Consider the following 144,179-nt stretch of genomic DNA (forward strand, 5'->3'; position numbering starts at 1 on the left):
AACCATAGATCTCAGACTATCACAAGTCATTAATAGTTTCGTAATAACATATCAAGTTATAGTCATTTCACAAATCACATAGAAATCACAATCATTTACTAATATTATTTACCGTTACACTTCATATCCATAACATTACACAATTCATATACTTTTACTTTAGTATCACTCGTCTACTTATGAGAACGAGGAAAAGTCACAACCAAGGAGTACATTCATCCCTTGTGAGTATCAACTCATACAAACCACGTAAGCATTTATCATAAGAAATCATATACATCATATGCAATAACTCCATCACACGTAAAATCAATATTTTACTTTGCTTATTAATTATCTCGTTGACTCATTTATTCAAAGACACAGCCCAACCTTTTAGTTCCTACTCCACGATTTGCACTACACACATTTGCCAAATCCACACATATCCGTGTGCCTCACTCACACCGAAAGTACCACTACAAGACATATGTCCCAAGCGGGATATCGCCTCCGGAAACATATTTTTATCTTGTAAACTCAGAACTTGTGAGTCACAGCCATCTCTGGGCTTTCCATACACATAATCACAAAGCCTCCTTTGGGCATAACAAAATATCAGGTCATTCATGGGAATACCTTGGGTCATTCCCGCCACATTCAAGGAATACCCATCATAACACTAACGGGCCATTCATGGCACATTCAATGAATGCCCTGAGTCATTCCCGCCACATTCAAGGAATACCCAAACCTACATTCCCGTACATTCAAGGAATACGACCAACCTGCAAGGCGAATACCTTAGTTCCTCTCTAGGGCAGTCCAAACTATTGGGTCATTCATGACACATTCAATGAATACCCATCTATTACATGACATCACAAGTCATAATATCTCATTACCAAATCCTGAGGCATGGAGAGTTCTAAAGATGTGGGCTTACACTTTAAAACATTATTATCACTTATAATTATACTAGCATTACTCATGTCAAAAACGGACCACACATGTAGAGAGTCATTTTTGTCAAGGCAAATCAAGCACTTAAGCATCATTTAATGTAAACAGACTTATAATCAAACAAATACAATTTACATAATCACACTCATATATACAATATTGTAAACAAATAGTTCATTAACCCAAATTCAAGTCTACACACACTAATGTCCAAAACAGATTTACATATACTAAAGTCTATATTCATATACAACTTCTATCTCACACATATATATTTATGTAGTATCAAAACAACAGTACTTTCTAACACAATCACATAGTTATCACACAAACTAATATATATATTATAGATATAGTGATGCAAGACTGTACATAAAAAGGCTCCTTAATGATCCAATCTTTTAAGATTAGAATCAAGCCTTACGTAGCTCTTAACCAATTCTCCAAATATTTTAATAATCACGATAAAATAAAACATATAGATATATTTTCATTCCATACCAATATTTTCACGATAGTAAGAATATATCGAAAGTATAATAACCACTAACCATCTAATGCCATCATGTAACCACCCAACTATATCTATTTTAAACTTGAGCTAATTCTAACAACCTTGTTAATCCGTGCCTTGACAGACAACCCACCATTGGATCTGCCTAAAATTTGTATATGTCATTTAACTGGATATCAAGAATCTATGGATTAAATTTGAGGTCAATCCGATAATAGGTTGACCTCCATCTAAACAGAAACAAAGGACTGCACCCATCAGTTTTCTGGTGTAGTTTCTACTACGACTAGTCCCACTAATGGAAGCCTCGACAGATATCAAGCCATTGGATAAATCTAAAAATCTAATATGGAAGACTAAAATGTGTCAGGAAACTATAGATTAAATTTCATACAAATCCGAGTACGGAAAGGTCACCATCTAAGAAGAAACAAAAGACTGCACACTGCAGTTTTTCTGGTGTAGAAACACTAGGACCTGTCATGCTTATGCGCACCTCGACAGAAATCCAACCGTTGGATCTGTCTAAAATTTTAATATGTCAGACTACAATGTGTCAGGAAACTATGGAGTAAATTTCATACAAATCTGAATATGGAAACGACACCATCTAAGCAGAAACAAAAGACTGCACACTGCAGTTTTTCTGGTGTAGAAACACTACGACGTGTCACGCTTATGCGCCCCTCGACAGAAATCCAACCGTTGGATCTGTCTAAAATTTTATTATGTCAGACTACAATGTGTCAGGAAACTATGGATTAAATTTGAGAGACATCCGTGTGCGGAAAGATCTCCATCTGAACAGAATTAAAAGACTGCGCAGACAACTTTTCTAGAATGGTGTTTACTGTTAACTGTTCATCTTCTTCACAAAACTCTATACAATTTATTAATGGCTTTATCCTCCCAATATACAATCCATATGATCACACATAACAAACAACATATCCTATTTCTATGGAAACAATAAAAGAAATAAATATAACTCACCTTATTAAGTCTACAAGATGTAAACAACTATGAATACCAATAGTGCGGTGAGCCCAATACTTTGCGTCCCCTTTTTCTCTTTTCTTCCTCTTTCCCTTCTTTTTATTGGAGGATAGGGTTTTGATTTTGAATAATCATATTTTTACAGAGAAAATTCGCAGCTCTTATTTATTCCATGTTTTAAGTCTGTTTAAGGTAACCTATGGGCCTCCAATAGGTCTAAAAACACCCAAGGTCCATACCTATATGAATGGGTACATTTTAACAATGTTTTCAAGCCCAAAATGATTATAAAATACCCACATAAGTTCTAACAAACAATTCAAGTAAAAACATTAACTTTTTTTTTGAAAATCAACAATAGCTAAACAAATTCTAGAATAAGCTAGACTTCATAATATAATAGTTATTTTCAATCAAATAATTTAATTTATGTTGTTTAAAAATTGGGGTTGTTATAGTAGTTCTGACATGCTAAAATCAATCTATCAATCAATAATAATACTCTCCAAAACATGTAGATATATGGGAGTAGTCGTGTTTTCCACTCTTGCTTGCACGTACTTGTAACGAATTTAGACTAATTAAACTAATCACTAATGAGAGAGCAATTTATAATAAGAAAATAGTAAATTTAAGATGCTAAACAGTGATTTATAAGATGATAAAAGAGATTAGAGATGGATAATCCACCACACGATTCGATTGGCTATTAGTTTAGTCATCGAATCGCTTGTTGATCCCTAGTGAATACTAAGTCATCTCTAATCATGGTTTCACTAGCATGAGAGTTTAGCTCCACCACAAATCTTTTTGATGGTGGCTCTAAACTCTAGTTCATCATTATGAGGTTTATCTCGAAACACTAAAATATCGAAATATAATCTTACAAACAGTTTTCTCTTACTCTTTTTCTTTCAATACAAGACCGTGACTCTCTCTCCCTTGAGTATTTTTTTCTCCCTTCTCCAAATTGAGTACTCAAACCGAAAATTGAGTATCCTCCCTTCTCCTTTCTCCAAATTTAAACCAAAATTTTTAATTTGCTATCCCTTCTCCAAATTCAACACAACGCATTTGATCATCAAGGTATTGCTCCTTCATTTATAATAATGTGTTCTTTTATGAAATGTTAGGCTAATTAAGGTTGTTTGGTTGTAACGTGTGAAATGAAATTGGGTTTTCTTATTTTTGAATTTTCTTAGTTTCTTTCATGATTTGTTCATTTTATAGAGAATTTTTGTAATGTAGAAATGCGACTTAATTTTGTTGTAATTTGCATTAATTTGCAAAAGCTAGATTCTTTGTTTAATTTGCCTTGTAACATGTTTAATTTCATTTTTTTTTTAAATGTAGAAATGGAATCAACGGCAGAAAATGTAGCAATCAGTATCGAAGAAGACTTAGTTGTTGGGTTTTCTTCCAATAAATCCTCGGATAGAGAAACGCATAAACTAGTTGCTCCATTTGTAGGTATGGTTTTTAGTAGTGTTGAATACACAAAGACTTACTACAAACAAGATGGTCTACATTAAGCCGGATAGGAAACAAAACGGTGTGAGTTTGGCTACATGTTGTTTAATGGTTTGCTCACGTGAAGGGGTCCATAACAAGAGAGAAATGGGAGAATTGAAGTGGGTGTTTCTAGAAATACTAACACTCTCAGTTGTAGTTGCCCTGTGACAAGAGAATTAAATTAGATGTGAAAACAGTAGTTCTGACATGCTAAAATCATTCTATCAATCAATAATAATACTCTCCAAAACATGTAGATATATGGGAGTAGTCGTGTTTTCCACTCTTGCTTGCACATACTTGTAACGAATTTAGACTAATTAAACTAATCATTAATGAGAGAGCAATTTATAATATGAAAACAGTCAATTTAAGATGCTAAACAGTGATTTATAAGATGATAAAAGAGATTAGAGATGGATAATCCACCACAAGATTCGATTGGCTATTAGTTTAGTCATCGAATTGCTTGTTGATCCCTAGTGAATACCAAATCATCTCTAATCATGGTTCCACTAGCATGAGAGTTTAGCTCCACCACAAATCTTTTTAATGGTGGCTCTAAACTCTAGTTCATCATTATGAGGTTTATCTTGAAACACTCACAACAATGAACTTGAAACTCTATTATAAATAACAACTATTCTAACAAGCAATCATCCTCACGTGACTTCATTGACCCCTTCTAATGGAGGTTTTAGCCTTATGTCATTGGATTATCTATATTAAAATAGTAAAGTAATGATATTAAAGTAAAGAGAATAATTGAATTGAAGAACTAAAGGCTTTTATTGAAAGGTTTTAATGGTGGCTACAAACTAAACTAAGTCTAACCCTAAACTAAACTACAACTACACTAAACTAATTAGAGACTAAGGGGAGGAAGGAGAGAATAAGTTTAGCCTTAACCCTCTTTATATAGGAGAGGGTTAGGGTTACATTTTCATGCATAGACCAAAAAGGGAGACTTTGGGCCTCTAAAGTGAGCTTAAAGTCTATTAGGTTAAGTCTAAAAGGGCCAATTCTGTTGGAAATTACTTCAGTGCCTTTGTTGTCCACATTTACAGCTCTGATTAAGGCAAGGCCAAGTTCATTGGAAAGCTTATTCCAAGCCGGTTGTTTTGATATAAAGTAGTCTCAATTCTGAGGCCCGAGTCCAAAGATACTCCCATTTGAAGTTTTATTAACTTTTCTATTTGTTTTTTACACGGATTGATTTTGACTTTCCAGCTTTGATTGGGCTTGAAAATGCTTTTTCTTCTTGATTCTTGGGCTTTAAACATAGAATTCTTCTAGCAATCATCTTGACTCGTTTTTCATGCAAAATGACATCTTTAAGCACATAAACAGCTTCAAGACCTGAAATACACAAAAACTCGTAAACTATACTAACTCTTATTTATTATAAATATAATTGGCCTAAATGTAATACTATAAAGGGGTTTAAACTACACTTGTAGGGTGCTTATTACACCACCCACAAACAGTATTTTGCTTGTCCTCAAGCAAAGATGAGAATTAAAAACAGATAAGTGGCAAAAAATATGTATCTAACTAATCTCGTTTCGCAGAGTGCGATTGCATTAACCATATGCAATAAGGCCTTAAACCACTAGGAATTCCCTAGTGGACGAGTTATAACCTCGTGAGAGTTTTCCAGAGAAGATACTCACAAACTTCATTTATACTACAACGACTAAGAAATAAAAGTAATTGTCCCCTAATTTATCTCAGATATCTATACATCTCACTAGCATTTAAACAAGGATCATCAATCTAACTCCTAAATTAATACATGCATAATAATCAAATCATCTTAAGATAGACAACTATACAATGAACTATGCTACGAAATGCAATGGCACGTCCGTTTCTCAAACTTTTAGGTAGCGTGCCTAAGTAGGTTCTCACAAAAAATGTATCAAGACACATAACACTTTGATTTTTCCACTCAAATTTGTTAACTCCAGTGTGCAGTGGGCACACATTTCCTCACAATCTCAATGACAATCCAAGGAAGCCGAGGTCGATCAAACACATCTACCACTTACTATCACACCAACATATTCCTAATTGAGCTAGATGTCTTTATTAGGTGATATGGGATTGAGGTGATGGTTTAAGAAGAAACGGAATGGATACTCAAATAAACAAGTTTGAGATAATAGAGTCTTCAAAATATGTAATTAGAGAAAACTTTGTTCTTACTTTGCTTCTACACTTAGTTTCCATCCTTAGCCTTTTTATTTTGGCTTTCGACTCATTTGATTCTATTTTTGGAGTTTTTATTTTAATTCTATTTTTATTTTTCTTTTCTTTAGATGGAAACTTTCTTTTCTTTTTCTATTTCTTTTTCCTTTGAAGCAACTAACTAATTTTTGTTTACACAGGTTTTTCTCTTCTATTGTTTTCACTCATCCTATTTCTCAGACTTATCGAGATAGGTAAGCTGATTTTATTTTTTTATTTTATTTTATTAGGTAAAGAATTTGTGGTTTGTGAAAAAGCTAATGAAAAGGCTCAGTGGGGCGACTAACGGATAATTACTTATAGGTATGAATTTTTAGCTATATCGATCCAAAGATGGCCTAAATTCTCGCTTAGGATATAATATGGTGATCAAACAAGTGGATGTGTGATTTCTCTACTCGGATTTTACTTCTCCCTTGTGTCATCACTCATATATTTCACTATTATTAGGCTTTTAGGCTAGATCCTCACAGGATATGTATTAAGTACTTTAACCTAGGTCTCAGAAAAATACTGCCAAGTACAATCAAAGATGCTCATGCAAGATGTTTAAGAAAAGATGCAATGACTATTACCTACATATTAATCTAAGTTTCAAAAATTAAATCCTAATTCAAGTACAACGTGAGATTTGTAGACTAATATCATCATGGAGAATGGAACAATACCATAATCACTAAGTGCATAATATAAACTATTTTTATGATTTTATATATTTTATGCGACAAATAATACTACGTAATATACAACCTAGTATGTGCTTACATATTTATAACGTGTTTCTATACCACCCCTAAACAAAATCATGCTTTGTCCCCAAAGTATGGAATGAAAATAAAGGATAGAGATTACCATAGAAACGTGCTTATAAATGAGAGTACCTGAAAAAGAAGATTAATCTATACTAATATAAGGAAATAAAAACATACACAACTTCTATATGAGTTCCTCCCATTATGGGGATAACATGAAATAATAAATAGCGTTGGGGACATAAGCGGACTCTAACATAAATAAAATAATATCATACGTTCACAAATCAAGCATGCACATATCATGGATCCTATAGGATTAGCTTCCGAAATTTTGCAAAATAGTGACATTTCACGAAATTAAGGTACTTAATTACATTATGCATGGCCCAATTAAATCAACAAGGCCCATAGGTTCTATATTTTGATATTTATACAAACAATTTTAATACATGTACGTACAATGTGCTAAAATTAAATATACCACCCCCAAACAATTTGGGAGAAGGGGGTTCATGAAATAAATCAATAGCACAATTAAATTATGTAACTAACTAACGTAGACTCTACTAGGTTAAACATGACAGGCAAAAGGTGGCAAAAAGTTTTGAAATGAAATACCAAAATACACCACCCCTAAACAAAATTTTAAAACTTTTTTTAAATTTGAAAATTTTGTTTGGCATATACGCCAGAAAAATGATATTGTACAAAAACTTGGGTCTTTTAAAGTCAAATTCCCTAGACTTAATAATATATATATATATATACTGCTAAAGAAAAGTCTTAAGATAGCATGTGAAAAACGCTATGGATGTTGTTTAATAGCGTTTTCTAAAACGCTAGTAATGACGGTGCTATGCTTTTATTGATAGCGTTTTATGAAAAAACGCTATTGAATTTATAGCGTTTCTTAAAAAACGTTATTATATTTATAGCGTTTTTGCCTTAGCGCTATTATAGACCGATAGCGTTTAATTTGGAAGTGCTATGCTATTTGATTGCGTTTGTTTCTATCGCTATATATTTATTAATAGCATTTTCTCTTTAGCGTTATCCGTTCTATAGCATTTTAAATTGCTGCGCTATCCATTTTAAAGCATTTCCTAATCACATGCATTTGTAATGAATTTCGTTTTTTTTTAATCTCGAAAACACGATTAATTTTTATTTGGATCCAAATGGATTTGAACCATCAACCTCTCACTCTCATTGAGTGAGCACTCTTTCCCATTTTGAGCTTATAGATCCATGAAAAAATAAACACACACACAACGTACATTTCATTTAAAAAGGAGTAATCACTTGTAGTTATGTGGTTATACTCAAAATAATATAAGACAAATCTATACAGATACACAATATAAGTTACATAAGGAACTAGTACATAGGAATGAAAGATATTTACCACACGGAATGTAAAAAGGAAGTCAATACACTATATATTCTTATATACATGACAAGACAACTAAAAAAAATACAAGGATCATGGCATGAATACATGATGACCTTATAAGATACTCATTTTGAGAAAAAATCTTTGGAATATAAAGGCACTTACCAAAAAATATATATAAAGTCAAGGCAGTAAGAAGGATTTGGAGTATGCATGATACCTTACGCTCTAGCAAGTAGCAATGCAAATCTTCAAAAATAGTATAAAGAATTATCAATTGCTGAATTTAACTGCGCCAATCGCAGCATATAGAAATAGCATTGAAGAACTTAAAACAGAATTTAACTATGTACTGATTAACTACCAAACAAAAGTCACATGATCACTTCATTTGTTCAATATTTACCTGTCCCCCACTTCACAGAATAAGCCAATCCTTTCAACCCCTAACTAGGATGCTCCACGAACTCTTAGCTAGTAAGGAATGATGCTTAAAGCAAGTGTGAAAGTCGTTGCTTGTGGGTCGGCATGTCCGTCCCTACTTCCTTGCTCCGCTTGCTTTCAATCCGTAAACCTCCGTTAGAGATGCTTCCTTATTCCTAACATAGCCTACCTGCACCATCACCCAGCAGTTCGAAGAGTTGGCCATCCATCTGGAATACTTATTTACGAGACTGAAGAACCACTAAAGAACAATAAGTGAACAAACAAATAAAAAAAGGTGTAGTAAATTTCATCTACAGTACTTGAAACCTTTTAGATGCACATTGATCCTCTAAAGTCTCCAAGTGTAAAGAATTCATTAGCAACAAAGAAAAATGGACAGACACAGAGAGACAAAATTAACAATATTAAAACATTAACTACGTATGTAAGGTGATAAGCAACACGAAATGATAAGCAGAGGAAATTATATAAAACAGAAATAGATATCTTTGCAAAAAGTGATAGGCAACCCGAAATGGCATCTGCTTACAGGAAGTATTCAAAGTACTGATCCTATACCCACGACATTCAACCTGACAATATATCAAGCCACACCAGGCATTTCAGAAACCAAATGTAGAATGTAGGCTTCAAACCACTGACAATATATTGGACATGTAATAGGTTTATACGCAGAAAACAAACAATGAGATCCATCGCAGTTACAAATTGCAATGCCTAGTAACGAAATTGGGATGAAAACTCACTGGAAAACAGACTTGTATTCATTGTACTTTAGCTAAGGTAAGTAGTACAAACACATTGTTTCGATTGGTAATATAATTAACTATAAAGCTTACTTCGAAAACCGAAACACCACTTACTTGGATACATTATTTACCGTGACTTGCATGTATGTCGATGTGAAAGCCAACTTTCTGCTTCTCTGCAAAGGCAAAACAAAACACAAATAAATACAAAGTTTCATTCAGTTGGCCTGGGTCAGCTTATTGCCCTTTAAGGACACATAATTAACATGTATAACTTCAGTCTAGTTACTCAAGGAGGCTTTGTGCATGCCCTGATATGAACTTGTTTAATTATTAAAAAGGTAACCAAGCTTGAAGAATTAGACTAGTTGAATCAACATCCAAGGAATTAAAAGTCAGGAAAAAAATGAGATATACTTACCAGTTTGGAACTTTTAACACAAAAGGGAAGTGAATGGGGCAATGCTACACAATTCAACATTAGATTATTGGGTCAGCATAAGTTTCATTGTTTTGGAATTCAACATGTGCATTCCACGTCACACACTTATTCCTTGGATGGTTGTTCAAGCTGCACTAGGGTAGGCGGAGGTGTGCTACTCTGCAGGTCAGAAAAAGAAAGATTCACGACTTTAAAAGAAATGAGAAGTAAGAGAAGTGTGTGTATGTCGGCGTTTACATGTGCAAGTGTGTCGGTGTAGGTCAGCAAACAAACTAACACAAAGTAGTCTTAATAAGGATGAGATATGATAACAAATAAAATTAGGCGAAGGATTGGACCTTGTATAGCCGAGAGAGTCGCTGCTCTGAACCACTTCATTTAATTGGCATGATGCCTTGAAGAATAGAAGAGGCCTCCAAACAAATCCCCAAGATTTATATCAACCAACATAGCAAAGAGATGCTTCTCCTTCCCGGAGAAAGTTTATAAACCTAACTGAAAATTTTGAGTTTATGCATCCAGAGTTACATAAGTCTAACACAACCACATTACCAAGTGAATGGTTCTTGAGTGCATAAATCAATATGTAAAATGGAGTACTTTAAACTTACCTTTCGCATATTACACCAGTAAGGAACAAAACAAGAATTGACTGCATCAAAAAAGACATGACAACTCTTGTGAGGTAAAATAATAAGGAAAAGATGACAGAAAGGTCCACCTGATTAGTATTACATTTTAAGATAGTCAAGAAATAGAATTTAAAAGCAAACCCTTGTCAAATCTTTTACTTCATAGGATATATAGTCTTCTGTCATTACTCGTGGTTTCTTCTCTTTGTGCCAATTACCAATAACACAACCGCCACACCACCAACCAAAAGAAACAAAAAAAAAATGCAATTAAGATATGAAATATGTCAGGAAAATACTCATTGTATCAATTGCAGTTAGAGTAAGATACCATTAAATTTGAGACAACGATAATACACAAATAATATCAACAGTTCATTGCTTCCCAACATTCTTTCTTCACTCTAAAACCTAAGAAATAAACCGATAGTAAAAGGGTATGCTTTCATTGTTGAAATTTTTCCAAACGAAGGATGCCCAGATTCACAAATTCACAAATCCAGGGAGCATAAAGTAAAGGCAAGCAGTCAGAAACAACTGTATCAACGATCACCCAATTGTTTTTTATAGTTCCTGAGTAGGTGAATGATATCTACCAAAAAAAAGCTGGAAGGTAACTACAAGTCCAACTTTAAAAATGGATGTGCTAAACTACAGTGCATTATGTACCAAAGAGCACTTACCTGGCTGCGCTAAATGATCTTTCTCATTTGGGTTCTTTAAAGTCGAGAAATAGAGAAGCGAACAAGCGAAGAAGCAGACCTTCAAGTTCACACTGCATCTCATTGGTAAAACCATTAAAACTAATCTTAGTAGCAAAAGATAAAATTCAATACAAACAAAAATAAAAGATGTACCTTTGAGTTTTTTCGAAAGCTCAAATCAGAAATCAAAATTGGGATTTTGAGTTCAATCCGAGATGAGATGTAGACAGAGAAAAATACCCAATTGCTTTGTGACTTGTGAGATAACCTGAAAGATCAGTTAATGGGGTCGGGAGAGACTGATGAGTTGCCTCGAAAAATTCTATCTCCAAAAAATTCAAAGTTCCATTATCAGATTTTGGACGTTTTGCCTTAGAGAGAGAGATGGTGGTGGCTGTTTGGGGAAAGAGAGAAAATAGAGAAAAAGAAGTGGACCTATTTTAGTTTTTGGGAATTTCAGTTGTAGTGGGCTGAAATTTTGGGCTAAAGTCCGATAAAGGCCTGCCATTTATAGCAAGAACTTAAACGAATTGATTTTATTGCATTTTTTTCGTGATAAAACATAATTGTTAGTGTTTCAGTTACAAACATACCATAGCACTAGATGGATAAACGCTATCCTCTAAAATACATAGCGTTTTTTTATAAGTGCTATTAAATGAACACTATCTTATTGCATTTTTGTAGTAGTTATATATTTATGTTTTAATTTTTTAATTTTTATATGTTTGATTTTTGGAAAAACAAAATTACGAGAAAGAAATAAAATGAAAATGAAACTCACTCCATAGAGAAACACTACTCGAACAATGAGAAAAAGTGTAAGAGTTGCATGTGTTACATGAAAGGTGCATTCCCATAAAATATGAAATGAAATGGAGTGCACCACAGAATACAATGAGTCTTTTATAGTAAGATATTCTAGACTTTATTTAAAATATGTGTATTAACATGCAGTTTACCATATATCAACAATCTAAAAAGTTGTGGGTATTTCCATACATAATTAACACAGAAAGTACGCTCAAACAGAATTAGGCACCAAGACTTCCTACGACGTGACTTAGTGGAATGGGAGTAAAGTCTAACGGACCTAGAATGTAACCTAGCATGCAATTTCTTCTTTTTCCTCCAACGAAATGGTGTCTTAGTGAATGATTGTGAGAAATTGGATGTTTGTGGAAAATATGTGGGATATGGATAAGTTTAGAATGAAGGGATGGAAAAAATGAGAAAGTGTCAGGTGGCTTCTCCTTGGGTAATACTTCTTCACCATATGAGTTTAGAAAGTCATGAAGCACAGGAGAAACAAGAAAGTTTATTGCAAACTCAGGGTTCCATTGAAAAAGTGGAGGGAGGGGAATCGAGGTGGTGGTAAATGATTGGATTTTATTAAGGATTAGAGGTGGATGATGGTCGAGTGGTGCTTTAGGTAGTTCTTGAGAGGGTGGATCATCATAGGCTCTTAGAAACTCGTCAAATTCCTCATCTAGGTTGTTTGCATTCACATAATTGTGGTATTCATCTGCATCTTTGAGGAATTCATCTATCTCTTTCATTGTGAAATTGACTACATCTCCCATAGGGTCGAAAGGCAGGGTGAAAAATTCTTCCTCTATTTCAGTTATGTGCAGGGAGTAGAAATTGTGATCTTTGTCTTCTTCCATAATAGGGGTATCTACTAGGGTAGGGACGAAAGTATCGGCTGTACTAATGTTAGATACAAAACTCCCAATAAACTTCACTTCTCCTTCTACAGACAAACCTAGTTGTCCATGCTTGAGTCTAAACATGTTAACTTCCACAGACAGATTTCAAAGGGAAAGAGTCATTGATCCATCTCGACAATTGATTTGGGTATTAGCGGTTGCCAAGAAAGGGCACTACACCAAAAAGGTGATTTTGTAACGAATTCATTTTTCACTTAGTAACGTTTTTTAACCGTTAAACAATTATTAACGTTTACAAAGCGTAAGTATGTCACTTTATCCGTTACCTAATCAAAGACCATTAATACTGAACAGTCGAGAATGCTCCCAGTGAAACATGTCAACCCCCTTTTTACTCTAAATTGGACACGTCGGATTTCACAAAAGTTCGGCTGGAAAAAAAGTAAATCTACGCCCTTTTCTCCTCTATTCAATTGTTCGGTTGTTACCAGAGAAAAAATAAAAATAAAAAAAAATAAAAAACTCTCGACGATAGGAGCAGAAAACCAAAAACTCCCCCCATATCTTATCTTAGAGATGTTACTTCGATTTATTTGCCAAAGATCCTTTCAAAATTGTTTGCGGAAATAATAACCCAAAAATAGAAACAAAACCCCTCATTTTCAGGCTCTTTTCCTTGAATCTCCCTCTTCAGATTCCTCTCACTCAATCCAGTGAGGCAAAATAATTCCAAATAAAAAAAGGGTTTTGAAGAAAGAAGGTGAAACAGTGAATGGGTAATTTCGTTTTCTCATAATCTCAACAAACAGACCTTGAAGAATGGACATAGAAGCTCAACAGCTCATTTCTCTGCAGCTTAACCGTAGAGGAGATCGTAATATTCAGCAAACGAAAGGTAAAAACACATGCTTTATGGTCGATATGTATTGCGCGGTTTCAAATGTTTAAGTGAGTTGTATGGTGAATGGCAGATGTTTTAAATGCTTTCTTATCTCCTTCTGGACAAATGTCACCAAATTATCCAATGAAGATTATTTGGAAGAAGGGTTTTATTCGTTTGTTTTTTGCCATGGGCATTGTATGGATGCTACTCATTCTCACCGTGTTATTGTTTCACGTCTGGTCTTGCCAATCTTCTATTAGTTTCTTTTCAGGTATGTTTAAAACTGTATCGTTATACCCTTTCGTTGTTTTGTTGATTGTTTGATTGTGGTTTGAGAGTATGATCAGAAGAGTAATGCGTGCTTCAGCATTTTTAGCATTTCCCTAAGTAATAATTCTTTATCTAAAACCTCCTCCCCAAACCTTTTTGGTGTGTGCAGCAATATTTAATAAAGATAGCAAGGTAATTGTGATGTTGGATACAATGAGGCTGTTACCAAAACCACAACATCGTAAGTGTTTGGAGGTACATGCCTTTTATACCCTTTAAATTGCAATTCTAAGTTAATATTCTGATATTTTTGCAACTAGGTTGTGCAATTCCTGTACTGGATGACCCAGATGCTGTAACTATTCCAAAAGTAGAACTCCGGATAAAATTGTTGAAAATCTCAGTTCCATTTTCTGGAGGTTTTGTAAAGAATAACTTAGCTCCACTTTTTAGAGGGTACCAGACTTGGACCTAGCGAGATAATAGTTTTAAATTAAACTCGATAATGAAGGTAAACGAAACTTTATTGGAGCTATTTATTTTAAATCTTCGTGTTGTTAATGGACAAACACTTGGTAGTGATGAGTGTTATAATACATTTGGCTTGGATAACAAACATGTTGGAGCAAGAATTCTCCTCTCTAAGGTCCAAATGTCAATTTTTTTTATATATTAATTAAATATTTTATTAAATAATTTAGTTTTAACTTTGAATTATTTGTTACTAACTTACTAAAGCATTGCACTTTTCAGGTATTTTTGGTTCAAAAGGTGCAACCTCTTCATGAGTACAAAGGGCATGCAAACACTTTCATTTGTTCTCTCTTTAGTGGGGCCTCATTTTTCCAAGTCCAATACACTCCAGGTCCTCTTTCTTTCTATAAGAGTTAGTACCTTTACAATGAGACTTATTCATTTCTAAATTTTGTTTGCCTTTTTATCATTTGAGTCCTTTGTTGATTTTTTGAGTCATTTTTTTTATATGTCATATATCCAATTTCAATTCAGGGCTTGGATTATTTTTGAGTGTATTTGTACCAATGTCGTATTGTCGTATAAGCTATCAATGTACCAAATCATTAGCTAATCAATGCGTTGATCACCAAATCGAAGATTGTCGATGTTGTATTGATTTCCATGCCACCGTTACCATTGCCTTAATTGGGAGAGAAAGGATTTAGGTACACAATTGATTAAATCCCTACTTTTTTCACCTTCACTACAAGAAAATGGGCTTTTGGCCACAGATGCCCGGATTTTTTCCCCACGGTCAATTACCCTTGCTTGATACGCAACAGTTTTGGACGAATGCTCCTAGGAAGCCACCTCAGCCCCCTTTTTTGTCTAAGGTGGACACCTCAGCTTTTACAATGATTCGCAAAAAAAAAAAAAAAAAAACAAACTCACGCCCAGTTTTGGGAACTATTCGCATAACAACGACCGATGAAAAAAGAAAAAGATAAAAAAAACCTTTCATCAAAACTCAAAACCCCACCCCGACCTTTAAAAAAAAAAGAAAAACCTAGCTTGATAAACAATAAAGCCTTCCTGCCTTCCCCTTCAATCTCGATTCTTGCAACGATCTCATTCTCCTCCTCCTCCTCCTCGTCTTCTTATAGGGTTAGGGTTTGACATTTTGAGATTTTTCAGTATCACATTTTTAATTGATAAACCATTTAATTTTATTCTGTTGTCAAGGATGATATTATAGCGAGGATTGAGGACCATATTTCTGGGTGAACTTTTCTTCCTAAAGGTATTGTACTTCTGTTAGTCTCTTCAGATTCTAGGCCTCAATTTCATTTTGTTATATCGTTGTTGCCTTTGATCGTGTACATGTACATATGAAAATATGTTCGTATTTACAGAGAATAGTGAGCCTGTGCAAATTATGCATTATGTTCATGAAGATACTAGAGAGCGTCTTGATTACTATGGCAATAAAGCTAGATTGGGATTTGATGAGTCATTGATGGCAACAGTAGTGTTGTATCTATCAAATGTATCTCATGGTGGCGAGACTCTCTTCCGTAAATCAGAGGTATATGATTGGAAGGATATTCCTCAACACTACTTCTATTTACTTATTGGCTATTATTCCAATTCTAATTTATGAATGGCAATAACTACATTATCTCTGCCGGGCCTAAAAAATAGCCAACCGAAGGAAGATACATGGTCTGAGTGTGCAAGGACAAGTTATGCCATCAAACCACTTAAAGGGAATGCTCTTCTCTTCTTTAATGTGCAACCCAACACAGCACCGGATGAAAACAGCTCAAATGCTAGATGCCCTATTCTTCAGGGTGAGAAGTGGTGTGCCACTAAATGCTTCTACTTAAGGGATTTTGACAGAATGAAGATCTCATTGAAATCAGACAGCGACGAATGCACTGATGAAGAAGATAGTTGTCCAGAGTGGGCTGCCCAAAGAGAATGCAATAGGAATCCCATGGGTTCTCAAGCCGATAGCGGTCACCAGCAGCAGCACAACTCTCAATTCCTTCCTTTGTCTTGCCAAACTTCCTTTTACAGTCTCACCCTCGATGAGGTTCAAAACCAATTATTGGGGAAACCCCTCGGGAGTATGAACCTTGACGAGCTTCTCAAGAATGTGTGCACTACCGAAGACAAGGACAATGCCACCTCCGCTCTCCAACATTATAGGTAGGAAGTCATCATACTTGGCCTAGCTGTAATTCTAGATATCAAAGACCATTAATACTGAGCAGTTGAGAATGCTCCCAGGAAGCCACGCCAGCCCCCTTTTTTTCTCTGAGGTAGACACCTCAGCTTTTCCAATAATTCGACAGAAAAAAAAAAAAAAAACGCCCTATTTTCCCAATTTCAATTGTTCGCCGTTCTCACCCTATTAAAACCAATGAAAAAATAAAAAAAAGGTCCCAACTTCCTCTCATGTTTGTTCAGTGTTGCTTCTTTATCAAAATCTCTCTGAAGAAGAAGAATATAAGAAGAATATAATGATCTAAAAAATGCCAGAAAAAGAAGAAAGGTATGATTTTGTTTCTATTGACAGAGATTTGGGTACTATTGTTGTTGCTCAATTTATGTGATGATTGATTAATTTGAGTATCATTATGACATTATCATTATCTGCATGTCCAATAGATCAAGTGCACATTGAGTAAATTATTTCGTCGGAACCATATATAATTTGTTCTGTCACTCTTATTTCGAAACAAACTTTTATTGACATTGGGTCCCTTCTTTTGTTGCAGTTCCAAGTGGAGTGTTACTAAAAGTAAGATATCGTATGAACTTATTACCCTGAGTTTTGAAAAGCTAGAGGAAATTCATCTTAACCAAAATGTGGACTCTTAACCAGGATTTTGCTAGGCTGAAAGGTGATGGAGGGATTATATCAGCATGGGGACTACAACGACTGTTGGAGTATGTTAAATTGAAATACAAAAATTTTGCAGCTGTAATTTATGAGAATGGTACCACTACTCACCCCCACCTCACAATCCAACAATTTTTGGGCCTGGTAAAGTCTATATATATGTGAATTGCAATTTCGTTCTCATTGATTGCACCCACCTATATGATAATAGGATTTCCAATGAATCAACTTAGTAATTAAAACTGGAAAGGGTGCGGTACTTTCTCCAACTCCTCTAATCATAGTTAACAAGAAGTCGATGATACAAAAATCATACCTCTTTTGCTATAATATCCAGAGGATGTGTAGACAGTTAAGATTGATGTCACTAAACTTCTTTTTCCCAATGACAATCTTACCAACCCACTGAGCTACAACCAGCTGGTTGGTTCTTAGAGACGACTGTCGGATGCAATGCGATTTCGTATTGTACTGTCCTTACAACACAGTATCTCTCATCAATGCCTCTACCCCAATACTAGGATTCCTGCGCTGTGGCTACAAGGTGGCGCTTTGGCTGAATTCTCAGAACATGAGTCAACATCGAAGCACACACTTCTTTCTTCGCACCATTCACCTTCACAAAAATCTTCCTACACTCGATTTCCCATTTCTTGTAAAAATTCAAAACCAAATCCTCATGGTAAAAATCATTCTCCGTATACCACAACTTTTGCCAACTCCTATGCTTCATCTTGTCATCATAAAATGGCGCAAAATGGTCCTATTTGAAAATTGTTTTTGGAGGATTTTGCGTTTTTGGGCCATTGATACTTAAAATCGAACATGGGTTTAGGGTATAGGAGAGGTGTTGAAACAAGAAATCAAACTTTGGTTTGAGTGGTCGTTCGATTTGGGCGATTTTTTTTTTTTTGGATTTTTGGACGAACTGTTGGAGAGAGAAGTGAACTGGAGGGGGAGAAATTTGGTGTGCATGGGTTGATTTGAGTGGAGAAAATCGGTGGTGGTTGAATTCAGTGGTGGTTTTTCTTTTTTTTTTTCTTTAGGGTTTGGTTTGTTAATGGAAACCTGGAGGCATGACGAAGAAGAACGCGATGTGCTCTTGGGTTTTATTGTGGACTTGGGCCCAAGCCCAAACAATTTTAGAAATACCCATTTTGTCCCTATGCGCGCAAAATTAAAATTGAAAATCTCGACTCGTTATCGGTCCTATTTTTGTGAATGAGATATGAAAACGATCACGAGAGAATTTCCAATCCAATGATCCATAAAACACTCAATTCTAACTATGGTTGACATATAAAAAAGTGGAAAATGCCTCGAAGTGTGTGAATGACGTAAGTTTTGCAAACAAATGAAATCTAAATTCATAGATAATGTCAACCCGAATAAAAAAACGATTAAACGGCATAAGCAACAAAAATGGAAAGTTGATAAATCAAGGATGGAAAGACCAACACCCCACCCCCAAACAAATTTTATAGAACAGAGTTTAGAAAATTTGTTTTAAACGTGGGTCTTTTAAAGTCAGATTCCTAAGACTTCCTAGATTACTATTTTTATGGTTTTAATATTTTTTTTACTTTTTATGAATAAGATTTAATATAAGAAAAAACGATAAAGCAATAGAGACATAATTCACACCATAGATAAACATGACTCAAAAACCGAGAAAACATGCGAGAGTGGAAAGCGTGAATTACGTTACACATGGACTTAGGATCTGGTGCTTACAGCCACACACTCTAATAGGAGGGCCCGGTTACCTAAATGGTACACTTACCAATGTATGGAAATGAAAGGAAGTACACCAAACAACAAAGGTCAGTCCTCATAGACACAGGGTCCGTAAAAGGACTTCCTCCACATCAAAGGACATTAACTCCTGAAAATGTTTTAACCGTTGGCCATTGACTTGAAAGGTACTATTGTCCTTGGGATTTACCAAGGTGATTGCCTTGTAAGGGGTGACTTCAAGAACTTAAAAGGACCGCACTAACGGGTTTTTTAATTTTCCTGGGAAAATATGCAGACATGAGTTGTAAAGCAAGACCTTTTGACCAACCACAAACTCTTTGCGCAAGATTTGCTTATCATGAACACGTTTCATGTTAGCTTTATAATCCTTTGTGAGATCATAAGAATCGCTACGGATTTCTTCAAGCTCATTCAATTACAACTTGCGCTTGACACCTGCCTCATCAAAATTGAAGTTAAGGCTTTTTATGGCCCACATAGCACGGTGCTCCAATTCAATGGGCAAATGACAAGGTTTCCCAAATACAAGTTTGAAGGGAGACATACTTATAGGAGTTTTAAAAGTAGTCATATACGCCCATAAGGCATCAGTTAGACGCTTAGACCAGTCTTTCCTATCAGGATTTACAGTTGTTTCTAAGATCTTTTTGATTTCCCTATTAGAAATTTCTACTTGTCCGCTAGTTTGTGGATGATACGAAGTTGCTACCTTATGTGTAACTCCATACTTTTTCACGAGAGATGCAACAACTCTGTTGCAAAAATGTGTTCCACCATCACTAATGATGGCTTTGGGAATGCCAAACCTACAGAAAATGTATTCCTTAACAAAAAACACAACTGTCTTATGGTCATTGATATGGCAAGCCATGGCCTCTATCCATTTAGACACGTAGTCCACGTCAACTAGAATATAAATGAAACCGTGGGAAATAGGAAAAGGACCCATGAAATCAATGCCCATTCATCAAAAATTTCTACTACCATGACAGGATTTAATGGCATCATATTACGTTTGGTGATTTGTCCCAGTTGTTAGCAACGAACACACGTCTTGCAATGCACTTAGGCATCTTTAAAAAGGGTAGGCCAATAAAGTCCACATTGAAGAATTTTAGCAGCTATTTTCATACCACTAAAATGGCCACCACACTCTTTGTCATGGCAGAACGATAGAACCTCATTATATTCCCACTGGGGAATACAACGACGAATAATCTGATCCACACAATACTTAAAAAGGTAGGGCTCATCCCAGTAGTATAGCTTAACTATGGCCAAGAACTTTTTATGTTCATTTCTTGATTAAACATCTGGAATAATATCAGAAGCTAAATAATTCACAATGTCAGCATACTATGGTGCATAAAAAATAGCATACAGATGCTCATTAGGAAAAGAGTCAGGTATGGACTCAGAATCACTATCATCGTCATTTGTTAGTCTAGATAAGTGGTCAACAACTACATTTTTTACCCCTTTTTTGTCATTAATTTCTAAGGTGAACTCTTGCAGGAGTAGAATCCACCGGATTAATCTTTGCTTAGCATCCTCCTTTGCAAGAAGGTACCTAAGGGATGCATGGTCCGTGTAAACTAAAGTCTTAGTACCAACCAAATAAGGACGAAACTTATCTAAAGCATAAACGACAACTAAGAATTCTTTTCCCGTAGTTGTATAATTCCTTTGAGCATCATTTAAAGTTTTACTAGCATAATAAATGACAGTGGACTTATTATCTAGTTTCTAACCTAACACAACACCAACGACATAATCACTAGCATCACACATGAGTTTGAAAAGTTTAGACCAATCAGGAGACTGTATAATGGGTGCAGAAGTTAAAGCGGCCTTTAAAGTTTCAAAAGCCTGTTTACAGTTATAATTAAAATCAAAGATGGCATCCTTTGAAAGCAGATTAGTTAAAGGCCTAGCTATTTTTGAAAAATCCTTGATAAAATGCCTATAAAAACCTGCATAGCCTAAGAAGGCTCTAATATCATGGACAGTTCGTAGTATAGGTAGAGATGCTATCTTATCTAGATTGGCCTTATCTACTTCGATGCCATCACTAGATACAATATGACCTATCACTATTCCCTTTTTCACCATGAAATGACATTTTTCCTAATTTGAAACCAGACTCTTCTCTTCACACCGTGTCAAAACCTTAGACAGGTTAGATAGGTAGTCAGTGAAAGAGTCTCCATAGATAGAAAAATCATCCATGAAAACTTCCATGAAGCGCTCTACCATGTCACTAAATATATTAAGCATACACCGCTGGAAGGTACTAGGAGCACTACAAAAGCCAAAAGGCATTCATTTATAGGCATACGTTCCAAAAGGACATGTGAAGGTAGTCTTTTCTTGGTCATCAATATCAATAATAATTTGAAAATAGCCAAAGTAGCCATCTAAAAAACAATAATAAGCGTGACCAGCTAGACATTCGAGCATCTGATCTATAAATGGTAAAGGAAAATGATCCTTTTCTGTCATGGCATTTAAACGTCTGTAATCAATACAGATCCTCCATTTTATAGGGACTCATGTGGAAGCATATTCCCCATTAGCATTACGTACCATGGTAACCCCCGATTTCTTAGGAATTACATGAATGGGACTTACCCAGTCGCTATCGGAGATTGGGTATATGATACCCGCATCGAGTAACCATAATACTTTTTCCCTGACCACCTCTTTCATGGCAGGGTTCAAGCGATGCTGAGGTTCGTGAGAAGTCTTTGTGTTATCCTCTAAATGAATACGATGAGTGCAAACATTAGGGTCAATCCCCTTAATGTCGTCTAGGGACCAACCAATCGTTGAATGATGTTCCCTAATTACCCTAATCAACCGTGCCTCTTCATCCGTAGACAACATAGAAGATATAATTACCGGATGACTACCATACTTCAACTCAGAAGGAAGAGGTTTAAGGACAGGGGTGGGAAGTATGTCGATAAAGGCTTCTGGTGGTTCCTCATCTTGAGTAGTGAAGACTTGTTTAGGTAGCAGGTCTTCATACTCGGTAGCTGGAGTAACAGAAGGGTCTACGATTGGAGTAGACTCGAAAATGGCATTGACTTCCTATAAGTAGGAGTCATCGGCGAAATCTGAACTTCTAAAGGAAAGGAATTTATGTATCTGGTTTTCTGGAAACGTGTTATTAAAATAGTCTTGAGTTAAGCTCTCGGTCATGCTAACCTCCCCATCTATAGACGAGTCTGGTAACTGTTTCATCATTTTAAAAACATTTAACTCAACATAAAGGTGGCCAAAAGACATGGACATCGAACCATCGCGATAATTTATAAGCGCGTTGGCAGTTGCCAAAAAATGATGCCTTAAAATGATCGGAACAGAGTCGTTAGCGACTTCTATATCGAGGATAACAAAATCAGCAGGATAGTAGAAATCCTGAACCTTAACAAACACATTTTCAACCACACCCTTAGGATACTTAATAGACTGATTAGCTAATTGCAATGTCATTTTAGTAGGTTGCATCTCCTGTAGACCAATTTGTTTATATAAATAATAAGGGAGTAAGTTAACACTCGCCCCCAGGTTTAATAGCGCAGTCGTCATGTGGGAATCTCCTAAAGTGCATTATGCAGTAGGACGACCAGGGTCCTTGTACTTAACAATTCCATAATATTCAGATAAAGTTGGAAATTGTTCAGTTAGAAAGGTGTCTTTTAGAATATTTGTTTTATGCCTAGTAGTGCACAACTCTTTAAGAAACTTAGCATGGTGAGGTAACTTTTTAATCGCTTCAAGAAAGGGTAGGTTTATCGTTAGATTTTTGAAAACTTTCCTAATCTCATCGAAATTCATATCCTTGGTTAACATGGCTAATCTCGTGGGAAACGGTGGCTTCTCTCTATATTTAGCATATGGATCAACAGGATGTTTAACCTTGGCTTTTTGTTTCTTAGGTTGTGGTTTAACTGGTACCTCTACTGGGGTAGGATCTTCAGTTATTACTTCAGTATCTAGTAAAATCTCCGGTGTAGGGACTACTGGTGGGGTAACTACAGGCATAGTTACGGTGTTATCAACCACTCTACCAGAACGGAGGGTGGTGATGGTATTTAGGTCACCTACGTTTCCATTTTCATTACTAGTAGTACCATTTACCTCAAAGGCTGTGTTTGGTGTTTTAGGGTTAGGTATCGCTTGACCTGGAAACACACCTTTTGGTTGTACTTTCTCTTGGGTTAACTGCTGTAAGGAAAGTTGGATGGACTGTAAAATTTGTTATTGGGTTTGTATAAAGGCGTCAAAACGATCCGATTGTGGAGGAGTGTTCGTTACAAGTTGTGTGACAAGAACTATGTCACGTTGATTATTAATGGGTGGGTTGTGATAGTTATTATTTACCAAAACGATATCTCTATTAGCATTATAATTATTATTATTATAATTATTATAATTCCCTTATCCTTGTCCTTGTCCTTGTCGTGGTGGAGCTTGGTTGTAATTGTTTGCTGGGGCCTGGAGGTGTAACTTGTTGATTATTTCTCCAACTAAAGTTGGGATTTTGTCTCCAAGGGACGTTAGGAATAGGATAGCTATTAATGGAGCAAATATTATCTGGTTGTGATTGTTGTTGTTCAAAGGCGAGAGGACAATAGGAGTCGAGATGCTCTGGACTCAAATTGAAATTACATGGAATAGAGTTGACATTCATGACGGGGATAGGGTTTTGTTGAACAGAAATAGCTTCTACCTTTTTAGTGAGAGATTCGATTAAAGTTTTAAGCTTAGGATCGGGTTTAATCTCAAACATATCGGCAACCTTAACTGTTGATAGACGTAAAAATGACAATTCTACTCACGAATAAATGATAAAATTCAAATGGAAGTAGAACTAAAACTTATACGAATACTATTTATCAAATATTTATTTACTCTCGAATCTATCGAAATAGAGTGGAGTAAAATATTTGTTCCATTCCTAGTTCTTTAGCATTCAAAGTTTTCTACGACTATCAGTCTATCCAAAGTCAGTGAGAGTAATGGTGGGAATTATACTACGATGCAAATTCAAATACTAAACAAGATACAATAACGAAATAACGGAAATGCTAAATTGATACTAGATAAAGAATTGGGGGGATTGATTCCACCTTGAATCTAACTTAATAAACTAGCATAGATTGTTGTAATCAAATTCTTACGTTCTTACGATAAGAATTGGTTGTTCTAATCCCTAATCATTCATGGCAATCTCTACCAAATAATGACTAGCATGTGAGGAAGTTCTACCCATTCTCATGGCAAATCAACTACCTTCTAGAATGGAATAGACTCTTACAACGATTCTACACTACACAATCAAGTTTTCATCAATGCTTCATCAAACCCCTCTAATGGAGGTTTAGCCTTGATTCATAAAACTATCATTTCTCATGGAATTCAAACAAGACATAATGTAAAGATTATAACTTTACTATATCGATCTACTCAAGAATTCAATTCTAAATTAAACAACTAAGAAATGAATAACAACTAATAATTGAATTTAAAGCTAAGTACTTTAATAAATCAAATAAGAAATTATAAAGAATTAACTTTTTTATTGATCTAGCGAATAATAAAACAATTGATTCAATATACTAAACTAAAACAAGGTATGCAAACTAATTAATTTAATTGAATCCCAAAAATCTAGATCTAAAACTATCTCTAATGGCTACCTTCTATTCTAACCTAAGTATCTCTTAAGAGCTAAGTCTTGTGTATGGAAATAGAGGAGACCAGATCCAAATTTTCGTGCATGGGTTGAAGAGCCATGTTTTGGGCCGAAAAATCGAGCCCAAAACTCAATCTCTTCAGTCCACAGGGCTCTTTTCAGCTGGATCTGACTTTAGAAGACTTTTCATCTACTTCTGCTCCTCTGATTGGGTCAAGGTTTGGACCATTGGAAAGCTCTTTCTGAGACGGTCATTTTGGCATAAGTTAGGCCCAATTCTGAGGTCTGAGTCCAAAGATACAGTCTTCAGAAGTTCTGCTGACTTTTATATGCTGTTTCTGCCTGCGTTGACTCTGACTTTTCAGCTTCTGACCGGGCTTTACAAAGGCTTTTTCTCCTTGAATCTTGGCCTTTAATCACAGAACTTTTAAGCAACCAACCCTTGCTTCTTTATCTCACCAAAGTGGCACATTTCTGCACATAATTGACCTCAATGCCTGAAATACATAAAAGCACATAATCAGCATTAACTCTTATTTATTACTCGCATAATTGGTCTAAAAGTATTATTGTTAAGGGGTTAAAACTACAGTTTTGGGCTCTTTTCAAACCACCCCCAAACAGCATTTTACTTGTCCTCAAGCAAATATGAGAAATTAGCATAAGTGACCAAAAATGGAGTTCTAACTAATCTCGTTTCACCGAGTGCGATTGCATTAACCATATCTAACTAGAAAACAAGAGCATATTATACATATCTATATCCTAACAGATGTCTTAATTACACGTGTTTCTATCCCCCCCACCCCCCAAAAAAAAAACAAGAAGCATGTTTTGTCCTCAAAGTATTTAAATAAATAGGGTAGAGAAATACCATGGAAACGCATGAAATTCTAGAACATCTGCAAAACAAGGTTAAAACATACTAATATAGAAAATAAAAACTGACACAACTCGATATGAGTTCCACCCGTTATGGGGTTAACAAGAATCAAATTGCTTGGGACATAAGCAGACACTAACTGAAATAAAAACTAACCTTAACTCCCGTTTAAGCGTCATCCTCCTCTCCAAAGAGATGAGGTTCCTTCGCATCCTGCCATGCCATGATAACTTGCCAAGGTCGTCACCGTGTGTCATCAACTTGTGCTAACCTGTCGAGTGTTACTATATCGGATGGGGTGTAAGTGATAGGGTTTTATACTAAAAGCATTACTTTTGTATTAACTCTAATTCTTTATATTTTGAATGAGAATCATATGGGCAAATGTTATGCATATTATATATGTTATTAGTTATATGCATGTGTCTAATACTTTATGTTGTAGATGATATGGTGTGAACACACAGAAGATCATATCATCAATACCTTATAAAGTATAAGTAATCGTTCACAACCTAGATGGATTTGGACAAACCATTGGTACGGTTGTAGTATAATCTGGTATTAGTCTATCTTGACTATATGATTACACTAGTACACTTTGTGTGTATTGAACAGGACCAAGTGAGGTTGTTTCTCCTTATACTGACTATATAAGAGAACAAACACCTCTGTTATTATGGATGCTTGTCCTCTTAATCCGGATATAATAACGGGCACTTATGTGCATTGTATATTACTTTAAATCATCAATGAGTGAGATTCATTTGTGAATCAACAAACTCGATGAATTGGGTAATGACATTGTATGTAAGGTGTGTTGTTGATTATAGAAGAAATCCGTGGCCCGCAGAAAGTCGGGTTGATGATGTCCCCTTGAGGAGCTCAAAAAGATTGTCATGTAAACCCTCTAGGTGGATTTATTCTGACATGACAATGAGGTTGAGTGGTACTACTCAAGGACAAAAGAAGTTGATTAATGTAATTGTCAGTAACTTGACTTAATCAACGGACATTCGATATCTTAAACACGGGGAGATCTACAAGCATATAATATGGAGCCCATAAACGCTGACACGTAATTTGGGATTCAGGCGGTAATGCAACAATGGCCTTTAGTGGAATAAGCCATTTGTTGACGGACTTGGGTCGTGTGTTCTAGGCGAACATGGGAAGCCCAAGCCCATCAGGAGGCCCAACCCTAATTTCTCTTCATGGTCCCTATTGTAGCTTATAAATAAAATACTTTCTCTCTAGCTTAAATTCACTATTCATTGTTCTGAAAAAGAGGCAAGAAAAGTATATCTGAATTCGTTTCTGATCTTGAGAGAAAGAAGGGGGTTACTACATCGTTGTCCACACAACGTCCAATCTATTCTAAAGGAATACAACAGAAGATCAAGAGGTTGATTTCAGATTTCATAAAGCTTGGATTCTCAGAGTTATCTAAACCGATTCTCAAAGGTATGTTTTCCAATCACAAATTGTGGACACCCATTAATTCCGCTGCGCGTGGTGTTTGCGGTTTGTAGAAATAGTCATTCTGAAATAACGGTTTCTACAATTGGTATCGGAGCATGTAGATTTGTTGGTAGATGTAGAACTGTTCTAACATGATTTTGTAGGCATCTAGACCAACTGTTATGGTCAGAATGATTTCTGGAAAGAAATGGATCGTTTTTTATTTTATGAAAAATTGAACGTTTTTACAAGTTTTGATTATCAATGGATGTAATTTAAATCACGATATGTATCGTGTAATTGTTTTTATCATTGATGTAATCTATTGTAAAGATCAAAAGATCAAAAAGATCAAGATTTGGATTGGTCGAAATCTAGATCTGGATTTTTACGCTGGAGCGCGGGTGGAGCGCGGGTCACGCCCAAACGCCTGGAAGTGAGCGTGGGTCACGCCCTATATAGGCAAAAGTGGAGCGCGGGTTGCGCTGATCCGCCTAGAAGTTGCTGAAGGTATGAGCGCGGGTCGTGCCCTATACAAGCACAAACGGAGCACGGGTCGCACCCTTCATGGCAGAAAAAGAATTTTTTTTTTCTTCTCAGATGAGATGATATTTGTTTGCTGTTCGGGGGTCTATGAAGTGATTTCGTGAGGTTTCCAGTGAAGGAAACAGGTCACGATTTCTAAAAAAAAAAAATCGGGGCGGGAATTTGCGAAGGCAACTAAAAGAGTTCGGCGAACAGGATGGAGTAATGAATATGGGTCATAACAGTTGGGAATTTGTTTTCCATTTTATTGTTCATTTTTGCTTATTCTATATGCATGTTTTTATTTGTGGATGTTTGTTAAAAACTAAGCCCACATGAATAATAGATAACATGTACATAGGCCTGACCAGTAAATAGAAAGATCCTCAATTCTAAATAACTAAGTGGGAGTGGGAATTTAGTTTCGTATAAATCCCACGGTCTCCATTACTGGTTTGTTGGTAATGTAATTATACTTGCGCGTTGGTTTTAGTTCCTTCCTTTATATCGGATGAGTCTAATTATGGATTACCAGAACAAACTTCTAAAGGACAACTATATGAAGTTATTAATGTATGGATTCATTTCTCCATCTGAAGGGATTCATTACAAATAATAGACTAAGAAGTTGAGTAATGGTATACACTTAGATGCAAGTAATGGTATCCTCCCCATCGGAGTCACTGCTATTATTTGTAGGACCAAAGAAGGTCAGCATTTAAGTTTTACTTGTCTAGATGGCATGTGTCCACTCTAACGAGTGGTGTGCTGTTAAGTTGACGAGAAGTAGAACTAATAGGAAAAACCTCTCTACACGAATGTAGATAGGGTAAACGTCCACACTATCGTGGCTTACTACATCTCGGTGTGTAGGGAGTTGACGGGTTAATTAATTGATAACTCCATAAGTATTTCCACGAATGTAGAATGGTAAATGTCCACACTATCGTGGCTTACTACTTCTCGGTGTGGAAGGTGCAAGTGACGGGTTGATTAATTAATTAATTTTTGTTATTAACTAAAGAAGTTTTTGCCCTACATAATAGTTATTTTATGTGATTCTCAGGTTTTCAAAATGGTTACTTTCAACCCACTAGCAACTATTCTTAAGGAAAACAAACTTCTTGTCCCTAATAACATAGACTGGAAGGGAAATGGTCCTCTTCTCAAACTAGAGAATAATGGAGGTATGTCTCATGCACTAGTTGTTGAAACATGTTTAGCGGTGTTATCTACCAATACCTGGTGTGTAGATACAGGAGCTACTGACCATGTATGCATTTCGATGCAAGGGTTTCAGGAAACCAAAAAATTAAGTGCTGGAGAGATTACCATATCTTTGGGGGATGCTCAAAGTAGTGGTCATTCAAAGATAGAAGATGTTTGTTTATCTTTTGGTAGAAATAAGACTATGGTGTTAAAGAATTGCCTTTATGTGCCTAATTTTAGAAAGAATTTAATTTCAGTTTCTATGGCAATTAAGGATGGATATTCTGTTTCTTTAGGTAGTCATTAAGAAAAGTAAACATTTTATCTGTTCTGGTACATTAGAAGGCAATTTATACATCATTAATCCTATTCTACCCACAGTGCATCAAATGGAAATTAATAACACATCTTCTAATTCAAATAAGAGAAAGGAACCTTCTCAAATTAACCAAACACATCTCTGGCATCTATGGCTAGGTCATATCAACTTGAGGAGGATTCAGAGATTGGTAGCCAATGGACCTTTGGGTTCATTGAAAGTGGAAACTTTTCCTATCTGTGAATCCTGCTTGGAAGGTAAGATGACGAAAAGGCCTTTCACGGCCAAGGGGTATAGAGCCAAAGATGTGTTGGAACTGGTTCATTCTGATTTATGTGGACCCATGACTGTCCAGGCTAGAGGTGGTTTTGAATACTTTGTCACTTTCATTGACGATTATTTAAGATATGGGTACATTTATTTGATGCGTCGTAAGTCTAAGTGTTTTGAAAAATTCAAAATGTACAAGGCTGAGACGGAGAAACGTCATGGAAAATGTATCAAGTCACTACGATCAGATCGTGGTGGTGAGTACCTCTTAGGAGAGTTTAGGGATTATTTATCAGAGGTTGGGATTACATCCCAAATGTCTGCACCTAGGACTCCCCAATAGAATGGTGTAGTAGAGAGGAGAAATAGGACTCTTATGGAAATGGTTAGATCGATGATGAGTTATTCGGATTTACCAATTTCGTTTTGGGGATATGCCTTGGAAATGGCAGCTTACATTCTGAACCTGGTACATTCTAAATCAGTACCTAAGACCCCAACAGAATTGTGGACTGGGCGTGAGCCTAGTATGAAACACATTCGGATTTGGGGTACCTGAGCACATGTGTTGGGATATGCTGATAAGTTAGGATCTCGTACAGAAATACGCTTGTTTGTATGCTATCCTAAAGGAACGAAGGGTGGTTTATTTTATAATCCTAAGGATCAGAAGATCATTGTTAGCACCAATGCTCGATTCTTAGAAGAAGACTATGTAATGAACCACAAAACCCCAAGTAGTATTATTCTAGAAGAATTAAGAGGAGAGACACCAACTACTTCAGTACCAATTGTACAAGAAATGGAACCACAACGTGTCACTAATGACGTACAAGAACAAGAGGTGTTTCGTCGTAGTGGGAGGGTTGTTAGACAACCTGAAAGATGGATTGGTTTTGGAATGTCTTCTAACATAACCACTAATAACCAAGATCTTGATCCCTGGACCTACAATGAAGCACTCCAAGATAAAGATGTAGAATCTTGGCAAAAGTCAATGATTTCTGAGATAGAATCTATGGATTCTAATAAGGTCTGGGAGCTTGTAGAGCCACCCAATGGTGTTAAAACCATTGGATGCAAGTGGGTCTATAAAAGAAAAAGAGGGGCAGACGGTAAGGTTGAAACCTTTAAAGCAAGGCTGGTGGGAAAGGGCTTTACTCAGAGAGAAGGTATCGATTATGAGGAGACCTTTTCACCAGTAGCCATGCTTAAGTCTATCCGGATTCTTTTATCTATCGCAGCTCATTTCGATTATGAAATTTGGCAAATGGATGTCAAGACAACTTTCCTTAATGGAAGTCTTGAGGAAACCATCTATATGAAGAAACCAGAAGGATTCATTGAAAAAGGTCAAGAGCATCTTGCTTGTAAGCTTAAAAGATCCATTTATGGACTTAAACAAGCTTCTAGATCTTGGAACATTCGTTTTGATGAGGTAATCCAATCTTATGGATTCGATCAAAGCCCAGACGAATCTTGTGTGTACAAGAAATTTGATGGAAACGTAGTGGTATTTCTTGTGCTTTATGTAGATGGCATCTTACTCATTGGAAATAATGTGAAAGTGTTATCAGACATAAGGGTATGGTTATCAAAGCAATTTGATATGAAGGACTTGGGAGAAGCGGGTCACATCCTTGAGATCAAAATTATAAGAGATCGGAAGAAAAGGATGTTGTGCTTATCCCAGGCTACCTATATTGATACTGTGTTGACTCGTTTTAGCATGCAAAACTCCAAGAAAGGTTTCTTGCCTTTCAGGCATGGAGTTCCTCTATCAAAGGATATGTGTCCCAAAACACCAAAAGAGATAGAGGACATGAAAGCGGTTCCTTATGCTTCAGCTGTAGGAAGCTTAATGTACGACATGCTATGCACGAGGCCAGACATCTGCTTTGCCGTATTCATGGTTAGCAGATATCAAAAGAACCCAGGACAAGGGCACTGGACTGTGGTAAAACATATTCTGGAGTACCTGAAAAGGACTAAGGATTATATGTTAGTATACCATTGATAACCGTAAAAATAATAAAGTCAAAAATATTAATGTTAACAACACTAATACGTAATATTACCGTTCTTACGTTTAAATCAATTCTTCTTACTCTCAAAACATAATCATGCAATATAATGAGTAAAGATTCGTTCCACTCTTAACTGTCTAGACTTAAATTGAATTCAACTAATCAAACCAAAAGGAACAATGGTGAGAGTAATGATTTGATGTGAAATTTCTATACTACCATTCCTAACACAAGAACAATAATAAGAACATGTCACTATGGAATAAGTAATTAACTTTATAAATCTAATAGAACAATAAGAACAAGATATGATTGAATGAATAACAACTATTTTATTTATCTAATGAATGATACTCACTGATTTAAATAACTAATCTAAAACAAAGAATGAAACTAATTAATGGAATGAAAACTAAGTAATTAACTAATCTAGATCTATCTTTTTCTAACCCTAAACTCCATTAACATCAGCTTCCTAACCTAACTGCCTACCAACAAAGAGTCAAGCTTTTGTTTTTATACTTTCAGATCCAAAAATCGTGCATGGGCTTGGAGCCATGTTTTGGGCCGGAAAATCGGGCCCAAAACCCAATTTCTTTAGTCTAAAATGGGCTCTTCAGCTGCAGTTGGCTTCGATAGATGTTTCGTCCACTTCTACTCCTTTGATTGGGCCAAGGCTTGAACCATTAGAAATCTCTTTCCGAGCCAGTCATTTTGACATAAGATACTCCCAATTCCAAGGTCTAAGTCCAAAGATACGGCCTTCGGAAGTTCTGCTGACTTGTGCACTGTTTCTGCCCGTGTTGACTTTTCAGTTTTTAACCGGGATTTACAAAGGCTTTGTCTCCTTGAATCTTGGCCTTTATTCACAGAACTCCTTAGCAACCGACTTTTGCTCCTTTATCTCGCAAAAGTGGTACATTTCTACACATAATAGACTTTGAAGCCTGAAATGCATAAAAACACGTAATCAGTATTAACTCTTAATTATTACTCACATAATTGGTCTAAAAGTATGATTGCTAAGGGGTTAAAACTACAGTTTTGGGCTCTTATCAAACCACCCCCAAACAGCATTTTGCTTGTCCTCAAGCAAATATGAGAAATTAGAATAAGTGACCAAAAATGGAGTTCTATCTACTCTCGTTTCGCTGAGTGCGATTGCATTGATCTCATGCAACAAGCCCTTAAACCACTAGGAATTCCCTAGTGGACAAGTTATAGCCTCGTGAAACTATTGTTTCCTTATTTATGTCTCAATTATCTATACATCTCACTAGCAATGAATATAGAATAATCATGTCGAAACCTAAGCTAATATATGGATAATAATCAATCATCTACGAATAAACATATATACAATGAGTAATGCTATGAAATGCAATAACAGGTCCGTTTTTGAAACTTTGGAATAGCGTCCTTAAGTAGGTTCTCACATAAAAGTCAAGACAAAAATCACTCTGATTTTACCACTCAAGTTTTGCTACTCCATTAATGGTGGGCATACTTTACCTTACAATCTCAATGACACACAAGGAAGCCAAAGTTGATCAAACACATCTGCCACTTACTATCCCACTAACCTATTCCTAATTGAGCTAGAGGTCTTTATTAGGTGTTCATGGGATTAGGAGATGGTTTAAGAATGAAGGAAACGGATATTCAAAAAGACAAGTCCGAGATAATAGGGTCTTCATATTACGTAACTAGAGAAAACCTTGTTCTTTTTGCTTCTACACTTTGTTTCCATCCTTAGCCTTTTTCTTTTGGCTTTTCGACTCCTTTTATTCTATTTTTGGAGTTTTTATTTTATTTCTATTTTTCTTTTTCTTTTCTTTTCTTTGGATGAAAACTTCTTTTCTTTTTCTTTTCTGAAGCAAGTAACTAATTTCTGTTTACACAGGTTTTTCTTTTCTCTTTTCTTCACTCATCTTATTCTCAGACTTATTCTAAAATGGGTAGGTTGATTTTTTTTTATATATATTTTGTTTTGTTTTTGTAAAAAGGAATTGTGGTTTATGGAAGGGCTAATGAAAGACTCAGTGGGGCGACTAGGGGAAAATATACTTAGGTCAGAATTTCTAGCTATATCGATCCAAAAAGGGCCTAAATTCTCTCTTAGGACATAGTATAGTGGTCAAGCAAGTGGATGTGTGATTTCTCTATTCGGAATATACTTATCTCTTGTGTCATTTCTAAAATGTTTCACTCATATAAGGCTTTAGGCTATATTCTCACAGGATTTGTAGAATAAGTACTCTAGCCTAGATTTCAGAAACTTACTGCCAAACAATCATAGATACTCATGTAATATATTTATAGATAGATACAAAGATTATTACCTACATATTAACCTAAGTTTCTAAAACTATTCTAATGCAAAAGCTTCATTGAGACTTCTAGATTATTAAGAGCATAGAGAAAGAAACAATACCAATATTCCTAAGTGTATAGCATAAACTTTTTATTTTTATTTTTATTTTTATTATTTTTAAGACAAATAATACATAATATACAACCTAATATGTGCTTAACATTTACATTGTGTTTCTATACCACCCCCAAACAATTTGGGAGAAGGTGGTTCATGAAACAATTCAATAGCACAATTAAATTATGTAACTAACTAATTTTTATAATTTTTAACATTTTATAAATAAAAGTGCATAATTTACATCCTAAAAGTGTCTAATTTTTTGCAAATGTTTCTATCCCACCCCCAAACAATCGAACGCTTTGTCCTCAAAGTGTAAAAAGATAAGGAAAGAATTTACCATAGAAACGTGGCAAAAATTGGCAGTACCTGTAACAGAAATATTGTAAAGTCTGATACTATGAAGCACAATTAAACTGGTACGTACTAACTAACACAAACTCTACTGGAGTAAACATGACAGGCTTAGGGTGGCAACATGATTTGAAATGAATACCAAAATATGCCACCCCCAAACAAAATTGGAAAAATCTTTTTAAGTTTGAAAATTTTGTTTGGCCTATACTTTTAAAGTTGGTATTGTCATTAAAACTTGGGTCTTTTAAAGTCGATTCCTAGACTTACTAATATATGTTTATGTTTTTATTTTATTTATTTTTATATGTTTGATTTTTAGAAAAACAAAACAAAATTACGATAAAGAAATAAAAATGAAACTCACTCCATAGAGAAGCACTACTCAATCCACGAGAAAAAGTGCAAGAAATAAATGCGTGAGTGACATGAAACGTAGACTAAGAATCCGACACTTACAACCACTCACTCCAAAAGGAGGGTCCGGTTGCCTTAATGGTGCACTCCCATAACATAAGATTGGAATGGAGTACACCAAAGAATAAAATGAGTCTTTTATAGTCAGATACTCGAGACTTTATCTAATATATATGTATTAAAATGCAGTTTACCATATATCAACAATCGAAAAAGTTGTGGGTCTTTCCACAAATAATTAACATGGAATGCACCATCAAACAGAATTAAGCACCAAGATTTCCTATGACGTAGCTTATTGGAATGAGAGCAAAGCCTTATAGATCTAAAACCTAATCGAGCATACAGGTTCTTCTTTGTCCTCCTACGAAGGGGATGCCAAGTAAATGAACGTGAGAAAATTGATGGTTGTGGAAGATACGTAGGATGTGGATAATTTTGAGAAGGAAAAAATGGAAAAAATGAAAAAGTGTCAAGTGGCTTGTCCTTGGGTGTTACTTCTTCGCCAGTTAGTTTTAGATAGTTATGAAGCATAGGAGAAACGCCAAGGTCAAGTACAAACTCAATGGTTCTTTGAAAAGGTAGAGGGCGAGGAACATTTGTGATGGAAGGTGAATGAGTGACATGAGGATGTGAGGTAGGTGAATGATGTTCAACTAGTGTTCTTAGGTCTATATCATCAGAGGCCTTGAGATATGCAAGACATTCCTCAACAGGTGGGTAAGAAGAATCACTGGGATAGAGGGCGAAAAATTCTTCTTCCGTCATGGCGTCAAGAGATGAATGGATGTCAATAGGAGAGAACTCGCGAGGTGGCAAAGAAGGATTGCAAAAGAGTCGAAGGAAATCATCCTTGATGTTATCTACGTCTAGGGAGTAGAAATTGTGATCCTTGTCTTCTTCCATAATAGGGGTATCTACTAGTGTGGGGACTAAAGTGTCAGCCGCACTAATGTGAGGTACAAAACTCTCAATGGACTTCACTTCCCCTTCTACAGGCAAACCTAGTTGTCCCTGTTTTTCTCTAAACATGTTAACTTTTACAGAAAGATTTCCAAAAGAAAAAGTCATGGAGCCATCCCGACAATTAATTTGGGCATTGGCGGTTGCCAAGAAAGGACGCCCTAAGATGATGGGAATGGAATCATGAGCAACTTCTGTGTCAAGAATAACAAAGTAAATTTGGATAGTAAAAATCCTGAACTTTAACGAGAATATTTTCAACTACACCCTTGGGATACTTAATAGAACGATCGGCTAACTGCAAAGTCATTTTAGTTGGTTGAAGTTTTGTTAGACCTAGTTGTTTATATAAATAAAAAGGGAGTAAGTTAACACTCGCCCCAAGGTCTAATAAAGCAGTTGTTATGAAGGTATACCTAAGGTGCATTGTACAGTAGGACGACCAGGGTCCTTGTACTTAACAATTCCGTTATGTTCAGATAAAGAGGGATATTGTTCAGTTAAGAATGCTTCGTGGGGTATGTTGGTTTTCCTCTTCTTGGTGCACAACTCTTTTAGAAACTTAGCGTGTCCAGGTAGACTTTTTATAGCTTCTAGAAAAGATAGGTTTATAGTCAAATTTTTAAACACTTCCCTAATCTCATCAAAATTCTCGTCCTTTTTAAACACAACTAGTCTTTGGGGATTTTGTGCTTTATCCCTATTTTTAGCAGAAGGGATAAAAGTATTATTAGTCTTTTCTTTATCTCTAGCCGTTTTCCATCTATGTGTCCATATTGGAACCTCTACAGGTGTAGGGTCCTCACTTTCTATTATTGGGTCTTGTAATGTTTTCCCTTTTGTTTGTGGTTTAACTGGTACTTCTACAGTTGTAGGGTCTTCAGTTTCTATTATAGTATTTGGTATGGTATCATTTTTAGTTTGCGGGTAATCTTTAGGCATAGTCACTTGGTTATCAACTACTGCCTCGAACGAGCGAAGGGTAGCGACCGTCAGAGGTCCCTTTGGTTTATATTACCATTACAAGAAATACTTATTTTATTTCAAAGGCGGTGTTTGTTGACTTAGGATTAGGTAATCGCTTGACTTGGAAACACGCCCGGTTTGGTTATTATTTTGGTTAGAAGACAAGTCAATAATCTTTTGGCACAAAGACTGCATCATTTGCATCGTTTGTTTCATCATATTAGAGTTTTGATCATGCTGATCTTTCATCAAGTTGGAGTTTTGTTGCATAATTTGATTTTGTTTCTCCAACAAGGTCACTACTACTTTTGTCCGTAGATGGTTGTATTGGAATTAAAGCTTGTTGAGCATTCATGTCTTGATGTTGATAGTTTTGGGTTATGGGTACTAAACCTCTATTCTGGTCACCTAAGTTCCCTTGTCCTTGATGTTGAGTTAACTGGTTGAAGTGTGATGGTTGTGGTTGTGTTTGTGCATAGACAAGAGGACAATAGATGTCGGAATGCTCAAGACTACAACAGACATTACAACGAGTAGAGTTAATGTTCATGACTGGAGTGGGTTGTTGTTGAACAGAGATGGCATCTACCTTTTTAGTGAGGGCATCGATAAGAGTTTTAAGCTCAGGATCATATTTAACCTCAAGAGGATAAGGAGAGGAGCGGGAGGAATCGTTACCTCCCCAATTGTTGTTCTTCTTAGATTGATCTTCTAAGAATTTATAAGCCTCCAAGGCTCCTTTACTAAGAAAACTACCCCATTCATGATATCTAGAACCTCCTTATGATAATGTGAAGCCCCTTGAAGAAAGCACGAACAAAGCGTGTCTTTCGCAAGATTATGATAATGGGCATTCAATGAGAAGATCGATTGAAACGATTCCGTGCCTCGAAAAGGATTCATGAGGATTACGGCTGAAGAAATGAATCTTCAAGCATTTCATCTGTCTTCAGTGGTGGGTAAAACTGTTCCATGAACAATTGAACAAGTTGAGCCCATGCGTCTAGAGAGTTTGGCGTTTGGGCAGTTAACCAAGACGCCGCCTTATCGGCTAAGGTGAAAGGGAATACCCTCAGTTTAATTTGTTCCGCACTAACCGTGGGATGGTGGAATGTTGTTAGGACTTGTTCAATCCTACGCATGTGCTGATAAGGTTTTTCATGGTCTAAACCATGAAAAACGGGTAACAAATTAAAAATATTTGGGGGGATTCGGAAATTCCCCATTGGGTCTGCTAGAACGATGCAAGATTTGGGGCTATCGCTCAAGGCTTTGTAGAAGTCAGAGAGAGGAGTCTCTCTTTCTTCAGCCATTATATCAGGTGGTGTGTGTGAAATTCTTAGATAGGCGTGTGGTATTTATGTCTACGAAAAACAAGCCTGATTATACTAGAATTAAAACTCCTCTAACAAAAGAAACGAGGAGTGGAAGAAGGGAATACCTGATTGTGTCCTTGCTTCGCTTATAAATAGCATCTTGTTCACGCGTGTTCAGTGTATATAACAAGTTAGAACACTGAAAAACTTGAAAATTGAAAATTTGAATTAAACCTGCGGAAATCCGGCAAAATCAGCTGATGGCGCAGGTGCGCTCAGTGCAAATTCGAGTTCCAGTGTTTTAAGCGCGGGTCGCGCTCGGTATAGGCGTAGGTCGTGCTCATTCCAGTGTTTTGAGCGCAGGTGCGCTCCTTTTGGGCGCAGGTGCGCCTCAGGGTTTTCGAATGTCCAGTGTTTTGAGCGCGGGTCGCGCTCGGTATGGGCGCAGGTCGTGCTTCAGGGTTTTAGAGTTTTAGGCCTTTTATCGTACTCCAAAAAATTTGAAATTTTTAAAGTAATTTGCTAAGACGTCTATCAAGTAGCTTGTTAAATTTTAGATCAATCGAAGCTATGAAAGTCCCTCTATTGCCCTGCAACGTTTGCGAAACAGTTTTCGGACATAATACAAACAACCGAATGGTTAACCCATCAAAACAAAGCCAAAAATTTCCAAATTTTTACTGGAGACTCCTGACAGATCCTACTTGTTCCTGTAAAAACTTTAGAGCAATTGAAGTTCTACAACCTCTCCTTATTGGCTGGTGTTCCGGATATTAGGTGTTTGCAACACTGCAGAAACACACTGGAAACACACTACTATTTAGGAGCTCAAAACAAATAAAAAACTCGTCAAATTTTTACCACAAACTCCTGACTTAGGATAGATACTCCTGTAAAAATTATAGAATTTTTAGAACTCCCTAAGTAACCTTACCTGTCTGTTTTTCAAGAACATACGGTGTGAAAACTGAAATGCAACACTGTAAAGATCGTATTTTTTTTCACAAGGTAAACCAACTTTGAAAAATCTGAAAATATTCCAGTAAATCAACAACACATTAGATATTATGTATGAAAATTTTCAGAATTTTCGAAAATTTAAAAATACCTTCACCGCAGTGTTTTTCTCTGTGAATCCGCAGCCCCTATGCCTAAAACAGTGAACAGTTCCGAAAATTCAAGAAATAAGAATGAAAAATTAAAAGGGTAGGTGGGTAGAGAATAGGGGATTGCTCCTTGGATTCAAGCGATTGAATTCTTGTCTTGAACGGGATTAAGATGGCAACGGCGCCATTTGATAACCGTAAAAATAATAAAGTCCAAAATATTAATGTTAACAACATTAATACGTAATATTACCGTTCTTACGTTTAAATCAATTTTTCTTACTCTCAAAACATAATCATGCAATATAATGAGTAAGGATTCGTTCCACTCTTAACTGTCTAGACTTAAATTGAATTCAACTAATCAAACCAAAAGGAACAATGGTGAGAGTAATGATTTGATGTAAAATTTCTATACTACCATTCCCAACACAAGAACAATAATAAGAGCATGTCATTATGGAATAAGTAATTAACTTTATAAATCTAATAGAACAATAAGAACAAGATATGATTGAATGAATAACAACTATTTTATTTATCTAATGAATGATATTCAATGATTTAAATAACTAATCTAAAACAAAGAATGAAACTAATTAATGGAATGAAAACTAAATAATTAACTAATCTAGATCTATCTTTTTCTAACCCTAAACTCCATTAACATTAGCTTCCTAACCTAACTGCCTACCAACAAAGAGTCAAGCTTTTGTTTTTATACTTTCAAATCCAAAAATCGTGCATGGGCTTGGAGCCATGTTTTGGGCTGGAAAATCGGGTCCAAAACCCAATTTCTTTAGTCCAAAATGGGCTCTTCAGCTGTAGTTGGCTTCGACAGATGTTTCATCCACTTCTACTCCTCTGATTGCGCCCAGGTTTAGACCATTGGAAAGCTCTTTCCGATCCGGTCGTTTTGACATAAGATACTCCCAATTCCGAGGTATGAGTCCAAAGATACGGCCTTCGGAAGTTCTACTGACTTGTGCACTGTTTCTGCCCATGTTGACTTTTCAGTTTTTGACCGGGCTTTACAAAGGCTTTGTCTCCTTGAATCTTGGCCTTTATTCACAGAACTCCTTAGCAACCGACCTTTGCTCCTTTATCTCACTAAAGTGGCATATTTCTGCACATAATATACTTTGAAGCTTGAAATGCATAAAAACACGTAATCAGTATTAACTCTTAATTATTACTCACATAATTGGTCTAAAAGTATGATTGTTAAGGGGTTAAAACTACAGTTTTGGGCTCTTATCAACCATGCAGATAGTTTGGCTCCCTTAGGGTATACAGATTCTGATTTTCAGTCAGATAGGGACAAGAGTAAGTCTACCTCAGGTTGTGTGTTTACCTTAGGAGGTGGAGCCATAGTATGGAGGAGTGTCAAGCAGAAATGCGTGTCTGACTCCACCATGGAACCTGAATATGTGGCAACCACTGAGGTAGTTTGGCTCCAGAACTTCTTATTGGACTTGACAGTGGTACCTAGTTTACCTAAGAGTATCACACTTTATTGTGATAACACTGGTGCGGTATCTAACTCGAAGGAACCACGAGCCCATAAAGCAAGTAAACACATTGAGTGCAAGTACCACTTGATATGATCAATCGTAAAGAGAGGAGATGTCACTGTTACCAAGATAGCATCAGAAGATAACCTGGCTGACCCCTTTACAAAGAGCTTACCGGCTAAGTCTTTTGACAGGCATGTTGAGGGGATGGGAATCAGATGCTTGGCAGCATAGCTTTAAGTATAAGTGGGAGATTTGTTAGTAGTATACTAAAAAGCAATGCTTTGAGTATAAGTGAGAGATTGATAGGGTTATATACTAAAAGCATTACTTTTGTATTAACTCTAATTCTTTATATTTTGAATGAGAATCATATGGGCAAATGTTCTGCATATTATATATGCTATTAGTTATATGCATGTGTCTAATACTTTATGTTGTAGATGATATGGTGTGAACACACAAAAGATCATATCATCAATACCTTATAAAGTATAAGTAATCGTTCACAACCTAGATGGATTTGGACAAACCATTGGTACGGTTGTAGTATAATCTGGTATTAGTCTATCTTGACTATAGGATTACACTAATACACTTTGTGTGTATTGAACAGGACCAAGTAAGGTTGTTTTTCCTTATACTGAATATATAAGAGAACAAACACCTCTGTTATTATGGATGCTTGTCCTCTTAATCCGGATATAATTCGGGAAGGTGGGATTAACAATAAATACAATGCACAATTTGAAAAGAACCACATTATATTAAAAATTCAAATTCAAATACAATTAACTACCAAATTCAAATTTAACTACGAAATACAAAAATCAACAATCGAACTAAATAAATAAAACAAACATCAACATATAATATCCCTAAAGAACGCGCTGCTGGTACTGGATGGCACATGTGAAGGAGATGACTCCTGAGCTCCCAATGGGCCAGAGCCATCCGTCTTTCGACGACGACGCTCGTGCCTTACCGATGCCTCCTCCTCAGAAGAACCCCTCTAGGGTGGGAAGCGTGTAAACATATCTTCTCGGAACTTGCGCTGTTTTTCCATCTTGGCCTTCATCTCCTCCCAACGCTCATCCTCATGTTGGGCATGAGTCTCAAAGTTATGATGCATGGTAGCCTGCCGAGTCTGGAGATCTTTGCAAATAGTATTGAGGGAACGCATGCCACGATGAAGCACCGACATGTGTTCTGCATCCAACCTACACCTCTCCAAGGCATCGGCATCAAGACATGCCTTGTCCTCATCAACTACCCTCTCTTCAGGCAACCTCCACGTCTTTTGGATACACTCTGTATAAATAGTAGGATTTCTGTGCTCTTTCAGCCAAATCCTATCAGACGTCGGAGTCGCTCTCAAGGTTATCATGATCTTCGTTATCAAAATAGGGAGAGGTGCAATACTCTTCCCAACTCCCCTAATCATATTACGCAAAACTCCAGAATATAGAATTCATACTTCTACTCCTGGAGTATCCATAGAACGTGAAGGCAATTCAGACTGATGTCAGTGACCTTCTCCTTCCCGATGACATTCCTACCATTCCACTGAGCTACAGCCAGCTGGTTGGTTCGCAGAGATGACTGGCAAACACAATGCGAGCTCGCATTGTAGTTCCCTTCCAAAACAGTCGCATCCATCAACGGCTCGATCCCAGTAAATTGGGATTCCTGTAATGTGGCATCGAGATGGCGTCTAGACGGAATGCCTAAAATCTCAGCCAACAACCAGTAGATACTTCTCTCCTCCTCCCGGCCACCTTAACAAAAATTATATTCCCATCCAACTCCCTCGTCCTATAAAATTGTCGGACCAAATCTCTCCTAATCATCTCGTCACCATAAAACGGCACAAAGTGGTCGGCCGTAAACAATTGTTCGAGCAAAATCCTTCGTCTTTGAGCCATTGAGATTTTGGAACGATTTGAGGGTTTAAATGGAATGTAGGGATGGAGTTTGAGACTCCCCCACTATAAAAACAATGGTGGTGGCGCGGTGGTGGTGCGGCAGTTCAAATTTCTTGGATTTTTGGTGGTTTTCGGTGGTTTAAATTGTTTGAAATTGGTGTGGGAGAGGTTTGGAGAAGATTTGAAATTGATTTGAACTTTGGGTGTGGGTGTTTTTTTTTTTTTTTTGGTTAGGGTTTAAAGCTTGTTAATGGCAGTGGCGGAAATGGAAATCGCGAACTGTTGGTTTGAAGGAAAGGGGCGCACGTGCATGGCGCGTGCGCACGAAATTAGGCCCAAGCCTAATTTGATTTTTTGATTTTTGTCGAGTTTTTGCGCAACTTCAAACTAAAATTACCGCTTTGTTACCGATCCAATTTTTGCAAATGAGCTATGGAAATGATCAGGAGAGAATTTCCAATCCAATGATCCATAAAACACTCTATTCCGACCGTGGATGACATATAAGAAGATGGAAAACACCTCAAAGTGCGTGCATGACGTAAGTTATGTGAACGAATGAACTCTAATTTCATAGATAATGTAACCCGAATCGAAATACGACCTAAACAACACAAATGGAAAGTTGAACAATCCAAGATGGAAAACGAACACCCCACCCCCAAACAAATTTTGGCAACGAAGTTTAGAAAATTTGTTTTAAAAGCGGGTCTTTTAAAGTCAGATTCCCGAGACTTCCTAAATTACTATTTTTATGATTTTAACAATTTTTATTTTTTATGAATAAGATTTAATATAAGAAAAACAAGAAGGCAATAAATGCATAATTCACACCATGGAAGAACATGACTCAAAATCCGAGAAAACATGCAAGAGTAGAAAACGTGAATTATGTTAACCGTGGACTTAGGATCCGGTACTTACAGCCACACAGTCCATAAGGAGGGCCCGGTTACCTGAATGGTGCACTTACCAATATATGGAATTGAAAGGAAGTACACCAACCAACAAAGGTCAGTCCTCATAGACAGGGTCCTATAAAAGGACTTCCTCTACATCGGGGGACAATAGCTCGTGAAAATGTTTCAACAGTTGGCCATTGACTTGAAAGGTACTGTTGTCCTTGGTATTTACCAAGGTGATTTCCCCATGAGGGGTGACTTTAGTAATCAGAAAAGGACCAGACCAACGGGTTTTTAATTTCCCTGGAAAAATATGTAGACGGGAGTTGTAAAGCAAGACTTTTTGACCTACCACAAACTTTTTGCGCAAGATTTGCTTATCATGAACATGTTTCATGTTAGCTTTATAATCCTTCGTGAGATCATAAGAATCGCTACGGATTTCTTCAAGCTCATTCAATTGCAACTTGAGCTTGACACCCGCCTCATCAAAATTGAAGTTAAGACTTTTTATAACCCACATAGCACGGTGCTCCAATTCAACGGGCAAATGACAAGGTTTCCCAAATACAAGTCTAAAGGGAGACATACCTATAGGAGTTTTGAAAGCAGTCCTATATGCCCATAAGGCATCAGATAGACGCTTTGACCAGTCTTTTCTATCATGATTTGCAGTTGTTTCTAAGATCTTTTTGATTTCCCTATTAGAAACTTCTACTTGTCCGCTAGTTTGTGGATGATACGGAGTTGCTACTTTATGTGTAACTCCATACTTTTTCACTAAAGAAGCAACAACTCTATTGCAAAAATGTGTTCCACCATCACTAATGATGGCTTTAGGAATGCCAAATCGACAGAAAATGTACTCCTTAACAAAAAACACAACTGTCTTATGGTCATTGCTACGGCAAGTCATGGCCTCTATCCATATGTCAAAAATTTCTACCACCATGATTGGATTTAATGGCATCATATTACGCTTCGTGATTCGCTCAAGTTGTTGGCAACGAACATAAGTCTTGCAATGCACTTGGGCATCTTTAAAAAGGGTAGGCCAATAAAACCCACATTAAAGAATTTTAGAAGCTGTTTTCATACCACTAAAATGGCCACTACACTCTTTGTCATGGCAGAATGATAGAACCTCATTATATTCCTACTGGGGAATACAACGACGAATAATCTGATCCGCACAATAATAGACAACAGAGTTTAGAAAATTTGTTTTAAACATGGGTCTTTTAAAGTCAGATTCCCGAGACTTACTAGATTACTATTTTTATGATTTTAAATTTTTTTTACTTTTTATGCATGATATTTACTATAAGAAAAATGAAAAGCAATAAAGACATAATTCACACCATAGAGGAACATGACTCAAAAACCAAGAAAACATGCAAGAGTGGAAAATGGGAATTATGTCAAACATGGACTTAAGATCCGGTACTTACAGCCACACACTCCATAGGGAGGGCCCGATTACCTGAATGGTGCACTTATCAATATATCGAAGTAAAAGGAAGTACACCAAGCAACAAAGGTCAGTCCTCATAGACAGGGTCCTGTAAAAGGACTTCTTCCACATCATGGAATATTAGCTCGTGAAAATGTTTTAACCATTGGCCATTGACTTAAAAGGTACTGTTGTCCTTGGGATTTACCAAGGTGATTGCCCCGTAAGGGGGTGACTTGAAGAACTTAAAAGGACCAGACCAATGGGCTTTTAATTTCCCTGGAAAAGTATGTAGACGGGAGTTGTAAAGCAAGACCTTTTGACCTACCACAAACTTTTTGCGCAAGATTTGCTTATCATGAACACGTTTCATGTTAGCTTTATAATCCTTCGTGAGATCATAAGAATCGCTAAGGATTTCTTCAAGCTCATTCAATTGCAACTTGTGCTTGACACCCGCGTCATCAAAATTAAAGTTAAGGTTTTTTATAACCCACATAGCACGGTGCTCCAATTCAACGGGCAAATGACAAGGTTTCCCAAATACAAGTCTAAAGGGAGACATACCTATAGGAGTTTTGAAAGCAGTCCTTATATGCCCATAAGGCATCAGATAGACGTTTTGACCAGTCTTTCCTATCAAGATTTGCAATTATTTCTAAGATCTTTTTGATTTCCCTATTAGAAACTTCTACTTGTCTGCTAGTTTGTGGATGATACAGAGTTGCTACCTTATATATAACTCCATACTTTTTCACAAGAGATGCAACAACTCTGTTGCAAAAATGTGTTCCACCATCACTAATGATGGCTTTGGGAATGCCAAATTGATAGAAAATATGCTCTTTAACAAAAAATACAACTGTCTTATGGTCATTGCTACGGCAAGCCATGGCCTCTATCCATTTAGACACGTAGTCCACGGCAACTAGAATATAAATGAAACCGTGGGAAACTGGAAAGGGACCCATGAAATCAATGCCCCATATGTCAAATATTTCTACCACCATGATTGGATTTAATAGCATCATATTACGCTTTGTGATTCGCCCAAGTTGTTGGCAACGAACACACATCTTGCAATGCACTTGGGCATCTTTAAAGAGAGTAGGCCAATAAAACCCACATTAAAGAATTTTAGCAGCTATTTTCATACCACTAAAATGGCCACCACACTCTTTGTCATGGCAGAATGAGAGAACCTCATTATATTCTCATTAGGGAATACAACGACGAATAATCTGATCCGCACAATACTTGAAAAGGTAGGGCTTATCCCAGTAGTATAGCTTAACTCTGGCCAAGAACTTCTTACGTTCATTTCTTGACCAATCATAAGGAATAACATCAGACGCTAAATAATTCACAATGTTAGCATACCATGGTGCGGAAAAAATAGCATACAGATGCTCATTAGGAAAAGAGTCCGGTATGGACTCAGAATCACTATCATTGTCATTTGTAAGTCTAGATAAGTGGTCGGCAACTACGTTTTCGACTCCTCTTTTGTCCTTTATTTCTAATGTGAACTCTTGCAGGAGAAGAATCCATCGGATTAATCTCTGCTTAGCATCCTTCTTTGCGAGAAGGTACCTAAAGGTTGCATGGTCAGTGTAAACTAGAGTCTTAGAACCAACCAAATAAGGACGAAACTTATCTAAAGCATAAACGACAGCTAAGAATTCTTTTTCAGTAGTTGTATAATACCTTTGAGCATCGTTTAGAGTTTTACTAGCATAATAAATAACAGTGGACTTATTATCTAGTTTACGTCCCCAAGACAAAGACCAACTGCATAATCACTAGCATCACACATGAGTTCGAAAGGTTTAGACCAATCGAGAGGCTGTATAATGGGTGCAGAAGTTAAGGCGTCTTTTAAAGTTTCAAAAGCCTGTTTACAGTTAAAATTAAAATCAAAGATGGCATCCTTTTAAAAGCAGATTAGTTAATGGCCAAGCTATTTTCGAAAAATCTTTGATAAAGCGCCTATAAAACCTGTATGGCCTAGAAAGGCTCTAATATCACGGACAGTCCGTGGTATAGGTAGAGTCGCTATCTTATCTAGTTTGGCCTTATCTACTTCAATGCCATCACTAGATACAATGTGACCTAGTACTATGCCTTTTTTCACCATGAAATGACATTTTTGCTAATTTAAAACCATACTCTTCTCTTCACACCGTGTCAAAACCTTAGATAGGTTAGACAGGCAGTCCGTGAAAGAGTCTCCATAGATAGAAAAATCATCCAAAAATACTTCCATGAAATGCTCTACCATGTCACTAAATATATGAAACATACACCGCTGGAAGGTACCAGGAGCATTACAAAGGCCAAAAGGCATTTGTTTATAGGCGTATGTTCCAAAAGGACATGTGAAGGCAGTCTTTTCTTGGTCATCAATATCAATAATAATTTGGAAATAGCCAGAGTAGCCATCCAAAAAACAATAAAAAGTATGACCAGCTAGGCGTTCAAGCATCTGATCTATAAATGGTAAAGGAAAATGATCATTTCGTGTCATGGCATTTAAATGTCTGTAATCAATACAGATCCTCCATTTCATAGGACCATGCATGGCAATATATTCACCCTTGGCATTACGTACCATGGTAATCCCTGATTTCATTGGAACTACATGAATGGGACTTACCCATTCGCTATCAGAGATTGGGTAATATGATACCCGCATCGAGTAACCGTAAGACTTCTTCCCTTACCACCTCTTTCATGGCAGGGTTCAAACGACGTTGAGGTTTGTGAGAAGTCTTTGCGTTATCTTCCAAATGGATACGATGAGTGCATACATTAGGGTCAATTCCTTTAATGTCGGCTAGGGACCAACCAATCGCAGAACGATATTCCCTAATCACCCTGATCAAACGTGTCTCTTCCTCCTTAGATAACAGAGAAGATATTATTACTAGATGACTACCATCCGGATCAAGTTGAATATACTTTAACTCAGGAGGAAGAGTTTTAAGCATCGGGGTGGAAGGAATATCGATAAATGCTTCTGGAGGGTCCTCATCTTGAGTAATGAATACTTGCTTAGGCAGCATGTCTTCAAACTCTGTAGATAGAGCAACAAAAGGGTCTACGATTTGTGTAGACTCGAAGATAGTGTTTACTTCCTCTAAGTAGGAGTCATCGACAAAATCTGAACTTCCAAAAGAAAGGAATTTATGCATATGGTTTTCTGGAAATGTGTTATTAAAGTAATCTTGAGCTAAGCTCTAGATCATGCTAACCTCCCCATCTACAGTCGAATCTGGTAACTGTTTCATCATTTATAAAACATTTACCTAAACAGAAAGATGGCCAAAAGACAAGGACATCGAACCATCGCGGCAATTTATAAGCGCGTTGGTAGTTGCCAAGAAGGGACGCCCTAAGATGATCGGGACAGAGTCGTTAATGACTTCTGTATCGAGGATAACAAAATCAGCAGGATAGTAGAAATCCTAGACCTTAACAAGCATGTTTTCAACCACACCCTTAGGGTACTTAATAGATCGATCCGCTAATTGTAATGTCATTTTAGTAGGTTGCATCTCTTGTAGACCTATTTGTTTGTATAGATAATACGGGAGTAAGTTAACACTCGCCCCTAGGTCTAGTAAAGTGGTCGTCGTGTGAGAATCTCCTAAGGTACATTATACAGTAGGATGACCAGAGTCCTTGTACTTAACGATTCCATTATGTTCTAATAAAGTTGGAAACTATTTAGTTAGAAAGGCGTCTTTAGGAATATTAGTCTTACGCCTAGTAGTGCACAACTTTTTAAGAAACTTAACGTGGTGAGGTAATTTTTTAATTGCTTCGAGAAAGGGTAGGTTTATCGTTAGATTTTTGAAAACTTTCCTAATCTCATCGAAGTTTGTATGCCTGTTTAACATAGCTAATTTCTGGGGAAGCGGTGGATCAACTGGGTGTCTAACCTTTGCTTTCTGTTTCTTTGGTTGGGGTTTAACTGGTACCTCTACAGGGGTAGGCTCTTCAGTTATCATTTCGGTATCTAGTGTAATATTTGGTGTAGGGGCTACTGGTGGGGTAACTATAGGCATAGTTACATTGTTATCAACCACTCTCCCAGAACGGAAAGTGGTGATGACATTTAACTCACCTACGTTTTCATTTTTGTTACTAGTATTACCGTTTACCTCAAAGGCTGTGTTTGTTGTTTTAGGATTAGTTATTGCTTGACCTGGAAACACACCTTTGGGTTGTACTTTCTCTTGAGCTAACTGCTGTAAGGAACGTTGGATGGCTTGTAAAATCTGTTGTTAAGATTGCATAAAGGCGTCAAAACGATCCGGTTGTGGAGTAGTATTTGCTACTGATTGTGTGACAGGAACTATATCACGTTGATTATTAATGGGTGGATTTTGGTAGTTATTATTTACCGGAGCAATACCTCTATTAGCATTATAATTATTATTGTTATAATTATTATAATTACCCTGACCTTGTGCTTGTCACGGTGGGGCTTGGTTATAATTGTTTGCTTGCCTAACATTTTGATTATTAAACCCTGGAGGTGTTACTTGTTGATTATTCCTCCAACTGAAGTTGGGGTGTTGTCTCCAACGTTAAGAATAGGATAACCATTAATTGAGCAAACGTTATCTTGTTGTGATGTTTGTTGTTCATAAGCGAGAGGACAATAGGAGTCGGGATGCTCTGGACTCAAACAGAAATTACATGGATTCGAGTTGACATTCATGATGGGAATAGGCTTTTGTTGAACAGAAATAGCCTTTACCTTTTTAGTGAGAGATTCGATTAAATTTTTAAGTTCAAGACCGGGTTTCATCTCAAACATACCGGCATCCTTAACTGTTGTAGAAGAACTAGCGGAACGGAAAAAATCATCACTACCCCCCAGTTATTATTACGCTTAGTTTAATCTCCTAAGAATTTATAAGCCTCAGAGGCTCCCTTACTTAGGAAACTACCCCCATTCATTATGCCAAGGACTTCTTTATGGTGGTGTAAAAGTCTTTTGAAAAAGGCACGAACTAACGTGTCTTTCGTGAGGTTATAGTGTGGACACTCTATAAAAAGATCGGTGAAACGATTCCAAGCCTCTGAAAATGATTCATGAGGATTCTGTCAAAAGAAATGAATCTTGGAAACCATTTCATCAGTCTTCAGTGGTAGGTAAAAGTATTCCATAAATAGTTGAACAAGTTTAGCCCACGAGTCCACAGAATTAGGCGCTTGGGCAGTTAACCAAGACGCCGCCTTATCGGCTAAGGTGAAAGGAAACACCCTCAGTTTAATTTGTTCAGCACCCATCGTAGGATGGTGGAATGTAGTAAAGACATGGTCAATCCTATGCATGTGCAGATAAGGTTTTTCATGGTCTAACCCATGAAAAACGGGTAACAAATTAAATATATTTGGGGGAATTCGAAAATTCCCCACTGGGTCTGATAGAACGATGCAAGATTTAGGGCTATCGTTCAAGGCTTTGTAAAAGTCAGAGAGAGGAGACTCTCTTTCTTCAGCCATTATTTCAGGTGGTGTGTGTGGTATATTAGCTAGAGGTGTAGTGAGTGGTATACTAGAAAGACGTGTTTGTTGACATTGCCGGTTGATTACGTTAGGCGTTTTTCTTCGGCCTGACCTTAATCTCATGCAAGGCTAAGACCAATCTTAACGAAATAGAACAACACTCCAAACAATCGTGATATGCTAGTATGAACCTCTAACAGGAGATGCGAGGTGTGGAAGAAAAGAGTACCTGAATGCCTTCTTGCTTCGTTTATGAATAGTGTCTTGTATACGCGTGCTTAGTGTATATAACAAGTTAGAACACTGAAAACCTTGAAGAAATGGAATTTTGAAACAAACCTGTGGAAATTGGGCAGTTTCAGCAGAGGGCGCGGGTCGCGCTCAAAATAGGCCTAGATAGGGCGCAGGTTGCGCTCAAGTCCAACTCGAACTCCAGGCGCTTCAGCGCGGGGGGCGCTCGAACTTAGCCTTGGTAGGGCACGGGTTGCGCTCAGGGAAAAACTCAAGGTCCAGGCGCTTCAGCGCAGGGGCCTCTCGAGTTTTGCCTTGGCAAGGCGTGGGTCGCGCTCAGCTAAAAACTGGAGTTCCAGGCGTATGGGCGCGGGTGGCGCTCCAATTTAGGCTGCCTAGGGCGCAGGTCGCACTTCGTGTAATTCTGCGAGGAAAATTTCAATGCTGAAATGGACAACCACAGTTAGAAACAAACAAGGGTGGGTGGGTTATGGGACTTTGGAAAACTAACAATTCTAAAGAATACAATGCTAAAGGGAACTAAGATGGCAGCGGCGCCATTTGATAAACGTAAAAATGATATATTCTACTCACGAATAAATGATAAAATTCAAACGGAAGTAGAACTAAAACTTATACGAATACTATTTCTCAAAGATTTATTTACTCTCGAATCTATCGAAATAGAGTGGAGTAAAAGATTCGTTCCACTCCTAGTTTTTTAGCATTCAAAGTTTTCTACAACTATCAGTCTATCCAAAGTCATTGAGAGTAATGGTGGGAATTATACTTCAATGCAAATTCAAATACTAAACAAAATACGATAACGAAATGACGGAAATGCTAAATTGATACTAGATAAAGAATTAGGGGGGGATTGATTCCACCTTGAATCCAACTTAATAAACTTGCATAGATTGTTGTAATCAAATTCTTACATTCTTACAATAAGAATTGGTTGTTCTAATCCCTAATCATTCATGACAATCTCTACCAAATAATAACTAGCATGTGAGGAAGTTCTATCCATTCTCATGGCGAATCAACTACCTTCTAGAGTGGAATAGACTCTTATAATGATTCTACACTACACAATCAAATTTTCATCAAGGCTTCATCAAACCCCTCTAATGGAGGTTTAGCCTTGATTCATAAAACTATCATTTCTCATGGAATTCAAACAAGACATAATGTAAAGATTATAACTTTACTATATCGATCTACTCAAGAATTCAATTCTAAATTAAACAACTAAGAAATGAATAACAACTAATAATTGAATTTAAAGCTAAGTACTTTAATAAATCAAATAAGAAATTATGAAGAATTAACTATTTTATTGATCTAATGAATAATAAAACAATTGATTCAATATACTAAACTAAAACAAAGTATACAAACTAATTAATTTAATTAAATCCCAAAAATCTAGATCTAAAACTATCTCTAATGGCTACCTTCTATTCTAACCTAAGTATCTCTTAAGAGATAAGTCTTGTGTGTGGAAATAGAGGAGACCAAATCCACATTTTCGTGCATGGGCTAAGGATCCATGTTTTGGGCTGGAAAATCGAGCCCAAACTCAATCTCTTCAGTCCACAGGGCCCTTTTCAGCTGGATCTGACTTCAGCAAGTTTTTTGTCCACTTATTTTCCTTTGATTGAGTCAAGATTTAGACCATTGGAAAGCTCTTTCCGAGCCGGTCATTTTGACATAAGGTAGGCATAATTCTGAGGCTCGAGTCCAAAGATACGGTCTTCGGAAGTTCTACTGACTTTTATGTGCTGTTTTTGCCCGCGTTGACTCTGACTTTTCAGCTTCTGACCGGGCTTTACAAATGTTTTTTCTCCTTGAATCTTGGCCTTTAATTACAGAACTTCTAAGCAACTAACCCTTGCTCCTTTATCTCGCCAAAGTGGCACATTTCTGCACATAATTGACTTCAATTCCTAAAATATATAAAAACACGTAATCAGCATTAACTCTTATTTATTACTCGCATAATTGGTCTAAAAGTATTATTATTAAGGGGTTAAAACTACAGTTTTGGGCTCTTATCAACTGTTCAAGAAGAACTAGAGGAGCGGGGGATATCGTTACTACCCCCCCAGTTATTATTACGCTTTGTTTGATCTTCTAAAAACCTATAAGCCTCTGAGGCTCCTTTACTGAGGAAACTACCCTCATTCATTATATCAAGGACCTCTTTATGGTGGTGTAAAAGTCCCTTGAAAAAGGCACGAACTAACGTGTCTTTCGTAAGGTTATGATGTGGACACTCTATAAGAAGATCGATAAGTGGAACGATTCCAAGCCTCTAAAAAGGATTCATGAGGATTCTGGTGGAAAAAATGAATCTTGGAAAGCATTTCATCTATCTTCAATGGTGGGTAAAAATGTTCCATAAACAATTAAACAAGTTTGGCCCAAAAGTCCACAAAATTAGGCGCTTAGGCAGTTAACCAAGACGCCGCCTTGTCGGCTAGGTTGAAAGAAAACACCCTCAGTTTAATTTGTTCCACACCTACCGTAGGATGATGGAATGTGGTAAGAACTTGTTCAATTCTACGCATATGCTGATAAGATTTTTCATGGTCTAAACCATCAAAAACTGGTAACAAATTAAATATAGGGTGAACTAGTATTACCCCCCCCCCCCCACTAGATGGGAAATTAGGGTCTCCCCCCTAAATACACACAAAAAAAAGTCAAAGTGGGTTGACCAAAAAACTTTTGTGTGTATTTAGGGGGGAGACCCTAATTTCCCATCTAGTGGGGGGGGCGGGGGTAATTCTAGTTAACCCTTAAATATATTCGGGGGGATTCTGAAATCCCCCACTGGGTCTGCAAGAACGATACAAGATTTTGGGCTATCGTTCAAGGCTTTGTAAAAGTTAGAGAGAGGAGACTCTCTTTCTTCAGCCATTATTTCAGGTGTAGTGATATTTTAGGTGTAGTGATATTAGCAGATTTACGTTAACTAACTATCTATGCGTAAACACAAATAATCAATTAACTAAATAAGTACTTAAATCAATATTCATACTCTCAATTCATTATACAATATAGATAGTCAGGATTCGTTCTACTCTTAATCTATCAAGACTAAACGAATTCAATTAATCAAACACAAGGAAACAATAGTGAGAACAATGAGAGTAATGTTGTGATTTATTTAAACTAAAACTAATTATAAATTAAACTAATTTAACTAAGCAATTAAAAGGTGAATTTAATGAATTGGAAGAACATAGAGGAAGGATTAATCCATCTATGTGAAACTATGATTATTCTAACTAGTTTCTCATGTTTTAATCTTAGCCTTTATTAATCTACACAAGGTAAAACAACAAAAGCCATAATTTATTATTGATCCCTAACCAATCCTAGCAATCTCTGAACTAAGATATGATTAGCATAAGAGAAATTCTCCTCCACAAATCTTTTTGTGGAGTTTCTTTTCTCTAGTTCAACTTCTATAATCTCCATCTCTAGACAACTATAAAACTTGAACTTGAAGCACAATAAGACAATAAGAAAACTAAAGAAGAACAATCATAACCCTCACATAGACTTCATAAAACTCCTCTAATAGAGTTTTTAGCCTAGTTTCATTGGGTTCATTAACAATAAGCAATAATAATAAGACATAATTAAATTAAACTAAACTTGATTAAAATAACTTGAATTCGAATTTGAAGATTGAAATATAAACTAAGTATTTATTTCTAAGATTCAAAACTTGTTCTAACAACTAATTAGATTAATCTATATAAACTAATTTAATGAATTAAAACTATGTATTTGGATCATTTACTAATTCAAACTAACTAGAAAACTAATTGACTAAGTAAAAAAAAACTAAGTTTAAAACTATCTTTCTAATCTAGATCTAACTTAAGAGCTAAGTCTTTGTTTGTTAAATGGAGGAGACCAGATCCACAAAATCGTGCATGGGCTGAGGAGCCAAAACCTCAGTACTTCAGTCCACAAAAGGATTTTCAGCTGGATTTGATGTCAACAGCCTTTTCATCCACTTTTGTTCCTCTGATTAGGTCAAGGCTGGGACCATTGGAAATCTCTTTCCAAGCCGGTCGTTTTGACATAAGGTACGCCCAGTTCCGAGGTTTGAGTCCAAAGATACGGCCTTCGAAAGTTCTACTGACTTTTGTGTGCTGTTTCTACCCGCGTTGACTTTGACTTTTCAGCTTTGACCGAGCTTTAAAAAGGCTTTTTCTTCTTGAATGTTGGCATTTTATCATAGAACTTCTTAGCAACCAACCCTTGCTCCTTTATCTCGCAAAAGGGGCGCATTTCTGAACATATTTGACTCCAATGCTTGAAATACATAAGAACATGATAACAATACTAACTCTTACTTATTAATCACATAATTGGTCAAAAGTGATATTGTTAAAGTGGTTAAAACTACAGTTTTGGGCTCTTATCATGTAGTGTGTGGTATACTAGATAGGTGTGTGTGTTGACGTTCAAGATAGATTACGTTAATCATTTTTTCTCTACCTGACCTTAATCTCATGCAAGGTTAAATCCAATATTGAAGAAACACAACAACAGTCAAAACAAGCCTGATATGCTAGTATAAATCCTCTAACAGGAGATGCGAGGAGTGGAAGAAAGAAGTACATGAATGCCTCCTTGCTTTGCTTATGAATAGCGTCTTGTATACACGAGATCAGTGTATTTAACAAGTTAGAAACACTGAATAACTTGAAGAAATGGAAATTTGTACTAACCTGTGAAAATCAGGCTGTTCAGAAGAGGGCGCGTGGCGTGCTCAGATTTTACCTTTCAAGGGCGCGGGTCGCGCTCTTGCCTGACTCGATGTCCAGGCACTTTAGTGCGGGGTGCGCTCTGAATATGCCTTGGAGGGGCGCAGGGCGCGCTCTTGCCTTGGACGATGTCCAGGCACTTTGGCGCCGGGTGCGCTAGGAAAATAGGCCAATGTGGCGCGGGGCGCGCTCAGTGTATTTCTTTGAAAAAAAAATTAGTTCTGAAGCAAACAACCACAATTAGAACCAAACAAGGGTGGGTAGGTTTAATGGGACTTTGGTAGGATTAACACTACTAAGGGAAATGTAACTAAACACAACTAAGATGGCAGCGGCGCCATTTAATTGATAAAAGGAAAAATGCTAGTTTTACCTATGAATAAGTGATGAAATTCAAATGTAAGTAAACTAGAACTATTTTCATGCTTATAAATCAAAGTTATCTACTCTCGTTATCAATGCAATATATTAGAGTAGAGAATTTGTTCCACTCCTAGTCGTTTAGATGTGAAGTTTCCTAGTTCGTGTAAGCTAACAAAGTCGTGAAAGTAATGGAATTGAATTTAACTATGATGGTGAATTAACTAATCAAGATGTGATAAATGAAATGACGGCAATCCAATACTAAATTGACAATGTGAGAATGAATTAGGGGAATTTGATTCCACCTTGATTCGACTTAATAAACTAACATAGAACACATTGTAATCCTAATCTTTACATTTTCACGTAAAGGTTGGGTATTTCTAATCCCCAATTATTCATGGTAATCTCTACCAACTAATAACTAGCATGTAAAGCAATCAAACCCATTCTCATGGTGAACTAATTACTTTCTAGGGTAAAATAGAACATTACAACCAATTTTATGCTAATACAATCAAGTTTCATCAAGGCTTCCTTAAACCTCTCTAATGGAGGTTTAGCCTTGAGTCATTAAACTATTATTAATGGAATAGGAACAATAAAAAGAAGACATTATGGAAGAAATGATAATTACTTTATTAATCTAATTTAACAATAGTATAATGATTCGAAATGAATTAAAACTGAATCTAAAACTAAGATTATGAATAACTAATTATCAATTTAAGACAAACTAAATCTATGAATTAAGTATTGAATTAGAAACTAAACTTGAAATATAAACTAAGTATTGATTCTAAAAACTAATTCTTGTTCTAACCACTAATTTCTTGATAACTAACTAGATAAAAACTAAGTTTTGGAATGTAAAACTAATTCTTATTTATAAAACTAAATACTGATTCTACAAACTCATTCCTTTATCTAAAAACTAATTTCTGGAATGTAAAAAATAATTCTATGAATTATCTCTAAGTTAAAGCTAAGTAGCTTAAGAGCTAAGTCTTAGTATCTTTATATAGAAGAGGCTAGATCCACAATTTCGTGCATGGGCTAAGGAGCCATATTTTGGGACCGAAAATCGAGCCCAAAACCTCATTACTTCAGTCCACAAAGGGGTTTTCTGCTGGAAATGACTTCAACAGCTTTTTCGTCTACTTATGCTTCTCTGATTGGGTCAAGATTTAGACCATTAGAAAGCTCTTTCCAAGTCGGTCATTTTGACATAAGGTATGCCCAATTCCGAGGTCTGAGTCCAAAGATACGGCCTTCAGAAGTTCTGCTGACTTTTATACGCTATTTCTGCCCGCGTTTACTTTGACTTTTCAGCTTTGACCGGGCTTTAAAAATGTTTTTTCTCCTTGAATCTTGGCCTTTAATCATAGAAATTCTTAGCAACCAACCTTTTCTCCTTTATCTCACAAAAGGGACACATTTCTGCACATATTCGACTCCAATGCCTGAAATACATAAGAACACGATAACAGTACTAACTCTTACTTATTAATCACATAATTGGTCGAAAAGCAATATTGTTAAGGGGTTAAAACTACAGTTTTGGGCTCTTATCAATTTACAAAAATTTGTTCCAACTTTGGATCCCTGATTGAAAAATCAAAGATAAACCTAACAAAATGGGAGGAATTCAAGGTAAATCCGGTTTATTGTCACAATGACTGTCTGGAAAATAGAGATCGCCTTTAGAGCATTTTGCATTTATTCTTGCTTGAATAATACTTCGAGTGCAGGATATGGGAATAAGCCATTAAAGTTATTGTTTTCTTGGAGGCCCATTCTTTCTGGTATAAGCCCCTTAACTCCTCTTGAAATCTTGCTCATAGAATTGGCAATCGAATATTATACTCCTGTCGACATACATTAAATATAGGCTCTTTTTAAATACAGATCATATAACTTTTGCACTATCCAAAATATTTATGTGTTAATCTGGTGATTCAGAAGGGATACTGGTATTGAATAGGCGTGAGGTTTCAGAAGTCGAGTATTCGATTGTGACAATCTTGCTCATAGAATTGTAGAATTAGCAATCGAATACTATACCTCCTAGAAAATGTATTCACACTATTTTGTAGCCATTATTACTCAAAACAACTTTGCTTGCTTCATTCCATCACATATTACGGAGGGGTATTTCTAAGTTTTCACTTAAGAAATCCAAGTTTTTATATTCTTCTTTATGAGAAATTTTTCTCCATAGCGTATGGTCATGACCTGTCTATGTTTTTAATTTAATTGCACAATTGAAGAGAGTGAGGGTAATAATCATAGATGATGGTGCATAACTCAGGTTCAGACTATGCCCCAGAGCACCTCCTCAAGTAAAGGCTTACATAGCCGCTTGATTGACGATTACAGTCAAAAAACCAGCCATGGCATATATAATGACTAATGACCACATATAATTACCAGTGCCATTGGATGGCAATATGAAACCAAAAGCCTTCATTGTTACGTACCCTTGAATAGACTTCATAGATTTATGTGGCACTTTAACGCTCTCAGCCATCATAGATTTCTAGGCATTTTATTTACCTCTCCTATAGAACAAGGACAGTAGGAATAATTCATAAGTTTATCTTAGTAGCAATCAACTAAAACTAATGGGAAGACATAACAGTCTGTGACTCCTGCAGTCAATTTCCTTCGTATGAAGCCATTGAACTATTCATATTAGTTAAACTATTCATATTAGTAAGTTAATACCAAACAGTGCATTGCAGTCAGAATTTTATGCTGCAGAACTAGCGACAAGGCTTGCACATTGGCTAGGACTGCAACAAGTACACCTATTTGGAGACATTCAATGTGTCACTAAAGCCTTAATTAACTGGAGGAACTACTGTAGTGAGATTGGTGTGAGTTACTCAAACACTGCAGGAAGAACATTCCAGCAGCTAAAATATACATGGGCAGCAATAGGCTTCGCTTGAAAAGAAAGGAGCAATAGGTGGTTTAAGAACAGTGCCTCTACGTCGCAATGATATATAGATATCTACATCAATTCCATCCAGAAAAGAAAATGTTCTCGGCAAGGTAATGTTTTTCGTTGTTTCTTTCGAGCTATATACGTTTATTAATTATGTAATAAAAAATTAAATATGATTAGAATATACTTATTCAAAGTTTGTAATGGAGAATACAGAAACAAGTATGGAAGAATTATAAACCATTGAGAACAGTAGCCAACAATATTAGGAAGCACTCAGGACTCAAGAAGACATATGTAAAGTGACATAACTAAACAAAGATGTTATCTATAGTTTGTTACATAGTGTTACATAGATGCGATGGCTGTCGGCTTAGATCGAGATGGTAGACAATATGTTGCATAACTTTGGAAAAATAATTGAATGGTTACAAGTATTTTATTCTAGAACATTTAAGCTTTGTTTGCCTTTCTCTTCTATGATAGTAGGACTATACATCTTTACTAGACTTTAGTTCTAACTCTTTGTATAATACCTTCCCATTCAACTCGGTAATTTTGAAAGCATGCGCGCAAGTTTCACATATAGCGACCGTCCAACTCAGTATTTGTGAGACTTCATCTTTACGGTGGTTGGTGAGTAGCTACTAGATATAGACAATTCAATCCTTCCTTCTTTATGAATTTGTCAGGGATGATCTTAATGTTTTATTATTGTTTGCTTGTTAAAGGATATGTTGAATAGGGAAATGATTGTCGGCCTTATGGTATGTTCTATAGGGTGCTACCTATTGTAAAGCGGAAGAAGAGGGAGAATGGGTACAACCCTAAAAGGAATTGAACAAGCACAAATACAAGGTATGTAAAAATGAATTCTACACTGATGGTTTTAGAAACTATTTAATTAATGAGATGAAAATTTGATTCCAATATATGGTATTACCTCAAATGTTCAAAATCAAAGTTTTGGTTTTTGACATTTTCAGTGACTAGATTGTTCTTTTTGAATGATGCATTATGTCCAAATTCCAACTTTTTTTTTCCCACCTATTCCAAGTTCCGCATTAGCTTATTGTTCACTAATAGTATAGGCATTGCATGGTGAATATAGTAGGCACTAGACATGGCTACATAATATGTTTTTACACCTTTAATCCCTTTCAGAAACAAATTATGATTCATTTTCTTTTTTCCTTCATTTTTAGGGGACCAACTCGGACTTGATTCCAATAATGGCCACAAGCGAGCGGGGAAGGGGGTTTCTAATAGAGGACAGTGACTGAGCTTCTACCATGAAGCTTAAGTACACTAACAGACGAGGGGCTAGTTTAATTCAAAGACATCAACTGTTAGAGAGGCGTCACTTTGCTGATAAAAATGTCTCACATATATTGTTATAGACTTCTCTTTCGTCATTTTTAGTGTAACGAGAGAAGGGTAGACTTTAAGAGTACGTTTTGGAGAAAACGAATTCGTTTCTTAATTCGGACACTTGAAGAGAACAAATTCTTTAATTGAATCCAAACAAGTTCAAAGATGAATTTAGTGAAACTCTTCAATTCCCTTATTTCCTTCTTTATTATCTTCATCTATTTGGTATTTTTTTCACAATCATTATATTATCATTGTTGTTTGATGATTAGAATGACATGTGACTACAAAGGTGATGTTGATCAACGAAGACATGTGACTACTAGCAACTAGGTATGCATCCTCTTCTTCAAACCAAATAGTGCAACATATTTCCTGAAATTAATTGTGACGTATTTTAACAATGGCAGTGTGCTTTGAATATGGAGCATTGTGCTTGCTCAGCAACTGAGGAACAGACTTACAGAGGTAACTCTATCAACCTTAAATGGTTATCTGGGGTAGAAAATTTGTATGTTACTAAAAAGTAAAAGTAGATATCACATTGTGGTGGAATCCATGACAAAGAATAATCTATCTTCTTGGTTTTAGATTCTATGCCAACAACCATGCATGCATCAACCTTGATTTTCTCCCTGACTTGGTGCTTCGTAAGTTGACAATGTCTAACAGTACATACGAGTTAAATGTCGCCATTGTATATGATAACTAGATTGGCATTCTATTAGTGATCTTTGTAGCAGCCGTGTGAACATAATTTGTTGTTGACTTTTTCTTTCTGTTACATTTCTTTTTACTAGGGAATTTCATTGAATATGCATGTCCAATGAGATGAGGAACCCCAAAACTGTAGGTCTTCCATGTGATATCACCAGTATTTAACTTTGAACTTTTAATTCACCCTTAAGATAAAACTTTTGGGGTTTGTTTCTTTTCATTTTTTCCAGTTTTTGGTTTGTGAATTACAAGCACCTCATATAAACATGTAGTAACCTTTTTAACTACCAAAATCAGTAATTAGGATCTGCAATGTCCATTAAAATGAGATCTAAATTTATAGGCATATACTTTGAACACTAAACCTTCCAATGTGGTGATACGTCCTTTTCAATTCTTTTGAACACCATTATTGGTGTCATCCAAATACCTTTTATAAAAGTTTACAGAGCTCATCTCATCAAATCAACACGTACTTCTTCACTGTTACATATATATATACATTGTCATATAGTTAGACAATAGTGGTTTTATTTAAATTAACCCAATGTTTTAGGCCAATTAGGAATATTAATATCGGTGTCCTATTGGCTACTACTGGGTATGTTTTCAACCTCTCAGTGAAAACTAATAAATATGTTTTTAGAATGTAGCTTCAAGTACCATTATAACCTAGGAAGAACAAATAGAAATTTGAGAAATATCAAGATTCAAGAAGTGGTGGTACTATTATTACAATATTTTGCTTTTTGAGTAGGTTTGCCATAAGGTATGGCCCTTCATAGCTCATTTAGTAAGCTATTAATAGAATACTCTGCAAGCTAAAGAGTGAAACAAAATAATATTCAATTGCTAGGTTCTCACATGGCTTAATCATTGATTGATATGGTGGTGTTTAATTGAATATCCTTAGTCTAAATTTTTAAGGTGGTTTCATAGAATATAGTAGTGCTTGGTGGTAACTGCTGCAAATTCTAAAATGCCAAAGGAATAAAAAAAAAATCTTCTGTATCATCTGATCGATCCAAGGCAGATTTATCCTTGCAGCTCGAGGAGCTCATTGCAGTATCTGCATAATCCCCTTTTAGAGGATGTTAAAGAATGGGATCAGAAGAAGCCAAGTGCCCTATGTGCATGGAATCCGCATAACATTGTTCTCCGTCTATGTTCCTCCCAAAAGAAGGGCTTCCGTCCATTCATGTGTGACACAACACTCAAACTACGTTGATCAGTTCCACAAGTTATTTGCAGAAAACCTTTCAATTGTTCCACTTCAATCAAGAAGAAACTGCTCATCGGGAATTGCTTAAGAAACAAGGAGAGAAACCAGAAGGTCAAACCTACTAGATGCAAGGCGTGTAGAAGATGCCTTGAGTGTGCCCATTTCTAGTCCCACATGCGCCATGTAAAAGCTAGGTTCAGTGAAAACTTATCTGCCTCCTCTTAAGGGGCAGGCAGATCAGTGGTTGGGTTGTTATAGAATCCACTCAGAGGTCCATTAATTCCAGAGCTAGAAACTGGTATGTGGGCCATATTTTCCTTCAATGTTATTTGTAGGGTAATTTCTATAACTGAGGTGAATAACATACAGATTGTTGTGCAACAAGGTGTTGTTTGGTACAGGTGTTGATTTGTTTAAGTGTTTGGACCATCTTCTTTTGAGGTGTTGTAAGTGCCCTCCGTTCTACACTACAATACACGTGTCCACACGTCAGGTCGCAATCCATCAGCTCGTACCAATTCATCAGAGCGTACCAACGACCCAAACCCAGGTCGTCCCCAACATCAGTTACATCCATTTATGGAAGCAAATCAGCTAGCGCAATCTTGGAGCTCAGTCAACGCAACAATTAAGGAGACATTTACTTTGTAACATCAGAGTAATGGCGAATCACCAAGATAGCACACAAGATGGATCTACACTTCATAACGGCCTAGAGCAAATAAGGATGGTCAGCTCAAACATCTATAAGTAGAGAGAGATGAACTACGTAAGGTTTGATTCAAGTTTATCCCAAGAAACTTGATACGTAGGCAGCTCTTATCCCGAGAAGAGTGCAGCCATTCCCTATCACACAAATCATCAGGTCGTTGTCCAGTAAACACCAAACCTCTACATTGACGCCGTCTGCCAGTTCGTTTCCTTGAGAAAAGAACACTCACTATTTTCTGAAGCCCACAAAGTTGGTCAGAAAAACCACCATGGACCCCTCACTTCAAATGTTGGCAGATCAAATGAAGACGCTCCAAGAAGCCTTCCTCACCTTGCAACAAGAGAACCAGATGATGCGTGAACAAGCCACCTCCAACGCCAACAACGGCACTCCAAACGCAGTGGAGAACAACGCCGTCACATACCTCACCACCACCACAAATAAAAGGTTAGAAGACTTTGCACAAAGATTGGAGAAGTCGAATGACAAGGCCAGCGTGCTCCAGATCGCTCAGAAGACCCCTCCAGACGTACAAGGCGTCACCATTCACAACTAAAATCAGGGACAAGCAGCCTCCCTCAGAGTTCATCCAATCAAAGTTCCTGCCGTACAATGGTAGCTCGTGTCCAAGCCAGCACGTAGCTCATTTAACCCAGATCCTCACACTATACAGCGCTCCAGAGTACGACTACTTGAAGTGCAAACTCTTTCCAACCAGCCTGAAGGACGGAGCTTTGGAATGGTTTTACATGCTCACTCATGATTCAATCAGCAACTTCGACAAGCTAGCTGAGTCGTTCACAGCAGAGTTCGTCCACAACAGGAAGAAGCAAGCCGACCTGGACTCTTTGTTTCAGCTCAAGCAAGCACATGGCGAGACGATCCGTGCCTTCCTAGGACGTTTCAAAAAAAGAGCTCCTCTCAATGGAGTCAGACTTAAAAGGCAGCTTTGCAACTTCTGCATTCACCAACGCTCTCCTGGATGACTCCGACCTAGCAGGGTCTCTAATGCGAAACAAGCCAGAATGCTTAGACGACCTGTACCATAGAATAGACAAGTACATCTAGTATGAGGAATGGTTGGCCCAGCACAAGGGCAAAGAAGTCCTCACAGTGAGCGACAAGCAAGAACCTAAAGAAGACAACCACTATTCTGGCCATAACAACAACAACAGCAGCAGCAAGGGCTCTAGATCCCACAAGCCCTCTTACACAAAAAGGGAATTTTCAAACTTCTCCAAGACACCAAGCCAGATCCTGAAGAAGATATATACAGCACCATACTTCAAGCCCAACATCAACAAGGTGATCGCCATCCCAGAACGTCCATACTGCCATTTTCACAAGCTCCACCACCATGACACCAATGAATGTTGGAGCCTCAAACACTACCTCCAAGACTTGGTCGAGGAAGGCAGATTGAAAGAGTTCCGGCCAGAAAGTGATCTCAGGCATAAGCTAGATGCCAAACGCCACAGAAGCAGGAGCCGCAGCCATGAACGACCTGCTAACAACAGAAGCAGGAGCAGAACAGCCCCACGATCTAAATCTCCAGGTAGGTCGAGGCACAACAGAAGACAGCACTCCTCCGACAATGACGAGGAAAAGGTAATCAACATGATTACTGATACCTCCAAAGACGAAACCTCAGGTAGGGAAAAACGCGTAAGGGTAGGAGCGCTTCAGGAGATCTACCACCTCTCCCACAAAGCTGAAATCATCACTTCTACCATCTCTCAGTCAACGACCTCCATAGCATTCACGGAGGACGATCTAGACAAGGTGCGCCTACCCCACAATGATGCCCTGGTAGTGCACGTCAAAATCAATAGGTGGACAGTCAAAAGAGTCATCATTGATCTAGGCAGTTCTTGCGACATACGTTTCTACCAAACATACAAGGATATGTACTTGCCAGACTCGGTGATGATAAAATCAAATGCACCACTTTATGGTTTCAACGGAGAACGCACTGATGCCATTGGAGACGTCACCCTACCAGTCTCCATTGGAGAAAAAGAGGACATGGTCAAAACTTCAACACGCTTCAGTGTGATTAATGTAAAGTCGTCCTATACTGCCATTCTAGGACGCCGATGGATTCATAAGATCCAAGCAATTCCATCAACCCTACACCAGGTCCTGCGATTCCCTGGACCCCGAGGCATCATGGAGCTCAGAAGCAACCAACTAGAAGCTCACCGATGCAATCACGTCAGCACAACGACCTCATCCAAGCCTCAGGTCATCGAAAGTAAGGACGTCCCATATAAGCAAGATCCTCAAACTTCCAGCCCTCCACCAGCAGCAGCAGACAAGCTCAAAGGGAAGCAAGCACAAATAGAATTAGGAGAAAAAATCAATCTGGGCACAGATGATGATCCAAAGTTTGTCTATGTCGGGGCAGATTTAGACCCCAAGCTCAAGGAGCAACTTGTCAAATTTTTATCTCTCAATAAAGATATTTTTGCTTGGTCGTATATCGATATGCCTAGAATCGACCCACAGGTCGTTTGCACAAATTAAATGTCAATCCAAATGTAAAGCCTATCAAACAATGACCTCGCAAATTGGCTCTCAAATTTCAGAAAGCCATCAATGAAGAGATAGAAAAGCTCAAAAATGTGGGATCCGACCTGGTTAGCTAACATTGTAGCTGTTCCCAAGAAGAACGGCCAGGTACGACTATGCATAGACTTTACCAACGTCAACAAGCACTGCCCCAAGGACAGCTTCCCCCTACCAAGAATTGACGTTCTGGTCAATCAAACATGAGGTCACGAACTCCTACCGTTCATGGACGCATACAGTGGATACAATCAAATACCACTGGTAGAGGAAGACCAGGAAAAGACATCCTTCATCACCGAACAGGGAACGTTCTGCTACAACGTCCTACCATTCGGCTTGAAGAATGCAGGTGCGACCTACCAAAGACTGGTCACAAAAATGTTCAAAGACTTGCTGGGCGACACTATGGAAGTCTACATAGACGATATGCTAGTCAAAAGTGAAAAAGCTAGAGATCACATTTCTCACCTACAAGAAGCCTTTGAAAGACTATGCCAAAACAAAATGAAGCTCAACCCAGCAAAATGCGTGTTCGGGGTAGCTTCAGGGAAATTCCTAGGATACATCGTCTCACAAAGGCGCATCGAAGCAAACCCAGAATAGATACGAGCTCTCCTCGAGATGACAGAACCGACCTCCAAGCAACAAATCTACAAGTTATCTAGCATGGTCGTCTCAGCCCTCAACATATTCATCTCACGTGCATCTGACAAGTGCATACCGTTTCTGCAAATACTGAAGAAAGGCATAACATTCACATGGACAGACGAATGCCACAAAGCTTTCAACGACCTAAAAGCTTACCTATCAACGCCACCCATCCTTTCCAAACCAACTGAAGGAGAGACATTGGGGCTTTACCTCGCAACTACCGACTTCACTATCAGCTCAGTTCTCTTTTGCGAACACGAAGGAATCGAAAAGCCAGTCTACTTCTCCAGCAAGATGTTAGCAGATTCAGAAAAGCATTACTCCCCACTGGAGAAAACGATGTTGTCTTTGATGTACTCAGCTCGAAAGTTCCGACCTTACTTCTAAGCTCACATCATCAAAGTTATCACAGATGTACTAATCAAACAAGTCTTGAGTTCTAGCAACAAAATAGCTTGCATGGCCAAATGGGCTAAAGAGCTTGAAGAACACCATATCGACTTTGTTCCCAGAACGTCTCGCAAAGGACAGGTCATTGCTGATTTCTAGGCAAACTTCCCCGTAGAAGACGTCAACTGGGAGCCCAAGCCAATCACTTCATTTCATCAACCAACCACCCCAGACACATGGCACCTCTACATAGATGGAGCATGCAACAATAGTGGTACTAGACTGGGGGCTGTGTTAACATCACCAGAAGGAACACAGCTACAAAAGTCAATCAAGATTGACTTTGCAACATCCAACAATGAAGTGGAGTAAGAAGCATTAATCACAGGCTTCCGCATGGCACAACAACTACAAGTCCATAAACTCAAAGCCCACAGTGATTCACAGCTAATAGTCAAGCAACTCAACAAAGAGTATGTAACAAATGGAGCAAACCTGGCCAAATATGCCCAGCTCGTTCAAAGCATTCTCCTTGGAACACATTCTTCGAGAGGACAACAGACATGCAGACAGCCTGGCTTTCCTAGCCTCGAAGACCTAAGAAACATGTCCAACCACAATCTACATTGACATCCTGGAGAGGCCTGCATACCAACAAGAAAGTGTCAACAGCCTCACAGACCTACAGCCCTCACCTGAGGAAGAGGTCACTCAATCTTGGATGGGCCCATTTCTGCAATTTATCCTACATGGCGACCTCCCAGCAGAAGCAAAGAACGCTCGTGCCATAAAATTCCGAGCTCCGAGATACACTGTAATCAACGGATGATTGTTCCGCAATCCACAGGAGGACCTCACCTCAGGTGCATAACTCCACGCGAAGGCCAATTCATTTTTGACGAGATTCACAAAGGCGAATGCGGCAACCATGCAGGAGCAATCGCCCAAGGGTATTATTAGTTAGGCATGCACATCGAGGCAAAGACATACGTTCTCAAATGCCACCAATGTCAAACATTTGGACACAACCATCTGAGTCCAACACGAGAGTTAATCAACATAGCCAGCCCATGGCCCTTTTATATGTGGGGGCTAGACATCATGGGACCATTCATCCCACAAAAGAAAACAGGACTCAAATACGTCCTAGCAGCCACAGATTACTTTACCAAATGGGTTGAAGCAATCCCACTAGTCCAAGTCAAAGAAGTCCACATCATCAACTTCATATGGATCAATATCATCACAAGATTTTGTCTCCCCCACACCCTTGTCATGGACATTGACACTCAATTTGCTAGCTCACAAGTCAAGGCATTTCTACAAAAATGGTGAATCATTCAAGCATTTTCTATACCTAGATATGCACAAAGCAATGGTCAAGCAAAGGCTACCAACAAAGCAATCAAGGAAAATCTCCAAAAGAATTTGGAGAGCAAGAAAAGCCAATGGCCAGAGCAACTCAAGAACATTCTATGGGCTTACAGAACAACAGCCAGAGCCAATACCAATAAATCTCCTTTCACACATTGCTTCAGAATAAAGGCAGTCATACCATCAGAACTAACAATCATAACCACACATTCTGACATCGTTGAAACAGGTGATAATGACACCATCTTGGAAAAAGAAGTTGATCTCCTAGAAGAGCGAAGGGAAGTAGCTGCAATATCCCTAGCTCGGTACCACCAAACAATCCAGCGATCTTACAATAAGAAGGTCGTCCCAAGATCTTTCCAAGCTGGTGACCTAATCCTCAAAAAGACTTTAGCTCCAGCCAAGCTCGACCCAACATAGGAAGGCCCCTACATCATTGACAAAGTCGTTGGAAATGGAGCTTACTGGATAAAAACATAACTCGGTGATACGCTTCCTCGACCTTGGAATACAGCTCTCCTCAAGTGATTTTATCAATAATTTTTTTTCCAAATGTATCGGTCAATATGAATAAAATTTCATCAACATTTCGAGCACAAATATCATCTTTTGCATTACATGAGTGTCAGGCATCTCGCACTACCCAACCCGACCAAGGACATCACGATGTCAGGTCGTACATCTAAGACGGAGTCAAGAACGACTCAACTACAGTTACCACACAGTGGTAAATTATCAAATCAATCCAACCCAAGGTCTCCCAAAAGGACCCTAAATCAACTTAACACCAACGCATGGCCAGGGTGATTCAACTGAAAAGTCCACGCAATTATCAGTCAAATTCAAACATATGGGACCCCCAAAAGGACCCACAATCAACTTAAGGCCTTTGAACAGGGTTAAATTTGGCTCAACTGTAACTACCAATCAAAGGCTAGTTATCAGACAATCGGAGTTCCCCCAAAAGGAACGACCCAATCAAACTCAAAAAAAGGCGACCTAGGTGACAGCTACGATCATCTCACCAGGTCGTACAGGACATTAGACGATCTACCATAGTACAACAAGTTATCAGGACTACCACTATGCAGTACAGGTCGTCATATAACGAATCAAACAACAATAAAAGCAATCATATCCACGAAAAATTCAAAGACAACATCAAGGCAGAACAAGTAAGTAATTTAAATACTTTACTACTTACAAAATTGGGTTGGATACTAGAGGCCCCCAGGTTATCCTAAAAAAATGACCTCAGCACCGCCATCATCAAAAATCAAAGTTATCAATATCAATTATCAGTATCAACCAAAGCAAGTGAGAAAACATAGTTCATCATCATTCAAACAAATTAATAGTAAAGAGAGAAGAGGCACAGTCAGAGAACACGGGGAAGAGTCTCCACATTCAAAGGCTCCAGTGGGCCACCCTCTTCACCAACAGGGCCACCAGCTGAATTACCACTCACATTCACAACTTTTATGGAGACCTCTTCAGTTGGCTGAGTGTCTGGAGCAGTAGCAAGATCGGATGGTAGATCAGGTCATCTACTAGCATCTACAATAGTAGTTTCCACAACTACTGGTGTAGCCCCACTTTCAACTGACCTCTTCAGGGTTTTATACTTATGTTCTAGCTCCAGGAGGTCGTCCACCAGAACGTAAGTATCACCTCTCTCTACCAAGTCGACCAGGTCGTTATATTCCTTCTGAACCCTTTTAGTAACAACCTGCGCATTCCTGCACTCACTAATCCAGTTATGCACCTCCACCCGTGAAACATCAAGAGACGGTTGCAACAAGGCCACCTTATAAGCAAGATCTCTGACCTGTGACCTCAGCCCAGACATTTCAGCTCGCTCCACCTCTTGAACAGCGAGCAGCTTGTCATAAGCCTCCTTGACAGCATCCAACTCCTTCTTGTATAGATCAGAGATAAGAGCCATCTCTTTCAGCTTCCTATACATAGCCAGGACCTGACAACAAACAAAGTAAATCACAAAGTAGTAGAAGTGGAAAACAAGACAGTACCTAGGTCGGAGAGGCACTTACAAAGGACAGGGAGCGATGTCTTTAATGTTCAACCCCAAGTCCTTTCCAGTCTCCAACTGATGCCTATATCCATCCAGGGCAATGCTCTCCAGTAACCCTCCAACAACTAAATAGCTCTTGAAACTACAGTCACCATTCTTCACAAACTTACTCAACCCACTCGCTGGGTCCTCATAGGTGACAAGCCTATCCAGAATGTCATAAGCACTCTTGTCATGTGGGGCTGAACTCCCCGATCCCTTCAACTTCTGGGCAACAGGCTTATTCTCACTACCCTTCTTCTTGCCCTGGGTATCAGTAACCCCCACATCAACAACAAGTTCCTTCAGATCCATCCTCTTATTCAACAAATCCAACACATGGAAAACCCTCCAACTATTCCCTACGAATTGACAAGGGGTTTTCCCACAAAAATTCATAAACTCCACAATAAGACGAGAAAAGGGCAGCCTAAGCCCAGCCTTCAACTGACCATAGCAAACAACGACACCCCCATCCCGAGGTACATAATCACTGTTATACAACCTCCTCTCTCCACTCAGGTCGTACATGGTCAGGTCGGCATCTACCTAATCAAATTCCTCTTTCAGATCAGCATAAAGCAACCTAGGCTCCGCCTCCTCAGCCATCATCTCCACTGAAGAAGACGATGAAGCCCCATCTCTACTACGAACTTTAACCTCATCACCCCCATCACTTACCATTCTCTCTCTCCACTGATCTACCTCCACTTCACCACTCAAACTATCACTGGTCATAGACATTATGAAAGCAAAAAGAAACAAAGATCAAGTTTTTTTCAAAGAAGGCACCTGGAAAATGAAAGAACAAAGAAAGGTTGTTGAGTTTTTTTTCTTTCTCTCTGCCTTTTTCTTCGTTGAACTGGTAGAATGAAGACACAAATGACCTTTCCAACACAACAAAACCCTTTGATGATAGTGCAAAACCTTGAAGAAAAACAAACCTTTTCGTATTCCCACAATTGCAATCATGACTCGACCACAAACCGCCGCAATTTTGGGTCCACGAATCCAGCCCAACAGTTCCCGCACATTTTTCAAAACCCGATTAAAATAACCAGCTATCCGACACGTGTTATAAAGCTTTATTTTACCCGTACTTTTTCAACCATAGTTGTACATAGAACATATAAAATAAAGGGGACTGTGTAAGTACCCTTCGTTCTACACTACAGTACACGTGTCCACACTCTAGGTCGTAATCCATCAGCTCGTACCAATTCATCAGAGCGTACCAACGACCAAAACCCAGGTCGTCCCCAACATCAATTACAGCCATTTATAGAAGCAAATCAGTTAGCTCAATCCTGGAGCTCAGTCAACGCAACAATCAAGGATACATTTACTTTGTAACATCAGAGTAATGGAGAATCACCAAGATAGCACACAAGGTGGATCTACACTTCATAACGGCCTGGAGCAAATAAGAAAGGTCAGCTCAAACATCTATAAGTAGAGAGAGATGAACTACGTAAGGCTTGATTCAAGTTTACCGCAAGAAACTTGATACGTAGGCAACTCTTATCCCGAGAAGAGTGCAATCATTCCCTATCACACAAATCATCAGGTCGTTGTCCAGTAAACACCAAACCTCTACAAGTGTCAATTATTTTGTTTGGTTATGGTATGAAGTGCTTACTTAATGTATCACTATTTGTGAATACAAACTATTATATTGTTCACTCTATTTGTGTTAGTGAACAATATTAGCTTCAAACATGGAGGAAAATATGTGCATGCTGCCAAATATGAGAACATTGGTTGATGACCACCGTCTTCATAGACAAACTCATAATTAAGAGGTTAGGTTTAATTCCTTTCTCTTTCTATGTACAAAATAATTTTTTCCTTTCATTTTACTCTTCAGATAAAATTTCCAGTGACTTCCAGAGGACAAGTGCTTTAGATATGACCCACCTTATATGACTTGATACAGGTAATCGCCGGTTGGAATTGAGACACAGCCAAGATACAATTTTAGCTACTGTATAATGGTGTTATACCCAAAAAAGTTGTAAGATGATCCTTCCTCTCTATGTTCAATTCAGTTTGGAATTAAAGAATTGAATATATATATATATATATATATATATATATATATATAATATTTATAATATTAGTGGGTAACTTTCAATGTTGGGGTCACATATTGATAAACAAAGATTTTTACTTCAAAAATATATAGCTTTAGCTATATGAGAGTGTTTGATACTTGGATGTGTTGGATCAAAATTTGGGGTATACATGAGATGAACTATGAAAGCTAACAGTCCGTAGAGCAGTTTTAGGCGAAGTAATTGGGTAATTGCGGAAAATTTTAAAGTGGGTATTCAGGGCGCAGACCCAAGTAGATTATAATCATACTAACGTTGTTTGTTCCATTGTTATCCCATTCAATTAAGTTAGTTGGTTAGTTGGTTTGCTTTTTATTGTGCCGCTTTGAACTCTAACGTATTATTATATTAATTTGTGTGTGATAGTTTTTAGAGAAAAATCTCAATATGTTTACTAGACTGTTCCAATTAGTTGGTAATTAAGTTGGAATGTTTATGAGTTATGTATCTAATTACTATTTTGGATTGGATTTCAGTGTTAAAATTGGTTGTCTTGCATAATTGGTACGAATTTCTTCCACTGAGTTGTATTTTATCTTTACAGGTTTAAAGCTTGATCTAAGATGCTGGAATAATGTCAGTAAAACAGGGAAGGTTATGCCAAAAAATTTGGAGAAACTGTGTTCATGGGCGTTGAGGAGCTATCTACCATTCCACCACGAATGCAGAGAGGCAATGCCGAATACGCGCCAAGATAGAAAACGGCGACATTAGAGCCTTTATCATGAGAATTACCATCTTCAGTTTTTGTTAGTATATATTTTTGTTTTCCTTAAATATAAACTTATCTATATTATTGTTCCCTGAGAGGTTCAAGGTTAAATGCACATTAAATCAGAGGCATATAGTTTGGAGGTAGATATAAAATACCCAAGTCGTAGGTCTGTATGAAACAAGCTGGCATGGCATAGACGTTTGGTCAATTTATGCATACCATATACTAATTTTAATTAAATGAATTTGTCAATGAACTTTCTTTCTTTTTTTGCTAGATTTCTTAGATTTGAATTAATCAATTTCCAACTAAGAGATTGACAATGTGCTGATGAAAACTATATCATTGAACATGATTACAACGAACTACTGTTTTTAGTTTCCTTGAAAAAATCATTATACTTACTCCCCAAAAGAATTAGTACAAAGGAAACTTAATTTCATATGGCAGACCCGCTATTGATTTTTTATGCTATTGATGTATCAATTATATTTCAGTGGAGGAAGGTCAGTCAATACTTTGCCAATAGTAGGTAATGCAGCTAATGGCAGATAACGCTGGGTAATGTTGTATTGTAGTTGTTAGTAGTTTGATAAAAGTAAAATCAGTTCATTGTGAACTATCAATGTAACAGGCCCGGCTACAGGTGGGCTAATTGGCTAGTTTTAGATAATTATCATAATTAATTAGTCACGGTTGACTAACACAATGGATACCGTCAGAAAGAAAAAAATAAAAAAATATAAATAAAAAATAAAAATATGAAAAATAAAAGACAGACTAAAACCAAAGGTTGGAATCCCGCACTCATCTATTTCTCTCTTTCAGAGAGGGCGAGAAGTGGTTCTTAAACGTAACTATCATTTCCCCATCTAAAACGAAGGTAAGTTTTTGTTTCCCTTCTTCTTTTGTTAGTTCTTCTTCTCCTTCTTATTCAATTATTCTTCTCGTTTTTGGGTTTGGAAAATTTAGGTTTTTATTTTCGTGCCTTCCTCTTCAATTCTCTTATTCACTTTTTGTTCTTATAAACCAAGGGTTTAATTGGATTTCAGATTTTGGTTTGAGAATGAGTTAGGGTTTCTCAATGTGACGCTCAACATTTCTGATTTGGAAAACTAATTTTGGTTAGGGATTTGTGTACATAGGTTTGTTGTTTTGTAAATTAGCTCTTAATATTCGTTGAATATTTAAATTGTTTGATGAAAATTTGAACTATGTTCAAGAGTTTTAATTTCTTCTATTTTTAACTCCTCGCAGATCTTGTTTCTATCTCTTGGTTGGACGGAAAAAGGTATGAAAATGGTGGAATTTGTAATTATGTTGTTAGCTTTATTGTTTATTCTCCTTAAAGAGATTGTTGAATTGTAGGTCTATGATCTGTTTTTAGTAGAGGTACTTATGATTAGTGATGCCCTCTGTAAATATGTTTGTGTTTGTAGTGTGCCCCTTGTATCTAGATGGGTATGGTTTAACCCCAACCTCAATTTTGATTGTTTAAGATAAGTTTTTTTACTTATAAGAAACAAGTTTTATTGGGTTTAGGGTTCATTCTCTCTGTCTTTTTTACACTTGCTGCTGCTAGCTGCCTAGCTAGCTAGCTCCCTGCACTACAAGAAAAAAGGCTTTATATCACTGTTAAAAACAGTTACAAAAAGTATTTTGTCACTGTTTTTTTTTCCCCCAAAACCATGACAGAGTGAGAGTCATTTATTTTTTTCCCAAAACCGTCACAAATATTTGTTTTAGACTATCCTCTCTCTACTATAAAAAATGGTAACAACTGCTCAAAAACTGTCACAACAAATCATATCATTTGTGACAGTTTTAAATAAACAGTTATGCATTCATCCTTTTTAACGGTCATAAAACCATAAAAAACGGTAATAACTGTTCAAAAACCGTCACAACAAATCATATTATTTATGACAGTTTTAAATAAACTGTTATGTATTCATCCTTTTTAACGGTCATAAAAAATACCATAGTCATGACGGTTTGGCTAAAATCGTGATATGTATATATTTTTTTTTATTATTATTAAAAAAAAACGTGAATATATACTCACAAAATTGGGGACCTGCAATAAACTGCACACTTAAATAAACTACATATCTAAATATGATCCATTAAATTTCAAGTAATACTCATATATATTGCTAATTTCATTGAAACATTCCAATTCCCTTGGATATCATATATATGTGTACTTAATCGTAAAATATAATGAAGTAAATAACATATTTCCCATCTAATTCATATAAATATAATCAGCCTAATCCAAATCCAAATGAAAAAATAACCTAATCTCGTCAAAGTCGATCACCCACATATGAACAAATTGGACAAATCCACAGCGCTTTCCCAACTGGTACCTGGAGCCCCAAAATCCTAGCTCACATCTTTTAACACACTAGCCCACTTGAATTCTACAATTGAAAAGAGGTAGTGACACTTAATATAACTTGATATAAAATAGCTAGTAAATGTACCGATATACAAAGTAACCAAGTAATCTAGGCATGCACAAATTATATATAAGATATTTCTTAAGGATTTAAAGTAAATCATTAGTAGGTATGATAGTTGAATGCAAAATAGTTAACTCAAGATCATAAATACCTATGTGAATAAGCAGAATTGCAACTGTTAATATATCTAAGTCGACCGAAACTATTTGAAACAAGTTACAAGTCATTATAATCATCTTATAAGAAACCCTGATATTGCCAACAAACAATCTGTCCATTGTTAAGTTAAATCAAGATAGGCTTATGTCCAATACCCATTAATTGTTCTTGGAGAACACATGTACAACTCAAATCCTTTGTGAATAACTCCAACACTTACAACCAGGAACAAAACACCTATATATAAATAAATAAACGTACTGTCAATGCTTTAGCCTACTCCCAAGGAGATGAAAAAAAATGTATGTACACTTTAATCAATTTTAAGTGCCTAAAAGTTGAAAAGTAAACTACGATAGTTCATTATCAATGTAAGTATATGAACGATAAAAATTTCAGTTTGAATAGTCTAACCTGTTAGTTTTGTAGCTTTTAGCACAGACATCGACAAGTAATGAAACTTGGTTCGCTTGAATGTAGACTCGATGGGGTAACGTTTTCGTGTAGGTAACGGAATCCCAGCTTGAACACGACTCAAACTTTCTGCCCTACGCAGACTGCTAAAAACAACTACTATCACTTTTGCTAGTAACATTACCAAATATCAGCCTTTCAAATAGAGACTAATAGCATCAACTTGGTGATGATGTCCACTGAAATATAAGAAACATTCTACAGTAGAATCATCATATAAACATGGAAACAAAAGAAAATAATCATCATATAGCCAAGTATAGTAGCAGAAATAAAAGAATTATTGGAAAAAAAAAGTACCTAGTAATTAAAAACACATGATATTCATAAAGGGGCCAAAGTCAAGTCCTTGTTCAAATAGCACAACCATGAAACTACAAGCAACAGAAGCAAATTCCTTCTTTACTTCCCTGACCCTAAACAAAATAACATAAGAGCTTAAGCTAGAATCCAGGCGACCATCACCTACTTCAATCACCAGAACTTAGGTAGCATCCAAATATAACTAACATGAGTTCTGACATAAACTTATTCATTGGCAGTAGCCCTATATCAAATCATGACAATATGACATGCACTTGACTATGCACTATATTCAAGATGCCTGAGTAACAATGTCAAACCATCACTAATACTATACTGTCAGCCTATATGCAACTCTAAATACCACAAACTAATGTAGTCCTTGACTATTTGAGTGCATTCTATTAAATAAGCTAGTGAGCAGGATATGACAAACAAGCATCTTAAACGAGCATACTCTGCGTCAGAAACAAGCCTCATTGTTCAACTAATATTTTTGGAGGAAAAGCAACCTAAATATATCTACATTAGGCCAATAATTAATATACTGCAAGCTAATTCATATGAATCAACGTAATTTGCCTTTATTTAGCTTATTGATGCTTCCAGTCTTGTGGTGTTGTATTGACCGCTATCATTTCAACTGATAGGTCCTCTAAGCGACCAAGCTACATGTATTTCACAAATGTCTTCTCCCGTCATTATCTATCATTTGTCATCCGTCCAATTCCAATGTAGCTGCTATTTCATATCTTGATCTTTTCAACCTAGTTGCACAAGAAATTGAAGGGATGCCAAACGAATGATAGATTGACTGGCCAACCTCATCTTCTCTACACTTGCGAATATAGCTTGGCTTTATTGCCCCTCCCAGCAATCCTCTTCTGGTTGTTCTACTATCAGCCATTTTTTTCTTGTACCTAAATCCTTCACATTAGGTAGCTATGGTCTATATTTTATAACCTAAGTTTCAAGGCTTAGGAAAAGGTGGATGAAACAAATATGATGGGGTATTCTATAGTGTAAACACATCTGGCAGACTGTTACCACTAATAGTATAATATGATGTAATAGTGATATAGAGCCTCTAAGATGCAGTGATGCACAATGCAGTGAAGCACAGATAGCAATACCAACTAAAATTTAGGGGTAAATACTGTAACTCATAAGTAACAAATGTTGCTCACTGTCTTGATCCAGGAAAATCTCATTTTATATATCTGAGTAGTACACATCATACTAAACTAACACATGTACTAATCTAGGATGGGTGGAAGCACAGTGAGAAGTTCACTGAGCCACTGAGGTACAGTTGGCAAACATTTTGAGGTAATGGGAACAGGATGAAGGTTCTTCAATACCCGGTGGCTGGGTTGTTGCTTTCTCTGCTTTCAAAGACTCTTGGCGTAACCAATTCAATCAAGATAAGGGTGAGCCTTTCTATCATGGGTTTTCAAATTTTCAATAAATGAAGCGATTCTGAGACAGGTTCAATAATGACATTCAATAAGCGACAAATGGCGTGAAATGTAAAACCTCTTCGAATTAAAATTAAGTTGTGTCGGCGTCACATAATGTTGTTCATTACTTGCACTCTCTTGATAGCCAAGTATAGTCAAGAACCTGGGGAACTTGTGAATAAAGAACCGAAATGGTGACTTTTTCTTTTGAATGCAAATGATTGAGAATTTAAGATCTCGTAATGCCATTACGCTATCCTGATTAACATTTGGATGCTAGGGGTTTTAAATCTATCTCAGAGATATGGAAGGCTAGAATAATAATTATCCTAGACACAATTGATGCTTCCATTTGTCAGAGTAAGAGAGATAAGTAGAGTTGAGTTGGCCCCACTTAGGTGTTCCTGCATTACAAGCACTATAAGGAAAACTAGAATGTAACTGAAGCAATAGAGAGATCTCGGATCCTTCAAAGATGGTCTTTGAACTTAGTTAACAACGTAACCAACAATACCTCAATAAGAAAGAATTTCATATTCTTTCTATTTGTTGACTTCCATACAACTCTCAAAGTATATGTGTGCAAAAGTCAAACTAGTACGTTTTGTGTCCAACCAAATCCATCTTACGGCTTTCTTCAGAATATAAAACTTATAAAGGGAAATTTAGTAATATCAGAAGTCAGAATGAAGAAATTGTTGAAATATACAAACATGTAAGTGACAAAAACAAGTAAAGTGAACACTGAGTTGGAATTGTACTTAGCATACTCTAATGGTCTGTCTCTTCTCAAGTAACCAAAACATAATTGAAAAAGTAAACTGAGCTCCTCAAGCACAAAGTTTAAATGTGCTATCTTCTTTAGTACCACATAAACTACAGATCAACAAAACAATACCGGCAATTTACTGAATAGTTAACGTAAACTTGCAGGGGATTCAGTATCCTAATCGATAAGGCAAATAGACCAACCCTAGCCAATGAAAATAAAGCCTAGTTCCTATAGAGCAGCAATAGCAAGAGAAGAAACAAGACAATTGTGTATTATTTAAACTAGAAATTAGAAAATCCAAAGTTTCAATGAAAAACTAAATTCCAGAATCTAGACAATAAGATGGTTTTGCTTTGACAATCAGAGTTAATCAACAAACATATACATTCTATTGCAAAATAAGTGTATACATTACACTTACATAAATATCTAAAAGAAAGCCACACTTAAAAGCAAATTAAAGCTTATTTTCGATAAACAAAGCCAATCACCACTCCACTAACAACAACAACAAAAATCAAAAGATTGCTTACACTATTATCAACACGCTTGAAAAGAAACAAGAAAGTAAGTCCAACCCCAAGCTATTCAGCTCTTCACAGTTCCACCTGCACATTCCCAACCAAAGGTAAATTCATTATAATTTACAGTTTTCACAGTACTAAAATTGCACAAAAACTGAAAAGAACTCAAAATGCACCTTCATTTGAAGATTCCAACGAAAGCTATGGAGAGAAACAAGGGGCATAGACTCAATACCACAAACTACTAGGAAGAGAGGAAACAACAATAGTATATCTTCCATTGCTGGGATTTAAAGGAAATTAATTTTGCTTACAATAAAAATGAGCAAGGACGATTCATTGAAATCAGTACAGTCCATAGCGAAATCAACTGTTCACACAATTAACAGATACAAGCCCATACTATGCTTAAACTAAAAGGAAATCAATTCAATCATTTAAAAATTGAAACAAACCCATACTATGCTTAAACGAGTAAAGAGAACTGGAAATACCCGAATTGATGTGAAGAGAAATTTGGAAGTTGAAAAAAAAAATGTAATATGTATAACAACGTGGAATTTAAAATATACCATTTTTATCGGAAATTAAACCCTTGAAACCCCAATTCTAAAGCCTAACAACCCAAGCATGCTATATTATTGAAATTGAAAACAATTAATGGATATTAAAAGGGGAGAATGAGAGAGACAGAGAGCTCTAAACCTGTTTGCCTTGCTTCTTCTTCCGCGACTCCTTTCAAAATCCGTCGATAAAGATTAGTGAATACAGTAGTGGTACTCCGAAAAAAGTGTTTCAAAATAACCTACAAAATCACCAAAACAAAATATTAGTATAAATCAAATCAAATCTTTATTTTAAATACACTAAAAAGGAGTAAATTTGTATTTGGTTGAGTGAGTGAGAGAAGCGAGCATCAAGTGGGTGAGACAGGACAAACAGTTAGATTATGGGATTTTTTTGGTTATTTTCTTAATTTTCCAAAAACAAATAGGTGGGAAGTGAAATTAGTTTTCCGCTTGGTGTTTGGAAAATAATCCTAATAGGCAAAAGTGAAGAAAGAGTCGTGAAATTAGAAAGATGGTGCGATTCAATATTTTTTTTTTTTCTTATATTTTTTTTTTTTTGTGAAGCATTTCTTAGAGACACGAAACTGCACGTGTTTGAAGAAAGCGGGCCGAGAGACTGAATGTGGGCTTAGAAGTAGTTTTTTAGTGCAGTTGTGGGGCGATACTAAAAAATTAGAATTTGGTGTTCTATGACTATTTTTCTATGACTGTTACATAAAGTTCGGAACATATAACTATTTTGCTTGCTTGTTGAGTTTGAAAAAAGAAACAATGGCGAATCAAATGTATTGTTACAACCCAACTAGTGGTTACAACAACAACAATGCAAGAGGTGCTGGATCTACCGGCATCTAGAGGAGATCCCTCCTCCTATGTTGTTTTCTCCTTGAAAAGATACCACTCCGAGTACACTCCTGCTACTAATAAGGACCACCTCAACCACAACCACCGTGTAGGAGGAGTTGGAATTATAGGTTCATCCTCCTCTCTGTATAACAACTAGGCTGACCCTGGTTTCAGGTACAATGACATCATGAGGTACGGTGGTGCCATGCCTCCCCCTCCTTCCTGGTCTACTCCTGATGTTTCTGCCTCGATATGCTGGTGATGGTTACGACTCTGCCCTTGCTGGCATCAACGCTTGTGCTCTCTCACTGCTGCCATTTAAAACTAACGAATTTCGCTTTTTTTTAGTAAACTAACCTCTTTCTTGCTTCGTTTTATTCCACTATTGTGTAGTAATCCTGCGATTCACGAATTGTCTAGTAGCTTTCTGGTCTTGGTTCAGTGTTATACAATGATTTGTTGTAAAGGTATGATTTTTTTCCCTTTATCATATTTTTCAGTTAAATCTAGTAAATTTGGTGGTCTTTTCTGCGAATGGGCATATTTCCAGCTTGTAGTTGTGCTCTTTCTTTACTTTGTGATTTTACCGAAGAAAGTGAAATAATATTGGTTGTTGATGATAATATTAATGGGGAAGCGATTGCGTTGGCTTTGGAGTATTTATATGGGCATTACCCAAAGCTTAATAATAGTAATGCATTTCGTGTTCTTGCTGCTGCATCGTTTATTGATATTCAGGTATTTACATACCTCTGATTGTGTATAATGGGAATTTTCTTTTGTTTTTTGCTTTTTAACTTAAGGGCTTATCTTGCAAGATTTGTGTACTATTTGTACTGACTTTATTATATCGGAATTATGGACCTCAAATTTCTTAGCGTATCAGGTATGACCCTGCTTATTATAGTCTTTGTTCAGGTCCCATGTGTTTTTATCTAGATTTAATATACACATTTACCTGCTTTAAATCTATGATTTAGGTATTCGCAAAGTCAAGACTATGGTATGCATAGGGAACATGTCAGAAATGCTTGCTGGGGTTATCTTTGTCAAAGTGGTGCCATGGAGTTGAGGAGGTAATGAATGAGTGTGAATAGTAATTTGTTCATGGCCGGAGTCGAATAATTGCAAGTCGTCTTCTTAAGGTTTTTTTAATAAATTCTGCCATAGGTGTTATCCCCATGATTGCTACTCTTTAGTTCCTATGGCAGCTCTAGTCATGCTCCGAGTTTAACTGTCAGGCAATCAACACATAATATGTTAATGTCTCCAGTTTCAAGTCCATCTTTCAATAGTTATTTAAAGAGCTTAATGGGACTTTTGCATCTAAAGGTTCATAAGAAACAACGCCTTCTTAATGGGACTATATTTACCTTTCATTTCATTCGTTGCTCGTAAATATAATGTCATCTTGTACGTATGTTAGCATTTACACTTAGCTTGCTTTTCACAATCTTTAGTTAGTTTAGTGGTTGTAGTACCGCCATAATGTAATGTTTATGACTTGGGACTTGTTTGAATTTCTATTTGTGCCATATACCTAGTCTTTGGTCTCATTATTCATTAGACATATGGTACAACAGACTTGTGCACGTTCGTTGCTTCTTTTTTTGTTTAAGGTTACTACTAATTCAACTCACAAGCATTTTACTCTCCTGGATTTTTATTTACATATATTCTTGCTTATTTATCCCAAGCTTTTGTGTGATATGATGAGACTGTCTAGGGTGTTGTTCAAAACAATCAAGCTCAATCAGGTAGATGTCATCTAGCATGGTCTTCCAGAGCTCGTGGGACAATGCCTTTGCAACCATCTAAATTCTTCGTTATCTGTGAACTGAAGAGTCTTAGATATTAAAAGTGTGATTTAGATGGTTATTTGTATTTGCACCATTGTTATGGTATTTTTTGTCTTGTTGCACATTTTAAAAGTTTTCTTTATTTGGCCGGTGTGAAATGCTAAATGTATAGATTTGGATTTCTGAGTAAGTTGGAATCTGAAGCCATAAATGAATATTTGTTATGTAATCATATTGTGATATTTCCCTTGTATACAATGCAGAAATAGGGCATTTTTATGCAGGTCCAGCAGTCCCCCAAGCAATGAAGAAAAACAAGAATTATTTTTTTTACAAATACAATTCCTTTTGTAACGGTTATAAATTGTTACAAGGTAATATGTTTTTTCGAACATAAATTATTTCCCAACGCCCGTGAACCGTTACAAATTTTGCAAAACCGTTAGTAGACTTGTAAAACATTAACAAAAGAACGTAGCCAAAAACCGTTACAAATATTTTTACAAACGATTAATAGCCGTTAGCAAAATAATGCTTTGTAACGCTTTTAAACCGTTACAAATATTTGCAACAAATTACCCACCCCCAAACTGTTACGGATAAAGTTACAAATATTTTTTGTAACGGTTTTTTACTGTTAGTAATAGCCTATTATGATATATTATTTACTTCGAAGGTAGTGTTTGTTGACTTAGGATTAGGCACAACTTGACCTGAAAACATGCCTTATTTGTTATTATTTTGGTTAGGAGACATGTCAATAATCTTTTAGCACAAAGACTGCATCATTTGCATCATTTGTTGTAGCATGCTAGTGTTTTGATCATGCTGATCTTTTATCAAGTTGGAGTTTTATTGCATAATTTGATTTTATTTTTCCAGCAAGGTCACTACTACGTCCTCTATAGATGGTTTAACTGGTGGAGTGGTCATAGGAGGAGTGGCTGGAACTAAGGCTTGTTAAGCATTAATGTCTGGATGTTGATAGTTCTTGGTCATGGGCACTAAACTTCTATTCTGGTTACCTAATTGTCTTTGTCCTAGATGTTGGTTAAATTGGTGGAAGTTTGTAGTGGGCCTAACATTTTTTATTATTAAAACCTAGAGGTGTAGCTTGTTGTTATGGATTATAATTAGTGTATTGCCTCCATTGTGTGTTAGGGTTGTTATTAAAAGCGTAGACATTGGCTGGCTATGGTGGTGGATGTTCATGGACAAGAGGACAATAGAAATTAGAATGCTCAGGACTAAAACATAAATTACAACGAGGATAGTTGATGTTCATGACAGGAGTGGGTTTCACTTCTTGTTTATGTACAGAGAGGGCATCGACCATACGAGTGAGGGATTCAATTAAAGTTCTAAGTTTAGGATCTAGCTTGTTTTACCTCAAACATACTGGTTGCCTTAACTATTGAAGAAGACAAAGTGGAGCAGGAGTGATCGTTACCTCCCTAGTTGTTACTTTTCTTGGATTGAGTATCTAAAAAGTTATAAGCATCTGTGGCTCCTTTACTTAAGAAATCCCTTCCATTCATGATGTCTAAAGTCTCCTTATGGTGTTGGGATAGGCCTTTGAAGAAGGCATGAACTAGTGTGTCTTTACCAAGATTATGATGGGGACATTCTATTAGAAGATCAGTGAAATGATTCCAAGCCTCATAAAAAGATTCTTGAGGCTTTTGGCGAAAGAAGTGAATATTTTGTAGCATCTCATCAATTTTATGTGGTGGATAGAATTGTTTCATAAATAATTCAACTAGTTTTTCCCATGTGTCGACAGAGTTTGGCTTTTGTGCTGTTAGCCAAGCTGCTGCTTTGTCAGCTAGCTAGGGTGAAAGGAAACACCCTTAGCTTTATTTGTTCATGTGTTACGTTAGGATGATGGAATGTAGTAATAACTTGTTGTATCATACGTAAGTGTTGATAAGGCTTCTCATGGTCTAACCCATGGAAAACAGGTAGCAAATTAAATATATTAGGGAGGATTCTAAAATCTCCCGTAGTATCTGTAAGAATTATGTAGGACTCAGGTCTATCGTTCAAAGCCTTATAAAAATCAAGGGGTCTCTGTGCTATTTCTTCACCCATTGCTACAAATGTAGTTGGGGTGGGTGTAGGTGGTGTGTGTGTGGTGATTTGTGAATTTCTAGATAGGAGATTATTATTACGTCTATGATAAACTAATAAGGCAGGTTTATGCATACTAGATCTTAATCTCATGCAAGTTTTAAGTCTAATATGCAATTCCTAACGAGCATGCAAAAATTAGTTTGATTATTACTAGAAATAGAATCCTTTGACAGTAGATTCGAGGATGTAAAGAGGTGTTACCTGGAGCGTCCTTGCTACGCGTATAAATAGTGTCTTCAATAGCCTTGAAGCACGTCTATGATATGTTACTTGAACAATTATATGAGTATTGGTCCGGGTACACGGTGTGGATTGTGATGCCCTGTAAAAATATTAACCTTATTAGTTTTCAAGTTTTAAGAATTAGGAAAAGGCTTTTTACTATGGACTTCGAGTTGGGCCTGGATGTTAGGCTTATGAAATGAGTAGTGGGCTTACTAATTTAACTAAGATTAATTAATTTTTTTTGAATTTTTTTACCAAACCAACGGCCAGGTCACTTAGGAATTTGAATGAGGTTGTTCGTGGGTACACGTTCCTTAATTAGAGAACCCCAAATTCTTTCAGTTTGCTAGACACCATTTAGAATGGAGAAAAATAATTTTTATGCAATCACTGGAGTGGTTGGGTATACGAGTATTGTACTGTACTCATGAGGTAATATTATACTAACTATAAAAAAAATTAATTTAATCTACTTAAACTAGGGCACACGCGCTAAAAAATAGTCTAAATTGGGCGCGGGTCACATTTTGGTACTTTTTTAAGGAGCGCGGGCACGCTTAAGAATAGGGTAAATTGGGCACGGGTCGCGCCTAGGGTGTAATGCGCTGGGTGCGCTATGTAAGGGCAAAATGAGGGTGTGTACGCGCTCACAGGTGAATAACTAGGCGTGAAATTTTTTGCGTCAAGTCACGGGAGGGCAGGGAGTTGGTTGAACAACTCGTATGCTCTCGAACAATAGCAGAAAAAATTGAAGAAATTGCAAACAGTGTTTTCAATGTTGGTTTTGTGAATAGTAAAAATAGTTTTGATTATTCCAAACACGCAATACGTAAACAAACAATATGGTAAGCGGCGCAATTTGACAAGATGAATTAAATTAGATGTGAAGTATATATATATATACTCTCTAAAATCATTATGCTCTGTGTGTATATATCCACATGTCAACCTAATTTAATACTCTTGCTCAGTGAATACTCTCTAATTTCATTCTATCAATCAATAATAATACTCTCTAAAACATGTGGATATATGGGAGTAGTCGTGTTTTCCACTTTTGCCTGCACGTACTTGTAACGAATTTAGACTAATTAAACTAATCACTAATGAGAGAACAATTTATAATATGAAAACAGTAACTTTAAGATGCTAAACAGTGATTTATAAGATGAGAAAAGAGATTAGAGAGGGGTATCTACCACACGATTCGATTGGTTATTAGTTTAGTCATCGAATCACTTGTTGATCCCTAGTGAATACCAAGTCATCTCTAATCATGGTTTCACTAGCATAAGAGTTTAGCTCCACCACAAATCTCTTTGATGGTGGCTCTAAACTCTAGTTCATTATTATGAGGTTTATCTCTAAACACTCATAACAATGAACTTGAAACTCTATTCTAAACAACAACTATTCTAACAAGCAATCATCCTCACGTGGTTTCATTAACCCCCTCTAATGGAGGTTTTAGCCTTGTGTCATTGAATTATCTATATTAAAACAGTAAAGTAATGACATTAAAGTAAAGAGAATAATTGAATTGAAAAACTTAAGGCTTTTATTGAAAGGTTTAATTTTAATGGTGGCTACAACTATACTAATTCTAACCCTAAACTAAACTACAACTATACTAAACTAATTAGAGACTAAGGAGAGGAAGAAGAGAATAAGTTTAGCCTTAACCCTCTTTATATAGGAGATGGTTAAGGTTACATTTTCGTACATGGGCCAAAAAGGGAGACTTTGGGCCTCTAAAGTGAGCTCAAAGTCCATTAGGTTAAGTCTAAAAGGGCCAATTCTGCTGGAAATTACTTCAGTGCTTTTTTCATCCACTTTTACAACTCTAATTGGATCAAGGCTGGGTCCATTGGAAAGCTTATTCCGAGCCGGACATTTTGACATAAAGTAGGCCCGAGTCCAAAGATACGCCTATTTGAAGTTCTGTTGATTTTTCTGTTCTTTTTCTATCTGAATTGACTTTGACTTCCCAACTTTGACTGTGCTTGAAAAGCCTTTTTCTTCTTGATTTTTGGGCTTTAAACATAGAACTCTTCTAGCAACCATCTTGACTCATTTTCCATGCAAAATGACATCTTTAAGCACATAAACAGCTTTATTACCTGAAATACACAAAAACACATAAATAATACCAACTATTATTTATTATAAACATAATTGGCCTAAATGTAATGCTATTAAGGGGTTTAAACTACACTTTTGGGTGCTTATCACCTCGCTAGAATGCGTGTTACGAAAAGAAAACATAAAGATATATACTATGTAAGTTGCGCTGAAAATGAGCATAGCCACAGTTTGCTTAGTCCAGCAAAGAGAAATTGCATGAGATCGAACAAAAATATGCTTGAAGTAGAGAAGAGGATGACTGAAATTTTTGGTGAAAATGGTTTACCTATCGGTAAATTTGCAGCTGTTTTTAGTGGGGAAGAACTTGGGTTTGCAAAGAAGGATTACTGGAACCATCATTATGGTTTGACCAGAAAGATGCCCAAAGAAGGTAATGAAACTGTCGTGGCTAACTATTTTATGCAAAGGAGTGCCGAGAATCCCCAGTTTTACTATGCCATTGATTTAGATTAAAATGGGATTGCAATAAATTTTTCTGGGTTGATGGGAGGTCTAGAGTGCAATATGCGTATTTCGGGGATGTTGTCTCTTTCGATACCACATATCGTAGCAATGCATACTCTATACCCTTTGCCCATTTTACTGGAGTCAATCATCATATGCAATCGATTCAGTTTGGTTGTGCACTATTATTTGATGAGATAGAAAATACATTCATATGGTTGTTTGAGGCTTGGCTTGCAGCCATGGGTATGTGGTCGTGCACCAATTACAATCATCACTAACGAAGATAGAGCGATGACTGTAGCCATTGCAAAAGTATTCCCTGATACTCATCATCATTACTGTCTTTTGCATGTGTATGCAAAAATTTCAAGAGAAGTTGTCCTTTACTAAAATTAAGACATTGGTAAATGACCTGAAGAACACTATTTCTTTCTCGTATAGGATTGGTGAATTGGAAAGAAGATGGTGTACAATAATAGAGAAGAATGACTTGTCAGAAAATCCTTGGTTGATAGAAATATATAATATACGGGAGAAATTGGTTCTTTGTTATCTCAGTGACACATTTTTTGCTGGTATGCATACGAGTGGGAGAAGTGAATCGATGAATTCTCATTATAACCAATTCGTAAATTCGACAACTAGGTTGATGGAGTTTGTACATGGTAATGAGAAGTATTTGGCTTTGATTGCTAGGAATGAAAGAGATTCTGATTACCGCACTAAGAATAGTTCACGAATTGTGGCTAAAGATGTTTTCCTCCTTATGCATGTTGCGAAGGTCTATACAATTAATGCATTCAATAAATTTAAGGAGCAATTAGAGAAGGCAAAGATATAGCACAAAATTGATGGGGAAGAGATTAACAACAATGGAACCAGAAGCTACATGGTGAAATTCATAGACCTGCAGAAGAAGTTCGTTAGGAAAGTGAATTTCAATAGAGGAACATTAGAGGGAGACTGTGAATGTAAGTATTTTTAGTTTATGGGGTTACTTTGTGGTCACATGTTAAAGCTTTTTCAGCATTACGACATTGAAGAGATTCCAAGGCATTTTCTTTTGAAGCGGTGGATGCAAAAGGCAAACATGTATAGAGCAAAGCTTGATACTGGATTACTGGATGGCCAAGAAAACCATGAACCTTTGAGAGTGGCTCATTGTATCAAGATTGCTTCTCAAGTGCCTTACAATGCAACAAATATTGTTTAGGCTTATTCATATTTTATAGAAAAGATGGGTGGAATGGCTATTGGAGTTTCAAAGTTGAATGAAACTTTCAGGGAAGGAGACACAGATAATGAAGAACCTCCAGTTGAAGAGCCTCTGGTTGATACCTCACAGGTTAATTGATTTTAATGTTTAATTTGATATAGGTTTAATGTTTAATGTTATTTAATGTTTAATGTTTAATTTGATATTAATATTTATTTCATTTTGACTTTCAAATCTGTATTTCAGATATTGATTTTGAATCCCAACATTTCTCAAACAAAAGGGAGGAAGAAGAACACGAAGAGATTTAAATCCCCCAGGGGGATAGCCTTAAACAATCCAGGAAGAGAATGTGTAGATACTATGGAAAGTTTGCTAAGCACTCTATAAATTGTCCGGAGAAAAAAATACGTAATCTGTGAAATGTAAGTATTTTTGGTTGCTAGGTTGCTTGGTTTGTTATGGTTAATACGTAATATGTGATATGTTAGAGAGGGGTGCACAGGCTTTGTGCATTTTGGTATTTTTTTTATCCTCTACTTGATATATGAAAGTGATTATGTTGTGGTTGTGATCCTTCAATGATTCTAAAGAATTTATTCTTTGCCATTTTGTGTAAACTGACCCGTTGCTTCTGAATTAATTAGGTCAGTTTTAACTCGCTCAAAGGGTATTGGGGCTTCTAGTTTGTTAGAAAAGGCATTACTTGCATACCTACAGTCCTGTAGTAGCTTTTGAAGTTGCAAACAGAAAAATTGTCAGTGATAGAACACACACACACACACACACACACACGAAACCTTTTATGCAGCTAAAAGTCTTGCTAATTCACAAACAAATTCAACTTGTGTTTTATGACCTAGAATCAGATGGTACTAGAGAGATACTTCTCCATGTTAGGGAAAGAAGTTGATCTTGTTCTGTTATTGAAAACGATACCAATCGATCCCCACTAAGATAGATTGAATGAACAATCTACTACTCCAATCGAAAAATCTAAATTTTCACTACAACCAACCAAGCAAGCCCAACTCTCTAAGCAATCAACAACTATCACAAACAAGTAATAATAATGCAAAGAAAGTAAAACATACTACATCACAAGATGTAACGTGGTTCGGCCAATGATACCTAATCTACAAGAGCAAATCCTTTATAAGATTGGGAAAGAAGATTACAATCACTCCTCACAAGTCTCTCCAACACTTACTAGATCTCTCTTTTACAAATCTCTCTCCTTACAAGCTTTATCTCTTTGCAAGGGTTTTCTCTCAATTTTTTTTGATAGGCAAATCAAATATACATTTGGATTGGTAAGTCTGTTTTAAATGAGATCAGTAACTCTTTGATGCTAGCGGCAAACCCCTAGACCTCTGGTATCATCACCCAAAGGTTTTACTGACTTTGCTAGTCTCTTTGCAAGGGTTTTCTCTCAATTTTAGTTGCTCTCAAAATTGGTTTTCTCTCACTTCTGTGTTATACTAACATATGAAAGTATTTATAGACTCCCAAGTTCCAATTTGGTTTCCTAAAAGAATTAGAAACCCAAGTCCAATAGGCAACTGCAATTGGTTTCCAAAACGAAACCAGTTTCTAATACTTCATGAGGTGAGGGACCCAACAATCTCCCCCTCCTGAACCATGAGGGGGAATACTTCCACACATTCCCAAATTAATGGGAGGAGTGTGCCACCAATCCAGTGGTAGCACAACAAGCATCGAACTTTCCCTTGGGCAAAACCTTAGTCATCATATCCGACCCATGCATTCTTGTCGGTATGGATCTTCTCTATGCACAATTGCTTCTCTTCAAGAACTTCTCTAATCCAATGATAACGCACATGTATGTGCTTGGATCTAGAATGAAAACTCAGATTCTTGCTCAAATGGATGGCACTCTGACTGTCACACAAAACTACAAACTGCTTCTGCTTTAGCCCTAGTTCATTGAAAAACCTCTTCATTCATAGCATCTCTTTGCAACACTCAGTGGCTGCAATATACTCGGCTTCTATAGTGGAGAAGGCAACACACTTTTGTAACTTCGATTGCCAAGAAATTTCTCCCCCATCAAATGTAAATAGATAACCGGAAGTAGACTTTATCGAGTCAACATCACCTGCCATGTCTGCATCTGTGTAGCCTACAAGTAAGGTCTTACTTTCACCAAAACACAAACACGCTTTGGAAGTGCCCTTGAGATACCTCAATATCCACTTAACACCTTCCCAATGCTTTTTACCCAGATTTGACAGAAATCAGTTTACAAACCCACGGAGAAAGCAATATCCGGTCTTGTACACACTATTGCATATACCAAGTTGTCCACTGCAGATGTATAAGGAATCTTTTCCATTTGACTCTGCTCATGCTCACCCTTTGGACACATATCTTTGGTCATGCAGAACTGGCCATCAAGCGGATAATTGACTGGCTTCGCTTGATCCATATTGAATCTCTTCAACACCTTCTCAATGTAGCTTTCTTGTAAAAGCCATAACTTCCCACTCTTTCTGTCATGAGTGATCAGCATTCCAAGTATCTGCTTTTCTTGACCCAAATCCTTCATCTCAAAGGACTTCCTCAAGTCTTTCTTTAGCTTGGATATCTTGTTGATGTTCTGTCCAACTATCAACATATCATCCACATACAACAAGAGCACTATGAAATCCTCATATGGAAATTTCTGAGCAAACACACAATGGTCGGAAGCAAACTTCATGTAGCCATGCTTCACCATAAAGGAATCAAACTTTATGTACCACTGTCTTGGTGCCTGCTTCAACCCATACAAGCTCTTTTTCAGCTTGCATAACAGGTGCTCCTTGCTTTTGACCTCAAACCCCTCTGGCTGGTCCATGTAGACTTCAAGATCTCCATGAAGAAAAGTTGTCTTGACATCTAGTTGCTCAACCTCTAGGTTTATACTTGCAACCAAACCCAATACTACCCTGATAGAAGTCATCCTAACTACTAGAGAGAAAATTTCATCAAAGTATATACCTTTCCTTTGACCGAATCCCTTCATAATAAGGCGAGTTTTTTGCCTTAGGTGTGGATTATTCTCCTCATGCTTAACTTTGAAGATCCACTTATTCTTGAGAAATTTTCTTCCTTTTGGTTTCTCAACTAAGTCATAAGTGTGATTCTTATGCAAAATGCAAAGAGCCCATCTCATCTTGCATGGCATTCAACCACTTCTCTTTGTCTGTACCTTTAAGAGCCTCTTGATAGTACATAGGTTTTCCACCATCAAATAGTAAAACATACGTATGTGGTGGATACCTGGTTGAAGCTTGTCTCTCTCTCTCTCTCTCAAATTTCCTTACTCCATCTTCTTGCGGCTTAGGAGGATGCACTTTTGCTTGCTCAGGTGGTGGTTCATGCATTTCATCTGCATCTTCTATATCAATAGGTTTTATCCCATTATGAGCAATAGGATCATCATCATGAGTTTCAAACCCATGGTTCTCTGCATTTTCAATGCCTTCTGCATGTTCCACAGTAGGAACTTTTGGTTCTAAGTTAACAAGATCATCCATGAAAGCTTCTAGCTTCTCACCATTCTCAAAGTCTGCTATGGTTTGGTCTTCCAAGAACATAACATCTCGACTACGGATTACTTTCTTGATCGGATCATAAAGTTTGTACCAAAACTTCTCATTACCATAACCCAGAAAAATGCACTGCTTAGCTTTATCATCAAGTTTGGATCTCTCATCCTTGGGAATATGAACAAATGCCCTCAAGTATCCATAATCAACATTTCTACCTGACCATACTCTCTCTGGATAATCACTATTCAGAGGCTTCGAAGGCGATAGGTTGATCACATGTATGGTTGTGCGCATTGCTTCTACCCAGTAACTCTTTGATAACTTAGAGTGAGACAACATGCATCTCATCCTATCTACAATGGTATGGTTCATCCTCTCAGTAATACCATTGTGCTGCGGAGTCTTAGGAACGGTCTACTCATGACGAATCCCATGACTCTTGCAATACTCTTCAAACGGCCCAATGTACTCTCCCCTATTATCTGAGTAAATACACTTCAAAGGCTTCCCTATCTCTCTTTCCACCATGCTATGGAAAGTCTTGGTCTTCAGACTATATGCCCATATCTTTCTTGACGCATCATCAATGAAAGTCAAGAAGTACAAAGCTCCCCCATGGGACTTCACTTTCATAGGACCACATAAATTTGTGTGTACTAGCTCAAGGACATTCTCCTTTCTATGAGAAGGGAATCTTTGGAAAGACACCATATGTTGCTTTCCAACCAAACAATGAGTACATCTATTTAAATGCGTACCTTTTATGTTTGGCAAGACCTTTTGCTTAGCAAGAACTTCCATGCCTTTTTTTTCCCATATAACACAATCTCTTATGCCATAGTTCGGAGGAAGCTTCTTCTTGTGCCGCATTTAACTCTGCTTTACACAAACTAGCTTGTGTTTTGTAAAGCGAGCAAGTTTTATTCCCTTTGGCTACTACAATGGAATCTCTGCTCAGTTTCCATACCCTATTACCAAACGATTTTAGAAAGCCATCATCATCTAACTTCCTAGTGGAAATTAGGCTTAGCCGAATGTCAGGGACATGTCTTACATCCTTGAGTGTCAAGGTGTAGCAAACATTGATTTCTACATGAACATCGATCCCCAATGCCTACAATCTTCGAGACGCCACTATTACCCATCTTTACCTCACCAAATTCACCACATATGTAGGTAATGAAGGATTCCTAGTGCGGTGTGACGTAATAGGATGCTCCTGTATCTATCACTCACTCTGTATCCTGACATAAGATACAAACATAGCATTCACCACAATCTGACATAATTCCCACTAGACCATCGTCTACTAGTGCGGTAGTATCTTTGTCTGTGCTTCCGTTCCTCTTTACCATGTCTTCATGTACACAGTTATTCTTCTCATCCTCTTCAATGTTCTACACTCATACCTGAAGTGACCCTTGGTGGCATAATAGTAACATTGTCTCTCTGCCTTAGGAGTTCTAGTATTACTCCTAGATTTGCTTCTATCATCACCTCTAGAATGAGATGGTTTTCTGCTCTTACCTCTCCTCCGCTTCTCTATGACAAGGATCTCTAAGTGAGAGGAGCTTCTTCGTAAACCTCTTCTTGTCTCCTCATTCAACAATGCCCCGGTAACCATCTCCATGGAAATGATTCCATCCTTAGCGGCTCTACCAAGAGAAACTGCTAAAGTTTCCCAACTATCGGGTATAGTAGAGAGTTTAATAGTAACAAAGCTTCAACTTCGTCACCCATATCAATCTTCATCAAATGCAACTGATTGATGGTATTTTGTACTTCATTAAGATGCTTAGACATTGAGGAACCTTCTTTGTACCTCGTGTTAGCAAACTTCTTAATGAATAGTACCTTGTTTCCTGCCGATTTCCTTTCATAGAGGTTTTCGAGTTTCTTCCATGTTTCGACACAATTTCTTGGGTCAAACACAATAAAATTAATGAAAGTGATAGTACTAAAAACTCAGCATTAAACTTAAAATAAAAAAGATATTGCATAAATAAAAAAGAACACAAGAATTTTATTATGGTTCGGCAAAAGCGCTTACATCCACACTGATCTTTAATTTGTTAATGGTGTTGCTTTGAGATTACATGAGAAGGAAGAAGAGAATAAGAGTTCTTCCTTGTGCTCTTTACATGAAGGTCTTAATTATATAGATTACAATAAGTAGTGATTGGATAGAACTTAAACTTGTTGATGATGATCTTCTAATTAATGTGATTTGGTGTTTATCTCATTGAGATGCGTTGTACTTTGACAAATAGTCTTATTGCTTGATGATGATTCTTCATTGTAGAGAACGTATTGGGCCCATCTCCATAGTGGGGGTCCAAACATTCCACAAGCCAAAAGCGGTAGTCTCTTGGGGATACATGGTGGAAGACACTGCCGTCAATCCACTGTCGAATGTACCCAATTTCTTTTCTGTCAAGTTTGCTCGGCAGTTGTATCTGGTTTTACTCTTCCATTCTCAATGTGTTATACCAAGTCCTTACAATAGAACAAGTCTTCCATCTTGGCTTTCCAAATAGTGTAGTTATCTCTATTTAGACTAGTCATGCGAGTGTTTACAGAATGGTCCATCTTTACAAACTATTTCAACTCAAACCTCTTCTCAGGAATTTTATCAAATACTTTATGGGCAAGATTTGGATAACTAACTTCTGTTATTAATCTAACAACGGCTTTGATACCACTTGTTGGGGAAAACGATACCAATCGATCCTTACCAAGATAGTTTGAATGAACAATCTACTACTCCAATCGAAAAATCTAAATTTTCACTACAACTAACCTAACAAGCTCAACTCTCTAAGCAATCAACAACTATCACAAACAAGTAATAATAATGCAAAGAAAGTAAAACATACCACAATACAAGATGTAACGTGGTTTGACTAATGATATCTAATCCACAAGAGCAAATCATTTATAAGATTGGGAAGGAAGATTACAATCACTCCTTACAAGTCTCTCCAACACTTATTAGATCTCTCTCCTTACAAGTTTTATCTCTTTGCAAGGGTTTTCTCTTAATTTTGGTTGCTCTCAAAATTGGTTTTCTCTCACTTCTGTGTTATACTAACATATGAGAGTATTTATAGACTCCCAAGTTCCAATTTGGTTTCCTAAAAGAATTAGAAAGCCAAGTCCAATAGGCAACTCCAATTGGTTTCCAAAACGAAACCAGCTTCCAATACTTCACAAGGCTAGGACCCAACATGCTCTTCCTTAGAATTTTGAACTTCAAGAAAAGTTACGACAAGGGCCACTGGAGGACTTGGATTTTTTCGCGGAAGAACTTGTTGTCCAAGAGATTTTACCAGTGGAAGTATGATTAAAAATCTTCCTTACCTACCAAAATTAAACGAATGAACTTTGATTGGTTTTGTACTCTGTTTATACATGTGTGCAGTTGTTTGTAACAGTTAACAACTCTTATTACCCTCTTATTAATGACTATTAACTAGTAAGTTAAGCTTTTGAGTACTTTGACAGATATTAATGAGTTTTCTCTGCAAGTCCAGAGAATGATAAAATATTTTTTCTCTGCAAGTCCAGAAATATTCTCTTTCGACAAGTCCAAAATTATTTGATTAATCTGTTGTCAGTATGTTGGAATATTCCCTCTCTGCAACTAGAACTGAGGCTGTTCGAATTGGAGTTGGTGTGTGGAAACTTTGACAGCACAAAAAACGAATCCCTGAAATCATTTGATTAATATGTTGTCAGTATGGGAACTATAGAACTTAACTGGACAGCTTAGGAGACCACAAAGTTGTTACCAAATGCTACTGCTGAGCTGCGTAACTACTTTGTATTCTGGCTAGGCGTTTCAGCAATCCCACGAACTTTGTCAAAATTCTTTGATTCATGTATTGGCCCAGGGATTCAGAGAATTCTCCTTTTCGTTTTTATGAGCATTTGGACAAATTGTTCAAACAGATCTACGAAGTCTGATATTTCACTCACATTCCTTTCGCTAACGAAGCATTGTTTTAGTTGACTACAAAATGTTCTGAATCAGTGATACCGAAAACTTCAATCTAGCTTCTGAATCAATATCTATTGCATCGACCACATTAGCGAGAGGCAATTCAATACCATGGGACCTGGTTAACTAGTTGCAACTTGCTAAAGCTTCTAACAATGTTCAATTACTGAGATATGGAGGGAGGTCGACTTTACAACAGACAAGACAACTAGCATGAGTACATTAACATTCTTATGATCTTATCTATTCTACTTTCTGTTCACTACAAATTATTTCACAACAACAAAGAAGAAGCTCTGAAAAGCAATACAAAACTACAAACTCTGAAAAACAGAGCCGTTTCTTTTCACTCTTCTGAAAATGCAAACTCTGAAAATATGACCACGTAATTTAAAATTCCCAAACTACAAATTCATAGTTTTACATAGTTGAAGTAGAAGCTACTAATGATACCATAGAAGAAATAGAAAAACCGAAACTTGGGGCTCATCAAACAAAACGACAAAGTGATCTTATCAAACATTGAACCACTGCGACTAGATAATATATAACACCTTAGCTAGATACTTTATCAAATACAAAACCACTAAGATAAGACAGACTAACAACTTAAATATTATACAAATACCAATAGAGTTAATCTCTGAATCATTTCTTATCCTCCTTACGTAAATAGAAACCCGACTCTCAGTTGGAGCTGAAGCTGCAGAACAATAATTTGATTCAACATTGATATTCGACGATGAACAACTTCAATAATTGTCTGCGTTATCTATCCACTTGAAGAAAGTACATCTCCTTTCTATCGGAAGACGATCCAAAATTTTCTCGCAGATGGAGAAACGACGTCTATGATTCTTTGATGTTTTTGAAGTTCTATGAAAGAATACACTTCTGCATCTTGGGCACCCATTTCTTGAAAAAAAAAACAACAACAATACATACTGTTAAGAAAACAGGTACTATTGGTATGGGAAAAAAAATTGAAAAAAAAAATGCATACCTTAAGAGAAGCGCAGGTAATATTGGTAGTTGTAAAAAAAATGAAAATTGTAATTCAATACCTTAATAGAAATTGTAAAAATAGTTAATGGTGCCATAATTCAATACTTTGATTATAATTTAATTGATAAATTCATAATTCATAATTCATAAACATAAAGAAAAGAATTGATAAATTCATAATTCTGCATTCAAATTCATAAACATAATTGATTATAACTTAAACTACATCTTCTCAATTTCTAAATTTAAAAAAATAATAATAATAATCAAAACTGACCTTCTTAGAAGAATTTCGCTCGGTAACTTCTTGAATTTCTGGTTCAAGAAAATTGTTAAGAACTAACAATTTTGATGGACAGAGAGAGAAAGATAGAGGGTTTTCAATTCTTTTCCTATTTTCGAGTTGGTTGGAGGATGCGAGATAGAGAAGCAGCGAGTTTCGTGGGTTTGATTTTTCAGTTCGAACTAGATTAATTCTCTCATTCTCATTTGTTTGTTGTGTTTAATTTAGGCAGATCTGGGCCCTTTGATTGATCGAAGATCCGAAAACGTTTCAAAAAAATTGTAAGATGGCTATAAGAGTAACGGCTGTCTAGAGTGCCACTCTTATCTCACACTCTTCTTGAACCGTCGGATTACATCCTGATCTCAAAGGATCTAAAAGCTAAAAAATTTTGGCCCAATACAAAAACAAATGGGGGTATATCGGTCATTTCGTACAAAAATCTCAAATCCAAAATTTTGGTTGACTTCTTCTCCAGCCCAACCCTTCTTCTCCAACAGAATTTGGATCTCTCTCTCCCCCATATTCTTCTCCTCACTCACTCGCTCACTCCCTCCTCACAAAAATTTGGATCTAAAAAGCTAAAAACGATCTCCAAATCCAAACCCATAGAAAATTGAAAATCGAAACCGAAACCGAAACCGAAACCGAAAATGGAAAATGGAAACCGAAATTGAAATCAATACTGTCTATGGTAAGATCTAATGTTTTTTATTTTATTTTTTATTTAGATCTGTTGTAAAATGTTCAAAATATTAAATTTATATTGATTTAGATCTTTTGTAAATTGTTTAATATGTTAGTAGTAGTTGGAAGAATGTGAAATTCTAAGTGATTATTGTGAGAGTTCATTTGCAGCGGTTGATTTGACCATCTTTATCTATTGTTATTTCCATAGCTGTCCACATTTTATTTATTGTTACTAATATAAAATGGAAATTTGCAAACTTGAATATGTGCAAATTTCAGATAGCCTGTTTTAAAGTTGTTATTAGTGGCTTCAGGGTGTAGGTTGAATGTCTTTTCTTTGCTTACGCAAGTTCTTGTTTGGCTTGATTTGTTTTTATTTTTTCTCCAATTTATCCATAGAAGAAATGATGCAGTGTTTATTTTGTTTGCTAATCAGGTGATTTCTGTTTGTTTCTAATCAATCAGTTGTAAATATTTATTTACTTTTTAAGGTTTTAGGCTATGATTATATATCCATTAATTTGTGTCTTTCTGAATTTTTTAATAATCCTCCTTTTTCTAACCTTGTAGATGAACTTATTACCAATGTACACCCCTGGAAGGGGTATCCTTGATGCTGATGAGTCTACTGGAACAATTGGGAAGCGTCTATCCAACATCAATATATTAATGAGAATGCTAATGGTTTGGCCAGGTATGCCATCATCTGTCAAGAAAATGGTTTGGTTCCAATCGTTGAGCCAGAGATCTTGGTTGATGGATCTCATGACATTGACCGTTGTCTTTGATGTGGACCGGAGCAGTACTTGCTACTGTTACAAGGCATTGAATGACCACAAGGTTCTGCTCAAGGGAACTCTATTGAAGCCCAACATGGTGACTCCTGGTTCTTATGCCAAGAAGGTAGCCCCAGAGGTCATTGTTGAATACACAGTGTGTGCCTTGCGACAAACAATGCCCCAAGTTTGTTCTGCAGGTGGTGTTCTTGTCGGTGACGAATGAAGAGCAGGCCACAATTAACCTTAATGCAATGAACCAACTCAAAGGAAAGAAGCCATGGTCACTCTCATTCTCCTTTGGACGTGCTCTCCGCCAGAGTACTCTCAAGGCATGGTCCGGAAAAGTGGAAAATGTGGAGAGAAGCGGGCTGCCTTCCTCGCAAGGTGTAAGGCAAACTCGAGAGGCCACCCTTGGTACCTACAAGGGTGATGTAGCTGTTGGAGATGGTGCTTGAGGAAGGCCTTCATGTCAAGGATTACAAGTCTTGATGAAGTTTTGTGTTTTAGTATTGCGATTTTATGAGTAGAGATCTGAGGGAAAAATTTGGAGATAAAGTCTGTCTTTAAGGCTTAATGTTTAGATCTTTTTTCCTGCGTAGTTGAGTGAGGCTGATTTAATAATTTTGGGGGGCATGTTTGTTGAGTTCGAATGTTTCTCTCCAAGTGATTTGTCTTGTTTTAATGCTTTCTCTGATGAATTTTATGTTTTGCTCTTTTTTGAACCTCTTTATAGTGTATGTGTTGATTGTTGTATTTTTCGCCATTTTCATTTGGATTAGGCTTCATGCTAATGTCAATGAGAGTTTAGGTGGTGTATATAACTCCCTATATTTTTCCCCTGGATTCATCTTTGATTCTATTCTTGTTGACATAACGATTGAATTTGGACTCTAATAGAGGATCTCATTCTTCAGCTAAAGAAACTCTACGACCATCACCGTCACTCTCCTTTATAGCTCCCATTGTTACAAATCTTGGAGACTTCTTATGACTAGCGACAAAGCTTTGAAGCTCAATTCTTCCACCAGAAGTCACACCACCAAAAAAAGAAGTTTCATAAGAAGGATTAGCACAACGGTTGTAACCATTGGGATTGTGAGAGAGAGTAATCATTAGCCGAATGCCGAAAGACCTATCGACTACCCAATAGAGTCGAAGAAGCTGCCCATGGACTAAGCGCTGCACCCAGATCATTACGACCATCTTGCTACCCCATCGGTTCAAAGGTCCATGAAATTTCACCTTGCCATGACATATCATCATTGCTACCAAATGGAGTGATTGGAGATGGATGGTATCTACGCCCACCTATAAACGGTGGAGATGGATTGTATGCCATGACATACACTATAAACGGTGTGGCCATATCGTTTGGATTTGAATTTGGATAAAAAAATGACGTCTGTTTTTTTGCCCCTTGACCGTTGTGGCCACACCGTTTGGACTTAGTCCCAAACGACATGGCCACACCGTTTGTCCCAAACGGTGTGGTCACACCGGTCAAGGGGCAAAAAACAGCCAAGTCATTTTTTATCCAAGTTCAAATCCAAACGATATGGCCATGCCGTTTGGGACTAAGTCCAAACGGTGTGGCCACACCGGTCAAGGGGCAAAAAAACAGCCAAGTCATTTTTTATCCAAGTTCAAATCCAAACGATATGGCCATGCCGTTTGGGACTAAGTCCAAACGGTGTGGCCACACCGGTCAAGGGGCAAAAAAACAGCCAAGTCATTTTTTATCCAAGTTCAAATCCAAACGATATGGCCACACCGTTTGGACTGGGACGGCATGGCCACACCATTTGGACTAGGTCCCAAACGGTGTGGCCATTTCGTTTGGATTTGAACTTGGATGAAAATGAACTTGTCTGTTTTTTTGCCTCTTGACCGGTGTGGCCACACCGTTTGGGACCTAGTCCAAACGGTGTGGCAATGTCGTTTGGGACTAATTTTGTCGAGAGGCACAAGTACTGTGGATAGAGTGAAGAAAAATAATAAGATTACGAAGGTTACAAAGCCGTGGCTTGAACTTTAAAGAGTTTGATCTGAAGTGATTTAGATAGTGTCAATATCTCTCACAAAAAAAGTGCCAAATACCATACGGACATACCTCGTCAAAGAGGATCCTGTAAGCATTCAAATCATGATAAATTCTTCGATTTTCAGTATTGCAATGGTCAAGTGCTTGTGCAATGATAAATTCTTAATTATTAGTTCAAATTTTCTTGACATTCAAGTGGCTGCCACCAAGCAAGGAAAATGAAGCATAAAGAATTGGAGTAAACTTGTGGCGAATCTTCTTGACTGATGCCATTTTTTCCATCCAAGTATAAACACCACTTTGCAGTGGTATCCCAACAGACCAACTTTAGCAAAACGAATTGAGATTCAGCAAAGCAATAGACAAAAGAACTAGAATACAAAGTGCATATTTTTTTTAGAAAAAGCAAACAAATTTTGGACGCCAAGTTTCGAAAGAATTGTACTTTGAGCGCAAGTCCTTCCAAGATTGAACTTCCACAATAAATTCACATACACATGCCAAATTCTTTGATAGAGTTCAAATTCTCTGACACATACTAAATTCACATACACATGCCAAATTCTCTGACAGAGTTCAAATACACATACAAAATCCTTCCAAGATTTATACATACTAAATTCAAACTATTAACCAAATACACTGAATTTCCGAAGATCTGAGCCCAAAACCCCGAGTCTAACTGATGGTTACCTCCATAGCAACATCATTCAAAGCAGAAGCTACATCCAAAGCAACTTAGGATAACTCATCATCGACAATGCCACACGACATCCAAAGCAACTTAAGCCAATAACACCTTAACTAGCCACTTGATAATACACAAAATCGCTAAGAGAAGACAGACCAACAACAACTTAAATATTAACATTCCGATTGAGTGAATTTCCGAATCAGTCGTTATCTTCCTTGTGCAAATAGAAGCTCGACTCTCAGTTGGGGAAAATGTGGGAGCTCGACTCTCATTTATATTCAACGACGACGAGCTTCCACAATTATTTTCTTCATCCGCCCACTTAAAATACCTACATTTCTTATCCTTAGGCAAACATTTGTCATTTTTTTCGCAAACACAGAAAGATCGTCCAGGATTCATTTGGGTATTCGAGACTCTATTAAGAACTGAGCTTCCACAATAAGGGCACCTCATTTATAGATTGAATTTCACTGTATAAGGAAAAAATTAAAAAATATCAAAATATGCAAATGTAAAATCACATGAATATGTAATAACTATGGAACCCTAAAACAATAACATTAAAAAACAAATGAACAAACAAAAGTTAAATAGAATATGCTAGTTCAAAACTTTAACAGAGTTCATCGAATATGCTAGTTCAAAACTCTGACAGAGTTCACCAAATTCTGACAGAGTTCACAGAATATGCTACTTCACCGAACTCTGACAGAGTTCAAAACTCTGAAAGAGTTCAAAACTCTGATAGAGTTCACCGAACTCTGACAGAGTTCAAAACTCAGAAAGAGTTCAAAACTCTGATAGAGTTCACCGAATATGCTAATTCACCGAACTCTGACAGAATTCAAAACTCTGACAGAGTTCACCGAAATTGTCGCCATCTTTAAATGAGGGTATCAATCATAACTATAATCATAGCAACCTAAATTAAATCAAAATTCAAGTTTTTATGGTATAATGACAATCCAAGTGTCAATTAAAACGTTCCAATAGGCAAGCACCATAACCAAAAGTGCACTATAGTAATTACATATCTATCAATTCTATCCACAAAGACAGTCAAAAGAAGTTTAAATTTGAATTGATGCAACTGGTAGTTGAATTGCCAAATGATACTTGTCCCTTCTCTGGCTTGCTGCTGGTGTAATTGAGATGTAACGATGCTCCAAAAGCAAAGCAAGGTTGGTTGTTTTGTTGGAACTATCCCATTTGCCTTGGACTTTGGTTTGCATGTAAAGGTCTGAATTGCCGAACTCGTGATTCAATAGTGTCTTTTCGTTCTGATTAGTTGAATCTACATCTAAGAACATAAACTAATCTTTCTCATGCTCGTTAAAATTGGAAAAAGAAGGTTCCCTCAGATTCCCATCCCCTGTGTAAGACCTGTTGCAGAAACTGCCGAACCCTTCAATCCCACGAGATATTTTATGAGATCGATCCCTCTTTTTTTTTTTTTGTAGATCTGTTTTTTTTTTCTTTTTTTGAGAAGATGAGACGTAAAAGACGTTTTTACCCCCCACTTGATTGGTTGAAATTTGGAGTGTTAGATCATCAGATCTTGAGGTGAGATCGGACGGCTGAGGAGAAGTGTGAGATAAGAGTGGCAATACTAGAGTGGCACTCTAGACAAATATATATATATATATATATATATATATATATATATTTGTGTGTGTGTGTGTGTGTGCACTCTACTATTTGTTTTGGAAGGGTATGACTTATTTTGAAACAAAATGGGGCAGGTATGTATGTCTAATTGCAACTATTAATCTTCCTACCTATCTATTGTTCTATTCAGATCCTAAAACATTCAAATTATCAAAATTCAGTTACGGCTGAATGTCTAACGTTACAAAGTTTATCATTGGGGGTTCTGATAGAGAGACAGTCAATCTCGTGTATAGGGAGGCAATGTTGATAAAGACATTCGACAAAATCAATGATTACACAAATCGTTTTGGCTGCTGAGAAATTATGTGGTGGAGCTATACATGATATCTATGGAGGGTGAAAAAGTAAAGGAATAAGTGTTACATTGATTGAAAGTAAACAAGATTGTTATAAGATCAGATACGACAATAATGGTCGAGAGTTTATTGTTCACTGTAATAGAGTGAGGCCTAAGATGCCTATTAGGTTCGTTTTCGAGCTGACATGAAAGTTGCTTAGGATTTGCCTTATCAAGGGATTGAATGAGTTTCCTAGGAGTCACCATGATGTCGCCTATTAGGTTCGTTTTCGAGCTGACATGAAAGTTGCTTAGGATTTGCCTTATCAAGGGATTGAATGAGTTTCCTAGGAGTCACCATGATGTCGACGTATTTATCTTAAACCTCTCTCTATATTGTTTTTCAAAAGCATATGTTTAGGGATATTAAAACATTTTAACTTTCTTCAAAAAATAAAAAATAAAAATACTTTTGATAAATATATGTCTCGGGAATCTGACTTTAAAAGACCCAAATTTTCTCGATGGGTTTACAAATCTCAAGCGCTTATATACTGTTTTGACCCCCACCTACGTGGCAAACGTCCATTGGTAGGAGTCTCCACTTTATTCGTTTAATTGACAAGGCTAAAGCCCAATTCGCAATATCATGGATCAATGTACAGGCCCATTAACTCATGTGGCTAAGGCTGAACCTTAGTCACATGGCTTGCCACTAATGTACGTTGATTTATGTCCAGATTCGTTTCTTATCAAAGAGATAATTATCAGTTAAAAGTTATAGTATATCATAATTGCTCAAGCTATAAGATTACTTGAGCTACAAGGACTCTCTACTCTACCTATATAAATACCAAACTATTTTTCATTCAGAACTATGTTCTTGAGACTTGATCCCACTGATAATTTGGGTACCCAGGGCAAACCGCAAGGTCTGATCTCATCATTCCCCGATCACCATCATTTTTCTAATTACTTTTCTAACGTTTCTTCGTCTTTTCATCAACACTTGGTGTTTTGATCATATTTGGTCAAAACATAATTGGCCGCGTCTGCGGTTCTTATACTACACCTCCTCGATCACGTTCGCGAAAGTTATGACGATACCGAAGAGCTCAAGGTCCCGATGTGATTATTGGACGATCATCACGAACATGATGGTCAAGGACAACTTGGCGTACCGACAAAGATAATACCTTCTAATATCGTTCCACCAATGCGCCAAATTATTCAGCGTGAGGTTATTGCCTCGACGATTCTCGAAGATCGATGCGGATAATGTAAGTCATATGTCTCGAGAAGCACTTCTTCAAAAGTTAAAGACTGTCGTCCGCGAAACAGAATAATTACTACAGCGCCATCTTAAACGACAGCGCTCCCACTCGCAGATGATGTTGTATCCGTCACACCACAACATCACACACGCCAACGACATAATAGTGTGTGGGATCGTTTAAGTGGTGAGGATGAGATTCGCGATATTCGCAACAACCATCAACGAAGTTAAGAGTAATGGGCTTAATTTAATTCCCGACCTCCGCCGAAATCTCCACCCACTTGGTCACGTTCTCGGTAGGCAAGGTATTGCTAATAATCGTCCGATCGCACCCACGATCCTACAAATTATCGGCAAGTCTCGAGGAATTCGAGTGGCGAAACGAGAATAATGATCGCGACTCATGATCGTAACCATCAAGTATGGTGAAACACTTCAAAGAACGGTTCTTATCATTCAACATTATCGCATCGAAAGCCCAACGTACCATCCACAATCATCTCGACACGGAAACGATGAATCTTCGTCGTTTTCTTCTCATTCTGTTCGCTCCCATAGGTGTCATCGTGACTATGATCACGATCCAACAGATACGGATCTAATGACTCCTCAACGTGTCAGAGAAATGATTAAAAAAGCTCTTCTGGACAACGATCTTTTTGAATCGACACTAGAAAATCTGGCAGTTGAAGATGGTATTTTGGACAAATTTTCTCTCGCCGTCCAAAGGGCTACTCATAACAAAGACTTCAAACAACCAGAGTTTGATCAATATGATGATGTCGAGGGTTGCCCTATGCTTCATGTGATTAATTTCACAAACAAACTGGTTTTATCAGGAGGTGATGATGCTTTAAAATGCAAACTTTTCCCTTCTACATTAAAAGGGGAAGCGTTGGTATGGTTTAGCTTAATTACCTCCCGCTCTATTCGTCGATTCAAGGACTTAACTGAAAAGTTTTCAAGGCGTTTTCATCATAATCTCAAACGCCCAAATGGAGTCCGAAGTTCTTTTCAACATCAAGCAACAACAACGGAGGAAACTCTCCGTAGTTTTTATCGCTCGTTTTAAGCCAAAGCCGCGGTTGATTTTCGAACAATCCGATCTAATGGTGGTTTACGCTTTTAAAGAAGCTATCTTGTTTGATAAAGATGGGTTATACAACTCTCTTGTTAGGGATATTCCATCTTCCCGCGTGTGTTATACCAAATGAAGTTCAACAATTTATCAATGTTGAAGACGACACGGTACCGCTTCGAACTTCTCGTGACAAAGATAATAAAGGAAAGGATTTCAATGATCGTGAAAATAAACGAAGAATCCGACTTTTGATCAACAACAATCCAGTCGAAGCCTCCGTGATAAGAAAGAAGACTCCACGAAAGCAGACCGGGAAAACCTTTTATCGATTTTGAATTAAACTCCGCTTAATACCAAATATGCGGTAGTTTACGACAAAATCAAGGATAAGAGTCGCTTACTCGCCGTTTCTTTAGAATAGCGACACTAAAACAACTCGCGATAAATCGTTATGGTGCAAATTTCATAATGATTATGGTCATGAAACGGAGAATTGTCGGTCTTTGCGGGGAAGAATTGAAAAGCTTGTGTAGAATGGGAAACTTGATCAATATGTGCAGAAGAAAGTAACAACTCAAGCTTTAACTATCACTGATCACAATGTCATTAAGGTTGGACATGCCATCATTGATTCATTGTCCAATACTCAGCGGAAAACTGCTCGTCGTTCTAAAGTCAAATATCTATCTAATTTGTACGAAGTTAACGGGATCAATTTCGTGGAAGGTTTTCGCACGGAGACTATTGAAGATGAACCATTATGTTTCACTGACCAAGATCTAATGGGCGTGCATGTTCCTCATTATGATGCTGTCGTGATAACTGCGTATATCAGCTATATGCGTGTACAACGTATAATGATTGACACTGGTAGTTCAGCTAGCGTCATATTTTCTGGGTATTATCGCAGTATTCCTTTTATTGATAACTTGGTCACCCCTGAAAATGTGCCTATCGTTGGTTTTGATGGTACCGCTACTCATTGCGTTGGAAAGGTGTCTCTCCCGGTCACTCTTATGCAGAAGGAAGTCAATATTGATTTCTTATTGATGGATTGTAAATCCCCTTACAATGTCATCCTTGGTAGAGATTGGATTCATTATATGGAAGCTGTCATCTCAACATATCATCAAGCCATCAAGTTCCCATTCAATAAAAAAAGTGCGAAAGGTCTTGATCAACCGGCATCATCTCTAATTTGCCACGACAATGTTCTCGATGATTATAAGAAGTCCGAAGTTGTTGGCCGAACTATTACGAGTTCCAACCGTCAAATAGCAATTACATCCGGGACCTTCAGTTTACTCTGCCAATAGAAATATTGAAGGACCCCCGACAGTCGATCCACTTTTAGAAGTTCAAATGGGCCAACTCCCTGAAGAGACTACTTTTATTTCAGCCGAACTTTCAGAAGAGGAGAGACAAGAGCTTATTTTGTTATTGCGGAAGAATAATCATGTGTTTGCTTGGCGAATAGAGCAAATGCCTGGTATAGATCCTTCGGTGGCTTGTCATAAACTCGACATTGATCCTAATGCAAAACCAGTTCGACAAAAGCCCCCGAAGGATGGCCCCGATAGAAAGATGAAAGTGAAAGACGAAATCGACCGTCTCTTGTCTGTTAACTTTATAAGGCCTGTGACTTATCCAACATGGATGTCAAATGTTGTCGCAGTGCCTAAAAAGAAACGCAAATTACGTGTTTGTATCGATTTCACAAATCTCAATAAGGCTTGTCCGGTTCATCCGTATCCATTGCCTCGTATATCTGAAATGGTCGATGCAATATCTGGTTTTCAGCGTTTGTCTTTTTTGGATGCTTATTCGGTTATCATCGATTCCGTTATTCATTGAGGACCAAGAGTTCATCTGCATTCATTATAGACCAAGGCATTTCATCGTTACCGTGTAATGCCTTTTCGGTCTGAAAAATGCCGGAGCCACATATCAAAAGCTATTCGACATACTTGGAAAGACGGTCGCATACATCGACGACATGGTTGTCAAATCTACGAAGCACCGATCATCTTATCGATTTTGCAAGTTGTTTTCGGATGACTCTCCAATTTCAACATGCGTTTGAATCCGGCTAAGTGTTCTTTTCGGTTTATCATCCGGTAAATTCTTAGGATACATGATGACTAGACGCTGAATTGAAGCAAATCGGATCAGATTCGAAGCTATTCTTGAAATGCCTTCTCCGACGTCAAAGAAAGAAATTCAACGATTTACGGGACGCTTTGGCCCTAAATCGCTTTATCTCGGTAGATTCGATCGATGCCGCCCTTTTTCCAAACATTGAAAAGACGATCAATTTGACGGAGGACTGTGAACTTGCATTTCGTCATTTGAAAACATACTTAGTCCAACCTCCGGTTCTTGCCACCCAAAGAACGGGGCCTATAAGTTCAGATTTAGCCGCCGATCATCATGCCGTAAGTGCGTCTTATTTGTCAAGCGGTGGTGATGGTCGCCCCATATTCTTTGTTAGCAAGACTCTTACAACCGCTGAAACAAGATATTCTCGAGTGGAGAAAATTGCATTGGCTTTGGTTCATGCTGCCCGACGTCTTAAACCTTATTTCCAGGGACGAGTCGTCAAAGTTTATACGGAATATCCACTGCGAAAGCTTTTTCGCAATGCTCAGGAATCAAGTCGCTGAGAATGGGAAAGTTACCTTAGCGCTTATAGCATTGTGTTTGAAACTCGCACAGCTGAGAAAGGACAAGCTTTGGCTTCGCTAATGGCTGATTTTCCAATTGAGGATATTCTTATGTCTGACGCATTACTAGACGAAGAGAATGTCGTCGACAACACGCCATTACCTCTCAGGGACGATGATTTGCCAAACTTATCAGATGTATCTGCTGATTGTTGGATTGTTTACACTGATGGTTCACATAATAAGTATGGCTCCGGTATTGGGTGTGTAATCTTGCAACCGAATGGAGAAAAAATTGAGAAGTCAGTGCGTTTGGGTTTTGACGCTTCAAATAATGAGGCCTGTGCACGGTCGTCATTTGCGGTTTCATGCGATCGCTTCTTCACTTGGGGCGACTAAACTACAATTATTCACGATTCTAAGTTAGTCGCTAGCCGGTTTGGTGGATGGATGAGATGCATTTCGTGGACGATAGAATGGCAGCTTTTATGTGGACTTAATTCATCGGATTGCTTCGAAATTTTGATTCTATCAAGATTGCGGCGTCAGCGTCATGGCCATGACATTTACGCGGATTCTCTCGCTTATTTATCCGCGGCAGTTAAGTCAGATAAGCCTCGCCAGATTACCATTGAATTTCAAAAGGAACCGAGTATCGATCTGTCCATCGAGGATGTGCGCGATATGTACATCACTCAGAGTTGTTTTTTCATCAAGACATTTTTTGAGGAATCACGTTATGCCAATTTGATATCTCCTGTGCTGACTCGGAAGCGCAAGCGTGATCTTGATAATCAAGCTATCATTGCAGAGAAAACGCTTGATCCACAACTTATGCTATCAGATGACCACAATGATCCTATCAATGATATTGTCTCGGTCCATACCGACGACGATCATGAAGCTGACAATGCTCCAGAGGTTCCTGATATAGAGCTAAGTTTTCCACTTACACCTTGTGACGCAGATGATTGGCGTCTTCCTTATATCACATATTTACATGATCACATCTTGCCTCCCGATCATAAAGTGGGTGATCGTGTCAAACGTGATGCTTGGAAATATTGTCTCATATCGACTTCGAACGGTTTGTTGCAACTTTATCGCAAAGGCACAAGTCTTAACCCTATGCTTCGTTGTCTCAGCAGAGCTGAAGGTTTGCTCGTCCTGGCGGAAATTCATTCAGGCCTATGTGGGGAGCCCACTCCGGCGAAGTCTCGCCATATAGAGCAATGACACAAGGATACTGGTGCCCGTACATGCAAAAGGATGCTAAGCGTTTGTCTGAGAAGTGTGTTCCTTGTCAGAAATATGCTAACATGGGAAATCTTCCAGCAACGGAACTTCATCCAATCTTGAGCCCTTGGTCGTTTGCAAAGTGGGGTCTTGACATCGTCGACCCTCTTCCGAAAGCTCCTGGCAGTGTTCGTTTCTTTCTCGTCGCAACTGATTATTTTACCAAGTGGGTTGAAGCTATGCCCTTAGCCCAGATCCATGCTTCAGATGTTAAAAAATTCTTATGGCGAGACATTGTTTGTCGTTTCGGTATTCCAACATCATTGACTTCCGACAATGGCAAACAATTTGATGTCAAGAAATTCGACAATTTTTGTTCGACTTGAAGATTAATCACAATTTTCGCACCATACCATCCTCAAGCTAATGAACAAGTTTGAAGCTACTAACAAATCCATTATTGCAATGCTCAAACGGCGACTTCGGGCCAAAGGAAATTGGGTTAAGGAACTTCCTAGCGGTTATGTGGGCTTATCGAACCACACCTAAGCATTCATTTGGATTTTCTCCGTTTAATCTTGCTTACGTATGTAAGGCGGTCTTGTTTACAGAGTTAATGACACCAACCACCACGAACTTCTAACGTGGAATTGGAGTCGAATGATCAAGCACTTGCTCAAGCCAAAGCCTTGATAGATGAGACAAGAGATGTTGGTCTTCAACAGTTAATTCGTTATCAAGTTGATATGAAACGAAAATATGATAAGAAAGTTTGACTTAAAGTGTTTGAGAAAGATGACTGGGTACTCTGTCGAAAGACGAGGTTGATAGATTCCGATAAATTTGGAGAAAACTGGACAGGTCCATACATCATAGATCGCCCTGCCACCAAAGGATCTTATTTTCTCCGAGATTTAGATGGGAATGTTCTCGATAAGTCGTGGAATGCGTTTCATCTGCGCAAGTTCTATAAGTAGATTTTAGTTGTGTTTTTCCGTTATCCTGGAGAAATAAAATAATACAATATTTAGTTTGTTTCCAGTTCGGGCATGTATTGTCCGTTGTTATCTTTGCATTTTTTAAGACTCGGTAATCAATAAAGAAGCAGTTCTTTCTCTTCAGTTCCATTGGTATGATTTTGGTTTTAGCGAACCTTATAATCGCTACAACAAAATCTGGTGAAATTACCACGTTTAATTTCGTCAGTCTAAGTTGAACGCTTTTACGCCCGCTTAGTCGTTACTATCGCTACGACAAAATCTGGCGAAATTACCACGTTTAATTTCGTCAGTCTAAGTTGAACGCTTTTACGCTCGCTTAGTCGTTAATATCGCTCCGACAAAATATGACGAAATTACCACGTTTAATTTCGTCAGTTTAAGTCGAACGCTTTTACGCTCGCTTAGTCGTTAATATCGCTCTAACAAAATCTGGTGAAATTACTACGTTTAATTTCGTCAGTCTAAGTTGAACGCTTTTACGCTCTCTTAGTCGTATTATCGCTACAATAAAATCTGGCGAAATTACCACGTTTAATTTCATCAGTCTAAGTCGAACGCTTTTACGCTCGCTTAGTCATTAATATCGCTCTAACAAAATCTGGTGAAATTACCACGTTTAATTTCGTCAGTCTAAGTTGAACGCTTTTACGCTCTCTTAGTCGTATTATCGCTACAATAAAATCTGGCGAAATTACCACGTTTAATTTCGTCAGTCTAAGTCGAACGCTTTTACGCTCGCTTAGTCGTTAATATCGCTCTAACAAAATCTAGTGAAATTACCACGTTTAATTTCGTCAGTCTAAGTTGAACGCTTTTACGCTCTCTTAGTCGTATTATCGCTACAATAAAATCTGGCGAAATTACCACGTTTAATTTCGTCAGTCTAAGTCGAACACTTTTACGCTCGCTTAGTCGTATTATCGCTACAACAAAATCTGGCGAAATTACCACGTTTAATTTCATCAGTCTAAGTCGAACGCTTTTACGCTCGCTTAGTCGTTAATATCGCTCCGACAAAATATGACGAAATTACCACGTTTAATTTCGTCAATCTAAATTGAACGATTTTATGCTCGCTTAGTCGGTTACTCACGCTATGTTAACATCTGATGACGTTACCCCGTTTCATTTCGTCAGTTCTGCGTCGGAGCATTTTTTTTGCTCAATCTAATTTTGCAAGCTTAAAGTTATCATTGGGGGCGTTTCATTCTATTTCGTGTCATCTATATAATTCAACAACATTGTCAGTTTTCCACAGGTATGTTATCTGACATCACAATAACATTCAATAGCAAACGCATACTTTATTTTTATTTATTTTTCATCAAAAGAAGTTTTAGCTCTATGGTATTACATTCACACAATTACCTAATCAATTGTCTTTGTCAATTATCTTACGGTCGCTCGATTAAATCTTCGTTTTCTTCTTCGAAATCTGCATTCGCTTTGCTTAGCACTTATCGGTTAACTATCTTCCGCATTCATTATTTTTTCTAAGGCATTGAACCGATATTTCTGAGAGACACTTTTCGTCGATTTTTCTGAGCAAAAATTTTCTCTGACTTCTTTATTTATTCTACGACATTGCGGCGCGGTCACCTTGAGCAAAACCTTTCTGCAGCTTCTTTATTTTTTCTAAGGCATTGAGATATTTCCACTCGAAATTTTTCGTCAATATCTTTTGCTCGTAACTCCTCCGTTTCAACCTGCGACAAACATTCAAATCTTTTCGTTAGTTTTTCAGAATTAACCAAAATTTTACGATAACTGATAAAAAAAAAAATACTAACATATCTGTTTCCGACACCGCTTTGTCATATTCTCCGCACTTTTCTCAGTTTTCTTCATCTTCTTCGACAGGCCAAATTTAATTTTTATCGAAACTCAATAATTTAAGCTTAATATCCTAGCTGATCCAATTTGAAGTCGCCGCTTCGATCTCGAAGCTAGATTATGACGACCTCGGTAGTAGCCAGATCATTACCTTCTTTCCACCTCACCAAGTCTCCGATCGTCATCGAGTTTTTTTTCTTCTCGATTATCTTTCATCCGTGTAATATAGTCGTTTCAAAAAAAAACGGGTCAGATAGCTCAAAAACCGGATGCACTAGTTCCACAAGGATGAACCGGGTCAGCTCAAGGCAACACAGGTACGGTGCCCTTCCTGTGCTAGCAAAGCACCGTATCATGTTTTGTTATTTCATTCCGGATACAATTGGGCATGTAAAAAAGAGCAGGTACGGTGCCCTTCATTAACCGGCAATGCACCGTATCGTATTTGATAACATAAACTTTGAACATGCATGCGCGCCATCTTCATCTTCAGTACCTCTTTTTCACCATCTCTACAGCAGCTCGTGAAGAGAGCCCAAACTAGCTTACCTTCATGACCGACAAAGAATGATAAGATAGCACCCTCCACCATGAAACTCCTAACAGAGCTTGTATAAAGTGTTGATCGAGATGAACTATTTTTTGGTTTTGCTGTTTTTATCCTCCACGTGATTCCTCTTCAGCCTCATTGGGATAGAAAACACCAAGTTCTGTGTTTAGTTCTCAAATTCTCAACCAAAAACCGACAAATAAAAAAGAGGATCAACTGTGTCTAGTCAAAAAAATTGTCTTCGCAAAAAAACGCAAAAAAAAAAAAAAAAGAATGTATGGACCGTATACCAATTACTCACTGAAATAATGATTAAACAAAAATCTACAAGTACAAGGAGAAAACCGAGCATAAAAACTTTCTTTTTCCTTTAAAGTCAAATCAGATAAAAAGTTTTCTTGTGTCAGCTACTACAAGGCACAAGTTATATGGACGCAAACAGCCTTTACCCATCCCAAAACAAAAAAAACACCATCGTGAAAAGCTGGGGTGCTATAAGATTTTACAAACTTGTGTCTTTTCTTGATGATAATCTGAAACCACCTTTCTTTTCACACAAAAACCAAAGTATACGTGTCCATGAGATCAGGAAGTTGGATGTTTTCCTTAGTGCTAGAACGGTAATGATCAGCGATACACGTATACAACGATGACCAGGTACACACAGTTATTTTAGTTATTAATGGATTTCACAACGACAACGTCGAACAACAGTAGTAGCCAGAAAGTAGTGTGAGCAGGAATCGCCAGATATTAATCCAAAATATCCACAGATGCTAGACAAAAAAGCTTCACGTTATTGAATTTTTCATCAACTTTTGTGGTATTCGCGAGGGAAAAATCGATGCAGACGAGCTGATGGTGAGAGAACATACCTGGCTAGTCAAAGCGTAGACGGAACAAGCTTCAAAACTTCTCTTGCGGCGTCTGTTCTGTTGGATGAGAATACAGTATTTTTTATGGATTGGGATATGCGGCCCAGCACTTATATAGGATTACGCGCGGGTTTTCCAGTGCTGGTGGGATTCTTCTCCAACTCCAACTTTATCTATACTCTAAATTCTTATCTCATCCGAACACTTTGAGTCCAATTCATATTTAACTACCTTTTATTTTTATTATTACTAAACTGCCGCTACGTTTAATTTTTAACGGTATAATCCAAGTATCGCTATTCCGCTGGCACGTGTCGTCGAATTCAAATTTCGTATTTTTACGTGATGCGTTCGGTACAGTTTTCGGCAATCAATTTCTTTTGCAATTTTATTTCTGTGCATATTTTATTTTATTTTTCTATGCATTTTTGGCCATCTTTTATTTAATTACATTGCGTTTTGTATACGTTAGTTTGACATTTTTTCGTTCCCGATAATTCACGATTTTTTTTTTTTTTTTTCGACAGTCAATTTTCCTATCATTTCCTTTTGCACGACACTTCGTTATAATTCTGTTCTTTTTTATTTCTTCTTTGCCATATGAACTTTGTTCGCATGCCAAAGAGGGGGCGGTGTTTCGACCCCCACCTACGTGGCAAACGTCCATTGGTAGGAGTCTCCACTTTATTCGTTTAATCGACAAAGCTAAAACCCAATTCGCAATATCATGGATCAATGTACAGGCCCATTAACTCATGTGGCTAAGGTTCGCAATATCATGTTTTAGCCACATGGCTTGCCACTAATGTACGTTGATTTATGTCCAGATTCGTTTTTTATCAAAGAGATAATTATCAGTTGAAAGTTATAGTATATCACAATTGCTCAAGCTACAATATTACTTGAGCTACAATGACTCTCTACTCTCCCTATATAAATACCAAACTATTTTTCATTCAGAACTACGTTCTTGAGACTTGATTCCACTGATAATTTGGGTACGTAGGCAACCGCAAGGTACAGTCTCATCATTCCCCCGATCACCATCATTTTTCTAATTACTTTTCTACATTCTTCGTCTTTTTCATCAACACTTGGTGTTTTGATCATATTTGGTCGAAACATATACGATAAAAGATCTTACAAGCCTCAAGTGACTTACCTAAACGTTAAGTTAGCAATCTCACACGAACTAAATAACATTAGTGCTACAACTTAAATAACTAAGTACATACCAAGCAATTTAACGTCTTGATTATTAGGCAATAAACTGTGTACCATAAGCAAGGACCAGAGTTTTCCAATCAATGGACATGTTCCTTCTACACAAGCTCCAACTTGTTTTCATAAACTAGCTAGATGCTTACATACCTCATGTTTTCCGCTATAAGGTTCTAATGTCTTGCAACCATGTGGGTGTTGTGGAAGACGAGAAATAACCGTATTTTCAAGGGTAAAGCATCATCAGATCGGAGTACTATGTTAGAGATCAAAGGGTTGTTATGGCATTGGTTGTCTACTACTCAACAAAAAAGGAACTACAGGTTTAAGGATATGATCTTAGAATGGAGTCTTGTGGTATCTGGAGATTGACGAAGTGTTATCGGTGATGACTTTGCATGAAGATAGTTGGTGTTCTTTCTTTTTTCATTTTCTATCTCTGTAACCAGGTGAAGTTCTCACTCACTTTTTTCTTCTATGTAATGTATTGTATCTTGTGCTTTGCACTTTTCTCTCAATAAAGTCTACTTACCAAAAAAAAAAAAAAAAAAAAAAAAAAAGTCGACCTAGTTGAACAAGGTTGAGTGACCAAATAGTACATTCCTTCAATTCACAATAGGGTGACTTCGGATTGGATCAGATAAAGGGCTTTTGGAAAAATTTCCAATTTTTTTTGGATGACAATATTCTTTCCAAATCCGATCCAATTATTTTTCGGATGACAATTTTTTTTCCGAATTTGAAAAGTTCGAAAAATAAAAAAAAAATCGAAAATTTCAGAATCCGGAAAATACGGAAGTAAATCAGAAAGTTGAATTATATAATCGGATTCTCTTTTAAGATAACCATTTTTTATTCAGTTAATATATTCATATGCAACTCAGAAACAACTTAGACCTTTTAACACGTTCATTTAGTAAGTTTTTTCTTCATGTTAATACATTAATTTAGTAAATAGGAAGATAAGAGAAATTGAGACATGTACTAGAATGACAATATTGATTTCTTGAAGTTGTGAAAGAGACAATGTTCTACTTCTCTAGGGTTTTTATTTAGTTTGTAAACTATCTGTAGTTTTGATTTAGTAACTATATGAAATATACCGTTATATGTTAAAAATTCGAAAATTAATCGGAAATCGAATTTTGAAAACACATCCAATTCCAATCAAATTAATTTTTGGAAAAATCAGATATCGAAATTTCTGATATCGGAACACAAATATCACTATCAAATTTGAAAAAATTACGGATGAAAAAATTGGGTTTTCCAAAAAAAAAGTGGCATCCCTACCTCACAACAAGCTCAAGTTCATTAAATTGGAGAGTTTGCCCATAACAACAAACTCAACAAACAATGCAACCATCCATCGAGCACGCCATTAACCATAATTTTGACCTGGTACAAAAGAGAGCGGTACTGAACTACTACTGATCACTTTTCAAGTTGCTTGACCACGAAGACAAGGTCAAGCCAAGTTGACTGATTCAACCAAGGCTATTTTTGGAAAAGTACGGAAGGCAGAGCCGTGTACAGATAACTTTACGTTATATATCTAGAAAACAGGAGTCCTCGTTCTTCATTCCCTCCCACTTCTCATTTCCTTCCTTCTTCTAATGTAGTCTCGTTTTTGTCCATCCTCAAAAAAGATGTCTCTCTGTCTCTTCTGCACATGCGGTGTAACATCATCCCTTTCCTACAATCCTTCCCTTCTCTCAACAAACACTAGAAACAACACCTTAACAAACCATGCAGCTCTTAAAATGAAAAATGAAAGACTGCCTTACTTTCAAACAACTCGATACGGGTTCGGTAAGCGAGGTAGTAAGAGTGTAGGTGGAAGTGGAGAGTTGGTGGAGAATGAGAGTGAGAGTGATGAAGAGATAGAGGAAGAGGAAAATGAGGTTGTGCTTGAGAGATTGGATGTCTTGGGTCTCGGACAAGCCATGGTATTATTGACTTTGCCCAGTTTTTTATTTTACAGTGGCCCCACTTTTTTTTTTTTTTTTTTTTTGAGTAATAATATTGATATAGAATGAGAAATTGTAAATTCAGATGAAACTAGTAAGTAGAAAATGCTTCCTGATTACACAAGCATTGCCTCCACTGTGTTTAGGAGTAATTAATAGAGGGAGGGAGGGGGCACAGATATGAGAGTAATTCTTACTAGGGCATTGAGTTCTCAAATAATCTACTTAATGTGTCTATCACCTTGACATCTCCAACAGGTAACCGGCATGCAAATTGATGATCAATGTTATCCTTATGTACATGATCATAATGATCATTTATGAGTTACTGTTCTAACAAGTGGTAGATGTGTTGTTTTTGTAAGTAAAAAAAGAAAAAAAAAATCAATGAATATGAAACAATTTGAGTTGCATTTCTTTTGTTCTGATTTCCATTATAGGATCGTAAGATTGTAGGGTTTCCTTTAAATGAATATTGAAGTTACCCTCCGAAATAAGGACTTGAACTTTACTATTATCTGTTCAGATGCATATGTTGTAGTGTAAATTTCATTGAGTTTTCATTTTATGTTCTAGGTAGATTTTTCAGGCATGGTGGATGATGAATTCTTGGAGAGATTGGGAATCCAGAAAGGGACAAGGAAGCTAGTAAATCATGAGGAGAGGGGTCGAATTTTACGAGCAATGGATGGTTGTAGTTACAAGGCTGCAGCAGGGGGGTCTCTTTCTAACACTTTGGTCGCCTTAGCCAGGCTCGGTGATCAGCCAGTTGGGGGCCCTGCTTTGAGTGTAGCTATAGCAGGCAGTGTTGGAAGTGATCCGTTAGGTGGCTTTTATAGGTAAGAATCTCCTCTATACTTTTTAAGCTGATGGATTTCCTTACATTTTATGGTTTCAAATGAAGTCTATATGTTACTTCTCACAGGACTCTGCAATTTAATTTTTATCCCTCTGAAGATTTATTGTTTATAAAAAAGAAATGAAATAGAAAATAGGCTTGTAACGAAGTGAGTTGAGAGGTCCAGCTGGAAACCATAAAGTTAGTGTACATTCACAAATTCTTTTCACAAGTTCATACCTCAATAAACCAAGAAGTCAAGAACCCATCTTCAGCAATGCATAACTGAAACACCTTATACACAAAAGGCATATGGCTTGAATCCCACGTCTTAGACTAGAGAGAGATCTTTTAATGCTAATGATAAAATCAAAGAAATCCAACTTGTCCCATTCCATCCAGTACCCCCTAAAAATACAAGATGAGAGGTGAAGGATGACCAAGAATCATAGAGATATGTAAGTAACCCCAAAATATCATCCCTTGATACCTAAAGGTTCCAAGAAGTGTTCCCACAAATTACTAGTAATATTTCAATGGAGAATTTGATCAAGCGATACATCTGTAAACTTTCAAAGGAGTAATGTTGAGACTTCATGCTCTATGTCCTGAACCCAACATCCGGTAAATATAGGTCCTGTATGGTGCAGTCATGGTCCATAGCCCTACATTGGCATTTTAATGGGTAGATCTTGGGTACGCCCAGGTTTAGTTTCACATCAGCTAGGAAGATGTCCTAGATCCAGGATATAGAGTAATTCTAATGTCGAGGTATTTTGAAACCCCGCACGATATGGTGGGCATTGGGGTTGGGTGACCAAGTGTGGACAGTATCGATATAGTACTTTGCAGCGAATCGTTACAAACCCGATGGTAAAGAAACTAATAAAACAGGGAATCATCATTGATGTGATTTTTCTTTCTTTCTATATATATTTTGCTTCTTTTTTTTGTGTTTTTTATTCTGTGTTAATGATCCTACGTTTAGAAGCCCTAAATTTTAATATTTTGTGTGTAATTGAGGTGCCAGTGCCACATAAATTTATTCATTTTGAGGTACACCCCTAAGTTGAGTGTCATTACATCCTTCTGAAAGCCTTGCTCCAACTATTAAAGTCTCCGAAGCCACTCGCCCAATAGGATGGTGTTCATATAGAAAAGAAAGGCTGGCCCAGTGTACAATGCTCCTGCCAGTGCTTGGGTTCTGGTAGGGTCAGATGTGCGCAGCCTCATGTGGAGAAGCTGTTTCCCGAATCTAACCTGAAGATAGTTAATTTAAAAAAAAATTCTCCCCTACAGAAGACTTAACAAGAAGGTTCAAAAGAGTAGTTCACATGGTTATAATCCCAGCAATCCACTTGTTATCGAAGTTTATATGACCGAGGATATAGTCAAAGAACTCCTATCAAAGTTGGTATAGGCCTCTTCCAAGTCATCTTGCAAACCGTTTCAGGTACCCACCTATTCTTTATATCCTCAACATTCTCAATGGCATTTAAACTACCGTATCACGGACAGAGACATTTTAAGGTTCTTACTTTAGGTCCATTTCTTAGCATTCATAACCTTAGAGAGAATTTTTAAGGAGTTCATTGTTAATTTTGCCTTTTGTGTGTAGGGACGGTGAGTGTAATCATACCTCTTAAACTTTGGGAGCACTCAACTCAAAACTAATTGGTGATGACCGCAAAGGCCCGAGATTCTATTGTAATGTAATGCATTAAACATCCTGTGTCCCGTGTGGGACTATATTAAACATCTCAACACGCCTTACGTGTGGTGTTTTTTGAGCCTAACATGTGGACACCATACTTTAGTGGCATGGCGTAAACGGGCCCTTTGGGCCAAACGCAATGACCTGCTCTAATACCATTTTAAACTTTAGTAGCATCCAACTCAAAACCAATTGATGAAGGGTGGAGTGGCCCCATGAACTTAATACTATTGTGCAAGGCTTTAAATATCCCATGTGGGACTAAAATTAAATATCTCAACAATACCTTATTTGTTGTCCTCTCTCTTAGCGGCTTTGGTGTTTTTTCATTGGCTTGTCTGGGTTGAATTGGGTTCGTGTTGGTTAGGTGAAGAGGTTGCTTGCCTTATTGATCTTGAGGTACTCGCAAAGGGGACAATGTATTTGGAACATGATTCCTTTGGCAGTTATGTGGTGGTCGAAAAGAAATAAGAAGGCATTTCAGAGTGGTGGCGTCTTTGTAGGAGGTCATCATGTCCATTGAAGGACTTCTATTCTTTTTCTCTATGGTGCATAAGGAGATGGAGATCACACCTTCTAAGCATTTTGTGTGGAGTTGGGAGATTATGTTTTGAGTGTTTCAATATTGATGACTTGAGCATTTTGTTTTGCTAACCGTTGTACTTGTAGGATATCTCAGCCTACTGTTTATTGATTTGTATATTAAGTTTATCTAGTTTACCGATCAAAAACAAAATTTTACTGTTTCACGGAACTTTCTGATCAAAATAAAAATGTTGCCACTCCCATTATACCATGTGCTGGTACATTATGTTTCAACCTGTAGCAAGTGAACTCTTTGACGGGCCATATTGCAACAGATAATCCTAAATTTTATATGAATAACTATGCCTACCACATTTTCTCTTTATCATTACATTGTTTTCGTTCAAACCTAACATTGTTAGACAACCTTCGTACAGAAAAGTAGGGATTCTTGCACTCTTTTAAAATGTCTGCTGATAATGTATATTTTAGTTATCACTCTGGAAAAATCAGTCAACCCTCTAACTCTTGTGATGTCTTTGAATACTTTCAGGGCAAAGCTACGTCGGGCAAATGTGAATTTTCTCTCTGCTGCAGTTACAGATGCGACAACGGGGACTGTTATAGTTCTCACTACCCCAGATGCTCATCGCACTATGCTTGCATACTCGGTCAGATTTCTTTTATTTGCTGTTCTCTTATGAATTTAAATTTTGTTTTATGTTTTTTTTGTATTTTAATTATTTCATTTGGTAAATAGCACTGTTACATAGAGTAAAGCAAATTACTACATATAAATGCACAAGAAAGCTTTCTTTGAATGCATTTTTTTATTCCATAACTACTCTTGAATACTAATTAATATTTATATTCAGTTTATTCAACATAGATGTACTTTGAAATATTATCTATTCAGAAAATGTTGCAATGCATAAATAAATGCACAAGGCCAGATATCATGTCAATCCTGTTGTAGTCTCCTAGATCTGCTCATCATTAATAACCGTTCACTCATAATTTACAGATTAAGTAGACAGACCAATTTGTGAAAATTACAAATTTAAAAATTCGTATGCTCAACGTAATTTGACAATGGCATCATTATCAATGGTACGTCCAGATATGCATCGAATAAACAATAAGGTCCAGAGTGATGAACATTACATCCCACCTAAAATCTTAGATTATCTATGTCCTTAACATTGTACATGGGATGATATAAAAACTAAAAGCTTAGGTTTTTGTATATATTGGATGATATAGAAACTCAATGCTTAGGGGCAAGCGTTGAATTTTGGGTGCGGGTGCGCCAACTCAAAACTTAGGTTTTTGAGTGCCCCAATACTTCAAGTCTGTGTCCTTTTCTTCCATACTAATTGTGAAGGATAAATTATGGAAATAGGCGCTGTACTATTCCATTTTTTTTCACTCATCTGTTTATCAACTTTGATACTCTTTTCCAGCAGTGCATTCACCTTCTTTGAAGTCCTTTGTTGTAAACCTTCAAACTTCTGCTTCAATTGTTCTTCATGAATTTTTCAAATACGTTTCTTACATTCTTTCCCTAAAGTATTTGGTGGCTCAACCCAATCAAATGGATTTGAAGAGTAAACATTGTGATTCTTACATATACAACCGCCTCTAGGATTGTGTTTGGTCCATGACATTGCTAAACGTTTATTAACTCCATCGTAGTAAGAATTTTACGAATTAACCAAGTTGGATGACATGCTTTGGAAAGCATAAACTTGAACAAACATATCAATTCGATTGAAATTTTCCAATTTGTTAGGTAAACACTCGGTATTTCTTGGCTTTAATTTAGGTTACTACCAAAATGACTATAGATTAGGAACAATTGGGTTTCAAGTATGACTTGGGAATGTCTAGGGTTCTTCGTTGTATCAGGTTTGGGGATTTTTCTTATAAGTCAGATTTGGGAGCATAGAGGGAAAATTTGTCTGGTGAGTGCTAAGGTCTGGGTGTCACAATGTTAGTGCACCTGAGAGCCACGATATAACCTATTTATATCCATAGAAATTTTCACAGATATTTTTGATATATATCGCGACATTTCTGATGCACTACCGATATATTTCTGATACATCGCTACTATTTTCAGAATCTTGATCCATGTAATATCAAACATTTTGGTCTAAATCTTTTAATGCTGAACCATAGTAAACTGCCTTAGTTAGTAGTTATAAATTTGTAATGTAAGTTCATCCAAGAAAATTGCATTTGTTTAATGCGGGCACTGGTTTTTGCAATAAATTAAATGTTGATGGGAAATGTGGGGAAATGTAATTAATCATGGTACCTTAAGAATGTATTCAAGCATTAAGCATTGCTAAAATTCTCAAAATCAATTGGTGTGTTTAATTCTAAAATATCGTATGATATATCTAACACATAACAATATGTTGTGATATATTACGATGTACAAATATTTTGTTAAATGACCAAAAAGAGATGTATCACTGATATTCTCGATATATATGTCGGAAAATTAGGGATCTGATATTTCCTTCAATTTATATTATGGGCCTTGGTTACATGTCGATAACATATATGATGCTCACATTGAAAAATTGTTGAAATTGCAATTGCAATAAAACGAATTCCAAGAATTCTCAACTAAAAATCAATTCAATTCAATACAAAACCTAGTATGACCGAAGGTCTACATGATTATTTATAGCCTTAGAAGGCTTACAATTTAGAAAGTAACAAAAAAAGAAACTATCAGGAATACCTAAATGCATAACTAGAAATAACCTAAAATGAAAGTAGCCTAATTAGTAATTATTAACCCTAAATCACAAAATACTCCCCCACTTGAAGAATGACAAGTTAAAAGTCTTCTTGGATCTCCAATCACTACGAGGATGAGGTGGCAGATAGGCGATCATCCTAGCTTTAGCAAACTCAATCTTATGATATGGCATCTTACGCAATGGATGATTACACAACATAAAGACACGTCGACCCTAAGAATTACGATAAGTTTTGCTCCCAAGCACTCGGATACTATACTGCCAAGTGGTACCCAAAACTAAATCACAAGCATCATGACTACTTACATGACAAAGAACATAATCACTGAAAGCTCCCATATGAATGCCTACTCGAACCGTCTCTGTCAGCTCCTCCAACTTGAAAAGAATGCACTTTCTATTTCTATCGACGTATCCGATATATTTTTCTAAAAGGTTGCAACATGATTGTGGACAAAACACTCAGTATACTCTAGCTCCACGATTCTCCAACTCAAACAACTACTATTGTTGTTGTTCCTGCGAAGGGTTTATGTTCCATAAAGAACACACCCCCGAATGCAAAGCAAACTGGGGTCAACGTTAAAATGCTGGTGTGAGCGTCTTAAGATAACATAGGTTTCATTTGGTTAGTTGGGAGAGGGTGTGTCTTTCTAGACAGGAAGGTGGTTTAGGTATTAGAAGCTTACGAGAGTTCAACCTTGCTTTGCTAGGTAAACGGCTTTGGAGGTTCGGGGAGGAAAGGGAGAGCCTTTGGAGGAAGGTAATTGTATCTAGGTTTGGAGATTGTGGTCTAGGGTGGAAGAGTGGTCAAGTTGCCATACTTTACGGTTGTGGTATTTGGAAAGGTGTTTAGAGAGTGGGAGAGGCGTTTCACAAACATATTAGATTTGTTTTAGGCAAAGGTGATAGCATCCTCTTTTGGGAGGATATTTGGTTGAATGAGAGGCCTTTTTATCATGTTTTCCCTAGATTATATGCCGTTTCTGACCTAAAGAACATGCCTGTTCAATCGTTCATGAGGGAACACAATGGTTTTATTGCTTGGGACCTGGGTATTCATATTGCTCTCTTTGACAGGGATATAATGAGTGTGGCTGCTCTCACATTGATATTAGACTCTATTCCTTTTGTGAGACCGGACAGAGATAAGAGGCTTTGGTCTATCGACAAGAAAAGGGAGATTTTCTTCTAGATCTTTTTACTTTAAGCCTTGTTCACTAATTCCCCGTTATAATCTTTATGCCCTTCTTAACTTTCCTAGCCATGTTATCTAGGGTTCTAAAATTCTATCAGAGGTTGCCTGTTTTGTTTGGTGTGCATCTCTCGGTAAAATCTTGTCTATTGACAATCTCAGAAAAAGACGTGGCAAAGAAGTCCTTGTCAACTTTTGTCCGTTGTGTTTAAGGGATGAGGAGTTTGTGAATCATATTCTTTTGTTTTGTCTTTTTTCATGGCGGATTTGGTGTCATTTTATTCTAGAATCGGGGGTTTCTTGGGTTTGTCCGGTTTCGGTGACGATGTTATTAGCCTCATAGGACTTGAGAGTCCACTTTGAGAAGGGACAACGACTGTGGAGCACGCTGTCTTTTGCTATTATGTGGGGCATTTGGTTGGAGAGGAATCAGAGACATTTTGAGGGAGCAACATTGCCTATAGAGAAAGTTGTGCTGACCATCAAAGCACTTTTATGTTTTTGGTCGAAGGTGCATATTGAAACACGAAACATATCTTATGAGGCATTTGTGTTTAGATGGGAGTCCATAATGATGAGATGATCATACTGTGGGATAGGCCACATACTTTATGTTTTTTATTTTTCTTTTCTATGTATCTAATGTAGGATATCTCATCCTATTGTATCTATCTTTAGTTATATTAATAATATTACATTTTATCGATAAAAAAAAAAAGATAATAATTTATACTCACCAAATATACGTAAAGATTTCTCTTCACATAAACAAAGTTACCCACGTCTTGTTGTTAACTTTCTACCACATTAGAGACATCAATCTCTTGTCATCACCCGACAAGAGAAACTTAGTTTCTCATAACTGGCATACTTATAGTATGCGTAAATATATTACGAAAAACTACTGTAACAATAATATGACCAACTATCTTAATTATAAACTAAACAAATATACAATACCTTAGCGCCTAGCTGCTTAGAGTGAGCTTCGTCTTCGCAATAAGGGTTAAGTAGCCCACCTTCCTGCCAATAAGGTTAATTCAAGGTAAATAATAATAAATGCATAAAAGAATGTCTCAATAATTATATAAAGTATTAATTTACTTTTTGATTTGACCCACTTCATGATTTATTAAATTATCTTAAACATCTTTTATATTTCCTAAAGGACCATTTCCCACTTCCGCACCTTGTCCTCGTGCTGGAACATGCCTTGCTCAAGCATGACTCTTATTCACACCCAAGTCCACTCCGTGCTTATATTTCTATTAAGGCTACAACTAGAACTGCAATAACACACCGGATGCTTGGACACGTGTGAATACCTGCGCGTAAGAACCATATATAAAAGTCATTTTCAAACATAACCCGCATTTACGTCACTACCTCCGAAGAGAGCGAATGCGTAATCCAATTCCAAACACACAAGGTTTACGTTACATCTCCCAATATCATTGAGGCAAAGAGACTTGTAGTTCCTTCCTTTGAGATGGAACCTTGCAAACATAATACCCACTCGCATTTACGTCACTACCTCCAAAGAGAGCGAATGCGTAGTTAACTAGAGTATGGGAAATGTTTATTTATTTCTAAAAACGTCTTTATAATAGTTTTTCCTTAATACTTTGATTTCTAAATTACAATAACTTATATATGACAAACGGGGCTTACAATTAAGGAAGTAATGGAAAAAGAAACTAAGAAGAATACTTAAATGTATAACTAGAAATAACCTAAAAAGAAGATAGCATATTAGTAGTTGTTAACCATAAATCAAATAAAAAAATGCACAATAGTAAGGAAGCCATTTCAGTAATAGACAAAAATACAAAATGATGCAATGTACTTGGTCGAAAAATTAAATTGGTACAATGTAGTTTTTTGGACACCAATTAGTACAATGTACTTTGGATGATATACTGATGTAATCTAGGGTTCAACACCCTTCACTGAGTTCATATTGGTTTCTATATGGTTAGGGAGTATTATAAGAAGTGGGTTAAGTTATTCAGTATAAATGTATTTTTGGGTTATTTTTAATGCCAAATTTAGAATTTAGGGAATTTTACTTGTTTTAGAAGTTGTTTTCCTATATAAAAATTTGTATGCCTTTGGCCTATTTAGTAGTTTTTGGATTGGATAAATCATGGTTTGGTATTGAATTCATGAGATTCTTGTTCTTTGCAATTGCGAATGCGTCAAATTGGTATCAGAGCAAGGTTTCAAATGTTTCTTGATGCAATCACAATTACAATAAAATGAATTCAACGAATTCTAAAAAAAACTTAATTCAATTCAATCCGAAAAATTAAATTTGCCAAAGGCCTACAAGTCCTAAATTTATTGCAATCACAATTGCAATAAAATGAATTCAAGGAATTCTCAAAAAAACTTAATTCAATTCAATCCAAAAAACTAAATTTGCCAAAGGCCTACAAGTCCTTATATAGGAAAACAACCTAAAAAACTAGTGAAATTCCCTAAATCTAGAATATTAAAAAAAAACCCAACAAAACCCTTATACTAAATAACCTCGAATTAGTAACTTATCCCAATTCTAATATTCGCTAGCCATATAGAAACATAAACAAACTCAATTGAGACTGTTGATCCCTAGATTACATCATACTCCCCCACTTGAAGAACTCGACTCCGATGACTTGAAAGTCTTCTTGGATTTCCAATTAGCGCATCGATGAGGTGGCAAAAGATGTTTACGGCAATGTGAAAACACGTTGACTTTGAGAAAGTTGATAAGTCTGCTCCAATACATGATAAATAGCTTGGACATTGTAGTGTCAAGTGGTGCCTAACACCAAGTCACTTGCATCAAGACTACTCACATGACAAAGAACATAATCATTAAAATCGCCAAGATGAACACCAACTCGAACTTTCTCTGTCAGCTCTTCAAAATCTCCAACTCGAAAGAATGCACCTTCTTCTGTCGATGGTGTGCCATAGTAGTCAAGCCAAGTGTGTCAACCATCCGATGTGAAATCAAGAAATGCTACTATCATTATATAAAGTAACACATGAGCAAGACAAGTCTTAGAAACCAGTGGATTATATAAAGTGGCATTCTGCTTGGAAACAATACCATGTGTGTTATAACATAGGCATTCCTTTATCTGCTAGAGTAAGAATTCCCTCAAATGTGTCTCTGTATGCTTCCTCATTCGTTTTAAGGTGCGAATTGAGGCGTCTCCACATCAGTAGTAGGACAGTTTGTCCACAATTGTAACATTTAACAATCTTCTCAAGATCTGTGGGAGTGGCTCTAGAAGATGACATGGAAGAAAGGTAACTGATTTTCTCCTCTGACTCACAGGCAAAACTATAAGTTCCTTGTAAGGTATTAATCCAAACTAGTATGGTGCACGTGCTACGCATGCCGAGATTATACCTACCCATGTGGGTCCCTCAAGTACAAAAAAGTAAAAAAAAAATAGCTGAGAGAGAATGACTAATTTAACCCTATAGTACAACAGTTTTTACACTTATACTTGAATAGTTTTTTGGAAATTTAATAAATTGTTAGGGACAAAACTGGCATAAAAAAGTGACCAAGAGTCGCACTTTTTTTAATATTTATTCACTATTGCGGCACTGTAGGTGGGAGGCAGGATTATTAAAGTATTAAAGATATAGACTAAATAATACCGAATATCTCCTCTAAGCCAATGACTATAACGATGAATGCGAACTTCCTCGCTCTCTGGAAGACTGCAGTGTGACTACAGACAATAAAACGACTCAGTATAGTGTTCGAGCTATTTATTAGGGAGTAGAATTATCATCTTTCTCAGGGACAATGTGTTTGCACACTGAGTAATTAGCCTTTTGCGTAAGATGCTATCTCAGCAGATTGTGCATCAAATTGTGCTTGCTGAGAAGAATGCTTATCTGCCACCTCATCAACGCGTTGATTGGAGATCCAAGGAGACTTTTAACTCGTCGGAGATCGAGTTCTTCAAATGGGGGAGTATGACGTAATCTAGGGTTCAGCACCCTTAATTGAGCTCATATTAAATTCTATATAATCAAGGAATATTATTAGAGTTGGGTTAAGTTACTACTCTGAGGTTATTTAGTATAAGGGTATTCTGGGTTATTTTTAATTCCGAATTTAGGGAGTTTTACTTGTTTTCCTATATAAGGACTTGTAGGCCTTCGGCCAATTTAGTTTTTGGATTGAATAGAAATTGGTTTAGTATCTTCTCCAAAATCAATCACCAAAGTGACTTGTGTCTGGTCAAGTCTTACGTTATTGGTGACATGGCCACTAGCTGTTTATGCCATGTCACAATCCACGTAAGACTTGGCCTGTCACTTGCACTTGCTCACTGCATTGATGGATTTTAGCAGGAATTGTATTCGATGAAGTTATTGGTCAATCATCAAAAGTACATTGTACTCCCTTGTCACAAAAAAGTACATTGTATTACTTTGTGCTTTCGGTAAAGTACAATGTATCATCTGATATTTCTGTGTCCGTAATATGGCCTTTTGTTAATATTTCTGGTGACATACTTCCTTTTTTTTTTTACTCAAGTTGTCTACGGTGTTAACCCGAGATGAAGTATGTGTTCGCCCAAGAGAGCATGATACCAATTTTAACCTGTTAGACTAGAAGTAAGTTTCCTAAATATGTTGAAGTAATTTTTGTAGTTAGTTATAGTCAAAGTGATTATTAATATGGTCCCACATTGTGTAACAGTTAGTCCCCTTTCTGAAATAAAAGAGGCTTGGTTTATTGTATTTTTAGATCTCTGAATATAACAAAGATATTGTAGTTTGCTTCGTAACTTGGCATTAGAGTTTCTCTGACTCCTAAGTGGGATTCGCAATTTGAGAGAACCATTGAAGTCCTCAAGCTAGGGTTTTGGTCAAACCAAATTTTCGAAGGAGTTCCGCTTGAAACCCTAGGCCAACACAATCTCGAGTTATTAATCATGTTACTTTTCATTGTACTGCTTCCTTCTGGAGCTGTTCATACTGGGTTATCACTTACTGTTCATGGTGAACCTTACGGTTTGTCACTTACTGTCTGTCACCAGCACTGTTCATTGCAATACTTCTCATTCTGATGAAGCAATCCCATGCAGGCATGCAGCCTATTCTTGTTTTCTTGGTCAAGTTTCGAAGAATGAGCATCGATGCTTGATGTTCGTTCTAGGTTTTTGAGTTGATGTTGCACCCCCATGTGCAGTCGTTGCCATTATGTAATTATGTCGTTCCAACTGGAGGCGGAGTATGGAAACCACTTTCTGTTCCTGTTGGAATCATTGTCCATTTGTCCTAGTTGGTTTATGTTTTCTAGTTAGAGTTGTTGTTTTTCTCCTGCACTGCTAGAACTTTATTGTATTGTTAGTTTACTTCTCTCAATGGTAATAGTTGTTTATTTTGTATACACACCTTAAGAAATTCCTGGATGCTCCAGCCATTTGCTTCTTCTTCCCACTTTATATTGTGTTGAAAAACGAAATATATCGGAAAGATGTATATCCTTATGATCGTATATCTGTATTTAACTTTTTGTCTTGGTTTCCTGATTAATTCTGGTCTAATTGGCTATATGACATTTGTGGACCATGGATATATCTCATGGAGAAGTCCAAAAAAGTACTTATTGCTTTGCAGGGAATGAGAGGATTTTAAGGATTTTACAGGCGTTTCTTAGTATAAGAGGAGTCTTTTACAAATTCCTGTTAGTTCTAGGGTATATAGTTGGTTCAAGAAATTAACTATATCAGACTAATTACTAATAGACTAGCTTTTATATTTTTTCATCAGGGAACATCATCAGCTGTAAACTACGATTCTTGTTGGGCTAGTGTTATTTCAAAAACTAGTATACTCGTTGTGGAAGGTTATTTATTTGAACTCCCTCATACAATCAAAACAATAGAAAAAGCATGTGAGGATGCCCATAGAAATGGCGCTCTTGTTGCTGTCACGGCATCTGACGTGTCCTGTATTGAGAGACATTATGATCACTTCTGGTAAGCCATAGTTATACTTCTTATACCTTCTAGTCTGTTATTTTCATTCCTTGTTATTTCTGTTAAAGAGTATTTTAGTAATTACAGTTTTTTCCTATCTTCGAAATATAGCCATAAGGTTTCTTGGACACATATCATATACCCACTTTGGCTGGCCTTGTGAAGTTTGTAAAGTATTTGGAGATGGTGGGACTGCCAGAGGATGAGAAGAATCCATTCTCGCAGTCGCTATTTAAAATATGTGTCCCATTTTCCCCTCCCTCCCATTTAAATTGTACAGTACGAAGTGGCTGCGATCTGAGAATTCACCATCAAGATCTAACCACAGAATTCGTGTCATAGTGTGTTAGTAGATGCGTTGTATTCACTTTTTTTTTGGTTCTTTCTTTCTTTCTTTCTTTTCTTTTCTATTATTTGCTGCTTGCTTCATTGCTAAGCTGTAAATTTGTTTAAAACAAAGAGGATTCCACAAGCTCGTTTATTTGAGATTGTAGGTTCTTCTGTTGATAGCCCCTGCCCAGACGTCTCTAAAACACAAAACGAATCACAAAAAAAGTAAACAAACATGAAACCTCAACCCCCACCCCCAAAATCCCTTCCTCTCAATAGTCATTTAACATGGTGTAAACTCAGCCAGGTGGAAGGGACCTTGGGATAGCCTTGAGGCTCACCACCTCTCTGAGGCTTAAGGCGAGCTTAAGAGGCTTTGAGGCTTAAGCCTCGATTTTTTTAAAAAAAGAAAAAGAAAAAAAGGAATGAAATTTTTTCTTTTGTTGGTAGAATTGAAGAGAGATTGTCTTTAGAACACGGTAGGAAGTAACGGAAATTCAGAGTCGAAATCAAAAAAGTATTGAGCTGTCTTGGTTGAACCCATTGTTAGAGAAAAAATGGGATTTGAGAATGGAGGCTGCTTATTTCTAATAGAACCCTTAAAACCCTCGAGGCTTAAGCCTCAATGCGTTTTTTTAAACCTTTGTCGTAATGCATCTTGCTGATGAATGGAGTGCTATCTACAGAACAAACAATATGATCGAATGTATGGGTCTTATTATATGTTTGTGATAAGTAAAGAGAAAGGAAAACCAACTAATGGAGAAGAAGAGAGTAGATGGAATACAGCCTTGATTCAGTACACACATTATAGGGTTTACATCCTAAAATATCCTGCCCTTTGCACACCCTCGGAAATGTCCCATAGATAAAAAAGAACTCTACAGTATGCTGGCTTCTTTAGCTTTCCTCAACTGTTTGGCCCAATGTTACATGGATACACCATGTTTTAGAAATAATCCGTGTTGAAATCATATCCACGTCTCTGTGTCAGACACGTCAGACACATTGTATGTGATATACCTCAATTTTTTTTATATTTCGCTGTGTCAGGGACTTCGTATCCGTGTCAGATACGGACACATGTATCCGTGTGATGTGACTTGGCACTTTGACCAAAACAAGAAAACAAGAAAGCCAATTCCCTCCAGAAGATGCGGGCACTTAATGATGTAGATTAAACTGGCGGAAGCTTCAGTTTATCAAATCTACTCTTGAATTAAACAAAACAACTAAAACTAAAACAAATCTTTATTTCTCTCTGAAATATTCTCAATAACACAACTCTCCCAGAACCCTAATTACAAGCCCATTATTTATACTAATCTTAAAAACTATAAGCCAATAGGAATACGACATGTGTCAACAACTAAAATAGAATAACTAAACTAGTGGGCTCACGACCCATGGGTTTGGACTCAGCTAAGGGGCACACACGCATTATAACACTTTGACATCTGAACTAATGCTCGCATCATTCTCCCGGGTTGAAAAGAACTCGTCCTCGAGTTTGTATATATAATTGATCGGGTGAAATTGGTAGAGCCGATGCCCATCACTCTCCCGCTGTTCAAACGAATTTGATCTCGAATTTTGCCCAGATAATTACTCACAAGAATAAGAATGCACCATAATGTCTCTCTAATTGTAACTTTAGATGCACAAAACTAAAGAGCCTTGTATACTTAATATCAAAATCTTCCCAAATTGGATCGGCATACTCAACAAAAAGATTCCCAGGCAAAGAGGGAATAGGCACACAAAATTCAGATTCATCTGCTCCATATTCATCAAATATGGGTGGAGTATCTAAAAAACTATCATGTTCCTCTTGCACAGAATTAGGTCTTCCCCCACGCTGAGGAGGAATAATAGCTGGAAGATTAAAAGGTTCACAAACTAATGGAAGAACCTCGACTGGATGGTTATGCTGGAGCCATTGTTCAACTTGTTTCGGTCCCATTGCCAGAATCGATAAGACACGGGTGAGGATTCGAGAGACCAGACCGAATATCAAAATGACCAGTGGTTGGTAATCGGGTGCGCAACCCTATTCTAGCAAGATAGTATCCGTGGGTCTTTGGAAATCTTGTAGTGTTTGCTAGTGCGATGAAGTAGTGACCAAGGTAGGAGGTGAGAAAAATCAGATTCACAATAGGGCACACCTACCACTTCAAGACCCCGTATTTGGAGGCGGTCAGAAACCTAGAAAATTCTTGTTGAGGATAGCTTGGCATAGGTGCATATCCCAGATTAGGGTTAGGCACATACTGTGGCACAGATTGATACTGACTAGGATTCCAAGACCGATAATAAGGAGAATAACCCTGATACATCATCTGCTGCTGATAGAGATTTGGATAATAGTCGAATGACATAGAAACTGGCGGTGTCTGAAAACTTTGAGAAGGCGCCATTAATGGTGGAACATGTGACGGCTGCTGAAAAGGTAAACTGACTTTTGGAGAAACCCTAGAATTTTGTTGTTGGGCGGCTAGAAGTGCATTCAAGGCTTTTTGCATAGCTTCAAACTTGGCATTCAAACCCTGATAATTTTCTTCGAGGTGTTCCATCTCTGGTTTCTTGATATACGGCATAAAAATTAAAACTTTGATCTTGAAAGAAGACAAAGACAGAAAATTAATTTTTGGATGAACAGTAACGCGATGAATAGTAATGTGTGAATAGTGTTACCGATGAACATTACCGTTGAACAGTAATACGAAAAATTAAAACGAATAAGAAAAAAGGAAAATTGGATTTTACTCAAGAACGATTCGTGCTCCGATACCAAATGATGTAGATTAAACTGGCGGAAGCTTCAGTTTATCAAATTTACTCTTGAATTAAACAAAATAACTAAAACTAAAACAAATCTCTCTGAAATATTCTCAATAGCACAACTCTCCCAGAACCCTAATTACAAGCCCATTATTTATACTAATATTAAAAACTATAAGCCAATAGGAACACGACATGTGTCAACAACTAAAATAGAATAACTAAACTAGTGGGCTCACGACCCATGGGCTTGGACTTAGCTAAGGGGCACACACGTATAACACTTGACATACGAACTAATGCTCTGCATCACTTAAAATTTAGTTAGTGATTCTATCTTGGAAGACGTTAAGACTAGGATAAGTACACACCTTTGTTGACTGTTCAACTTAGATCTATAGCTGCACATCTACAGGTTATTATTAGGTATCCTGTGTTGAGGTTTAGTTGAATGATGTGAAGAGCTGCACACGCATCGGTACAAAGTAATGTCCTTTATATGGTATGAAAGCCAATCGGTAACGCTATAACACTTCCATATAATCCATGTTCTATGTTGGTTCAGGGATATTATTGGCAACTATGCAGACATTGTGTTTGCAAACCATGAGGAAGCCAAAGCTTTCTGCCACTTTAACTCAACAGAGAGCCCTGTATCAGCCACAAAGTATATGAGCCATTTTGTCCCGCTCGTTTCTGTCACTGATGGCCCAAAAGGATCTTATATTGGCGTGAAAGGTGAAGCTGTGTACATACCTCCTTCACCCTGTGTGCCTGTGGACACATGTGGAGCTGGAGATGCCTATGCAGCAGGGTTTCTATACCGTATCCTACGTGGAGCCACAGATTTGAAAGGTATGGGCATGTTTGCAGCTAAGGTGGCAGCTGTTGTAGTTGGACAGCAGGGGACCCGTCTTAGAGTTCAGGATGCCACAGAGTTGGCAGAGTCCGTTGCACTAAATCTTGAAGGTTCTAGTATTCGAACTGATGTGGGATAGGATCATAAAGCTTCTCGTTTCGTTTTTACTATTACTCATGATTGAATCTTGCTGGTTTTTCTCTGTTAATAACATTTCTGTTTTAGATCTACTATTGTATCATATCATTTTTATTCTTGTAAAATAATTCCATTCTACTCAATTCTGTCATCTTTTTAGGGAAAATATATCATGTACTTCAAGCATCACACTATATACATTTCAATTCATAAATAACCAAGACAGTTGGTTCCAGTTAAAATTTTCAATTTTTTTTTACCTGACAGGATCCATTAACATGTGCCGTCTGAAACACTTGCAACCAATGGGTTGTGAAACCCTTGAAACCCTTGTAAAACAAAACGTGATACAGATAGGGAGGATGCAGGCTGCAGCAACTAATTAAATGTTTCAATCCAGATTTAGGTCTTCTTATCTATAGTATTAAAACGTGTGCATACAATTTCGATTACTAGATGCGTATCTCTACAGTCTTATGAAGCAATAGAAAGGCAGAAACATCTAGAAGGCAGTTCATATTAAAATTTAAAAGCTATCAGTACGTGTATGAAAGCAGAAGTTAAGACTTGTCTTGTTGCCTGGGTTTTGTACTCGTACTTGGGTAGTGCTATTCAGTGGCGAAGCTAGGAATTTATTCCAGGGTGAGCTGATTAGTACTACAAATTTTCAGCACAATTCAATTAGAGTGTACATGTATTTTTTTTACTTTTTTTCTTTAGTCTAATATTTGTCAAATTTTCATTTTAGTTTTTTTTTTAATGCAAAAAAACAATTGTACTGTTAGTTTAGTTTGTCAATTTTCAAATTCAAAATTATATTAAAGTTTACGTAACAAAAATTTTTAATTTGAAAGAACAATCGTAACTCACACCTAATATACTTCCTAAGGAGTAAACAAGATCATTAATTGCATAGGTTAGTTCATCAAATTATTTGTTTTGTTAATTGATAAGGTGCATTTAACTGTCTATACTCTTTTACTCCTTTTTTTGTTCTTATTTTTTGTTGTTTTTTTGTCAAAATATAATGCCACATGGCCTATGATGGTTAGAGGAGCATGCAAATATTTATATGACAAACTTAGAGTAGTACTAGTGCACTACAATCTTTTCAGTTGAAGTGTACGTGAAAGTGTGAAACTTTACAAATGCGTCAGGTTCAAGTCAAACAACTAATAAATTCCAAAATTACTTTTAAAATCTTAGCCTATCTAACTAGAGACACTTACGGTATTTTACTCTTTGTAGGCATAATTGACAATTCAAAGCATAATGGGTATGCTGAAGCCCTTAAGGAAAGTGAAAATTTACAGTTTTACCAATATTAATTGATTTTTCTACCCAAACTCAGGGTGAGCCAGGGCGTACCCTGGCCCCCCTGGCTCTGCCACTGGACGCTATTAAAGGAGAAGCATCGTAATTAATTTGAGCAATGCCATTTTTTTGTTTATTTTTTTCGATAAATCCACATTTCATCATTAATTAAAAAGATAGTAACTTACAGAACAGACAACTAACAAAAATACATAAAAGAATCAGTAAATCAAGGTCTCCAAACCACAAAGCAATAAATTGTGTCAGCGGAAGATTAGCTACCCCTAGAAGGAAAGCCTCACCAAGAACCTTATAAAAGGGTGGTGACCTGACCATAAAACCCCCCAAACTAGCAATCCGGAAAGGAAGAAGATAAATGGAAAAAACCTCACTCCTGCCAAACCAACACTGAAGATAACCACAACCAGTTACAAACAAAAGAATCCAATTACTCCTCCGACATCGTATGAGAAATGTCCAACCATGTATATCTGACTTATGCTGCCAACCAAATAACACCTTAATAAAACTGGAAAGAGGAAACTGAGATGGTACTTGTTTTGGATCTTCAACAAAGAACTAGCCTGTAAAAAGGGGGTGGCTTTCCACAGAGTAGGAACCATAAAAGACCACAGCTCTTGATCCAAACGATCCAGGCCGATCACACTATGGGTTAGAAAAACCCATAAAAACAACCAAGCGCCTTTTTTTTCTTTTTCTTCATCACAATAGCAATGAGACACTAAAGAAGTCGAGGAGAAGATTTGTGGAAAGAGGAAACAAAAAAATGGATCAGGAGAAAGTTAAATCAGATCAGATCTAGGTTGTTTTTTGTTTTGTTTTGTTTTGTTTTTTTTTTACGAGATCTGAAGAGGAAGGGGGGAAGAGCTGCTTTGGCCCGCAGGAGAGGGTTGGATAACTGCTGTGGCCCGCAGGAGAGGCGAAGTGGCGAAGAGGCTTTATCCCTCAAGAGAGAGGGGCGAAGAGGCTTTATCCCTCAGGAGAGAGGGAGACAACCATTAGAGAAGATATGCCATTTTTTTTTGTTGGTAACTTACAAAAGGTCTAAAATTATCCAACAGGTTTTGCAACGTATGTGTAATGATTCCTGATATCTGCACATAAATTACCAATGCTTCCAAATCTACAAGTTTTTTTTGGTGCTGGAACCAGACTACAACTGGAGGCTAAGGTACCAACGGCCTGCTACACCGGGCAATTAACTCCAACCTGAATTATAATTTTCTTCGTTAACCTTCGAGAAATCCAACCATTGGGCGTTTGGAGATGAAATCCCTTGCTGCAACAGTGCAACATAATTCTCATTCAGATAATGTCCAAAAAACTCCTTAAAGTCACGTTCTTCTTTCAAATTTCAATAGGTTTGAGTACTCTTTTGATTTTAGGGTGTGTTTGTTTAGTGACAAATAAAATTTTCCCACTAGATGCACCATTTGCCAGTGTTTGGCTGCATTTAAGGGTAGTGACAAACACTATTTGCTATTTACCGGCAAATGAAATTTTCCCACTAGAAGTGGGAAAATAGAATCCAGCTCCCCCCCTAAACTCTTTTGCCACCCCTTATTTTCCCACTAGGGCAACAATAATTTGCCACCATCTCTTCTCTCTCTCTTTCACAGCCGTAACACTTCTATCTGCTCTCCATCTCTCAAGCCCTAGCTCGATCTCAAGAGGTAATCTCTCGCTCTCCTCTCATCTCTCTCTCTTCATCTGCTCTCCTCTCTCATTTCTCTCTTCATCTCTCTTTCTCTCCTTCATTAATTTTTTGTTTTCTCTCATGTTTTTTTTTTGTTTGTTGGTAACTTTCAGAAATTGAAGAAGGTTGAAGAAATCGCGTCAGGTACAAATTCGGTTGCTTTAAATATGTTGGTTTTTTTAGAACTATATTTATAAATCTTGCAATTAATTATGTTGCTTTAGAGATGTTGGTTTTTATTCGATTTTAAGGCTCGATAGTTGAAATTATGAACATGGGTATTTGTATTTACATATGTTTTGGTAACTGTTATGAACTGTTTTGGGTATTTGTATTCAATTTTATTCCACAATACATCTCCCATTGATGACATATCAACACCATAATCTGCCAAACACTTTTCAGCCGCTTCAACAAACTTCTTTAGCGACCTCGAGTTTATATTTACAGCAAGATAAGGGTCCATTACCTTTTCAAGCATGCCTTTCCTATGCCACTGTAATGCCCATTCAGCCAAGTTAACTTGATCCCTTGGCAATGCCGAGTTGATGGCGGGCCTTGCACATATAACCTCAAACAGGACCACCCCAAATGAGTATACATCGGACTTCTCTGTCAACTGTTGCCTTCTAAAGTACTCTGGGTCAAGGTACCCAAAGCTACCCTTCACGGCGGTGCTTACATGGGTCTGTTCCAATGAGGGTGCAACTTTAGAAAGCCCAAAATCTACAACCTTAGCACCAAAGTTCTCGTCAAGGAGGATATTCAATTTTATGAACTGTTTTGGTAAATTATGAACTTGGGTATTTGTATTCGATTTTATTCGTTTTTTCTATTTACATCTGTTTTGGGTATTTGTATTTACATCTGTTATGAACTTGGTTGTGTCTCTCGTGACATTATGTATGATACCAATAGTCAACCACCATAAAGGCTTATGTTTGTTAAGTCTCTATATCTTTGTTTTAATATAAAAATTAGATTTTTAGTTCAATTATGCATGAAAATTACCAGATATTAAGAGCACAAATGCCTCAAATACTAGATTTGTTTTAGAGGGTTTTATGTGTCATTCACCGCATAAATGGCTCGAATATTATTTGTTTGGCAAGTGGTGGTGTTAATCCAATGCGTGGTAATTCCCGAGTTACATGGAATGCCAATATGGAAGCAATCTTGATTGAGGTGTTGTTGGAGGAGGCTTCTAGTGGGAGAAGGAACAGTTATATTGCCATTAATGGGTGGACGACAGCGAGCTTGAATCGAATTGCTAATGAAATAAATCGACGACTAAATATGACTCTTGTATCTGACAATGTCTGATCGAAGTTAAAAATAATGAAGAAAGATGGGACACTTGACCAAGCAGGGTTGTGAGGCTTTGGTCTATCTTGGGGTGGTCATGTATTGAAAATAAAACTTGTTTGTATTTGGGAGTGCTAATTTATTTTAGATGTTACTATCTTGGGTGCAGTTGATGGTACTGTGTTATGAACTTATGAACTCTATCTCTTGTGTTTTGGGACTGTGTTCGTTATGAACTCGTTACTTCTGTCTCTTTTGAAATTATTTTGAATTTGTTTGTGTGTGCTAGTGGAGGTGCTGAGTGTGCTGAAATTAATATGTCTTTAATTGTTAATAATCATGCCAAATATTTTCATAGATCATATTGTGAAATCTATATAACTTTAAGAACATTGATATATGATTTTGTATATGTATATATTGGACACACAATTAATAATTTGTATACCTTATTAATTTTTTATTTTTTGAGGTATTGTAGAATGATGACCGAACGTGAGCATAGGTTAGTGGCATTTCTAATTATAATTATGGGTGCCCATATGATGATGACATGGTGGTATAGGAGAAGGTATATGGGGAGGTATAGGCCTAGGCATAGGGCTCCACCAACTCTTACTAGAGCTCCTCATACGAATTATGATCAAGTGCAGAGAATTGTTTTGCGTAGGATGTATACAACCACTGACCGATTCTGCCATGAGCAGTTGAGGATGAGACGGTCAGTGTTTTGTCGCTTGTGCAATCGTTTGCGTGGTCATGGCCTAGCCGATAGCAGATATGTTACGGTGGAAGAGCAAGTGGCCCTATTTTTCAACACAGTTGGGCATGATATGCGCAATCGGAATGAAACATTTCAATTCTTCCGTTTGGGAGAAACAGTACACCGCTATTTCCATGTTGTGTTGGCTGCAATCCTTCGTCTATTCAGAGAGTTAGTAAGAAATGCTACCGCTGAGAACTCTCCTCGCGAGTGTTCCAACACACATCATTGGCATTACTATTTTAAGGTGAGTCAACTTTTGGAAAATTTGTTAGGATTATTTTGATTACAAGGTTTGATAGTTTAGTCAATCTTAATCAAGTTTTTTTTATGTAAGGATGCAGTGGGTGTGGTTGATGGTACACACTTTCAAATTAATTTACCATTGGCGCAACATGCTAGGTATCGTAATAGGAAAGGTCAAGTCACCCAAAATGTGTTGGTAGCTTGCACATTTGACATGAGATTCACATACGTGCTTGCAGGGTGGGAGGGATCCTGCCATGATGGAAGGTTATTAAGGAGTGTAGTGTTTCATCCAGGGCATAAACTTACTATTCCAAATGGTAAGTACTATCTTGCGGATGCTGGGTTCGCTTTAGTGTCAGGGTTTCTCACGCCTTATCGTGGTGTGCGGTATCATCTTAGAGAGATAGGTGAAGTTCAACCTGAAAATCATAAAGAACAATATAACTTTTAGCCATTAGGTCCTTTGCGGTTGTTGTTGAAAGGACAATCGGTATCTTGAAGAAGCGATTTGCTTATCTAAGGCATCCAGCTTTCCATGACCCTACGACACACACAAAGGTAATCCTTGCATGTTGTGCATTGCACAATTTTTTGCGAGAAGAAGATCCTCGCAGTACTTTGAGTGATGAGGAGGAAAAGGATGACAACACTCTTAATGATCCAAATATGAATATTGATATGCAACCAGCCAGTGGGTGGACTAATTTAGGGATGAGTTGTCAATTACAATGTGGGAAGATAACGATGTGGAGTAATCGTGGTTAAGATTGTGTAATAAACATTATGATTTTAGTAGGGTGTTTTTGTAATAGACATTATGACTTTATTATGGTGTTCTTGTTTTGTTGGATAATGGTTTAACTACTTATAATATTTTATTGTCTCGGCCTTATTTTACGGCTTTGTACTTTTATTAATATGTAATATTGTTTATTGGTTATGTTTGTTTGCTATTTGATATGTTTGTTTGCTATGTTTATCGTTGGTTCATTGCTTCAAACTAGGTATGGTAGGTGGTGTGAGTACTCCTTTGAATGGTGTTGAAAATAGAAAACGGAAGAGATCAGCCCAAATTAGATGGTTTCCCAACATGGAATCCATTTTGGTAGAGGTATTGTTAGAGGAGTTAGCTAATGGGGGCAGGACGGCTGATAATGGGTGGAGGAAAGAAAGCTTGAAGCGTACTGCTGATGAAATCAATTCACGACTTGGCATGAATCTTGTATCTGACAATGTAAGATCAAGGTTGAAAATAATGAAGGCTGCTTGGTTAGTTGCCAAACATGCAGTCGATGCTAGTGGGTTTGGTTTAGCTTTCAACAAAGAGACCAAGAGAATTGATGTGGATGATAATGCATGGGAGAGTTACATAAAGGTAATAAAATATTCTATATATATTTTCTTTGTAAATTTTTGGGGTGTCATATTGATTGATATATTGTGGGATATAGGCTCATCCTGGGGCAAGTAGTCTTAAGCAGAAGATGTTTCCCTTCTATGATGAATGTTGTATTCTTTTTGGGAATGACCATGCAACTGGAGAAGGGGGTAATACTGGGTTCGATGATATGGAAACAAATTCGGGAGGTTAGCTGATTTTGAAGTAAATAGAGTTGATTTTTGTGCATCTAACTTGTTATGAAATTAACTTTTTGTTTCTAAAACTTGTTTAGATAATATTGAGGAAACCCAAGGAGGTGGGGGTGATGCACCTGAAGTTGCTGAGAGCGAAGCTAATGGTGCTGCTACTTCTCGAACTGAGAGTGTTCAGAATACCACTACACCTACTACCAAGAAATCTAGGAAGTCTCGGTTCTTTGAGGATATATGTGGTAGTTGAATTAGCCAAGGCCTTGAAACCACCATAACCTGTACCAGTAGTAGTTGCCCCAAAGCAAATAGAATTGTTGAAGGATGCTTTGCATTCTCTTTCGGATATGAATCCGAAACTTTACCTAAGGTCACTTGACTTGCTGGTAGTTGATTTGCCACTAATGGAGGTCTTCTTGGGCCTTGAAGAGGATATCAAGGCTGCTTGGTTGTTTAGGAAGATACACCAAGCAGGTCTTTGAGCAGAAGATGTTTCTAAGGTTTTATGTTAGCAAGTTGCAACTTTAATAAGTTTTTATTTATGTCCTACATGCATCTATTTGATTTGTAAGGCCAAGTGTGAGTTTAGCTGGATATTTTGTATTGAGGTACAAGTGTTGGATTATTAGATTTAATTCTCCTTACTGTTAGTGGTATGATTATATATGACATCTATTTTGGCACTTTCTCTTATTTTGCGGCTTTACATTTCTGGACTTTGTTTCTAGTTATTGTTTTCGACAACTACTTTATTTCACTTGAATTTGGCGTGTCAGTTTAGTAGTTGTCAATTGCTGCTGGTGTTGGCGGTGGTGGGTTGAGTGTTTGTGTGTGTGAGAGTCGAGTCTTGAAGTTAGATGAGTCCGAAAGTGTGTGTTGTGTGTCCGAGTGTGCGTGAGTGTTGAGTGCTGATTATAGATGAGTGCTGAGTGTGCAGAGTGATGAGTGTGCTAAGTGTGCTATGTGTGCTGAGAGTGTGCTGTGTGTACATAATGTTTAGTGTGCGAGAGTAGTATCTTTGTGAGGCCGAGTGTCTGAGAAGTCTTGAAGTCTTGACTTAGATGAGTGCTAAGTGCAAAAAGTGTCCGAAAGTCTTTGAGAGTGTTCCGAAAAGAGAGAGGCCGAGTCGGGGAGTTATTTGATCCATGAGATAACTCCTACAGTCGTGATGAGAACCGTTTGAAACGAGAACTTTGGACCTTGTTACTGTTGGTTTCATTATCAGGGAGGGTTTTTGAGACTTGGCTATTCAAGTTGTTGGAGAGAAGTGATGTCATTGAAGTGGAAGAGTGAGAGAAGTGGAGTTTTTTTCTTCTTGTTTTCTTTTATAGCCAAACAAAGGAATCATTCTCTTAGGCACAGAGGGCGAACAAAGGATCATGATTGAGCGACCTTCTCATTGGCGGTTCAGGTTTTCACGGATCACACACCTCTTCCTTCCGGTTACCATTTAGCAAGTAGTAGTAGTGCTTTTGTAAAAAACTGATTGATTGCTTCTCTGTGACACCTTGACGACAACATACTCTCTGGCGAAGGGAAGAGCAAAGACATGTTAAGAACGAACAAGTAGCAAGTTTTGAAATTTTGAAAGAGGCTGTAAGAGTATAAGGTAAATATCCTAGAAAAATGCTACAAACGATTGACATAATATTATCCAAGAAGTACAGAAAGTTGACTCAAATGTGTTTACGAGGTTGCTGGCCAAACCCACATTCTTTTACCTTCCTTTTTGTAGTTTGTGCTTCCCTTTTGTCACGACAACAAGGGCAAATGGTTCATACACAGTTTTTTAAATTGTGTTTTGAGTATGACCCTTATGCATTGACAGCATTAGTTGATATGTATGCAAAATGGTTCATACACAGTTTTTTAAATTCAGTTTTGAGTATGACCCTTATCCATGAGAACTAGTCTTGGCACTAGCAGCTTGATCCACAGACACACTCAGAGATCACTCGGTCATTTGGTTCCAAATCTTGTCCATTCTGAAATTGAGTTACCCAACCATCCAAGCTGACAGAAGTAATTTAATTTCTGACAAAAGTAATTTTCTGACAGAGTTAGCTCCTCCACTATCTTCTCTATTTCTATGGATGCGGACACAGCTTCCTCTGATATCATATTTAGCATATATAGCAAGTGACCACTGATATCATATTTAGCAAGTGACCACTAATATCATATATAGTTGTGTTTGTTTATTTTATGCATGTGGCCTATATATATATATAATTGTTTTCTATAGCCTTTTATATGTTGTAAAAATAATTGTATGTTCTATGGCCATTTTCTAATATGATCACAGGAATGGGAAAACCTGTGTGTTACGTAGTACTCGATGGAAATAATCGCGGAGTGTACACAAATTGGGATGAATGTAAAGCCCAGGTGAATGGTCATAGTAACGCAGATTACTATGGATGTAAGTCCGTAGAAGAAGCTGAACATAGATTGGCCACTCACCTTCAGCGTAAGAGGTCTTCGGAATCCATTATTCGTAGGTGCACACGACCTCCCCAAGTGCTAGCTTCTCACGTTCCACATGCACCTCACATAGAAGTTCCATATGCACCCATCGAAGAGACCAATTTGACAAATTCACAACCTCCCCAAGTGCTAGCTTCTCACGTTTTGCATGCACCTCACATAGAAGTTCCATATACACCTCACATAGAAAATATGAGAGGTTATGTAGTTGAGCAACGCGACGTTTGGGTCTACGTCCGCTACTTGGTCATGGTGTTTTTAGTTATTTTAATTGCTGTAATGATCAAATTATTATTCGTCTTGTAGTTGTACTAGTCTGATATGTCTGTGGAGTCTTCTCATTAAATTTATGTTTTTGTGGCTGTAACGACATTTGGACCAAGTTTGTTTTACTAATTATCCTAATGCACTTTCTTAACTTGTCATTGTTTTAAGTATATTAACTAAATTTGTATGCTTATTAATTAGATATGACAATGCGATGGACAACTGAGATGGACAATGTTCTTATCGGTATATTCCATAACGAGCTACTTCTAGGTCATA

General features: G+C 37.2%; 1 protein-coding gene, 2 long non-coding RNA genes and 2 pseudogenes across 4 annotated transcripts; 4 read left to right on the top strand and 1 right to left on the bottom strand.

The window, feature by feature from the left end:
* Positions 1-13,825: 13,825 nt before the first annotated feature.
* On the top strand, positions 13,826-16,830 carry LOC147476991 (putative prolyl 4-hydroxylase 6; annotated as a pseudogene).
* A 43,700-nt stretch (positions 16,831-60,530) lies between these two features.
* LOC147476992 (uncharacterized) lies at positions 60,531-71,775 on the top strand. Its single transcript, XR_015209189.1, has 3 exons — positions 60,531-60,593; positions 60,671-60,728; positions 71,682-71,775. It is a non-coding gene; the product is annotated as an uncharacterized LOC147476992 (long non-coding RNA).
* A 3,253-nt stretch (positions 71,776-75,028) lies between these two features.
* LOC147476993 (uncharacterized) lies at positions 75,029-80,047 on the bottom strand. 2 transcript variants are annotated; one of them, XR_015208730.1, is made up of 4 exons: positions 79,666-80,047; positions 78,970-79,044; positions 75,842-76,275; positions 75,029-75,226 (listed from the first exon to the last, which is right to left on the bottom strand). It is a non-coding gene; the product is annotated as an uncharacterized LOC147476993 (long non-coding RNA). The 2 variants fall into 2 exon arrangements; XR_015208731.1 differs by lacking the exon at positions 79,666-80,047 and adding an exon at positions 79,137-79,153.
* Positions 80,048-86,890: 6,843 nt separating this feature from the next.
* Positions 86,891-99,143, top strand: LOC147476994 (fructose-bisphosphate aldolase 1, cytoplasmic pseudogene; annotated as a pseudogene).
* Positions 99,144-116,613: 17,470 nt separating this feature from the next.
* Positions 116,614-134,443, top strand: NARA5 (pfkB-like carbohydrate kinase family protein). Its single transcript, XM_086582285.1, has 5 exons — positions 116,614-117,025; positions 117,623-117,885; positions 120,677-120,794; positions 129,892-130,100; positions 133,777-134,443. Exons 1-5 carry the CDS (start codon positions 116,726-116,728, stop codon positions 134,207-134,209), a joined length of 1,323 nt encoding a protein of 440 aa, XP_086438411.1. The 5' UTR covers positions 116,614-116,725; the 3' UTR covers positions 134,210-134,443.
* The last annotated feature ends 9,736 nt before the right edge of the window (positions 134,444-144,179 follow it).

The sequence above is a fragment of the Coptis chinensis genome, chromosome 9, assembly GCF_015680905.1.
Source record: "Coptis chinensis isolate HL-2020 chromosome 9, ASM1568090v1, whole genome shotgun sequence".
In the NCBI taxonomy this organism is placed as follows: Eukaryota; Viridiplantae; Streptophyta; class Magnoliopsida; order Ranunculales; family Ranunculaceae; genus Coptis; species Coptis chinensis.

Coding starts and splice junctions, on each gene's coding strand:
- NARA5 (XM_086582285.1), top strand. CDS start 116,726: ATGTCTCTCTGTCTCTTCTGCACATGCGGTGTAACATCATCCCTTTCC. Junction 117,026..117,622: donor TGGGTCTCGGACAAGCCATG/GTATTATTGACT, acceptor TTTATGTTCTAG/GTAGATTTTTCAGGCATGGT. Junction 117,886..120,676: donor CCGTTAGGTGGCTTTTATAG/GTAAGAATCTCC, acceptor GAATACTTTCAG/GGCAAAGCTACGTCGGGCAA.